The sequence below is a fragment of the Aricia agestis genome, chromosome 13, assembly GCF_905147365.1.
Source record: "Aricia agestis chromosome 13, ilAriAges1.1, whole genome shotgun sequence".
In the NCBI taxonomy this organism is placed as follows: Eukaryota; Metazoa; Arthropoda; class Insecta; order Lepidoptera; family Lycaenidae; genus Aricia; species Aricia agestis.
In genome coordinates, this window is record NC_056418.1 from 9,167,078 (window position 1) to 9,311,256 (window position 144,179).

At 36.1% G+C, this 144,179-nt stretch overlaps 5 protein-coding genes across 10 annotated transcripts; 4 read left to right on the forward strand and 1 right to left on the reverse strand.

Annotated features, from left to right (window-relative positions):
- Positions 1-5,536: 5,536 nt before the first annotated feature.
- Positions 5,537-6,430, reverse strand: LOC121733327. Its single transcript, XM_042123544.1, has one exon. The coding sequence runs from the start codon at positions 6,428-6,430 to the stop codon at positions 5,537-5,539; it is 894 nt and encodes a 297-aa protein (XP_041979478.1).
- A 17,494-nt stretch (positions 6,431-23,924) lies between these two features.
- Positions 23,925-88,840, forward strand: LOC121733126 (probable WRKY transcription factor protein 1). Of its 3 annotated transcripts, XM_042123287.1 has the most exons (6): positions 23,925-24,110; positions 60,312-60,350; positions 60,465-61,501; positions 69,897-69,899; positions 81,964-82,170; positions 88,707-88,840. In XM_042123287.1, exons 2-6 carry the CDS (start codon positions 60,323-60,325, stop codon positions 88,752-88,754), a joined length of 1,323 nt encoding a protein of 440 aa, XP_041979221.1. In that variant the 5' UTR covers positions 23,925-24,110; positions 60,312-60,322; the 3' UTR covers positions 88,755-88,840. The 3 variants fall into 3 exon arrangements, with proteins under 3 accessions (XP_041979221.1, XP_041979222.1, XP_041979220.1); XM_042123286.1 differs by lacking the exon at positions 23,925-24,110 and having other exon boundaries at positions 60,276-60,350; XM_042123288.1 differs by lacking the exons at positions 23,925-24,110; positions 69,897-69,899 and having other exon boundaries at positions 60,274-60,350.
- LOC121733328 (uncharacterized protein K02A2.6-like) lies at positions 40,958-43,004 on the forward strand. Its single transcript, XM_042123545.1, has 2 exons — positions 40,958-41,555; positions 41,713-43,004. The coding sequence occupies exons 1-2, from the start codon at positions 40,958-40,960 to the stop codon at positions 43,002-43,004; spliced, it is 1,890 nt and encodes a 629-aa protein (XP_041979479.1).
- Positions 88,841-105,954: 17,114 nt separating the features above from the next.
- On the forward strand, positions 105,955-109,673 carry LOC121733127 (SREBP regulating gene protein). Its single transcript, XM_042123289.1, has 4 exons — positions 105,955-106,280; positions 106,719-106,863; positions 107,625-107,776; positions 109,180-109,673. The coding sequence occupies exons 1-4, from the start codon at positions 106,179-106,181 to the stop codon at positions 109,372-109,374; spliced, it is 594 nt and encodes a 197-aa protein (XP_041979223.1). The 5' UTR covers positions 105,955-106,178; the 3' UTR covers positions 109,375-109,673.
- An 8,702-nt stretch (positions 109,674-118,375) lies between these two features.
- LOC121733247 (glutathione hydrolase 1 proenzyme-like) lies at positions 118,376-143,869 on the forward strand. Of its 4 annotated transcripts, none has more exons than XM_042123456.1 (10): positions 118,376-118,512; positions 130,691-130,849; positions 132,625-132,894; positions 133,321-133,458; positions 133,615-133,815; positions 134,128-134,383; positions 136,365-136,555; positions 138,009-138,249; positions 140,704-140,817; positions 143,662-143,869. In XM_042123456.1, exons 1-10 carry the CDS (start codon positions 118,391-118,393, stop codon positions 143,815-143,817), a joined length of 1,848 nt encoding a protein of 615 aa, XP_041979390.1. In that variant the 5' UTR covers positions 118,376-118,390; the 3' UTR covers positions 143,818-143,869. The 4 variants fall into 4 exon arrangements, with proteins under 4 accessions (XP_041979390.1, XP_041979393.1, XP_041979391.1 ...); XM_042123459.1 differs by lacking the exon at positions 118,376-118,512 and adding an exon at positions 129,629-129,674; XM_042123457.1 differs by lacking the exon at positions 118,376-118,512 and adding an exon at positions 129,756-129,820.
- Positions 143,870-144,179: the final 310 nt, after the last annotated feature.

The window sequence follows — 144,179 nt, forward strand, 5'->3', positions numbered from 1 at the left end:
TCGGAAAACTTTTAGGTACTTACCTTTTAGAATGATAATTTTCAATATTTTATGAATTAAAATCATACTTTAATAATAAATGAAAATAAAAAAATAATAAAAAAAATATACTAAGAGCTAATACCCAGGTTTACATAGAAAACGATGAAATATTATGACAAGTTTTTGGACAGGGAGTCAATGACCGTTATTGTCTAGATACACCGTGTACACTTTAGCTGTAAATAATAAGGGGGATATTAGATTATCATATATATTGGATCATTGAGTTAATGATATTGGATAATGTAATATAGACATATGATTCATTTCTTCCTTGATCATAGATTTTTGACATTTGCTGAGAGATTGGATCCAATACGGTCATAGAAATAGGTGTTGCCAGTTATTTAATATAAAAAAGAGTTTTTAATTTCTTGTTCGTTAATATGTTTCAAATAATGTAATGTAATTATTTTTCTAATTATATAGTTGGATAATCTTGCTGAAATAACAAAAAACAAGCCATATTAAAAATGACGATGTCTTTTGACAAATTAAATTCTCTCTAGATCTAGTAACCCTGACGTCAATACCTGTCAGCGTTAGCGCTCTCCATTGGCTATTGAAACCACATATGACGTAAAATAGGATCAATGAAATATGATAATGTAATATGCAGATATGATCAAATGATCATATATATTGGATCCTATTATAATATGATCATAGAAATGATCCAATATAAATGATAATGTAATACCGGGGGGTATTACATTCCAATATAAATGATAATGTAATACCCCCCTTATAGAAGATAGCGAAAATTGCTGAAAGGAATTCTAAGCATATTATTATTTCTCTTGAGTAGCGAAAAAGCTAAGCATTCGGGTGGCACATGTTTTATTTACGTAGGACGTAGGTATCGGTGTTAAGTGTCTCGGTCAGTCATTTGTTTTTATTAAAAATATTGTAAGTGGCACTTGACGTCGTAAATTTAGTTTTTTAGCCAAAAAAGTAGTGACGTCGATGCGATCCCGCCCAGCTTCATACGGGCTGTGGTACGGGTTTCAAAATTCAAATCAATAAATAACAATAAATTTATTAAAGTGGGTTGAGTTTTTTATTTAGCGAATTCCCAAAAACTGAACATAGAAAATTCAACCTTAACTCCAACCTTACTTCTGCGAGAGGGAGCGAACTCACGGCGCGGTTTTATCCCGCGCCCGCCGCGGTTGCGGGTCTGACGATTTTTTCCACTTTAAAACTTAATATTTAACAAACGGATCTTTAGGAGACCCCTAACGGGAATGATAATCAGAGATAATATATTGAATATTTATTGGGCGCAACTAATCGCGCGCACTTACACCCGATGACTGGCCGTACTGCCGTTTACATACATGAACAATACTCATACAATATACATATAATACCCCTACAATATTCCCCCCCCTTTTAAAAAAAAAAATTAGATACATACAAAGTCAAGTGAAAGAAAAAAAAATATATATATATTATGACATGATTGTGTACTTAGACACAGCTTACATGCATATTATAGTGCAGTATACGTTTAAAGTTATAACAAAACAAATATCATATTACTTATATCATAATAACTGATTACAAAGTGTGCATTACAATGGAATGCAAGTTCGTTTATCAAATTATCATGCACATATGCATACTACCTAGCCCTACGACCGAAGTCTTGGGATCAGTTTACAACTGCTAGGAGACACAACATAAAATGTTATACACGTACAAGTTACAATTTAAAACTTATCTAGCACTAAACGCGCGACACAATATAACACAGTATTTTCACTATACTTGCTGCACAGTATATGGGCGCTGATTTGCATTTCCCCCTTGGCTCAGCCCAACCGAAAGAGACGATAATCCGACTTGCTTATTAAAAAGCTTAATGGTATGCTTCTTGTAGTGCTGGTACAGCACATAGATGTACAGCATGACCACCGCTGCTATTACACAAAACAACATCACGTACACGTGGTTTATCTTACTATCCATTGCAATTTGTTGAGCGGATGCACTGTTCGCTCCGTTTTGAGCAATTATGATCTCTTGCTCTTTACTTTGGTTCTTTCCCATTATGCTCGCGAATATAGCAATGTTTAACTCGTAAAGTACAGATTACAAATGTGAAACAATTTCTGAAATAACACTATATTAATTGGACAATATACACTATTGCGCAACAATACAATACTTGCTAATTAATTTTAGAACTAGAATCAGCGTTTACGTTTAGCCTCCTTAGAAACCATAAGGGCAGGTACACACTATCATAACAATTATTTTTATTCCTACTCAAAGTCAAACCTAACAGGCCGTTTGATCAATCTACCGTGCCGGGAAATTTTGGGCTGCATCGTACATGACTTACTTGCAAAATCAGAACTAGGAGTTTGACCCTCGTTATTTGTAAATTGCTTAGCTAAACTTACCTGCTCATTCGGAGTGCGATCAGGTACCGGATGAGTCATCAGGTACGCTGGTTTGAGTCTATCTATTGAAACTCGAGTCTGTCTTTGGGGTAGCTGCACGGTGTATACTTTACCACTTTTTTGTAATACCCTGTATGGACCATCATACGGTGGTACCAGCGGTTGCCGTACCGCGTCATTTCTTATAAAGACATGAGTACATGTCTTTAAGTCAGGATGGACAAAAAACGATTTTGCGCTCGAGTGTAGACTCGCCTTAGGTTTCAATGAACTCAACGTGTGTCGTAACTTATCGAGGTATACATGTACACCTTGGTTTGTCTGCGGCGTCTCAGTGTAAAATTCTCCTGGCAATCTAATACCTTGGCCGTAGACCAGCTGTGCTGCGCTTATGTTAGTATCGCTTCGTATTGCCGCCCGCAATCCTAACAGAACCGTGGATAACTCGTCACTCCATGATTCAGAACTCAGCCGCGCCATTATCGACGCTTTTAAACTACGATGCCACCGTTCGATCATCCCGTTACTCTGTGGGTGGTACGGCGTGGTCCTACATTTTTTAATGCCCAAAAATTTCATTAATGAATTAAAAAGATCACTTTCAAACTGCCGCCCTTGGTCGCTTGTTATCCTTTTAGGACTACCAAAGCGACAAATCCACCCCTCATATAACACTTTAGCGACTACCTCGGCCGTGATAGTCGTTACCGGAAAAGCCTCGGGCCATTTAGTAAATCTATCTATGACTGTGATGAGATACCTGAATCCTTCTCGAGTTGTAGGCAGGGGACCTACTATGTCGATATGGATATGATCGAATTTTTCACTAATTTGAAACTCGCCTAGCTCAGAGTTTGAGTGACGGGATACTTTCGAACGTTGGCACCCTAGACACGATTTAGCCCACACCCCTACATCTTTATTTATGCCGGGCCAAAAATATTTTTCAGATAATAGTTTTCGAGATAAGCGAATTCCCGGGTGACTTATATTATGAATAGAGTCAAAGGCTAGTTTTCGAAAACGTTCGGGAATGTACGGTCTACAATTGGATGAAGTTTCACAGTAAATTTTATTATTAGAATTAGGAATGTTGCATAACTGCAGTTTGAAGTGCGCGTTGCAATCTGACCGCGATAGCAGGGACGTCAACTGAGTATCATGTTTCTGTGCATCGGCGAGTTCGTCGAAATCGAATGTCGTAGGGCTGCCTATACTCTCTATACGTGATAATGTATCTGCAACGATGTTTTGACTACCGGTTATATGTTTAATATCTGTAGTATATTCACTTATGTACGATAGTTGTCTAACTCTCCTCGGAGTTTCTTTATCGCTCGTAGCCCTAGTAAATGCAAAAGTTAAAGGTTTATGGTCCGTAAATATTGAAAGCACACGACCTTCGATCTGATTTCTGAAATAATGGACGGCCATATACATAGCGAGTAGCTCCCTATCATAGGTACTGTACTTAACCTGAGTGTCGGATAATTTTTTAGAAAAGAATCCTAGCGGAGCCCACGCTTTTCCGTTCCATTGCTGCAATACTGCTCCTACACAAGTATCCGATGCATCCGTCATGAGACCTAAGGGTGCGCTCGCTAGTGGGTACTCTAGGGTAACGGCATTTTTTAGGCTGACTTTACAATTTTCGAACGATTCTATCGCGGAGGTGGACCACACAATTTCAGTTTTATCTTTTTTCTTACAATTAATTAAATATTTATTTAGTTCCTTCTGATGTTTAACTGCCTGGGGTATATGAAGCCTGTAAAAATTTATCATTCCTAAAAACCTTCTCAGCTGTTCTATAGTCTTAGGGCGTGGCATTTCAATAATAGCCTTTACTTTTTCACTCAGAGGTTTTATGCCCTTCGCTGAAACCTCGTAACCTAAATATTCGATCCTATCCTTAGCAAATTCACATTTTGATACATTAATAGTTAAACCAAATTTTTCGAAACGTTCAAACAATAATTCTAAATGTTTTTTATTTAATTCGACTGAGTCACTAGCCACAATGACGTCATCGATATAACAAAAGAGTTGCGATTTTTTACTTTTATTACCGTTTTCCGAGGTGCATAAAATTTGCTCGATTCCTTTTATAACCACATTGTCCATAAATCGCTGATACGTTTGGGCCGCGTTACATAGGCCAAAGGTCATACGAGCAAACTCAAACAGCCCGAACGGGGTGATGATCGCTGTCTTAGGGATGTCACTGGGATTAATAGCAATATTATGAAAGGCCCTATTTACATCTATCCTAGAAAATATAGACTTACCTGCCAGTCCGTACGTGAAGTCCTGCACCCGCGGAATCGGGTACCTGTCGGGCTTGGTGATGGAGTTCAGCTGCCTGTAGTCACCACACGGCCTGATGTCTCCGTTCTTCTTGGGCACCACATGAAGGGGGCTGGCCCACTCGCTCATCGATGGTCTACAGATGCCAACCTCCTGCATGTGCTGAAATTCACTCTTTACCTTGTCGTAACGCTGGGCCGGAAGCGGCCGGGCCTTGGCGTGAACCGGAGGCCCCGTAGTCTCTATGTAGTGATAGACATTATGCTTAGGTATTTCTTTAAAATTATAAGGTTTCGTTATATTAGGATATTTTGATAAAATATCGGAACAAGAGTCAGCTAAACTAAAAGTGCTCACTAAAAAGGAATCGGTACCATTGATCAAGGGCCCTGTTACATGTAAATTAGTAATTTTATCGAGAAGTTTTTTTGAACTAATATCGACTAACAACTTGTAATAATTCAAAAAATCAGCTCCGATAATGGGCTGACTCACGTTAGCTATTACAAAAGACCACTTATAGGCTCTTCTTAAGTTTAAATTTAATTCTAAGTTTATTACACCAAAAGTTTGAATTTCTGACCCATTAGCGGCGTACAATTTATATGGAAAATTTCTACGTTTAAAATATCTACTAACTTTAGTCACAGGTACAACTGAAATATTAGCTCCTGTATCAATAAGGAAACTCAATGAATTTTTACAGTCATAAATACTGAGACGATAATTTTTCATACCGGCGGATGTATCTCCCGTCTCCTCGGAGGTCGCCTCATTTAGTTTTCCGCTGACGGTCTCTTGTTAAAATTGCACGGCTCTTCGCACCTTCTGGATCTGGCTCCAAACCGGAAATGATAGTGACACAACCAGTCAGGACTCTCGGGGGTCCTAGCCACAGAGTTAGACCCATACCTCGATCTGCTTCTTGATCTTGAGCGTCCCCTGAAGTTAAATCGCGGTTTTCTTCGAACCTCGTTCCGTAAAGCAGCTACTTCCAGCATCAAGTTGTTCATCTGCGTACATAATTCCTTATCAACAGACACCTGGGCGGAATGGCATCCTATATTGGCCAGCTCGCCCGTTAAGGAAGTCTGGTGCATACTCTCCATCACTTTATCCGCAATCGGCGACAAGTTGTCCAGTTTTTGGTCTGCACTAGCGGCTAATACAGCTCTGACCGCTGGAGGTAGACGCGAGAACCACAAGCTCTGTACCGTCTCTTCACTAGCTTGACAATTTCGAGCGAGCTCTCGCATTTTTCTGAGGAGCTGCGAGGGCTTCTGCGAGCCGAGGTCTAATTCACTCACAAGCCTTTGAAACTGTCTCTCTGGTGATTCCTCAAATACCTGAAGCAGCCTGTCCTTCAGTGCCTGGTATTTATTACTGTCTGGCGGCTTGTACACGATGTCCGACACTTGTTGGAGTGCGTCGCGTCCGAGTTTCGATATCACCAACTGGAACTTGCAGTCGTCACCTTGTTTTTGAGGATTCATCGTGGCCTCGAACTGAGCGAACCATAATCTTGGTAGCTCCACCCAAAATTCGGGAATTCTTGTCGACACCGAAATTGTGGCTAAATTGGATTCCTCTGTCTTGATTACTGCCTGAGTCGTCGGATTGGCGGGTGCCGGGTTCGGCGGAAACTGTCCAGCCACAGCGGGGTGCATCATTGTTTTGCACAAAGATCACGTCGGGGTCACCAATTTAGGAGACCCCTAACGGGAATGATAATCAGAGATAATATATTGAATATTTATTGGGCGCAACTAATCGCGCGCACTTACACCCGATGACTGGCCGTACTGCCGTTTACATACATGAACAATACTCATACAATATACATATAATACCCCTACAGATCCCTAAAACGGAAAATGATCTATGAATACTCATATTAATATTTTTTTAAAAACCCATCCAACGACACCCCACACGATGGGGTGGACGTGAAAAAAGTTTCATCCCCACTTGCGCCAGACAGACAGACAGTAATAATATTAGTACGATTAGTATGGAACTATGGATATTTTATAAATAATAATGATAAACACGTTATGCAGTGATTTAGTAAACGAAAAAATATTTTGTAGTACTTACCCACTACGCATAGTTATTCAAATACTTTATCTTCCATAATTAATCAATCAAGAACAAAATCAAGAAAAACGAATAACATACCAGCCACGACACGAATTTTGCTATGGTCTTTTAGTAATTGCCAGAACGCGTCGTGGCTGTTTCACTGTGACCACAACGCGTTGTGAGCTATTTTTTCGCTCACTGTGCGATTTTGGTCTTTGAGCGTAACATATATAAGATAAGGGGGCAAACGAGCAAACGGTTCACCTAATGGAAAGCAACTACCGTCGCCCATGGACACTCACAAGTCGCAACATCTGCGGGGCTAAAATGGTCACATTTAGCAATAGGCATGATGACTATTTTTTTTTCTTATCGGTAAATGACACTTAAAAAATAGAAACATCGTTGAAAGAATGACTCTGATAGCTTAAAAATTCACCAAGATATGACAATTCAAATATCTCATAAAAAAGACCTGCGGGCTTCGATCACTAATGTCTAATATATTAGTGATCGAAGCCTGCGGGGCTAAAATGGTCACATTTAGCAATTCCTCTCAATCAATTCAGCAAATTAATTGTCAAAACTGTCAAACTGACAAATGTAAAATTAGTCCGAATTACTAGATATTTACATAATAAATAAATAATAAATAAGTAATTATATAAATAATGAATCATAACATGATTCTTCAAAGCGACCTTCGCTCGGTCGGAAGATCTTGCTTTGCGGCCTCCACGCATATTAATATTATGCGTCAAGGCCGCAAAGGGCTGTTAGTGGTTATATTAAAATTCAAGTAATTTTCGTTCATCCGCGTTGAATGTTTAAAACTACTCTAAACTTTAACGACATTTTAATAATTATTCAACATGTTATCGAAATATTTCCAAACTTTTAACTGGATTTCAGAATAACATTTCCTCTTAAAATTTAATTTAAATAGATACTTAATAGTAACCCGGCGAAAAGAATTTGCGTACAATATGAACTGTTATCGAAATTGCATACAGGTCTATATGTAATTGTTTCAGCGCTGCTCTCTCATGGTCAAATCTATATTAGGGAATAGGGATGCATGTTTTTGAGGAGATTTTTAGTTCAGCTGTACTGGATAATATTCTCAAAAGTATTGACTATTACTTTATTGCAATATCTAGCTTTCTGTAAAAAAAAAATGATCTTTATAAGAACTAGAGATCGCCCAATGGGTGAAATTCGACCTTAGTTTCAACAACATTAGGACTACTACGTTTAATACGTAGAAACGGCAAATATGTTTTAATATAACATTTGATATAACGAAATCAATAACGTGTTGGATATGTTTTAGATTGCTTGTTTTCTATGAACAGCAAAAAATGGGAAGGGCGTAAGCGACAAAATGGTTTTTGTCGCGTAATTTAAAAACCATAAATACATTTCATATAAGCATTGGGCTAATTAAAGTGTACGCTTGAACCAATCTATGTACAAATTTTGGAAGCTTAAATCACTCTCCTCTGTTGGCAAAAATAGGAATCCCTTTTTTTATAGAGGTCTTTTTGATTGATTATTCTGTGTTACAAAAGTTGACCAATCGTGTTATGCTATTGGTAATTCAAAGACAAATACTTGATGAATACTGACAATGAACTTTAATTTCTTAGCTTTAGTCATTGCTGAGAGAAATCGATATCGCTACAGCCAAGTTATCAAGGCGTCGCGTCGTCTTAAAGGTAAAGAGGTAACGTACAGACTACAGACACTAGACAGACACACTTTCGCATTGATAAGATAATTAGTATGGATGACTCATTTTTTTACATTCTTTTGTGTGTTAATCACTATTGTTCGGGAATTTTGTTCCTTTTAAATAATGATTTAAGATTTAAGTAGGTACCTACGTAATTTTGAAACTTATCAGTTGATTTCAAGGAATGCGGTACTTAAAATATTTAAGTGGCTGTTGACTCTTTTACAAAGAGCTTTAGATGATAACATTTCTTTACCTGTTACATTATACATATGTGTAATGTCACAGGTAAAAAAATAGAGAGAATAATAAAACCTACGAATAATAAAAACTAAGGGAACCGAAGTAGAAACTGGAATTACATATTAGTTTTTTGGAACATTAACATCGTTTAAAAATGTTTTACTTGTCGGAGAACAAGCGGAATTTGGGCCATACCATGGCCATACCGTGGCCAGTAACGTTACCATAGCAACGCCTGGCGTCTCTACGTCGCCGTCGCCAGCGAAGCCAGAGTCGACCGCTCCGCATGCGGCGACTGTTGACGTTGCCAGTTGTTTGCACGTCTTTGTATGCTCCGTCACTGAATCAGTCGCTGATTTTAGTGATGTCCTCAGATATTTGAACAGATTTTCAGGGTATTTTCTTAAATCTTCATAGAATTTAAGAAAGAAGAACACCGCTTTGCGGCGACGTAGAGACGCCAGACGTTGCCATCGTAACGTCACTGGCCAGTGGCCTCATCGCCATGGCGACGCGGTGAGGTCCTTACGGATTTGGGCGTGTTCAGTTGCTCAATTGGCTATATATCCAGAAGATGACATCTTGTCAGCTGGCAGGCTGTCATATTCTGTCAAGTGAGCGGAGGACGCACATGGGCATTTTTTTTATAAATAAAATTTTATTTCCATAGATAACAGTTTACAGTAAACACTAACCAACAGTTCTGGCCCCCACGCTAGGCGAAGCCTGTCCTGTGGGGGAGTTAAGAATTTGAGTGTGACTTCGCCGCGTTTCAGACGTTTTACCCGTTAACACCTGAGCCCAATTTATAATTTTAAAAGTAATTGTTCCGTTGTACATTTTTAAAGGAGTATGACAAAAATGTATGGAGTTTGGTCCAAGTGTCCACCACTAACGAGACCTCATATAGTAAAATTATCTACTAAATACTGAATGATTGTAACCAAACCGCAATCAAATATATCCTGTCAGTGAAAAGTTACAACTGAATGAAAAGTCATGTTTTTAATATTTTTTATGAAAAATATTGATGATGTAATAAAAATGTATTGAGTTTGGTGCAAATGTAATGGTCTGCTAATTACTGAATCATTAAGTATATAACTGGACCGCAACCAAAAATATCATTTCAGTAAAAAGTTAAGTACTTATAAAGAAATAAAAAAGTTTTCTACCGTTTATTCCATTAAATATTGTTGATAATATTATGATCCATTGCATCTTTAACTACTTAATATATATTTTATTATGTTATAAAATCGATGAATCAATATCAACTATATTTCACTCAAAAAAATAATATTCTATCATACTTTTTCATACTTTTTCAAGCATGGCTCTACCACATTTATACGTGGGAGAACCATGCTTCGGCACGAATGGGCCGGCTCGACCGGATAAATACCACGTTCTCACAGAAAACCGGCGTGAAACAGCGCTTGCGCTGTGTTTCACCGAGTGAGTGAGTTTACCGGAGGCCCAATCCCCTAACCCCTACCCTATTCCCTTCCCTACCCTCAACTATTCCCTTCCCTTCCCTTCCCTACCCTCCCCTATTACCCTATTCCCTCTTAAAAGGTCCTTGGGCGACGGAAGTTGCTTTCCATCAGGTGACCCGTTTGCTCGTTTGCCCCTTATTTCATAAAAAAAAATACTGAAAGCTACTTTATATGTAATGGATAATAAGTCAATATAAGTCTTATAAGTGGTCGACATTCGGACCACTTTAGTTCATTCTCCTTTAGTGCTTTATCCATTCCATTCCAATTTTAAATTAGTGATTTCTATTCGGCGTACTATTTCGGGATGCTACGATGGCAGAGATATGTACAAGCCCACTGTTACCCCCTTCATTATTCATAACAGGTTATGTGCCACGGAGTCTCTACGTGCGTTAGCAAGTATAGCCTCGTTTTATCTATTTGGCGCAGTTATAGGCAAACTGTGTGAAGATGATGCACCTAGGTGATAGTATGAGATATTTGTGGTAATAACCCTCACACCGGTTTTGGTGGCGGTTTTCATTTACATTTTCAGTAATTTTATAATGTCCAAGTGTGTGCGCCATACACAATAGCACTTTCTACTACTCTCATAACCCAGTGGGACGGACAGCCGACACGACTGGCGAGAGGTCAGGCGCAGGATCGACATTTACATGCCCGTCTGACGCATAAATCATCTAAATTCTAACTTGTCATTTAACTTATCAGACAATCAGGTGATCAGCCTGCAACGTCCTAAGCAAACTCGGAAATAATATGTTTCTAACGCGAGAATCGAACCCACCACCTCCGAGTCAAGACTCAAGAGCCACACTCTTATACACTAGACAGCGGAGGCGTCAAGGAAGAAGAAGGTATTGGGTAATGGAAAAGCTATATGATAGAATTCAGGAAAAGCTATATGTAAAAATCATCAAATAATGTGTTCAAATTCAAATTCTTTATTAAGCATACAATAATATACAATAGTATAAAAGCTAGGTAGCGTACATCACGTCGTCTAATCCCATGCTAAGTAAAAACTTGTGTTATGGCAATCAGACAACGGATGCACGCCGAACAATTTTATCCTAATACGAGCTTTTGCCCGCGGCTTCGCTCGCGTTTTATTATACACAACAAGTATTATTATACACAAGCTTTCATCCCCTATTTAAACCCCTTGGGGTTGGAATTTATTAAAATCCTTTCTCAGCGGATGCCTACGTCATAAAATCTACCTGCATGCCAAATTTCAGCCCGATCCGTCCAGTGGTTTGGGCTGTGCGTTGATAGATCACTATGTCAATCAGTCACCTTTGAGTTTTATAATATATATTATTTGCACATTCACACACACAATCACACTACACTTTATCACGTAAAGTCTCTTTCGGCGACGTGATGCGCGCTTCGCTCGGGAGCCTCCCCCGGAACCTCCGGTAAACTACACCGGCGGGCCAGAACTCCTCCACCTCGAAGATGGATAAAACTTGAGTCGGCACTCTCACCACAAAGGAACTGAAATTCACTTTGTGGCGAGAGTGCAGACGCTCCACCCTCAAGGTGTAGGTGGTCTTCTCGCGGATGTAGTTTACGACGTCTTCGACCGTCATGGACCAGTGCAGGCGCGACACGTAGAGCGGCGTCGCGGGCACCTCGCTCCGCAGGCGCAGCTCGGGCACATAAGATACGGTGCCGCGGTGGTTGCGGACGGTGGGCTTCCTCTTCTTCCTCCTCTCCACCAGAATGAAGCCCCGCTCGTCGCACCTCCTGCTCTCGTCCCTGTCGAGTGGAAGATGTTCAGCCTTGCGGCCCTCCTTTGCACCCCTTTGCCTTTGCCCGCGGGGGCGGTGCGGGGCAAGCAGCGACGCTTGCATAATTTTTCACTTGAGTCGATGGCCTAAATTTCGTGTCGACGTCACGCGGTGACGCGGACGGCGAGCTGACGGCGGCGGCTGTTGCTGACCCACTCGATTTCGCTGACGTGCAAAACGGCGAGTCGCGCTGAGCTCCGCATATTTATCGAGTCGATCAGATGCTCGGGTGACCTACATAACCTACTTTTTAATTGTAATAATTCACTATGTAACTCACTGATGGTGGATTCCGAGGCATCCAACCTACCTCGCATCTCGTCCAGCTCTGCCTTCATGATGTTGAACTTCTGGAGCAGGCTGGAGACGTTGACGTGGTCCGTCGATACCGCCGGCTATTGTGGAGCTACCTGGCCACAAACACCGGCAATTCCGCAGGATTAGTCTGCTTGAGCAGGGAGATGATGTCCTGCAAGCTTCGTTCGCTTCCATCTCTCCTCCGGGACGTCATCTGCGCTGTCTTGCCGAGCGCTTCGTACAGCATGAGCCTGCCCTTGCAGATCTCATTGGTGTAGGTGGACCTGCAGAGCTGCACGATGCCATCTTCGTCCATGATGTTGACGACGTGTTGTACGAAAGCCAGCAGCTCGTTGGATACGAGCGCCATGGTGTCGGTGCAGCGGCTGTGAGCCGCGCGACTCACGAAATATTAATTAATTTTATTAATATTTGCTACGTGTGTTGTTGAGCGGTGCATGACCGTTCCAGACCGTTCGCTACCGCGTTCAAAACAACAAATACCATTCAACATATTCGGATATCAAGTTGTAACTTGTAAGTGTTGTGGGCTGTGGCATATCAAGTTGTCCCCGACTTTACTACTACAGCTATATAATACAATTTTGGTCTTTTACACGACTATTTTAGACTCACTCTTTAGTCTTTCTGCAGGACAGTTTGCTTATGACTAACTCGATAGCACTAAGAACGTCTTATTTATACTCTGGTTCTAAAATCTAACCCCATTTATTCATTTAACGCGCCTCAACATTCTTTCTCACGCCATCGCAACAATAACAACTTTACTCACAAACAAAACAAGTCGTAACTTGAGATCCGCGCCACACCGGAATGGCAGCGCGCCACACCCGAATGAGCGGCCGGGGCGGCCGTAGACTTCTCAAGCTATACTATGTATTACAATAATGAAGATAGAGTTTAAAATCACATCACACTGAAAGTGTTTTCCTCGCCGCTGCCAAACCGGTGTAGCGCGGTCCAAGCTATTAGCACCATAACACACAATATTATGTCATAAACAAGGCTTGTCTTTAATCCCTTACTAAATAATATTATTAACTTATTGTTTTACGTCTAACAACTGAACGGCGTTTACAGTATTTTATCACAACTATTGTGGCTTTTTCAGAGAAAACAAACATAACAATAGAACAATGACCAATAAAACAGCTTTGGAAACATAAGCAGGATTCCCAGAATCCTTTAATATTGGAATATTTAAGTTGTTTCGCCTTTTTTTCAATTACTTATTTTAATTTTACTATAATGAAACATAATCTTGCGCTTTATTTTGGCTAAGCGCATTCGGTAAGGCAAAGGCACGTCTTTACTCCAAGGAGGAAAGGAGAGTTCTGAGTAGTGTGAACTATTTGACAGTAAAAATATAAACTGTGACGCAGAGTCGACTAAAAACGTTCCCATGCCAAATATGAACCTTCAACCTGACCATTTAAACTGAAAGGCGCCCATAATAAATAATAGTTTTAGGGTGAAGCCAAACGAGCGTAATTTGTGAGTTGTGAGTCGCAGAATTTCAGTCGCATTTTATTCAGTTGCTGTCCAATGGCATACCTAACATTCACACACCTTCCACTCAGGTAGCTGCTGATAACCCGCCTCAGGTTACCCGGACACCCAACTTCAGCCAACCGAAACTTAATGGCCGGCCACCAAGCACTGTCGAAGGCCCCCTTTATGTCCAGTGATACCACAACAGAAATTTTCTTCTCCTCCTTCAGCTTTCTGATGTGGTTCACTAACCTATAGAGGGCGTCCTCGGTGCTCCTTTGGGGCATGAAGCCATACTGATTGGGGCTTATTTTGGGCAACAGGTAGAACCTAAGTCGCGCGACCAGCATCTTTTCGAAGATTTTGCCGAGAACAGGAAGGAGGTCGATCGGTCAATAAGCTTTTGGTACCCTGTATGATTCCCCGTCCGGCTTTCTCAGCACCACCACTGTCGCCTGCTTCCACTTTTCGGGAAAATAACCGACAGTGAGGCACTTATTCAGCAGGGCAAGGAACCATTCCGGGTTAGAATCTACAGCGTGCTGGCTGATGTCGGACGTGAGAATGTCCGGCCCGGGGGCCATTTTTGGGTTGAAGGACCCTACGGCTCTCTTCAACTCCTCCATGATGAAAGGAGGGTGGTCCGGGCCCGTCGGCGGTTCGTAGTCCAAGGACTCCGCACGCCGGCATGTCCGTCGATATTCCTCGCTTTCATCACTTTCCAGGTCCGCGGGGTAGAAGGTCTCCGCCAAATATTCTGCGGAGCTTCGGGCGTCGAGGGTCTCACTGCCCCTTGCTAGGGGCAGATCCTCCTCCCTCCCTCCAACTCTGTTCAGCACTCTGTAGATGCCCTCCCAGACCCCTTCCCTATCCTGTTTTCAGCAAAACTCCTTCTTTCACTGCCTTTTTATACTTCTCTTTCGCTTCCAGGTACAGTCCAACTACACGGTTTCTGCGATCAGGTGCTGCTCGTAGCGACTTCTCTCTTCATCTGCGCGAGCTCATCATTCCACCACGACAACGTGAATTTCTGTGTGAGTTTTTTGGTCGGCATAGTGTCTCTGCATGGCTGTGTTATTGCTTCTGTGTATTTGTCTATTGCTTCATCTATTTGTTGTGTGCTATGTATTGTGTCAATGTCTTGTATAGTCAGTTGTCTGTCTGACATCAGCTGGGTCAGTTTCTCACGAAATTGAGTCCAGTTTGCCTTATGTGAGTTAAAGATGCGTGTAGTATGTTCGTGGTCGATTTGTGTTGTCTTCTATTCTCACATTAAGGAGGTAATCTGCAGAATACCTCGACAGAACGCGCCTCCTTCATCATTATTACTCCCCACCCCTCCGCACATGCCAGCCTGCATCGCCTCATCGGGTACCTCGTCCACTAGCCGCAATTTACCGCGGCCTGGGCGACTCCTCATCTGCATCACCGGGCTTTCTCACCCCACCGACCGGTCAGCAAGCAGAGCACTTCTCTTCTGGTCAGCACGTAGCATCGGCCCCGCACGGCAGCTATCCGACTCACTGGATCCCGTGCAGCAGCTTCACAGATCCGACTCACTGGTACTTCACTGCAACAGTTCCGACTCACTGGAACTCACTTCGGGGGGGAGTGATGTGGCGGTACCCACAATTCGCCTAACATTCCTTCATCGCGCCATCGAAGTTTTCTGAGCGCGTCAACATATATACCTATGACAGCTGAAATGTATCACCTGGGCTCCCGCCTGACCGAGCATAGGACCTCGCTCGGTCGAAAGATCTTCCTTTGCGGCCTCCACGCTTCCTAAAGTACCTTCCCTACACATCAAGCGTGGATAATTTTTTTTTCGCGTCCACTCCATCGTGTGGGTTGTCGTTGGATAGGTTTTTTCCTTTGAACGTAACCGAAATGATGTTATTACTTGTAGTGTAAAACACGTTATTTATGTATAATTTTTGTATTGACCATACAAAAATTTAAAAAAACTAGCGGTACTACTAAACCCTATATTGCGCGTGGCTCGACACGCGCTTGGCCGGTTTTTAATTTAATAATATCTATTAAGTAGTGCATTGTTCTATAGACTTTTTTTCTAACTTACTAAACTTCAATAGAAAGTTGAGTAAAATCAAACAATTCCAAGAAATAAAACAATAAGTTGGGCAATTCTTTGAAAAGAAAAAAATCCCATTCTTCTAGAAGGTGATCTAAGTGATGTACTTAACATCTGGCCACCAAATGCCACAACCGGGGCCAATTTGCCAAAGTTCATCACTCATCAGGCTTCAACGAACAGAAAATTTTATGAAAAACTAGATGACAGTTTATCGCGTGGCAACCGTACATTTTTCTGGGATAAAAAGTATACCATGTTCTTTTCCGGGACTCAAAATATCTTCATTCTCAAAAATTGGTTTAGCAGGTTGGGCGTGAAGAAAAAATATTATAAGTATATAGCTGTCCCGGTAAACGTTTCTTTGCCATATAAAATATTTCGGACGTATTTTAAATTGAAGTGACTAAATAAGTATGTCACCGTGGCAACGTCCATCGCTATCCCGTCGCACAAACAATGGTCGCCGTCAATCTCGAGTTGTAATAATTTACTATTATTTATTCAACAAATGCACTTACCAATATAAAAAGTAGCCAGTAGCCGATTCTCAGACTCACTGAATATGCATATAAAATTTGGTTAAAATCAGTAAAGCCGTTTCGGACGAGTACGCGGCCTAACATTGTGACACGAGAATTTTATATACTTACTAGATGTCCCGCGCGGCTTCGCCCGCGTAAATTAGGAATTTTACGGAAACCGGATATTTTCCCATAAAAATAGCTCTTATGTCCCTACTCCCTTCACTTGGTTTACTCTATATCTGTGCCAAATATTGCCATAAAAATTGTTCCAGTAGTTCGTAATTTCTAATATTTCCCCCGTTTTTCCCACATTTTCCTGAGTTTCTTCGGTCGTATTAGTTTTAGCGTGATAATAAATAGCCTATAGTCTTATTCGATAAATTAACTATCTTACATACTCTCAGTTCAAGCAAATATACTCTCAAGCAAATATTGCTTGAGAGTATGATTACTTGAGCTTGAACTTGAAGTATCGATTTTTTTAAATTATTGCTTGACAAACTCGAGTCTCGATCTAAAAGACTATGCAAAGTACCAATAACAGGGTCATTATAGGCTCATAAGTCATAACCATGGGACGATGTATGGTATAAAATGGTAGTGATGATGATGATGATGATGAATGTAATTTGCGTAGTAGCATATGCTTTCCGTTCTTAAAACAACGCCGAATTTCCCAAACTTGTATCTATAAAGAATCAGGAGTTCTCTCAGCACCTTCCGAACCACGGTATACCAGGTATACCTCGCTGCAAAATCATGCTTAGAATACTTCTCACGAAACCGAAGTCACCACATGTTTCCATATAAATTTTGAGAAGTTCCCTCGATTACTTATGCATCCTTCATCAGATCACCACTTTTGTGAATATAATACCAAATTGGGATGATACCACATATACCAAAAGAAAAATTTTGAAAATCGGTTCACAAACGGCGGAGTAAATCGCATTCAATATTATTCTAAATTGAAATAGAATAATATTGAATGCGATGATAGCGCCGTCCGCCGGATCTAATGTAAAACATTCCAAAATCAACAACTCCTTATAAATAAGAAATTAATTGAAAAAACATTTTCCAGTAGACCAAACTGTAAATCTAAACCATTCTCGAATCTCCACGAACACAAAAAAAAATTTGATCAAAATTGGTCCAGTCGTTTAGGAGGAGTTCAGTCACATACACATGCACACAAGAAATATATTATATACTAGATGTCCCGCGCGGCTTCGCCCGCGTAAATTAGAAATTTTACAGAATCCGTAGGTACATTTTCCTATAAAAAATATTTCCCCCGTTTTTCCCACATTTTCCTGAGTTTCTTCTGTCGTATTAGTCTTAGAGTAATAATATAATATAACCTTCTCGATAAATGATGAGTCTTACTCGATAAATGATCTATCTAACACTGAGATAAGTTTTTAAATCGGACCTGTAGTTTCTGAGATTGACGCGTTCAAGCAAACATACTCTTCAGGTTTATAATATTAGGTAGATATAGATTTTTTAATTATCGCTTGACAAACTCGAGTCTCGATCTAAAAGACTATGAAATGGTATAATATGGTAGTGATGATGATGATGATGATGATGAAGAATGTAATTTGCAAAGTAGCATATGCTTTCTGTTCTTAAAACAACGCCGAAACTCCCAAACTTGTATCTATAAAGAATCAGGAATTCTCTCAGCACCTTCCGAACCACGGTATACCAGGTATATCTCGGTGCAAAATCTTACTTGTTGGTAGCATATGCTTAGAATACTTCTCACGAAACCGAAGTCACCATATGTTTCCCTATAAGTTTTGAGGAGTTCCCTCGATTACTTATGGATCCTTCATCAGATCACCACAATTTTCTGAATATAATACCAAATTGGGATGATACCCTATATACCAAAAGAAAAATTTTGAAAATCGGTTAACAAACGGCGGAGTAATCGTTGAATATAAGAAAACGAACATTTGCCTCCCCCATTTTGAAAGTCGGTTAAAATTGTAGCCTATGTGTTATTTATTTAATATTTTAATCAGCACATGAATTGAATAACAAAATTTTTTTCAAATTAATCGTAGCACCATCTGTCAGGACAAACTAAAATTGAAATAGAATAATATTGAATGCGATGATAGCGCCGTCCGCCGGATCTAATGTAAAACATTCCAAAATCAACAACTCGTTATAAATAAGAAATTAATTGAAAAAACATTTTCCAGTAGACCAAACTGTAAATCTAAACCATTCTCGAATCTCCACGAACACACACAAAAAAATTCATCAAAATTGGTCCAGTCGTTTAGGAGGAGTTCAGTCACATACACACGCACACAAGAAATATATATCTTAAGATTAAGATTAAGCTTAGTAATTAGTACTTATATTATTATAATTTCGATTATTAATGCTTATAATTATTAGTAAATTAGTAATTAGTACACTTGCTCTTGTCCCACCCTCGGGGACTTTTAGTAAGTATATGAAATGAAATGAAAATGGAATGAAAAATATTTATTTCTAAAGGCGGATTCGACCAAACTGGAGTAAAATTTTACTCGAGTATAACTGTCTCCTAATCTAAGAGTAAGCTGGTTTTGCGTTTTTCCAACTTCTAATCCAAGAATAAGGTAATTTATACGGGAGTAAATATTTACACGGGCTATTTTGGTGGAGTAAATATTAAACTGAGAATAGTTGCACAACAGGGTTCAACTGTCATGGTCGGTGTCATTGTGAACTATAATTGACATTTTATTTCATACTCTTTGAGTAACTTGGTAAAATGCAAACGATTTGCGACCAAACTTGAAGTTACACGAGTATAACTATCATGAGAATAATTTTACTCCTTTAATTTACTCTAGGATATTATTATCGTTTGCATTTTACCAAGTTACTCAAAGAGTATGAAATAAAATGTCAATTATAGTTCACAATGACACCGACCATGACAGTTGAACCCTGTTGTGCAACTATTCTCAGTTTAATATTTACTCCACTAAAATAGCCCGTGTAAATATTTACTCCCGTGTAATTACCTCATTCTCGGATTAGAAGTTGGAAAAACGCAAAACCAGCTTACTCTTAGATTAGGAGACAGTTATACTCGAGTAAAATTTTACTCCAGTTTGGTCGAATCCGCCCTTAGTAGGTTAACAAAGTTAACACATACGAGGGCTGCTATTTATGTATCCGGAATTAAAAAAAGAAACAAACATATATCATTTAATATGGTTTTATTGCTTTTCAAAATATTCGCCGCGATGATCGACACACTTTTGCATACGCTGGAACCAATTTTCATAGCACTTTTTCCATTCTGATTGAGGTATCTCCAAAACGTGCATTTTGAACGCATCAACAGCCTCTTCGCGGCTCGAAAAACGTTGACCACGTAATTTGTTCTTCGCGTATGGAAATAAAAAGAAATCGTTAGGTGCCAAATCAGGGCTGTACGGCGGATGACCAGTCAATTCGATCTTTTGACCCTCCAAAAACTGAGTTGTTTCAGCTGAGGTGTGACAGCTAGCATTGTCGTGATGTAATATGATTCTGCGTTGTCGGTTCTCCTTTCTTATTTCTTCAAAGACTTCTGGTAAACAAATGGTCATATACCATTCAGAATTAACCGTTTTACGATTCTCTAATGGCACTGTAGGCACATGTCCATTAATTCCAAAAAAACAGGCGACCATTTGCTTCAAAGTACTTTTTGCACGAGTAACTTTTGTTGGTTTCGGCTCATTTTGGAACACCCACACCGTTCACTGTTGTTTAGTTTCGGGGTCATATGCATAGATCCAAGATTCATCACCTGTGTAGATATAAACGGCTTTTGACGTATCATGGTTGTATTTTTTTATCATTTTTTTGCACCAATCGACACGAGCCCGTTTTTGATCGATTGTCAAGTTGTGCGGAATCCAACGCGAACATATTTTTTTTACAGCCAAATGTTCGTGTAATATCTTATGTATGCTCGTCATACTTATGCCTAAAGACGCCTCTATCTCGCGATATGTAACATGACGATCACGCATTATTAGTTCCCGCACAGCATCTATATTTTGTGGGACAACAGCTGTTTTTGGGCGACCTTCTTTATTTTCATCCGTGAGCATAGACCGCCCACGATTAAACTCACTGTACCAGTGATAAACAGTGGTTTTTGATGGTGCTTCATCTCTAAAAGTTGCGGTGAGTTGAATAAAGCACTGTTGTTGATTTAGCCCACGCCGAAAATCGTAGTAAATCATTGCACGAAAATGTTCACGCGTTAAATCCATGGCAAATGAAGACACGCAATTTTCAAAATGATGCCACAATGGAAAAATAATTGACAGTCACATGAAACAAAATGTATTCTTCAACCAAAGAGTTCTATTTTCAAATGTTGTAATTACTTTTTAAATATTGTTCTTGTAAGTGGCCAGTTCCGGATACATAAATAGCAGCCCTCGTATTCATCTTGACACCTTTAGGAAAAACTGTACCTACCAACTTTCAAAACTACATCCTACTAATATTATAAAGGCGAAAGTTTGTTTGGATGTATGGATGTGTGGATGTGTGGATGTATGGATGTTTGTTACTCTTTCACGCAAAAACTACTGAACGGATTTTAATGAAACTTTACAATAATATAGCTTATACATCAGAATAACACATAGGCTACAATTTTAACCGACTTTCAAAATGGGGGAGGTGTTATGTTCGTTTTCTTATATTCAACGATTACTCCGCCTTTTGATAACCGATTTTAAAAATTTTTCTTTTGGTATATATGGTATCATCCCAATTTGGTATTATATTCACAAAAGTGGTGATCTGATGAAGGATCCATAAGTAATCCTGGGAACTCCTCAAAACTTATAGGGAAACATGTGGTGACTTCGGTTTCGTGAGAAGTATTCTAAGCTGCTACCAACAAGTAAGATTTTGTACCGAGATATACCTGGTATATCGGTTCGGAAGGTGCTGAGAGAACTCCTGATTCTTTATAGATACAAGTTTGGCAGTTTCGGCGTTTTAAGAACAGAAAGCATATGCTACTATGCAAATAACAAATTACATTCGTCATCATCATCATCACTACCATATTATACCATTTCATAGTCTCTTAGATCGAGACTCGGATTTGTCAAGCGATAATTTAAAAACATCTATACCTACCTAATATTACCTATAAACCTGAAGAGTATGTTTGCTTGAACGCGTTTATCTCAGGAACTACAGGTCCGATTTAAAAACTTATCTCAGTGTTAGATAGATCATTTATCGAGTAAGACTATAGGCTATATTATATACACGCTAAGACTAATACGACCGAAGAAACTCTAGAAAATATGGGAAAAACGGGGGAAATATTTTTTATGGGAAAATGTACGGTTTCTGTAAAATTCCTAATTTACGCGGGCGAAGCCGCGCGGGACATCTAGTAAATTATAACAATAGGACGCCGAGGCGAGCTTTAGATTGCGATAAGTATTTGTAATGAGTCATTACTCATTAGGGAACAATAAAGCGTGGAGATAGTAGATAATGGTGGGTGCTGAGTGTGTGTAGGTAAATAAAAAAGGTAACTTAGGAACAGCAAGAGATACGGAGAACAGGAATCGATTCAGTGCCCCCTCCCCCAAACCTTTTTTTCTTTCTTTTAGTGAATAGTCATCGAAATACCCCTTTTTTCCACATTGTGCCAGTGAGGCAACTAACTACTAATTAATATGTCTTTCACACCAAAACTACTGAACCTATCGCAACGAAATTTTGTACACAGATAGTCGAGAACCTGAGAAAGGACATAGGCTACTTTTTAACTGGAAAAAAGGTTTTAGGGGTAGGTAATAGGAGGGGTCAAAGCTTATAATATGTTTATTTGGAATGGGCTACCGTGTACGTCTTTAATTAAAATTTTGGCATAAATATTGTCTATTTATAATAATGAAATATGTGCACAGCGGTTTCTGGGTATTTTTATTTAACGGGGGGGGGGGGGGGGGGGGGGTTAATGGGAGGTCAAAGGTTTTAGAAAGCTTTGGACCCAATTTTGTTTATTAGATTAATTTTAAGGAAACTTTGCAGTAACGTAGGCTACTTTTATCCCATACTAGCTGTCCCGATGAACTTCGTGTCACTTTAAAACCTTCCCTGGACTTCTACGAATATTTTAAGACTAAAATTCCGTTCAGCCGTTTTCGAGTTTTAGCGTTACTAACACAATTGAAAATCCATTTTTATATATAAAGATGTTTAATAGATTCATGCCACCTATATGCTTTAAACTGAAGTTCACGCGGACGCAGTCGCGGGCGACAGCTAGTATAGGTCTACCGGGATCTGATGGCTTTGGATGGCAGATTTTCAAAAAATATCCTTGATCATTCGATAAATTTTTATATTTACATGTTTCCAACACAAAGTCAGTCGCCATAAGGAAAAAAAGGATCAAAATGTTTTAAGTACCTATTCCAATTACCCTGCTATTGCAAGAGTCGATTTCTTTACTCACTTTTTGTCATCAGATTCTGGTAGACCTATAATATTAATATTATATGTAATTTTATTTTTTTAATATATTTGTGGTTTCGGATAAGGATGGAGGATCGACTCACGGCGCCCCTTTTGCCTTTCCACGGCGCACAGTTTGGAAACCCCTGCTATATATTATATTGTATTATCTTTGGTTGTACCTAATGCTGTATCCACACATACCGCCTTTCAGACTACCTTGCAGCCGGTGCTGACGGTATGAGTGGATACATAGTGTTTCAAACAGCTTGGACCCCTTGGAACTACGCCGAGATGTAGCTTCACTCTGCATACTCTATCGGTTGTATCACGGGGAGTGCTCTGAGGAATTGTTCGGAATCATACCACCTGCAACTTTTCGCCATCGTCCCACGCGAAAAATTTACCATCCTCATCACCTTGATGAGTGGCAGTCTTCCACCGTGCGTTTCTCGCATAACTTTTTGCTGCGCACTGTAAAACTCTGGAACGAACTATCACAGCAGTATTTCCGGACCTATATGACGTGCAAACCTTCAAGAAGAGAGCGTATTCCCTCTTAAAAGGCCGGCAACGCACCTGCAGCTCTTCTGATGTTGCGAGTGTCCATGGGCGGCGGTAGTTGCTTTCCATCAGGTGACCCGTTTGCTCGTTTGCCCCCTTACTTCATAAAAAAAATACAGCATAAGGTTGCAGGGTCTTTATTTACAAGTCAGAAAAAGTTTAAGTTTAGTGCATGTAAAACGCGGCCCGCCCCACTGCGCCCCGACACAATTTGCGCGAAGCTCCTTTTTTCCGTTCTGCGCGCTTAACTTGTTTGTATGGTGGAAATGCAATTTACAATTAGTCGGTTAGAACCGGAGCTACGGGCAACACGTGTTGCTGTTGAGACTTGAGAGATATTGTTTACAAGCTAGTGTTAGTGCCGAAACAGTGCGGGAAATTTGTGTTCATTTGTGAATGAAGATGTGCAAATAAAATAAAACATACAATTTTTGTTTATTTTTGTGAATTACGTGAAAATAGTTGGAATTTACTTTTGCTTACGGTATGTGGATTAACTTTAATAATTAATGGGTATTATGTTTTCATCATTATAATATTATACTTAGTACTTGCTTAGTACTAATAAGGGTCAATTCAGACCGCAACGCGACGCTATTCACTTTTGAAATTTGACACATTTGTTCAGACGCTGATATAGACTTACATATACGAAAATTTTGCAGTTCTGGAAATATTACATACACCCGCGTCGAATTGATAACCTCCTTTTTTTGAAGTCGGTTAAAAAAAGCCTATGATCCTTCACGTGGTCTACTTCTTATCTTGTGCCAAATAACAGAAAAATTGCTCCAGTAATTCGTGAGATAAGTCCATTCAAATAATTTCTCCCATTTTTTTCCACATTTTCCTCTATTTCTTCGCTCCTATTAGTCTTAGCGTGACAAAATATAGCCTTCCTCGATAAATGGGCTATCTAACACAGAAAGATTTTTTTCGAATAGGACCAGTAGTTCCTGAGATTAGCGCGTTCAAACAAACAAACAAACTCTTCCGCTTTATAATATTATAGTATAGCCACAGAATATATATTAGTGGTACGTATAGATTAACTTGTTATAACTTTAGATGAGGTAAGTAACAGACAAACACACTTTTATTTATATTATGGACTAGCTGTTACCCGCGACTTCGTCCGCGTCAACAAAATGTTAAATACATAGGTAAAAAATAAAAAAGTAAAAAAATGTCCTCTTCCTTTTTGGAAGCCGGTTAAAAAGTAGCCTAAGTTACTCCTTATTACATCAGCTATCTGCCAATAAAAGTCCCGTCAAAATCGGTCCAGCCATTTCGGAGATTAGCCGGAACAAACATACAGACAGACAAAAATTCTAAAAATTGTTATTTTGGTGTAAGTACCGTGTGAATATTCATATGCATGTAGTAAAAACGGTTATTTTAAAATTACAAACAGACACTCCAATTTTATTTATATTTTATTAATTTAATTTATAAGCATTGTGCACAATAATATAATGTGCTTTCATAATTTAATATGAAACCCCGCTCGAGTATATTATGAAACTACGTCATGACGCCCGTTAATTACTTACGTATTACCACAGAATATATATTAGTAGTACCAACAGAAGTATACTATTAAGGTCAAATTCTGACCGCGCAGTGCTCTCTCTGTCTATCGCATAACTCGTACCTTTTCTGACGAAATCAAGGTTTTCGCCTTTTAGAAAACAAAATATTCTTTTTTAATTACTATTGGTATGAATAGCAAACCTTTTTATAGTAATATAAAATTTAAGTAACCCAACCTATATTTTATTGTAGTTTTATATATTCGACTAGCTGTTGCCCGCGACTTCGTCCGCGTGGACTTCAGTTTATAACGCGCAATGTCAACAAAATTGGTATCAAAAGCTTTTATAAAACCCTGGTACCCCTTAAATCAAAACAGCTGTGCAGTGTGCAGATATTTCATTTTTTTAAATTAAACTTTATATTTTATGCCAAATTTTAAAGCTTATTTAGCCCCCCAATTACACAACTTTACCCATAAACTATTTATCATTGATAGGTTTAAGATAGTTTAAGGTTACGTCACTGTATATGATATAAAGTACTGACTTACGGCCGTTCCCAATATTTTATCTATCTCTGGTTTTGCCCTACTAGAGATAGGAATAGCTCACATTAGACATTAGAGACATATATTTTATGTCAATTGTGAGCTATTCCTATCTCTAGTAGGGCAAAACCAGAGATAGATCAAATATTGGGAATGGCCGTTATTAAATAACGTAAAAAAAAATAACAATCGAAAAAAATCGAAACCGTAATGTATGATGATACCACCTCTTATAGAAAGATGTTGGGCAAGCGTTAGCGCGATGTAAGAGACGCACGGCGCCATCTAGTATGAATTTTCGGAACTAACTTAATTTGAACAAATTTTCGTATTTTCACCCCTTACAACCCTTTTTTCCAGTAAAAAAGTAGCCTATGTCCTTTCTCAGGCTTTAGACTATCTGTATACAAAATTTCATTACAATCGGTTCGGTAGTTTTGGCGTGAAAGCGAGACAGACAGACAGAGATACTTATTTAGATTATTGTGATGTTTTCTTGAATTATTTTAACTAGGCAACCGGATACTGTGAGGTATTTTTTATTAGTGTAGTTTAATGTGTTTTGTGATAAGTGGTTATGGAAAATATTAATCGTAATGTTGCGCTATATATTCTCAGTTTTACGAGGTTGTTTTTAAATGGAATGTTATCAATTATTATTTTATTCATCCTACGTAAAGGAAGCAGGAAAACGACATTGTATCATTTGTATTGTGAGCATACAATATGAAAAACGTGGATAGTTTTATTTATGTTGGTTTTGTATGGAAAATGGAAGTTTTCTTATTACATTATCAAAAGTGTATGAAAAGATGAAGATAAAGATTTGTTGAATTTGTGCAATAACAATTATTGGTATGTAAAGAATGTGACACTTTTCGAAGCGAATGGTGCTTTGATAAGAGACTGGTTGATGAAGTTTTATTTTTATGAAGATGTTGCTCGAGATGATGGACATTTTTCTCGCCTCAAACACCCCATTATTGTGAGTAGTCATCGTCGTCGTTGTAATCATCATTATCATCGTTTTCATCATGGAGCACATTCGTGTGATAAGAAAACTCATCAGAGGAGTATACGTATATGTAATGATGAACATATATTATTATTATGTAAATTAGAAGTAGTGAGATTTATTGATACTAATAATAACTCTCGAAACAAGCGAAGTGGTAATATGCGGAAAACGAATACTCTACAACAGTCATGGACCTCTGATATGTTCGAGCAGACATTTAAAGATGACAAAGGATTGGAGATTAATGTAAAGGTGGCTAGATTTGATCCTCATCATAATTTAAATTTAGTTTGTTATTACTTTTAGCAATATTCCGCGAAAACAACTTCCACCTTTAAGTAAATGAGTGAGTGTACGCATAGGCATGCGTACAGCACCTCCCTCCTCCCACACTGCCTATGCGTACACTCGCATGCAAGAACTTGCAAACACCTCCACCACACAAGCAATAATGTTGGCAAATCCGTGCAAGGCGCCTCACCACCATGCAGGTTGAAAACCTCGACGCGCGTTTCGCCCCAACACCGGAGCATCCTCAGGATGTGGACTCTACGAACAACGTCCGTTAAGTGCCGCCAACGGCCAAAACCGCCTTTTATACACTATCGAGCCCCGCTACTATCCCCACTACCCCCACTACTCTCACTAGTACCCCCGAACATATTAATAAGCGGTGACGTAGTCAAGCAAGTTTGGTCATTCAACAATGCAAATCTGTTATTTTTCTTTTCTTTTATGATCTCTAATTGTTCCAACACGCTCAGCCGAAAGCCTTTATCTCATTTATGTAAAACTTTATAGGAATGGCCATCGGGCACAGTATGATTACTATCTAAAAGATGTTTAGCAAAATGTGACTTATCAGGATGACCATTTCTATAAGCCGCGATATGTCCTTTATGCTGAGTCTCGAAGCTGCGTCCAGTTTGACCCACGTATACACTATCGCATTCAGGACAATCGATCTTATAGACACCGGATTGATATTTTTTATCAATCTGGTCTTTATTATGACACAAATGAAGTTTTAAAGTATTATTTGTCCTGAATGCGACATGCATATCGTTGCTTTTCATTATTTTGGATAAGCGTGCAGATACCTCTCCCATGTAGGTCAAACTGGACTTATATCTATCTCTTTATCAATAGGACCTGCGTACAAAAACTTAACCAGTTCTTTCTTGTTTTTATTTTTCAAAATATTATTAATGATTTTTGGACTATATCCGTTGGATATCGCAATTTGGAAAATAATATTAAGCTCATTTTGATAATTATCTTTACTAAGAGGGATTGATAATAATCTATGAACGTAACTATGAAAGGCCGCGAGTTTGTGTTGCCAAGGATGACATGACGATGCATGAATAGTAGTATTAGTATATGTCGGCTTGCGAAAGATTCCAAAACTGTGTTTATTATTAACTCTAGTAATAGATAAATCGAGAAAATGTAGAGTGTTATTATCTTCACATTCTAATTTGAATATGTTTTTTATTTAGTTCTTAAATAAAAAACATATTATTGATAAATAATAATATGGAGGTTGATATAAGGTATGTTATCGATATGAGGATTGTAAAAATTATGGATCGATATTTTATCAATTTACAAGTTGCTAAAGCTGTGGGATCGTTCAATCCCATATACAAAATTATTTGTAGACGTGAATAGATTGCTGTACACCGGGTTCGAGAGGAGTGGGTTTAGCGATAATGGTATTTTTACGTTAGTACAATTTTGGGGTGATATCACCAATTACCTCGATAAAAGAGCGGATGGTATAAACGTTGACTATAAAGAGTGGTTGGAGTTGGCGAGTGAAGTGCTAACAGAGGTTTTCGAAAGGTACACCCCACCACTAGTCGATAGAGTAACCACCGAACTTTTAAACTATTTAATATGTGCTATTGCTGTCAACTGTGGTATAGACTCTGCATTATAGACTGTGTTTTAGACTGTGTTTTAGACTGTGCTATAAACTGTGCGATTTAGACTGTGCGATATTATTGGCTAAGCGATTATAGTGTTTTTATATCTGTGTTTGCTTCAATATTGATAAATAATAATATGGAGGTTGATATAAGGTATGTTATCGATATTGATGGCTTCCCTCTCAAAAGCCATATATATTATAAAGAGGTTGGGGTGTATGATATGTGGACTGGGGTGGTGCACCTGCACCATATTAAATTACCCATGTGGTTTCTCCATTCGCAGAAAAGTAGGGAAATCGCATTCTGTGAACGTCATGTTCACGAAATACCATTCCAAAATGTTGATGGGGACATAACCAAGGAAGATTTAGTGGAGCGTTTGCACACCCTAGATCCAAATAAAGAGCATTTATGGGCTTATAAGGGGGGTACAGTGGAAAAAAAATATTATCAACATTGGGTTTTAGACATGTAAACATTGAAACATTCGGATGCCCCAAAGTGGAGAGGGTGATTGCAATCACACACTACCACACCGTATTAACTCTGCAGAGTTAATACGGTATGGTAATTATCCAAAACTATCAAACTGTAATCGTCATACCAAGTTTTTACCATATTCTGCGTCATCAAAGAGAAGTTGTCACTGCAGCGGGGTTGAGGTGGAAGCTTTCGGTATGTGGCTAAAGGCCAATGTTGACGTAGTTAAAAAATATGATACTTATTATTATTAGGATTAAGAAAAAAAATGTACTCTATTAATAAAAACATAATTGTAATACTTAATTTTATTGTTTTAAATAAAAATTGGGGGTGGGTAACTTTAATAAAATGTACTAGGAATAGGATTATACTAGGATTATTGTAATTGTTGTAAAAAAAGAAAATAATAAAAAAAGTGTGTAAGCATTGAAAATTTTTTTATTGTACTACTTTATAAAATATATAATATAGGTATAAATAAAAATAAAAAGTATTTATAGGTCTACCAGGATCTGATGGTAAAAAGTGAGAAAAGAAATTGTCTCTAGCAATACCGGGGTAGTTGTAATAAAACATTTTTATCATTTTTTTCCTTATAACAGCTGATTCTGTGTGTGAAACATGCAAATATAAAAAAAGTTGGCCACGTGCGAGCCGGACTCGCGCATGAAGGGTTCCGTACCGATACAGAGCGAAAATAGGCTAAAAAATTTGTGTTTTTTGTATGGAGGCCCTTAAATTTTTATTTTACTTTAATATTTAAATTATTTAATATTAAAGTACACATATAACAAAAGAATATATAAAAAATTCAAGTCCCTACCTTTTGCCACTTTTGATATAGAGTGAAGGAGCCCCCCTTAGATATTAATTTTATTTTGTTTTCGGTATATTTTGTTGTTATAGTGGCAACAGAATATATACACAATCTGTAAAAATTTCAGAAGTCTAGCTATAGCGATTCTTGAGATACAGCCTGGAGACAGACAGACGGACAGACAACGAAGTCTTAATAATAGGGTCTTTACCCTTTGGGTCGGAACCCTTAATATTTATTCAATAATGAAGGATATTTTTTTAAATTCTGCCATAAAAATTTGCCATCAGATTCTGGATAGGCCTACTATACAAAAGTAAGTTATCAATGTGACATCAATGAAGCAATTGATACCTATACCTAGATAAATATATCAGTTAAAAATTAAAATTTCAAAAATGCTTACAACAAATTTTTTAATAAATATTATAGTCTGTAAATATTTGAGATGTAAAGCCCGGGCACACATTCATGTCTGCTGATAGTTTCCACCACCAAGTGGAATTGTCATTGCAACGCATGAAGAAAGTCTACGATTTAAATTGAGTTGGATCAACAGCATGTACTTAGACTTTTTGAAGGTTAAAAATATATCTAAATGGTATATTCCAGAGCCCACTCCAAATTTACAAATGAAAGGAATACCAGAAGCCACAAAGAATGCAATTACTTATCCAAAAGTTAGTTCCTCTAATGCCCGAAAATAAAAGACGGTTTTGGTATAATTTGCCGGTAATACTAAACTAATTCATGTACATTTTAAATAAATATTTACAGACTATAACAATAACTCATTTTCAATGTTTAAAAAAATGTATGCACTTTTTGAAAATTTAATCTATACTTACTATAATATTATATATTATAATATAATATTATAATTGGGAAAAGTTTGTTTGTTTGTTTGAACGCGCTAATCTCAAGAACTACTGGTCCGATTTGAAAAATTATTTCAGTGTTAGATAGCCCATTTATCGAGAAAGGCTAAAGGCTATATTTTATCACGCTAATACTAATAGGAGCGAAGAAATAGAGTAAATATGAAGTATGAAAGTATGAAAAAAACGGGGGAAATTATTTGAAAGGGCTTATTTGAACGCGCTAATCTCTGGAACTACTGGTCCGATTTAAAAATTTCTTTCAATGTTAGATAGCCTATTTATCGAGAAAGGCTATAGGCTATATTTTATCGCGCTAAGACCAATAGGAGCGAAGAAATATAGGAAAGTGTGGAAAAAACGGAAGAAATTATTTGAAATGGCTTATTTGAACGCGCTAAGTGTTAGATAGCCTATTTATCGAGAAATGCTATAAGCTATATTTAATCACGCTAAAACTAATAGGAGCGAAGAAATAGAGGAAAATATGGAAAAAACGGGGGAAATTATTTGTAAGGGCTTATCTCACGAACTACTGGAGTATTTTTTCTGTTATTTGGCACAGATAAGAAGTAGACCACGTGAAGGCTCATAGGCTATTTGTTGTGGACTAATTTGTCTGTGAAATATCCAATTTACGCGGGCGAAGCTGCGCTGAACGTTATATTTCGCGTGGTCACGACATCATGCGTAAACGGTTGGACCCATTTTGCTGAAATTTGGTATAAAGATACTTTGAGTCCCGAAAAAGAACATAAGTAGGATACATTTTGTCCCGGAAAAATCTACGGTTACTGCACAACACACTTTTATGATTTGCGCGTGCACTATTCAATCTATTTTGATGCAATTTGGTATGGAGATATTTTGAGTCTCGGGAAAGGACAAGGAATACTAATTTTGTCCCGGAAAATGTACGGTTCCCGCACAATAAACTTTTATGATTATCGCCTAAACTATTCAACCTATTTTGATAAATTTGGTATGGCAATACTTTCAGTCTCGGGAAAGGACAAGGGATACTTTTTATCCCGAAAAATATACGGTTCGGGGTTGCATTTGAATTATGCATTATAAGGAGGGGGCGGGAGAGGAGCGGGGAGGGGATTAGCTGTTGCCCGCGACTTCGTCCGCGTGGACTTTAGTTTATAGCGCGCGGTGTCAACAAAATTTGTATTAAATTTAAAAACTTTTTAAAACCCTGGTAACTGGTACCTACCCCTCTTAGGGCCGCGCTACACCGGAATGGCAGCGCTGAAAGTGCTCGCCTCGCCGCTGCCATTCCGGTGTAGCGCGGCCCTTAATTAATCAAAATACCCAAAAACAGCTGTGCAGTGTGCACATAATCTATACTAATATTATAAATGCCAAAGTATCTCTGTCTGTCTGTCTGTCTGTCAGTCTCGCTTTCACGCCAAACGCCAAAACTACCGAACCGATTGTAATGAAATTTTGTATACAGATAGTCTAAAGCCTGAGAAAGGACATAGGCTACTTTTTTACTGAAAAAAGGGTTGTAAGGGGGTTAAAATGCGTAAATTTGTTTAAATTAAGTTAGTTCCAAAAATTCATAATAGATGGCGCCGTGCGTCTTCTACATCGCGTTGACGCTTGCTCAAAAGTCTTTCTATAAGAGGCGGTATCATCTTCCATCTAAGTTTCAATTTTTTTCGATCGTTGATCTATTCTACGGTAGGTAGGTATTAAATAACTCAGTACTTTATCTGTGCAGTGACGTAACCTTAAACCTATCAATGATAAATAGTTTATGGGTAAAGTTGTGTAATTGGGGGGCTAAATAAGCTTTAAAATTTGGCATAAAATATAAAGTTGATTATAAAAAAATGAAATACTTATTGTGTGCACACTGGACAGCTGAATTGATTTAAGGGGTACCAGGGTTTTTTTATAAAAGCATTTGACATCAATTTTGTTGACATCACGCGCTATAAACTGAAGTCCACGCGGACGAAGTCGCGGGCAACAGCTAGTTTACAATATAAGACATAGAACCGAGTTTGCCCACACCCAAAAAAGACTTATGTGTTCGTAAGTCCACTAATTTGGTTGTTTTATTAAACATAACTTCAAAAACTTAAAAAAAACAATTCGTGGTAACTACTGATTTCCTAACTTTAGGAAGGGGGTGGGGGGGGGGGGTCCCCCCTAACCCCCCCTCCCCTCCCCGCTTCTCTCCCGCCCCCTCCTTATAATGCATAATTAAAATGCAACCCCGAACCGTATATTTTCCGGGATAAAAAGTATCCCTTGTCCTTTCCCGAGACTGAAAGTATTGCCATACCAAATTTCATCAAAATAGGTTGAATAGTTTAGGCGATAATCATAAAAGTTTATTGTGCGGGAACCGTACATTTTCCGGGACAAAATTAGTATTCCTTGTCCTTTCCCGAGACTCAAAGTATCTCCATACCAAATTGCATCAAAATAGATTGAATAGTGCACGCGCAAATCATAAAAGTATGTTGCGCAGTAACCGTAGATTTTTCCGGGACAAAATGTATCCTACTTATGTTCTTTTTCGGGACTCAAAGTATCTTAATACCAAATTTCAGCAAAATAGGTCCAGCCGTTTACGCATGATGTCGTGACCACGCGAAATATAACGTTCAGCGCAGCTTCGCCCGCGTAAATTGGATATTTCACAGACAAATTAGTCCACAACAAATAGCCTATGAGCCTTCACGTGGTCTACTTCTTATCTGTGCCAAATAACAGAAAAATTACTCCAGTAGTTCGTGAGATAAGCCCTTACAAATAATTTCCCCCGTTTTTTCCACATTTTCCTCTATTTCTTCGCTCCTATTAGTTTTAGCGTGATTAAATATAGCTTATAGCATTTCTCGATAAATAGGCTATCTAACACTTAGCGCGTTCAAATAAGCCATTTCAAATAATTTCTTCCGTTTTTTCCACACTTTCCTATATTTCTTCGCTCCTATTGGTCATAGCGCGATAAAATATAGCCTATAGCTTTTCTCGATAAATAGGCTATCTAACATTGAAAGAAATTTTTAAATCGGACCAGTAGTTCCTGAGATTAGCGCGTTCAAATAAGCCCTTTCAAATAATTTCCCCCGTTTTTTTTCATACTTTCATACTTTATATTTACTCTATTTCTTCGCTCCTATTAGTATTAGCGTGATAAAATATAGCCTTTAGCCTTCCTCGATAAATGGGCTATCTAACACTGAAATAATTTTTCAAATCGGACCAGTAGTTCTTGAGATTAGCGCGTTCAAACAAACAAACAAATTCTTCCCAATTATAATATTATATTATAATATATAATATTATAGTATAGATTAAATTTTCAAAAAGTGCATACATTTTTTTAAACATTGAAAATGAGTTATTGTTAAAGTCTGTAAATATTTATTTAAAATGTAATTGAATTAGTTTAGTATTACCGGCAAATTATACCAAAACCGTCTTCTATTTTCGGGCATTAGAGGAACTAACTTTTGGATAAGTAATTGCATTCTTTGTGGCTTCTGGTATTCCTTTCATTTGTAAATTTGGAGTGGGCTCTGGAATATACCATTTAGATATATTTTTAACCTTCAAAAAGTCTAAGTACATGCTGTTGATCCAACTCAATTTAAATCGTAGACTTTCTTCATGCGTTGCAATGACAATTCCACTTGGTGGTGGAAACTACTCGTATCAGCAGACATGAATGTGTGCCCGGGCTTTACATCTCAAATATTTACAGACTATAATATTTATTAAAAAATTTGTTGTAAGCATTTTTGAAATTTTAATTTTTAACTGATATATTTATCTAGGTATAGGTATCAATTGCTTCATTGATGTCACATTGATAACTTACTTTTGTATAGTAGGCCTATCCAGAATCTGATGTCATATTGATCGAAATAGGTTTTTTCTTCATATGGCTAGTTTTAAATAATAATGTTATTATTTATTTAAACAATATAATATTGCGCCGACCTTGTGTATATCTAACGACTTCACGCTAATGATTCCATGAATATTCATGTTTTCAACTTTGTACCTTCTATCTTTAAGATGCGATTCGAATCTAACTGAAATTCCTATTTTTAAAAACAAAATTCTCGCCATTACTTTAACGCAAATATATTTTTACGAGCTTTTGCCCGCGGCTTCGCTCGCGTTAAGAAGTATTATTATATACAAACTTTCATCCCCTATTTTAACGCCTTAGAGGTAGAATTGATCAAAATCCTTTCTTAGCGGATGCCTACGTCATATCATCTACCTGCATGCCAAATTTCAGCCCAATCGGTCCAGTGGTTTGGGCTGTGCGTTGATAGATCACCATGTCAGTCAGTCACCTTTGAGTTTTATATGTATAGATTTTTTTTCGCGTGATCCTTATAGGTGGACTGGTCGTGCAATGTCGTAAATAGTTTGATTCACACCAGCTGGCTAAAAAACCGACATTGTCTGGTTGCATAATCGCATTGTGCATCCAATCGCTGTTCGCTTCTAACTATTTCATTTACCTGAACTAACTATAATTGCAAAACGTATCATATCCCTGTTTAATATGCTTCAACAGTCTGGATTGCATTTTGATTCTAATACTTATATGAAAACAGATGGTGTTTTATTTTTTACTTCATTATTGTAACAGAACTAATCATACCTACTTTATTATATATTGTTTTTATTACTAAAGATAGAAGGTACAAAGTTGAAAACATGAATATTCATGGAATCATTAGCGTGAAGTCGTTAGATATAAGTACACGGTCGGCGCAATATTAAGTAAGTATATTGTTTAAATAAATAATAACATTATTATTTAAAACTAGCCATATGAAGAAAAAACCTATTTCGATCAATATGAATGTGAATAATGTAGGAGTACGATAATGTTCTTCGAGATTTTTCCGATATTGAATTTAATAAATAAAGAAGGAAATAATACTTATTATTATTTAAAAAAGACAAAACCGGCTTCAAAATTGTACACGGTAATAGAGAGTTAAATTTCCCTATCTCAACAACTACTACACCAATCAACACGGCGAATGTTAACAACAATTTTAACTAGATAATTGGGCATTATATCTTTGTCATCACTGAAACTATGCACGATTTATCAGCGAAGCGAGCCCTAGTATATCCCACAAACTGAGCACTTTTGTGCTTCACTTTACTGAAAAACTATCACGCCTATTGATTTGTGCTTGAATATAGTTTATTATATTATGTAGATATGTTATCATCGGTCAGTCAATTTAATAAAAAAACTCTCCCTAAAGATTATTTATTACCACGCAGAAAAGCTACGCGAGCCCTCACAAAGCTCTGCTTTTAGCTAGTTCGTAGAACGAATTCCGAATTCATTTGATGATGATGAGGAATCCAATTAGCAGTTTATTTGTGAACAGCAAAGGGGTCCGACAAAAACCAGTCACGTCCCACTGAAAATATATGGCGACTACCTTCGAAATAATTTTCACAGAGAGACATTATTAGAACCCCTATTCCACTGTTTTAGTGCTACATTAATGCAGCGTTTCTTAACCGACTTACGAAAAAAAGGTTAACTATGATAGGATATAAATATATTTTTTGTTATAGGATATCAGTACCTAGTCAGTACCTATACTAGTGGTAGGCATCAGATTAGTTTCTAAGTTCTTTCTTGGACGTTCAAAAAGTGTATTCATGATACATAATATTATCTATTTTATTTTATATATTAAGTATATAATATTAATACGCAAGCGAAAAACTTTGTATCCCTTTTGACAAAAAATGCGGAAACGTAATAGGTGAATGAAATTTTGCACAGTTATAGTTTATATGGTGAAGGAGTGCATCGAGCTAATATTATTTTGAAATTATGCTTTAATCACACATTTTTTTAACAAATAAAACATTACACACACTACAATACGCACACTCAAGAAGATGACAGATTTTTTAATGACAAACCTATACGTCTTTTTAAACTTTCGCGTTGCATTATAATTAAACTTTTTAATCGGGACTTAACGCGACTTATTTAAGTAGTAATGCTACTACGAGTAAGTACATACTTTTTCTCGACGTTTCGGCCGTGTTGCAACGGCCGTGGTCACGAGGGGGCCGTTGCAACACGGCCGAAACGTCGAGAAAAAGTATGTACTCGTAGTAGCATTACTACTTAAATAAGTCGCGTTAAGTCCCAATTAAAAAGTTTAAATCTATACGTCATACGAATTATACTCTTTTATTTATGGTTGAAGTCTATTGACAACAAGTTGACAAATTGAAAATGGATTATAGTTTATTTTTAAATTTAATCTTAGATACTATTAGACAATGCTTACACGGCCAGTCTAAGATCAGAATCTGATCTTAGACTGGCCGTGTAAGCATTGTCTAATAGTATCTAAGATTAAATTTAAAAATAAACTATAATCCATTTTCAATTTGTCAAAATATCGTACTTATACCTAAATATTATGTAGTTAAAAAAACTAGAGATCGCCCAATGGTCGAAATTCGACCTTAGTTGATCTGATCATCAGATCAACTAAGGTCGAATTTCGACCATTGGGCGATCTCTAGTTTTTAGGGTTCCGTACCTCAAAAGGAAAAAACGGAACCCTTATAGGATCACTTTGTTGTCCGTCTGTCCGTCCGTCCGTCTGTCAAGACCCTTTTTCTCAGGAACGCGTGGAGGTATGAAGCTGAAATTTATATCAATTACTCAGGTCTACTGTCCCTTGAAGCTGTGAAAAAATCAAACTTCTAAGCCAACGCAATCAAAAGATACAGCCGTTTATGCCGCAAATTTTCGACACTTGCAAGGGAATCAAAACCTACAGGGTGCTTCCCGTGAACTCAGAATCTTGAAATTTGGTACGAAGCAACGTCTTATAGCATAGATAAAGGAAAAATTACGAAAACCATAAATTTTTAGTTACATCACATAATATATTTTTTTTAATAATTTTAAACTTACTACCCATTTCCTCATAAACGCGTAGAGGTATTAAATTGAAATTCATACCAAATACTCAGGTCTATAATACCTTTAAGCTGTAACAAAATCAAACTTCTATGTCAACGCAATCAAAAGAAACAGCAATTTAAGCTGCATATTTTGAAACTCGCAAGTACTCGCAAGGGAATCAAAACCTAAAGGGTACTTCCAGTCGACCTAGAATCTTGAAATTTGGCATGAAGCAACGTTTTATAGCACACATAAAGGAAAAATTCCGAAAACCTTAAATTTTTAGTTACATTACAAAATATATATTTTTTAATAAATATAAACTTATTACTTTTTTCCTCATGAACGCGTAGAGCTATCAAGTTGAAATTCATATCAAATACTTAGATCTAATTGCCTTTAACCCGTGAAAAAAAAAATTCTATAAAAATACCATAGTTATGACTCGATTGTCGTAATGAACGAACTTTGTAAACCTTGCAGGTTTGTACGGAACCCTCGGTGCGCGAGTCCGACTCGCACTTGGCCGGTTTTTTAACTACATAATATTTAGGTATAAGTACGATATTTGATTTATTGATCTCACATTCATAACTTACTTTTGTAAATGCTTTTTGTACGAGGGCTGCTATTTATGTATCCGGAACTGGCCACTTACAAGAACAATATTTAAAAAGTAATTACAACATTTGAAAATAGAACTCTTTGGTTGAAGAATACATTTTGTTTCATGTGACTGTCAATTATTTTTCCATTGTGGCGTCATTTTGAAAATTGCGTGTCTTCATTTGCCATGGATTTAACGCGTGAACATTTTCGTGCAATGATTTACTACGATTTTCGGCGTGGGCTAAATCAACAACAGTGCTTTATTCAACTCACCGCAACTTTTGGAGATGAAGCACCATCAAAAACCACTGTTTATCACTGGTACAGTGAGGTTAATCGTGGGCGGTCTATGCTCACGGATGAAAATAAAGAAGGTCGCCCAAAAACAGCTGTTGTCCCACAAAATATAGATGCTGTGCGGGAACTAATAATGCGTGATCGTCATGTTACATATCGCGAGATAGAGGCGTCCTGAGGCATAAGTATGACGAGCATACATAAGATATTACACGAACATTTGGCTGTAAAAAAAATATGTTCGCGTTGGATTCCGCACAACTTGACAATCGATCAAAAACGGGCTCGTGTCGATTGGTGCAAAAAAATGATAAAAAAATACAACCGTGGTACGTCAAAAGCCGTTTATAATATCTACACAGGTGATGAATCTTGGATCTATGCATATGACCCCGAAACTAAACAACAGTCAACGGTGTGGGTGTTCCAAGATGAGCCGAAACCAACAAAAGTTACTCGTGCAAAAAGTACTTTGAAGCAAATGGTCGCCTGTTTTTTTGGAATTAATGGACATGTGGCTACAGTGCCATTAGAGAATCGTAAAACGGTTAATTCTGAATGGTATACGACCATTTGTTTACCTGAAGTCTTTGAAGAAATAAGAAAGGACAACCGACAACGCAGAATCATATTACATCACGACAATGCTAGCTGTCACACCTCAGCTGAAACAACTCAGTTTTTGGAGGGTCAAAAGATCGAATTGACTGGTCATCCGCCGTACAGCCCTGATTTGGCACCTAACGATTTCTTTTTATTTCCATACGCGAAGAACAAATTACGTGGTCAACGTTTTTCGAGCCGCGAAGAGGCTGTTGATGCGTTCAAAATGCACGTTTTGGAGATACCTCAATCAGAATGGAAAAAGTGCTATGAAAATTGGTTCCAGCGTATGCAAAAGTGTGTCGATCATCGCGGCGAATATTTTGAAAAGCAATAAAACCATATTAAATGATATATGTTTGTTTCTTTTTTTAATTCCGGATACATAAATAGCAGCCCTCGTAGTGTTCGTACTTTATTTGTATAACTATCCTAATAGTTATAAACACCGTCTCGTGCTCACGGTAGGGTGAGACGCACGTCACTAGAGCGAGAGCCAAGGGCGAGAGCGGACGTGCGCCTGTGACCCGTAAATATCGTGTGTTGTCGAGCCTGTGAGACTCCTGGAATTGTGGTGATAACCGAGTACACTACAAGTGGCGACGAGGATAAAGGTCAGATATTATATTATATACAAAAAAAAAAAAAAAAAACAATAATATATGGAACATAATAATTTAAAGTCCTTATCTGGTAGTTTCTACCACACCATAAACATCTCATGTAATATAGTGCCTATTTTAATTAGCTAGGTGACAATAATATTATTTTAATTCCATGTTTTATTTCAAATTATATTTGAATACTAACTTAAAATAAAAGTAATAGTTCGAACTTCGAACCAAAGGAATGCTAAAAATAGTCTATCAACACTTAACATGGCACTTGTTATTTAAGAACGTAAACAATAGGCATACGGCACGGCATGGGACCGACCGGCTCGAGTGTATTCCTTATAACAATAACAAAGAGTTAGTTGATAAGACTCGACCGCTGTGTTTATGTTCTACGTTAAGTATAGGTTGGAGAAAAACTTTATTATATTTGAATTTGAATATAATATCAATTAATATACCATGAGGTGATATGATGTGGTGTGTAAACTAGATAGATAAGCATTAAGATTAATAGTTAAATTTACTATGGTCATAATAATGTGGCCTAATAGGTAAATCCTCCATTAAATTCAAAATATTTGGTACAAGTTGCCCCCATTAAATTGGAAAAACTTGGTGTTTGGTATAAAATACCTCCATTAAATTGGAAATATTTGGTACAAGTTGCCCCCATTAAATTGGAAAAACTTGGTGTTTGGTATAAAATACCTCCATTAAATTGGAAATATTTGGTACAAGTTGCCCCCATTAAATTGGAAAAACTTGGTGTTTGGTATAAAATACCTCCATTAAATTGGAAATATTTGGTACAAGTTGCCTCCATTAAATTGGAAAAAACTTGGTGTTTGGTATAAAATACCTCCATTAAATTGGAAATATTTGGTACAAGTTGCCCCCATTAAATTGGATTGGAAGGAAATAAAATACACTACTTTCTTTAAATAAAATATTTAATGTATAATGTAAATTGAAGTAGGAAGTCTACAAAGGGCGTAATATTTACAGGTGGTCGCCCTGATTGATTCGCAAGAATGTCAAGCAATTTGCCGTCATTAGAAAAACTAGATTTTGAAGGCGACAGCGCGTCTTTAGGGCAACGATGGGACAAATGGAAAAGATCTCTTTATATCTACTTGGAAGCAACAGAAGTGACGACACCTTTAAAAAAAAGAGCTACACTCTTGTTGCTTGGTGGTTCGGGTTTACAAGATATATTTTATAACTTGCCGGGTGCTAATGTGGATCCTAACGAAAACAATGATGTATTTAAGATAGCAATACAAAAATTAGATGATTATTTCACTCCAAAACAGAGTAAAGTTTATGAAAGACATCTATTCCGCTTACTTAAACAAGATGAAGGAGAGAAATTTGAGAAATTCTTAGTCAGATTAAGACATCAAGCAGAAAAATGTCGATTCGATAAGCCAGAACATCATTTAATTGATCAGATAGCAGAAAAGTGCCTGTCTGTTGACCTGAGAAAAAAAATATTGACAATCGGTGATAGCATCACCTTAGAGAAAATAATTACAGAAGCTAATACACTAGAGGTAGTTACCCGACAATTGGAAGAATATGGCCAAGATGCAAAAAATCAAGAAGTAAATGCGCTTTTTAGAAACGAAGGCAATAAATTAAAGGATAAAAAATTCAAGACTACGTTAAATAAAGTTTGTGGCAGATGCGGAAACAACAAACATTTATCTGATAATGTGAACTGCCCGGCAATAGGAAAAACATGTCACAATTGCGGAAAATTAAATCATTTTAGACAATATTGCAGATTCCTTATCGAGGTTATGCAAAACCTCCGATTGTTATAAGACCAAAGGTCATGATCACGTCCACCATATTGTTGAGAACGCAAGACCTATGGCGGTTTCCATGGCAGATTTAGAAAATCAATCCAGTGAAGACCCTGAAATTTTAAATGTGAAAACAGGAATAAACAGTAACGCCTGGGATGACAGCGCTAAGCCTTATAAAATTTTTGAAACAGAATTGTGCTTTTTCGGAAACATACTGTTACGTGGGAATAGGCTGGTCATACCTTCAAATCTCCGTAAGAGAGTTTTAGATGCCGCACATGAAGGACATCCGGGAATTGTTGCCATGAAAGGACGCCTCAGAAGCAAAGTATGGTGGCCGAGAATAGATAAGGATGCCGAAAACTTAGTAAAGAGCTGCAAAGGATGTACTTTAGTTGGATTACCAAATCCACCCGTCCCTATGAAGCGACGCAGCTTGCCGGAAGCACCTTGGGTAGATGTAGCAATTGATTTATTGGGCCCACTACCCAGTAATGAGTACATTTTGGTGATAGTTGATTATTACAGCCGCTATAAAGAAGTTAAAATTACAAAAAATATCACCAGCACACAAATAATTAAACTGCTAAAGGAAATATTTAGTCGGTTAGGTTATCCCTCATCTATAACTGCAGACAACGGACGACAGTTCGTGAGTGAGGAGTTTAAGGGATTTTGTGACGAGTGTAATATTAAATTATTCCACACTATCCCCTACTGGCCTCAGCAAAATGGCGAAGTAGAGAGGCAAAATCGCGACATTTTAAAGCGCCTAAAAATTGGAAAAATTGAGAAGAAAAATTTGCAGGAAACCCTGTGGGAATATCTCATGATGTACAATTCCACACCGCATTCTGTGACTGGGAAAACACCATCGGATCTATTCTTCAAGAGACAGAATAGAGATAAAATCCCCGCTATTCAGGACATTAACAAAGAAGATGATTCCGAAGTTAGAGATAGAGATATGGAGAAAAAAGGAAAAGGAAAAGAATATGCCGATAAGAGAAGAGGAGCAAACAATTTAGACTTAAACGAAGGGGAAAAAGTGTATATAAAAGAAATGGATAAAGGTAATAAGCTTACCACAAATTATAACCCGACACCTCATATAGTTGAAAGAGCTAAAGATGGAGATGTGACAGTCAGGAACGAGGAAACAGGGCAGATGTTAAGGAGGAATGTCGTTCATCTAAAGAGAGTAGAAGGACAGTGGAAGGCCATTAAAGGAACAGAAGAGACCGAGCAAAATTTAGAATATGATTAATTTTGATTTGTAATTATGTTAGTATAGTATCTTTATTATTATTAAAGTTTTAATAAGGAAGGGATGTAGTGTTCGTACTTTATTTGTATAACTATCCTAATAGTTATAAACACCGTCTCGTGCTCACGGTAGGGTGAGACGCACGTCACTAGAGCGAGAGCCAAGGGCGAGAGCGGACGTGCGCCTGTGACCCGTAAATATCGTGTGTTGTCGAGCCTGTGAGACTCCTGGAATTGTGGTGATAACCGAGTACACTACACTTTTTATTATATTTTTACAGCCACTAGAGTGTAAATATCTGTGTTCAAAATAGTAAGAATTAAATTAATTAAATTTAAGATACACTTATATAAGTCCGTTATTTTTGAGTTCACGTCATTAAAATAATAAACGTACCTATTTAAGGTAAACCAATGCGCACACATACTATAAATGCCGTTATTGTCATTTAGTGCGTTTGTAACATGTTGCAGTTAAAACAACACTTCGGTGAACCTTAATAATCAGTATAATTGTAAAGTACTGCATTAATGTTATGTACTAGTCATCTGTTTTGACCATGGAAACAATTTTTCTATTGCTTAAGTGACCTTACTGCATGTTTACCACAGTATAGCAATATGACATATCCCTACAGTAGTGAAACGAATGTACTTGCGCAGAGCAACGGAGGGGTACCCGCGGGGAAGCGGGCGGCGCGGGCCCGCGTACACAAACTCGCGGAGTTTGTGTACCTGCGCCCACAGGGGTGACGTTGGCGTCACCCCTGTGGGCGTCTACGAATTTTGTGTTGTAAAACGATAACTTATCTTATAAACAATGGGATATTATAATCAATGTTCAGTGTACGGATGTAAATCTGATTCAAAAAACAAAAAGGATTTAAATTTCCATAAATATCGGCACACAGTTTACACTAAAATCTTGTTGGCCTTGGCGGCATGTATTTGCATCTCTGTTTTATTGTTTACGTTGTAAGAAGTGTAACAAGGAGAGAAACAATACAGAATAAATTAAAAATCTGTCAAATACCCTGTTACATACGAGTACTAATTAGTACCTACCTATCCAGGTACACATATCAAGTGTAACATACCGCGCCCTTACCGCGCACGTAATAAGAGTTTTGAAGTGCTTCTGTTACACCTGACGTGTGATTAATTATTATTGGATATTTTATATATTCGAAATTTCGAATGCGTCTTCATTATTTTAATCCTTCGATCGTAATTCGTGGATCCTTGGAAATCTATTGTTATTCTATTGTGTCTCGCTCACCGGTGGGCTTATGGAGTTATGGGGCTTGATGGGTTAATTAATTTTTTAAATAGAGAACTAAAATCATCTAAAAATAAAGTTTCACGTACATATCTGGCAGTACGACATAATATGTACGATTCATCTACCGGCTCAAAAATTTCCTTTCCACTCCGACGTGCCTCTTCATCAAGATCCTTCACATTTCTCACATAAGGTTTTCTTAAACTTGAAATGTATGGATCTGAAGTATATAGAAGCGTTTTAAATACGTCTTCATTTGTAGCTATACGGGAACATTTTCTGCCATGGTGCAGGCAGACATTTTAGCATAAGTATTTGTGATTTCGATTGTAGAAGATGGTGGATAGAAAAGTTATTTTATTTCTTGTATTTTGTAATATTATGGGGGAAACATTGTACACTTTCTTTCGTTGGTTAAATTTCTTAGGTACATATATTGTGCTTTAGTTGGATCCAAATCAATAACAGCACTCAATGCTTCTGTATCAGATAAAATCTTCATTTGGTTTGACTCTTACCACATAGTCGAGAAAACTTGTTTCTTTTCGCTCTCAGAGTTTCTTAGCTCTTCAACAAGATGAGCCTCTGCATACTCACCTAAGGCTAGCAGTCCATGCAAAAATGCGTTACAAATGTGCTCAAACCCATATTCTTCTAGTAAAAGAGTGTGTTTCCTTTTCTTTGTTGATTCTGAGGAGTCTCCATAAGCAATGCACGGTCTTCCTCGTTTACCAGAAGTTGATGGCAGTGAATGTGCTTCAGACTCCGGAAACTGTACTCAATATTCTGACTCCAGCCAGCTTGTATTATTCCGAATAAATTTGTCCTTTTTCCGTGATGCTTGAGCCCAGCGCTTATTAAAAGAAGGCAGAATATGTCTTTGAATGTCACCAATTACGAAACACAAGTTGTTTTCAGAAACATTTAATGTTTGCTGTAGAACTATGGACAACGATTCCAAGGTTCTGCTACGCTCGATATAAAGAATGATCAAATCGCCCTTAGTACAGTTGAAAGTTAATAAAATGACCAAATACTAACAATTTTAATGACCAATTCAAATAAGTGTCACTTAATATGAAATACACTCTGAAGTGTGCAATTTGAAGATATTTGCTTCATATACAATACTGGTTTTTACCGCAAAAGATACCGAATTATCTACTCCGACCGCTATCACATTTTTTCCCATAACTTCCCGGACCGCAAACTTCCGCAGCTGATTTTTTTAATTTTTCATTTTTATGAATAGTTAGGCTATCAAATAACACATAAAGTTGCGCGTGGGGAGACGTGGGTAAATGTGAAAACCTTCGACGAAAAAAATAATTGAAAATACGGTAAGTATGTCAATTTTTAAGTACTTACTCAAAAATAAAAAGCATATTAAAAAAAGTTAATAACTCATTATTAAGAACATAAAATATCCTTTTTAAAAATGTATAAAACCACATGCATATGCTAAATACTTTTTTCACAATATTAATTTGAATTATGTGTATGCAATCATTTGAATGATTGCATAAATTGTGATATTCTTAAAAACGATTCATGATAAAATTATGCTCTAGTTCTACCATTTTCAATAGCGCGCCCGTTAACTAACGTATTAATTGGTACTACTAATATATTATACTAGCTGTTGCCCGCGACTTCGTCCGCGTTAGCATAGTAGATCACATCCCAAGTATTATTTATTGTACAAAAATATTCATTGTTAATATGTGTTCTTAATTATATGAACATAACAGATTAAATTGGGTTTTATTTAGAATAAATGATGTTCCTAAAAGTAATTTAGGTGATGGTTTTCCTTTAAACAGTTGTAGTATGTTTGTTGAACTAAGGAATTGTTAGAAGATTTATTCGTTCAGTAAAACAGTTTCGCAAATAACTTTAAATAGTTTGCTGAATTCGCATTATTTAGGGTGCATAATTAGTGTGCAAGTCAGTATTTTTGGTGAAACTTTCAAATATTTTGATCGAGAAAAGGGAATATACAGATATTGATTTAAATACATGCCATTATTTATGTGCCATACTCATATTTCGTTGCGTTATGTGTATCCGAACTATATTTTAGCCGGAGTGAAAGAACTGATTAAAATATTTTTTTCCACCGGCTAAATAGTTCTTTGTTCAATAACAACACAATCATAATTTTTTTAACTGACTGCCTCTCATCTATACTATACTATACTATTAATATTATAAATGCGAAAGTGTCTCTGTCTGTCTGTCTGTCTGTCTCGCTTTCACGCCAAAACTACCGAACCGATTGTAATGAAATTTTGTATACAGATAGTCTAAAGCCTGAGAAAGGACATAGGCTACTTTTTTACTGAAAAAAGGGTTGTAAGGGGGTGAAAATACGAAAATTTGTTCAAATTAAGTTAGTTCCAAAAATTCATACTAGATGGCGCCGTGCGTCTCTTACATCGCGTTAACGCTTGCCCAACATCTTTCTATAAGAGGTGGTATCATCATGCGTTCGAATTTCGATTGTTATTAATTGTTTTTTATGTTATTTAGTAAGTCAGTACTTTATATTATAAACAGTGACCTAACCTTAATGATAAATAGTTTATGGGTAAAGTTGTGTAGGTAATTGGGGGGCTAAATAAGCTTTAAAATTTGGCATAAAATATAAAGTTTAATTTTAAAAATGAAATATTATGTGCACACTGCACAGCTGTTTTGATTTAAGGGGTACCAGGGTTTTTTTATAAAAGCTTTTGACACCAATTTTGTTGACATCGCGCGCTATAAACTAAAGTCCACGCGGACGAAGTCGCGGGCAACAGCTAATGTTTCTATAAACAAATTTTTAAATGTAAGTACGTAAGCTTTCTTATCAACAAAGCTGATAACAGTCAGGGTTTCGAACCGACGGGAGCATTTTGATTGTCATTATTATTTAGGTGTCGATGGGAATAAAAAAGAAGAGTTACTTTTAGTCTAAGAGCCAGTTTACACAAAACGCGATACAAAAATTTGTTTCTCGGGCATCATTTTAGTGGACTTACAAAAAGCTTAACAGTCAACCGAAGAAAAAAAAAACCGGCCAAGTGCGAGTTGGACTCGCCCATGAAGGGTTCCGCAGCAGCAATAAGGTTTATTTTTATGAAATTAAAAGGTTTTTGATATTTTAGTTGATTTAATGAAAGTTAATTTAAGGTTTACCATTTACGACGTATAAAAAACTACTTTCTAGATCTCGTTCAAACCGTTTCGTTGATTGTTTTTATAATAATGTACAACATATATTTTTTTAGAGTTATCATGCCCCTACTTTAGAAGTTAGAGGGGGGGACACACATTTTACCACTTTGGAAAAGTCTCTCTCGCAAACTATTCAGGTTAGAAAAAAATAGTATTAGGAACCTCAATATGATTTTTGAATACCTATCCATAGACACCCCACACGCATAGGTTAGATGAAAAAATGTTTTTTTGTTTCAGTTGTACCTATGGGGACTAGGGCATGGCGGTATTGGGAATCTTGCAATACCGGTATTGATTTTTCAAAAACCGGTTTCCTGGTTTTTCGGTATTTTTGCGGTATTTCTTTAATTCATCAAAAAAGCGCTAAATCCTTTATAATTTAATCGAATAAACAAAAAAAAAACATTAAATGTACTTGTTTTTTTAATGTTTGACAGTTCAACAGTGTTTTGTTCCTTACTAAACAGAGATAGAAAGGATTTCATCTAACAATATACAAAAAATCAGCTGGGTAGGGTTCCGTTATAGGGTTCTGTAATCAACAAAACTTGGTTGACTACTGAACCCTAAAACGGAACCCTAACAAGCTGATTTTTTGTATATTGTTAGGTTCATGGGCGTACCCAGGTTCTGGGCCAGGGGGGGGCAAATTACTCAGGTTCTAGGCCAGGGGGGGGGGGGGCAAATTACGCAGATTCTGGGCCAGGGGTGGGCGGCAAATCAGATTTTTTATAAGCTAGGTGTTTATAAAGAATAAAAAAATAATAATTTTTAGTTGTAAGAATATTGTATTGCAAACAAATGGCAAAAATTCGTTTTATTATTTTTAATTTTTATAGATGAAAGTACTAGATAATATACTTAGTAGGGTCGTCAACATGATCCAGGGGGGGGGGGGGGGGGGGGGGCAGCTGCCCCTCCTGCCCCCCCCCCCCCCCCCCGGTACGCCCATGGTTAGGTTAATAGTTTTATAATTTAAGAGTAACATTGTCCTACAAATAGAATAATCCATATTTTAGTACTATCAAGTCAAAGTATGAAATCCTTTCTATCTCTGTTAGCTACCATTTTCTAGATTTTTCCAAAATAAAAATGTTGTTCGTCTAATCAAAATGAAGCTACTCACAAAAAATTTGCTTGTTTGTAATAAAAAAAAAATTGTTCTAGGGCTGCCGTACCAGTTTTTGTCAAATTAAAACCATGATTTTGCTTAACTAACTTAATAAGTAACAACTTAAGAAAAAGCTTTCAAAATACAAAAACCAATACTCGACACTTCAGTTTTTAGGGTTTCTTAGCCAAATGGAAAAAACGGAACCCTTATAGATTCGTCATGTCTGTCTGTCTGTCCGTCCGTAATAAAACCTGTCCAGTAGCCCAAGTACGACCGGTTAGTAGTTTAGTACGTCCGGTCCTTTAGTTATTATTTTTAATGTAAAACAATTAAAATTATTTTGTCAAACTCGTTTCGGCATGTTATTTTTTAATACTTCCACCAATTTATCTGGTCCAATCTTAGAGCATTAAACCAGTTAATGCTCTAAGGGTCCAATTTAAAAACAAATAGAATTTGTTCTCTGTCTTAAGGCCATCCCCGGAGCAAACGACCTTGACCATAGTTTACATTTAACGCGTTGCGGAGATCGCACAAAAATCCTATTTTTTTACTTATCTTAGTTCGAAATTGATCTAAAAATAATTTAAATCGGGGAATATGTACTTAGTTAACGAAATTATCTATCCATTGTCGAGTGTTCAAATAAACGTAATTCGCTAGGGAGATGCTGAAACTATGCAGTATGCTTCAATTTTAATAAATTGGTATTACTTTGGAAGCTAATATCATGGGTATATTAAACAAAAATAGAAAATTTAAAACAGGGAAAGGAATGTTCATGTACTGAAGATTATAACTTTGTAGCATTCAAATTATGAGTTTATGGCGCAGCGCAGACGACAGACTATCCGCTGCTATCCGTGACGCACTTTTCAGTCTGTGGAAATAGAACCTTAGATGTAATTATATGCAGTAAGTAGTAACGCACACGACACCCAAAAAGCCCGGCGCGTTACTGCATAATATAATTCACTGACCTCCATAATTATACAAGTATAACGGAGGTCAGTGGCATAATTGCATAAGTTCTATTTCCACGGACTAAAAAGTGCGTCACGGATAGTCTGTGCTGCGCCTATTAGGCTCTAAATACGGTAGGCTATGGAATCTCCGTAGGGGAGGGCCTTAATTCATATTATCTCCTCTTCTTTGCTCCCATTAATGAGTGCCTCCTGGGTGGCATCAATGACGCTTAGAAAATAGTAGTAGCATCAAATAAGTACCTAGTCCAGTCTAATTCGTCCTAGGTTACGAAAAAATCGTAACATTGGAATAATTCGCATATTATAGCTGAAAATTAGTAGAGACGTTAATTATACACCATTATAAATAAAACCTCAAAAGTCCCCGGCGATCCTCAATTTTATAATATTAACTAGAGGTTCCGCGCGGCTTCGCCGACGTAAATAAGATATTTCACAAAAAAATTTGTCCACAAAAAAAAGCCTATGATCCTTCACGTGATTTACTTCTTATCTGATCCAAATAACAGAAAAAATGCTTTAGTAGTTCGAGAGGTAAGCCCATTCAAATAATTTTCCCCCGTTTTTTCCACATTTTCCTCTATTTCTTCGCTCCTATTAGTCTTAGCGTGATAAAATTTATATTAATAATCTTTGTAAATTAGCCCTACCTCATGGAAGAATTTTCACCTATGCCGACGATACAGCTCTTCTCTTTTAAACTGACTCATGGGAGGAAACATTTCACGCCGCTCAGCTAGGCCTTAATAAAGTCACAAAGTGGCTTAACAGCAACTACCTTACACTAAACGTAGACAAGACAAACTTTATTTGTTTTTCCCTAACTGGAGCAACGCAACCCACACCCTGCCTAAATTTAATAGTACATTCGTGTTCTGGAGAATCCACAAAATATGATTGTTCATGCCTGCCTCTAGCGCGCACTGAGAGCGTTAAGAGGATTCCACACCGCCCTTTTTTCCATACAAACGTTGTCCCCTGTTTCCTCCCTGGATAATGCTAGTAGAGTTATAATTTTTTTCCTGAATATCTACGGCCACTAATACAATGTCCCTATGTTTTCTTTTTTTTCATAATTTAATTATTAAATAAGATATGAACGTTCAAAAACCCAAAAAAATGGCCAGATTTTCCGCTGTGTTCAAGCGTCCAGAAAACAGATTTGGCTAGATTATACAAAAAAAGCAAAACATAGGAACACAGCTCAAGCCTTTTTTTAATCTTTAATGAAAAAAGTACTTAAATCGGTTAAGTTTTGGAGAAGGAATCAGGGGACAACGAATCGTTGATTTTCTGGATTTTCTGCAGTTGTCTCTATCGCGTTCGGCGGTATAGGCTTGAGGTAAGGGAGACAGCTATAGATATTACACGTACTTTTTTTTCATTTCTCTAGCCCCTGTTGTATCCTCTTAAGTATTTAGGAATTTTAATTGACAATAAAATGTCATTCGATAGCCACATTAGCACTTTTGTTAAAAAAGTCCGTAAACTATCATTTTTATTTTATAGAATCAGACACATTTGTGATGAAATTCTCATTAGAAAAATATATCTAGCTCTCGTCCAATCTCTCATTTCCTACTGTATATTTATTTGGGGTAGCATTCCGAAAACCAAATTGTTGCGCCTAGAAAGATCCCAGAGGTGTATACTAAAAGTTGGTTGGAATTTGCCAAGGCTATACCCGACAACTGAGTTATATAAAAAATGTAGAGTTTTAACCGTACGCCAGTTGTTTATTTTAGGAACTATAATTAAAAAACATACTACTCTAGACTACGACAAGTATCTAAAACAAGCCAATTGCCGAAAATTAAAGATTTGCCCTGTTGATATCTTTAAAACCACTTTTGCACAAAGATTCTTTTGCTTCCGTGGTACATTCTTATACAATAAAATTAATAATATTCTTTCAATATATCATGAAAATAAATTAAAATGTAAATTAAAACTAATAACTTGGTTAACTGGTTTAAGTTACGAAGACACGGAAAATTTATTATATCGACGAAAATAAATAACATAAAAAAAGATAAAACCGACTTCAAAAATTGTACGTAATAGAGAATTTAAATTCACTATCTCAAAAACTACTTAACCGATTTTGGTGAAACTTGCATCACTCCCTAAGTTGAGCTATTACATACATACATATCAAATTGATAACCTCCTTTTTTTATGTCGGTTAAATTATCTGATACACACACACACACACACACACACACACACACACACACATATACACATAGTTAAGTTATATTATAGTTGTTACTTTGTTACTCCATTGTTTGTGAGGGGGGCCTGGGGTACCAATATACAGGCCTTGGCTTAGTTTGGGCTCCATGTCTCCCACAAATTGCATAATATGTAATTTTTTGGGAGAAATAAACTTATTGTTATTATTATTATTATTATAAAATATAGCCTATAACCTTCCTCAATAAATGGACTATCTAACACTGAAAGAATTTTTAAAATCGGACCAGGAGTTCCTGAGATTAGCGCGTTCAAACAAACAAACTCTTTCGTTTTATAATATTAGTATAGATTTCACAGAAAACGTACACTTTCCAGAAAAAAAAATCTCACCAAAAACATTTTCATGTAAAAATGTTGCCAAGATGAGAACATCTAAATATTAGGTATAGTTCGTCGTGTCAAAAAGTAGTGAGATCTCATGTAGAGCCAAGTTTCTAACCTTACATACTCAGCCCTAAATCTAAAAACCTTAATTTTACCCTAAAGCGCGGCAAAATATTTGATAATAATATAATGTGTCAGCTGCACGAGAAGAATCTAAAAACTCTACACTGTACGGTGTTGCCGTGCGAGAATTTACTCGAGAACGGCTTCTGTACTGGGTGGTCGAAAGAAAACACTTCGTCACTATTGTACTATTAGCGGGGGTCGAGGTAGACGCGATTTCCGGCCAGCCTTTCTTCTATTTCCGATGTAGCGATGACCCAATAATTCCCCAATATTTTCCCGATTCTTCTTATCTTGCTGTTTCTTCTAGGTAGGCTGGCTCGGAGCGGTCTGGTTGGCGGCCGGCCCGGCCCTTTATTTATACTAGGTTTAAAACAATGGGCCTGACCTGTGGTCCCGTTATCGGTCCCGTTATCACCTCGCCCCCGCCAAACTTTCTTTATTGTTTCTAAATATTTACACGATTTTATACAAACTTAATATGCTATGTTACTAATTCTAAACACTATTATACTATATTATTTACCTATTTCTATTACAATATCGAACATAAACTATTAAAAACTACGGAAAATCGGTAAAACAAAGTGACTTATCTAGCTATCTCTATCTATCACATGCTACTTTGTATATATATCTATCCTACTCTAACACGAAATTTACAAATAACAGTATAATTATGCTATTTTTACTATTAAAGCTATTTAAATTTAACAGAACTAGAGATAAAATACAAATTAAACAAATTAACTATTAAATGTAAGTATTACACGACTATTAAACTATTTGGTTTTGGGAATAAGAGACACAATACGAGATCATTTATTTCCGTCTCACTCTTACATGAAACCTATAACTATGAATTAAATTAAAGTATTTTAAACCTATTACTATTATGAACAAACTAAACTATAAATGTTCTTGTATATAACTAAACTATAAAATCTATATTTTCGTCGTCTCGTACATACACATTAGTCAAAATCGGTGGCTTGGCCATTTTGTTATTCGTCAGGGCTTTGAACTTAATCATATTATAGCGGATATACCGTAACTAATGATAAATGGCCAGGCCACCGATTTTAACTAATGTGTAGAGTTTTAAGATTCTTCTCGTGTGGTTGACACATTATAATATTACTAGCTGTTGCCCGCGACTTCATCCGCGTGGACTTCAGTTTATAGCGCGCGATGTCAACAAAATTGGTGTCAAAAGCTTTTATAAAAAAACCCTGGTACCCCTTAAATCAATACAGCTGTGCAGTGTGCACACAATAAGTATTTCATTTTTTTATATTAAACTTTATATTTTATGCCAAATTTTAAAGCTTATTTAGCCCTCTAATTACACAACTTTACCCATAAACTATTTATCATTGATAGATTTAAGGTTACGTCACTGCACAGATAAAGTACTGAGTTATTTAATACCGTAGAATAGATATAACAATCGAAAAAAATCGAAACATAAATGTAAGATGATACCACGTCTTACTTTTGAGCAAGCGTCAGCGTGATTTAGAAGACGCACGACGCCATCTATTATGAATTGTTGGAACTAACTTAATTTGAACAAATTTACGCATTTTTACCCCCTTACAACCCTTTTTTCCAGTAAAAAAGTAGCCTATGTCCTTTCTCAGGCTTTAGACTATCTGTATACAAAATTACATTACAATCGGTTTGGTAGTTTTGGCGTTTGGCGTGAAAGCGAGACTGACAGACAGACAGAGATACTTTTGGCGTTTGGCGTGAAAGCGAGACTGACAGACAGACAGACAGACAGAGATACTTTCGCATTTATAATATTAGTATAAATTATGTGCACACTGCACAGCTGTTTTTGGGTATTTTGATCAATTAAGGGCCGCGCTACACCGGAATGGCAGCGGCGAGGCGAGCACTTTCAGCGCTGCCATTCCGGTGTAGCGCGGCCCTAAGAGGGGTACCACTTACCAGGGTTTTAAAAAGTTTTTAAATTTGATACAAATTTTGTTGACGCCGCGCGCTATAAACTAAAGTCCACGCGGACAAAGTCGCGGGCAACAGCTAGATATGAATAAAAACAATATTATATAGTAAAGTAGGTATGATTAGTTCTGTTACAATAATAAAGTAAAAAATAAAACGCCATCTGTTTTCATATATTAGAATTAAAATGTTGATTGCATTGATATATTTTTTGGATGGAATATAGGCCAACACGGTACACTCGAACTCCTTTATTTTAGAGCGCCTTCTGTTGTCAACTTGTCACATATATTAGAAATGCAGTAGGAGTTCTATAAGATAAGATAGATTGATTATTATTATACGAAGTGATTATAATATAAGAACTATAAACAAAAACATACTAACTAATAAGTATGATTAGTTCTATGTTACAATAAAGTAAAAAATAAAACGCCATCTGTTGAATCGTACTAGAACTAAAATGTTCATTGCATCGATATATTTCTGGATTTTTTATAATATTATACATAAATTAATACATTTAAGATTTTTGAAATATTATTTTAATACACATCCTAGACCCAGGAACATTGAAAACTTTTTGTTCCGCCTGCGGGACTCGAACCCAGGACCCCCGGGATGAGCGCTGCCTACGCGCAGTGCAAATTAATTTTCATCGATATTTTCATGGAAATAAGATATTTTCCCACACCAAAATGTAGCCTATGTCCTTTCTCAGACTCTAGAATAACTGTGTACAAAATTTCATTGCAATCGGTTCAGTAGTTTTGGCGTGAAACCGAGACAGACAGACAGACAGACAGAGATACTTTCGCATTTATAATATTAAGTATGGATATGGATTAGAAATGCAGTAGGAGTTCTATAAGATAAGATAGATTGATTATTATTATACCAAGTGATAATATTATTAAACATAATATTCTAACGTATTAAAAACTATAAACAAAAACATAATAACTAATAAGTATGATTAGTTCTATGTTACAATGAAGTAAAAAATAAAACGCCATCTGTTGAATCGTATTAGAACTAAAATGTTCATTGCATCGATATATTTCTGGATTTTTTATAATATTATACATAAAATATATTTAAGATTTTTTTTAAATATTATTTTAATACACATCCAAGACCCAGGAACATTGAAAACTTTTTGTTCCGCCTGCGGGACTCGAACCCAGGACCCCCGGGATGAGCGCTGCCCACGCGCAATGCGAATTAATTGTCATCGATATTTTCATGGAAATAAGATATTTTCCCACACCAAAATGTAGCCTATGTCCTTTCTCAGACTCTAGAATAACTGTGTACAAAATTTCATTGCAATCGGTTCAGTAGTTTTGGCGTGAAAGCGAGACAGACAGACAGACAGACAAACAGACAGACAGACAGAGATACTTTCGCATTTATAATTGCATCGATATATTTCTGGATTTTTTATAATATTATACATAAATTAATACATTTAAGATTTTTGAAATATTATTTTAATACACATCCAAGACCCAGGAACATTGAAAACTTTTTGTTCCGCCTGCGGGACTCGAACCCAGGACCCCCGGGATGAGCGCTGCCCACGCGCAATGCGAATTAATTTTCATCGATATTTTCATGGAAATAAGATATTTTCCCACATCAAAATGTAGCCTATGTCCTTTCTCAGACTCTAGAATAACTGTGTACAAAATTTCATTGCAATCGGTTCAGTAGTTTTGGCGTGAAACCGAGACAGACAGACAGACAGAGATACTTCCGCATTTATAATATTAGTATGGATATGGATTAGAAATGCAGTAGGAGTTCTATAAGATAAGATAGATTGATTATTATTATACCAAGTGATAATATTATTAAACATAATATTCTAACGTATTAAAAACTATAAACAAAAACATAATAACTAATAAGTATGATTAGTTCTATGTTACAATGAAGTAAAAAATAAAACGCCATCTGTTGAATCGTATTAGAACTAAAATGTTCATTGCATCGATATATTTCTGGATTTTTTATAATATTATGCATAAAATATATTTAAGATTTTTGAAATTTCATTTTAATACACATCCAAGACCCAGGAACATTGAAAACTTTTTGTTCCGCCTGCGGGACTCGAACCCAGGACCCCCGGGATGAGCGCTGGCCACGCGCAATGCGAATTCATTTTCATCGATATTTTCATGGAAATAAGATATTTTCCCACATCAAAATGTAGCCTATGTCCTTTCTCAGACTCTAGAATAACTGTGTACAAAATTTCATTGCAATCGGTTTAGTAGTTTTGGCGTGAAAGCGAGACAGACAGACAGAGATACTTTCGCATTTATAATATTAGTATGGATTATCAAATATTTTGCCGCGCTTTAGTGTAAAATTAAGGTTTTTAGATTTAGGGCTGAGTATATAAGGTTAGAAACTTGGCTCCACATGAGATCTCACTACTTTTTAACACGATGAACTATAATATTATTGTTCTCATCTTGGCAACATTTTTACATAAAAATGTTTTTGGTGGGATTTCATTTCTTTTTGTAAGCTGGTTTACGTTGTTTTTTCTTTTAGTTCATTTTTAGGGTTCCGTACCCATAGGGTAAAAACGGGAGCCTATCACTGAGACTTCGATGTCTGTCCGTCTGTCTGTCACCAGGCTGTATCTCAAGAACCGCTATAGCTAGACTTCTGAAATTTTCACAGATTGTGTATTTCTGGTGCCGCTTCAAAAAATACTAAAAACAAAATAAAGGAAATATTTAAGGAGGACTCACAAACATTAAGACACTTGAAATTTTCAAAAATCCTCAATAATTATATGTATACGTACTTTAATATTTGATAACAAAATTGAAATAAAATAAATTATTAAGGGGGGCTCAGACAGTACGGAACCCTTCGTGCGCGAGTCCTACTCGCACTTGGCTGTTTTTTTTGTGTATTTATTTTAGGTTTCCGTACCCAGAGGGTAAAAACGGAACCCTATTACTAGACTTCATTGTCTGTCCGCTATCCATCTGTCTGTCTATCTGTCTCTTGGATGTATCTTATGCATCTAGCGACGGCCGTCGTGAGTTACCGACTATCATATAAATTATAAACTTTCACCTTATTTTTAAGTTTCCGTACCCAAGGGGTAACAAATGTGAAAATCCGCTTAGCGGTTCTGGAGATACAAGGTAATAAAGAATATTACAAACATACAATATACGCGCTAAACACATAACCCTCCTGGCAGTCGGGTAAAAACGGGACCCTATTACTGAGACTTCGATGTCTGTCTGCTGTCCGTCTGTCCGTCTGTCTGTATGTCTAGCTGTCTCTAGGATGCATCTCAAGAACGGTAGAATAGAGAGTTGAAATTTTCATCGATTATGTATTTCTGTTGCCGCTATAGCAATAAATACTAAAAACAAAATTAATTTAATATTTCGGGGGGCTCTCATACAACAAACGTGATTTCTCGCTATTTTTTCCCTTTTAATAATAATATATTAAAAGGGAAATATAATTTATACGTGGGAGAGCCATGCTTCGGCACGAATGGGTCGGCTCGACCGGAGAAATACCACGTTCTCACAGAAAACCGGCGTGAAACAGCGCTAGCGCTGTGTTTCGCCGAGTGAGTGAGTTTACCGGAGGCCCAATCCCCTACCCTATTCCCTTCCCTACCCTCCCCAATTCCCTTCCCATCCCTTCCCTCCCCTATTACCCTATTCCCTCTTAAAAGGCCGGCAACGCACCTGCAGCTCTTCTGATGCTGCGAGTGTCCATGGGCGACGGAAGTTGCTTTCCATCAGGTGACCCGTTCGCTCGTTTGCCCCCTTATTTCATAAAAAAAAAAAAAAAAAAAAAAATAGATGTCGCTGCTGGTCGCCTACATCGCGATATAGCTTGCACGAACAGTTTCATTTATTTGTTAATGCACTCTAACCGACAAGAGATGTCACTGTTGGGCACCTACATCGCACTATCAATGACGATTTTTTTGTTTTTAACTAACCGTAAACCGATTAGTGATTTTAGGATAATACTAATTATCCTAAAATCCCTAATCAATCTGTTTCAAGTTAAACATACTAACTTGTATTTATTTATGTGTAGTATGTGGTTTGTTTGTAACAAATTGGTTAATTTGCTATGTTTGTGTATTTTTTTTTATCTGTGTTGTATTTTAAAGTCTTAAATTACTTTATTGAAATATTTCTTTGACTTTTTTCAATTGTTCATATTTATCAGATTAATAACGATTATGTCACAGCTGTTAAATCAGTACGTAGATAATATATGCGACGAAAAAATCTTGCGCGCGCGTCACCGCTCGCTTGTGAGTCCCTTGTGATCTTCCCCTTTTAAAGGGGTACTTACAGTTCGTTACCTAAACGCGCGAGTGGGACAGGCCTGACGGAACTAACCTAACCCAACCAAGTCGTATTGGGCCAGCACGGAGTGATACATTGCTATAATTCATTACCTAAGAATTGTATACTGTTCTTATATTTATGACACTTAAAAACATTTTACAACAAATTACGCGTAAAACAAAGCGTAACTACTAATTATAGTGAAAAATTAATATTAAGGCGGGGATTAATCTCAATCAAAAACGATAACCTTGCACACAACCAAAGACCAAGCGTATACGCATCGCAATAAGATTCATTTTAGCTTAGCATAAAACTATAGGTTCTCGGGCGAATCTTCTCTATTTTTCATGTTTTTTTAAAATATCTTTGGAAATAAATGTTGAGAAACAAAATTGTTCGGTTAAAGAATTTTTAATATAGATTTACTAACAATTTATTCAAATAAAATGTACAATTATCCTAGTTAATACTTATATTTCGATGAAATAGAGTTTTTTCGGAGGTAAGTTTGTATATTAATTACAGCCAAAGTATTACGTTTTATTAAAATTTTTATGGTTTAAGTACATTTTGAATATTGTGCTTTATATCTCATATTTTTAACACTTCGTTATTATATTGGAACTAGGTAAACCGGGAGTCACGGAATAACAAATTGGGGTTTATCCCCGCCGCCTTAAAGACATGTTAACAAAAAATAACGTTACGTCACACGTAACTTCAAACACGTATTTAAAAAAAACTATGCATCTCCTAGACACAAATCAGGTGTCATTTGAAAGGAGTAACTAACCTTTATAAAATACCACTGTTCCCTCCCCTCTCCATAAAATGCGTGATTCAAATTCCAACCCGGCCCTTGCCCATACAACTACTTTCACAGTGAACTCTCTACAAGGAACACGTACACACCCTAACGTATTATCACTTATTTTTGTTACACACTGTATATATGTCGCAGCCGACTGGTTTAAATAGCCGTTCAATCAAACAGCTAGCCTTTTGACTGAACAACGCCATTCAATCACACGGCTATACGTAGTTTAGCCGACTTGTTGACTACAACGTTCAACACTACAGCTAGACGACGCTTAGCCAACTGGTTTGTTTTGTTTGGGGGGGGGGGGGGGGGGGGGCTAACCTAACCAACTTTTGGACTTTCTGGATTGTGTTTGTTCTTGTTTTGACGGAGGGCTGTGCCCCCCGAACCCCCCTTTCGGGGGAGGCTGCGTCCATCCATTTCATAATCCCGTAATCTCTCCGCGAATATTTGTTGAAATTTTAATTCACTCGTATGTGCCTCCACAATTTTTGTCTCTTTAATAACACTTGTAACTTTTATTAACTACTTTCTTTCCGAAAAACAACCACAAACACCAACAAACACCTGCTACTTGACGCCATATTGTAAATAAAACGCACCTAGCGCCGCAGCGGTGCACGCTGAACTACTTCAATTAGACGGCGGCTTTTGAATCAGCTGTAGTGTTGAACGTTTTGAGCGACTAAAATATTCAATATAAAAGACGTGTGATTGAATGGCGTTGTTCAGTCAAAGGGCTAGCTGTTTGATTGCTATTTAAACCAGTCGGTTGCGACATATACATACGTATTACATGCGTATTACCATAATGTATTATATAGATTTTTTTTATTTCAGATTCACCAAAAATGCAACAAATCCAAGCAGAAACTGAAGGTTAGTACATCTGTAGAACACCATAAATTGCTATCAAATTATAAAATAAAAATATTGTTATTACGATAGCAAAGTTCGTCGTAGAAGTGTTTTAAAACGAAGTTTCTTTTTCAGATGACATATTGAGAAAATTAGAAGCATTCGATTGGAGTAAAAAGCCTACCGTAGTAATCGAAGTGTTATCGGATGACGATAATCAATGTAATTCGTTGGTAGGAAAGGCAAACACCAATCATAATCCAGAAAAGAATTACAATCAAAACACTTATCATAATTCAGAAAACAATTATAATCAAAACACTTATCATAATCCAGAAAACAATTATAATCAAAACACTTATCATAATCAAGACACCAATCGAAGTCGTGAAAACGGTAGAAAACACCAAGAATCTAATTCAGAAAGCAATAAGCAACAACCTCCTCTTTTTCAAATTACTAATGTCGGTCAGCCGAATATTGCTACCAATATCCGAGGACCACAAAGAAATGAAGATCTACAGCAGTCGTTGAACACTATATCGTACAACTTAATTTTAATCGCAAGAAAATATGATTCATTGGCATATAGTAATTTTTTAGAATGTACAGAATTCAAGAAAAACGTTTTTACGTTATTAAATAGTATGGTGTCTAATATTATTATTCCTCGAAGTAATGATCTGAAATTTGTATATGATTTTCTTCGCCATACATTGAACCTTGGCTTGAGAAATTACAACTACTACGCTTCATATATTTGTCTGGAAATATTATTCCAGGAGATGATCAATTTTACGAATTCACAACAAAACAAACGTAACGAAACAGATAAGAACCAAAGCAATCATTCTAATTTAGATATCTTAGAGAACATGACAGTATCCAGTTTTTTCAATGCATCATCTACGATAAGTAACAAAGAGACTAATCAAAAAGCAAAACGAAGAAAATCAAATCTGGAGGCAGAAACGAAAGCGAATAAAAGTAATAACAGTCAAGTACATGGCCGAGACGCTATGAACCCACTACGTTCTACGATGGAGGGTAGCTACAGTACTCATTACAACAGCAGCGACCAGAGCAACATCGGGCAACAGGCCATGAGCCGCTGCCAGCCCCCGCCGTATCCTTGTCTGAGTGAAGTTGCCATGTCACCGGTCTCCCTCGATGTAAGTTCAACTTGTGGTATTCGTGGATATTCTATTTTCAAATCACACAATGCAGGTCTCATTGTGTGAGTTGAAAATGGAACTACTAAAACATGTAATTTATCATTTGCACTAACATTATTATTAATCATGTTTGGCGTAAGCTGGATGGTGGAGGTGGCTACAATCTGTTTCAACCTTCAACCCACATTATAAATTGAAAATAACATAGGCAATAGGTATTGCGGTTATGTGGTATGATTACGATATACTTGAACTATGTGAAATACGTGTAGATTTACCCCTACTGTCCTTGTCAAGTATCAGTTGTCTAACGTTTTAGATGATTTCACATCCCATATGCTGGCGTTGGTGCAACATCGAAACTGCGGTTGTTGTTTTTCGATATTCCAGACCGGTAGCAAACTATCGAATTTGCTCCTTTTCCTTAGTTATTTGGCTAATTTACTTATTTCTTTGGTAGTATTGCTACGAATAATAAATTTATTATTCGTAGTATTATTGCCATTATCTCGGCTTTTGATCCAAGATCTAGGTGCAAATCTTTTGAATTTATTAGCAACTTTGCCAATTTCATCCTACTATATTTGAGTCTACAGTCTACACTACTGCCCTCTGTTGCGGCAGCAGACAATGGGACAACTTATGTGAAAGTAAACATCTATACTCCCCTTTACCGTTTTAATGTTCCATTTGTTAAACTAATATGTATTCTGTGGTTCCGTACCCAAAGGGTTAAAACGGGTCCCGTTTTAATTACCAAGACTTCGATGTCTGTCCGTCTGTATGTCTCCAGGCTGTATAATATATCTCAATAACCGCTTTAGCTAGACTTATTACTAGATTGTGTGTATATGCTGTCGCTATAACTACAATTAATACTAAAAACAAAATAAATTAAATATTTAAGGGGGCTCCCATACAACAAACGAGATTTTTTTGGCTTTTTTTATTGTAAGTTCAGTAGTTTTTGCGTGAAAGAGTAACAAACATCCATACATCTATACATCCATATTCCATACATCTATACATCCAAACAAACTTTCGCTTTTATAATATTAGTAGGATATCTTTAAACGAGCAATTCTTGTATACAGTGTGTAACAAAAATAAGTGATAATACTTTAGGGTGTGTACGTGTTCCTTGTAGAGAGTTCACTGTGAAAGTAGCAGCGCTGAAATACGAACAATGCATTTGTTGAATAAATAATAGTAAATTATTACAACTCGAGACTGACGGCGACCATTGTTTGTGCGACGACGGGATAGCGATGGACGTTGCCATGGTGACATACTTATTTAGTCACTTCAATAAAATAATACAGGCGAAATACGTAATTGCGTTTGCCGGGACAGCTAGTATTTACATAATAGTCATAATATTATTATGTCGTACTGCCAGATATTTATGTGAAACTTTATTTTTAGATGATTTTAGTTCTCTATTTAAAAATTTTATTAAATAATGAAGACGCATTCGAATATATAAAATATCCAATAATAATCACACAATTGGTAGGTACGGTAGGCCACCGTCCGTTTTAGGGTACCAAGTTTTGTTGATTACGGAACCCTAAAACGGAACTCTAACCAGCAGATTTTTTGTATATTGGTAGGTTAATAGTTATATAATTTAAAAGTACCATATACAAAATATGGTATCCTTTCTATCTCTGTTAGCTATCACTTTCAAGATTTTTCGCAAATAAAAATGTTGTTCGGCTTATCAAAATGAAGCTACTCACAAAAAATTTGCTTGATATTAATAAAAGAAATTGTTCTAGGACTATAAAACCGAGTAATAAAAAATAATTACTTGGGACCAATCGCTAGATGAAAAAATGTTAAAAATTCATGTCTGGTCATTGGGTCTACTGGGCCCAATTGCCCAAGTACTCTAAAATGCTACGGTGAATGGCTGATATATTTTAAAAAACGCGTTAATTTTTTTTTCCATTTCAGAGAGGAATTAGAATTTTCAAAATCAGCTACCCTTTTCGTTTATGTTTTATTAGGAAATCACTAGATTGTGTAGTACGTTCCTATTATTTTTGTTTCCGAAGTAGGCAAATGGCAAGCCTCGACTTTGTGTATAATGATTTAAATTTAACAAACTGTTTTAGTTTAGTATTTTCTTCTATAAGATTTACATGTCGGAGATTGCGAGCGAACCGGTCAACTTCATACGCTGCCAGTTTTGCGACAAGCCTTTCAAAGGGGTAAAAGGCCTGAACATTCACATGGGTAAGATACACATTACACAGCCACAACACAAACGCCAGTAACACCCACAACACCCCCATCCCCGTCATGCGAAGTTCCTTTCTGGCAAGAAATTTTGAAGTAGTTGGCACAAAAATAATCAGTTATAAGTAAGTTATAATAATAATATTGTTTTGTAAAACTTATATTATAATTATTATTTTTACCTAAACATACTGCGTCGAATTAAGTTTTTAAATAATACCTGCTCTATATAATATTATCTTAAATGGCATAATAATAATATTTAATTAGAGTATAAAATATATAGCCTATGTTACTCACTGAAAAACTCATTAAATTTAATTTTAAAATTCAAGAAATTTTTTATCTGTAATATCTTCGAAAATATTTATTTAAATGATATGCTGTAAAGTGTCATATAGATCTATATTAAATTTACAATGTATTTAAAGTATTTAATTGTATAAGGATTAATGCCGTATTGGTTAAAATCGCTTCGAAAATTAGCCATTATTTGTAGTAAAAAGTAAATGACAATAAAAATGTATTGTGGGATATCCATAAGAGATAGTCATTTTTTTAAACGTTTATTCCAAATCAAAAATACAAAAGTGGCTTAAACTAGTTTCCCGTCAAACTAAAAAGTTTATTGGCAGGTACGCGCTCTTAACATTTTGTTAATTTGAGAAGTTTTCTGTAGACTTTTTCATTGTGTACAAATTACAATATTTAGTACATTATTTTGATAAATCTCGTAGGGTTCAGACTGCGTTTGTAATGTAAGCGGAAAAAATGTAATTATTTACGACATCAGAAACCTCAAAAATAACAGTATTTCTTCACTATTTAATTTAGTGATTATCATTATACTTATAAACCTTTCTCTTAAAACACTCTATCTATTAAAGAAAACTGCATCAAAATCCGTTGCGTGGTTTTAAAGATTAAAAGGAACAAAGGGACATGAGGACAGAAAAGGCGACTTAGTTTTTAACCGACTTCCAAAAAGGAGGAGGTTATATTATGTTCGTCTGTTTATTTAATTTTTTGTATGTTCAACGATCACTTCGCTGTTTGTGGACCGATTTTCAAGATTTTTTCGCTATTGTATCAGGTTTAGTCCAAATTTGGTACCATGTTCATAAAAAGGTGACTTGATGGTAGGATCTATAAGTAGTCGAGGGAATTCCTCGCCATTTATACCAAAAACCCATTTATCTGGAAGGTATTGTGATTTCGATTCATAATCTGAAGTATTTCAAGTGAAACCGACCTCCAAGGTAAGAACAGTATTTTTAAAATGGTCTAAAAAGTATGAAATAATTATTATTCTTCATTAGTGCCTTTTTCAAAATTCGACCAAACCTCAACTTATTCTGTAAGTAAGTACTCAATTTTCATTGTTTTGAAGTCTGTACCGGCTAAGTTCTATATCAAGTATCTCAGTTCTAGCAGAGTAGACAGAATTATAGAGTATGTCGACTTAGAACTGATGTCAAGAAATTTTTAATTATTATGACGAAAATCGTCGCTAGGGTTGTTCAATTGTTACCTACGAATTTAAAACTATGACATATTCGCTGGACATGTTCCTCTTTGGTCGTATTGTTGTTTGTGTTTTGGCACATGAGATTAAAATTAACAGAATCCAATTTTGAAATCTGTATTTTAAATATTTAAAAATAAATTATATCAGCCAGCGCGAGGCACGTTCCGTTCATAATCCTAGTGAAACCCGACGAATTTGACAGATATTGAAACCAGCGGGGCTAAAATGGTCGCTTTGGAGAATCATATGCTGAATCTTAATATGATTCATTTTTAACCCTTTCATGACCACCGTGCCAATTTAAGAACACTTTGTTTTTAATTGTTTATGAAAAAAATATTGACATTAGGTAAAAAAAATCTTACATAACTTGAAAGTATTGTCGTTACGTATAAAATTAAATAGTTTCGTTAAATATTTATACATTTATAGCAATATTTGGCTAATATATGCTTTCGAATGACACGTCGAGGTAGTTACCTGTTTGTAATTATTATTATTATTAATATATTTTTTTTATGAAATAAGGGGGCAAACTAGCAAACGGGTCACCTGATGGAAAGCAACTTCCGTCGCCCATGGACACTCGCAGCATCAGAAGAGCTGCAGGTGCGTTGCCGGCCTTTTAAGAGGGAATAGGGTAATAGGGGAGGGTAGGGATGGGAAGGGAAGGGAATAGGGGGTGGGTAGGGAAAGAAATAGGGTAGGGGATTGGGCCTCCGGTAAACTCACTCACTCGGCGAAACACAGCGCAAGCGCTGTTTCACGCCGGTTTTCTGTGAGAACGTGGTATTTCTCCGGTCGAGCCGGCCCATTCGTGCCGAAGCATGGCTCTCCCACGTATTTTACACGTTATCGATACACGATAGTATATCATCGTAAATAGACGTTATTCTTCAAATACAATAAATAATGTATCCTATAAGCACATAACAAGTTTTTTTCAAATCGTTTTTCCATTTTATAGCAACTGAAACGTTGCTGTACCAATTTTGGTACACTGGCTACATGTATACTAAGAAAAATTATTTTTTTACATTATTTTTTTTGCCCTCTGCAACTACAAGGCTACATGTGCAGGTGTAGGAATGTCGAAAACATTACTTCTGTTCATATAATTCAATTTATGATTTTTATGCCGGGTAAAGTTACCTGGACTTGTAGCCAACATTGCCCACCTTGATTTTTCACGCAAATGTGAACTTTGCGCAGGTGGCATCTAAATCCGGTAAAAGAATTTTGGAAAAATGGTGTTTACTATAGACATTTAAAAGATATCGCGCAAATAATATCCTACTAAATTGACTGGGCAATGTTACCCTTACATTTTTTTCCTTTTCCATACAATTTGCATTTTGGTCTGTAAAAGTACTAGGGCTGCCACATATCTATAAAATTACTTAATTATCTTTTTATTTATTTATTCATATAAGAAACACGGAAAACTTACAGCTAAGTAATATTGGTGACAATTTTATGTGTGAATCAGAAAGCCAATTACAAGTTTTCACCTCTAAGTAACAGAAACAATTAAATACATGATATTGTGAACGGTCTTAATTAGATATAGGGATGTTTTTAAGTAAGATATATTATAATTAACTTTAAAGGATAGTTTGACCAAAAAACCAAAAAGAAGAACATGCTAACTACATCGTACAATTTACCATAGTATTGTGGTTTGAACAGATACAAATTTAGGAAATCAAGTTGTCAAAAAATTTACAGCTCAAGCTTTTTTAGTAATTAATAAGTACATCAAGATCGTAATCTCGGCATAGCTTGTTGAAGTTGTGACTCGCTCTCACATAGGTACGACATACGAGTTTTATCTGCAGTTAGTGGAGGCTATTGGTACAGATGTTGCCTGAAAAAAAACCCAACGACAGTATTATAAATAAGTTAGTATTTAACAATACAAGAAGTAATGTTTCTATTTAAATAAATAAATGGTATGTTTTTGTTGCTTTATTAGTTATTACTGAGCAAGGCATACAGTAATAAAAAATAACATCGATTTTTTGTAAATTACTAAAAGTATTTAAAAATGTCCAATTTGACAACCCTAAGGATATTTTGATACCGGGCAATGTTGTCAATCGATGATCGGAATACTGCTGGGTTAGTTTGCCCACCATCATAAATTTTATTTTATAATTCCCTGATTAATTACATTATCACTATAATACTCTATAGATATTATTCTATAATATATCAAAAGCAAACTAACCTGTGGTTTCACCATCACGCACTTTACAATTCACTTATAAATCTGCCCGCAATTTGCCCGCAAAAATACGTACCGTTTTTCACAAGTTCCAAAAAGTTACTGAATAAAGTTAGCAATACGGGGTATTCTCTATGTTACCAGTCATATAATCTATTTTCTGCCAAAGTACATCAAAGATTTGCTTAAGAATGGATCTTTGGGCAAAGTTATCCTATGTGGCAAAGTTGGCATGTTTCGCGGTACTTTTTAGATCATTTTAAGAATATTGTTTTTAACCTTGGAAGTCGGGTTCATTTTTTTGTTAAAAAATAATATACAATGTAGTGAAGTACATACTTAGTGTCATTAATTTTGTATTTAAACTAACGTTTTGGGTGTTAGACTGGATTGCACCAACTAACTTTAACTTTAACTGTAACTTTGACTACAGTGCAAAATGTCAAATCTTTGGGTAAAGTTAAAAATGGACGCCATCAAGACGCCATATTTAACCATAACCATAGAGCTCGACAAGGTTTTAAATGCATGTGGTGAAAAAAGGAACTAACGCTGTCATCATACAAAAACCGCCATTTTTGACAGTTCTCCTTTACCAGCAGCGCCCCCGCCCACGCGAATTTATAACTTTGTTGGATCGGCTGTCATCTGTCAATTTCTCCGGGCAAAGTTTAGGGTAAAGTTAAAGTTAAAGTAAAATTTACCTTAACTATAACCATAAATTTAACTTTACCCACGCCTCTGGTGCAACCCAGTCTAGTGTTTCGTAGCTATTGTCATATTAAGTATTTTAGTGCGCAAAAGAGAACCAAATCCAAAACGATTGAAGTGTGGGAGTTACGTTTCCTTAGTTTTCATTATTCGTAGGTTACACAAGTAGGAAAGTTAACAAAGAATATTTAAAACTACATTATTTTATTGTTACAAACAACACAAAATAAGGTTACACATAATTTTATTATTAGTTTTAATGAATGTTACTGCACTAAAGACTGACTTCAGGCATTTAATACTCGATTTATAATTAGATATTATCATAATATTATTATGATTATTTTTATGAAAAAATTGTAATATTATTGAAAATTAGAAAAAATAATGTATGAGAAGTATTACTTAGACTTGAATTATTTTATAGTATAACAATTAAACTAAGTAGGTAATAATATTGGACTTACTGGTAATTCTAATATTTTTAAGGGATTGCCTCCGCTGCCGGCGCCGCTTTCCGAAGTTTGCCGAAGTCACGTGTGACGTGAAGTTCGCCGAATAGGCTGCCGGCGCCTATTGGGCTAGTTCATCGCTTGTCAAATGACAGAATATAATGATCAAAAACATCAGTATTGAGCTGATAAAGACTATGAATAGTACAAATAATAAGGTCATAATGTGAGGATGCATATTTTAATGGTAGTGATGATGATGATGATGATAAAATATGACGTGATCTGCATAGTAGCATAATATAAGTACCTTTGCTTCTTTAAACAACGCTGAAAGTGAAACACTCTTACTATATTGTATGAGGAGGCTGAAGTTCGGTTCAGCGGGGCTAAAATGGTCGCTTTGAAGAATCATGATATGAATCATAATATGATTCATTTTTCTAAAATCGCAAAATGCAACTCTGCTTGCAATTAATTTCTGTATTTTTGTACTGATTTGACATTTGTCAGTTTGACAGTTTTGACAATTCATTAATCGACGGGTGCAAAGTAAAAAGAGTCATCTACAAAACAGCAACTTTTCAGGAGAGCGCATAATAGGAAAAAATGCTCCCATTTTGTCAATTTCCGATCAAATTTATTGAAATTTTCATCATTGTTTCATTATTTATTTATGAATCCACATGTATATTTAATTTCTTCTAATTATGTTTAATTTACGAGATATTGTAGTTGTCTGCATCTACATTGCGCTTGAAAATATGACAACTGAGTTAACTACCACTTGGTCGTTTCTACGTGGGAATTAAAAATTATATTTATTAAAGTATTTTTACCGATTACTAGTACGATTATCAGTAACTACGTAAAGTGTAACACTTTATATTATTAAAATTATTATTAAAAGTAAGTTATATTATTAAAATATGTAGTTAAACGTTTTACATCTTAAACACACCAAGTTCAGAACATAATTGCGTAGATATCTTTTTCTACGTTGTCGATTCGGTGCAAGGTACACGATTTAGAAGGAAGTTAAAATATGAAATACTAGCTTTTGCTCGCGGCTTCGCTCGCGTGGAATTTGAAAATCGCGTAAATTGCAAATATTCCCGTAAGCTCCCTTAGAAACATGATGTTTTTCCAAGACCAAAAGTAGCCTATGTTACTTTTCATCCTTTCAATTAAGTTTATGCCAAAAAACAATACGATTTGTTTCTTCGTTAGAGCGTGAAGGAAGGACAAACAAACAAATAAATAAATAAACATACTTTCCCATTTATAATATTAGTATGGATATACTTAGGAATCATTCATTTACTTTCGTAAAAATCGTATTTTCTCACAACAAAAATGAAATTCTGTGTCAATACTTTAATTATTTTAAACTAATTTAAAAATTATTCAGTATCATTATCAGTACAGGAACTATGTTGTAAATTATTATAATTTAGGCAGAGGCTTATTAAGTCTTTGTACTTGGCACTTGTAAGCATGATGGGTTCATTATAACATCATAAGCATCGCCGGACGTTTTACACCATCGGGGTGCATACGATTCTTCAGAACACAAAATGAAATTTTATTTCAACGATTTCTCAATTGCTTCTCGTGATCACAGAGATCCCAAAACCGGTCAAAGATAAGTTAATAGAAAAATTTCGCGAGAACTTGCAAATGCCGGGATATGATGTTACGCAGGTTGCAATTTACCATTTCTGGACTGATGTAATTGTTTACCTAAATTTTGTCGTAATTTACGTCTCGTATCAATACACGTGTCTTTATTTCTCAATCGCCTTTTCTTTAGATCAATATTTAACTGACGTCTTTTTCTACCGTTTAACGAGGAAGGCGTAGAACATTCACTTGATGCCTCCACTGCCGAAGAAGCATCAATGATGTTGTCTATAGAAGATTTAAAGTTTGAGAGGGACAATATACTCGATGGCCTGTTTGATTTAATAAACTCAAGCAGGTCATAGATTATATGAGATCAAAGTATCTGTTTAATAAAAAAGAATATATAATATTTTGATCTAATACTGATAATGGACGCGGCGGACTTGAAGTGATGAACTGTATTCTGAGGGTGTTGGCGTATTTGTTAATTTGCTGAGATCGACAAATTTTCAAAATCATTTTATATTTCAGACTGAGAGTGAACTGGTGTGACTGGCCTAGAGTATTCAGATCATAGGGACTTATCTTACAAAGTTAACTTATATTCATTTGTCTTCATCGGTGACACATCAAGGTTTTCTATAAGATGTTCAATAATTTCATCCGGCAACACAGTATTTTGCTCGATAAATCTATCACTTATGTTCTGGAAACTTTCAACTTCTTTAAAAAGTCGTTTTGGACTTTCTGAACATGAAAAAACAGTAAAAAATAACAGTAACAAATTAGAAGTCAATTAATATAGCTAACAATAAGAATTAACATAAATAGGTACTCATAAACATAATAAACAATACTAATTTGCAAAAGTATATTGAGACATCTCAATCACAATCGCAACGTAGAAAAAGCTATATGGCAGATAGCCGCTTATGCCGCATAACATGACCCCCGCGCGTCCCGCGTATAGACGACCAGCGGTAGTTATCCGCATCTACATCGTGCAATTTCACAAAACAAGAGTAGATGTCTTCTTTTACGTGACAAAAGTACCAAAAATAAGGTGATATTTGAATTTTTGTTTTTGGTATGTTGTAGAACATGATATTTTAAGCTAGTTTCTACAAAAAAACGAAAAACTCAAAATTGCAGATGACTTTTTTTACTTTGCACCCGTCGATTTGCTGAATTGATTGAGAGGAATTGCTAAATTTGACCATTTTAGCCTCGCAGTACCTTCGGAAATCGGAAGTAAGTATACCACGGGGTATACTGTGGTGGAAAAATCTTACCTTTTGGTACTTAGCTGAAAAAAGGTAGTAAAGCTAAGGTAGATGAAAATGCATCGCCAAAAACTAAAATATCCACAGCCGAACATATTATAACCTCCACCTTTGGAAGTCGGTTAAGTAGTCGGTTAAGAATATTTGAGATTATAATTATTTATTTTTAAAATTTGTTTATCAGCACTGGAACCTAGCATTTTACGCATTTCCACCGGTTCCCATTTCGAGTGCCAGCGCCGGCAGCCGTTGTTTTATATCCCGGCTGCCGGCAGTATACTTACCCGGTTCCCATTACTGATATTTTTGGTAGCCGGCGCGGCGCCGCGACTGCAGTATACTTACCCGGTTCCCATTACTGATATTTTTGGTAGCCGGCGCCGGCAGCGGAGGCACTCCCTATTTTTAAACTTTGAATTGCATTATTAACATTAAGTTCACAATTACAAGGTACACCTAAGATGTTATTTCATAATAAATCCTGTGATTTTAGTTGATAATTAAGATAATTACCTACTTTAGTTTAGTTTCAAACAAAAGAAGTACTTACTTACTTACTAAGAATCTTAATCTGTTATTAGTTTTTATAGTACTTTATTTTTTTATTATTTACTTATAGTTCTTTATTATTAGTTTTTATAGTACTTTATTGGCCAAGTATTGATTCATTTCCTATTATTTTTACTAATAGCGTTTTCGGCATCTGAACTGCCCCGGGGCAATTTATGTTCTTAATTTAAACTTCGGCTGTCGGTGCGGTCCACCCTGCCCCGGGGCAGTTCAGATGCCGAAAACGCTATAATTGTTTGAAGTTTTAATTTGTCTTGTGCCATAACCGATGTCAATAAATGTTTTCATACAAAGTAATTATTTTGTTTTTTATTCAAATCTACAACATTTTTGCTAGCCCTACGGACATAAACCTGACAGTCATAAAAAATAATTAATTACTTGGGAGTTGGGACCAATCGCTAGATGAAAAAAATTTAAAAATTCATATCTATCATATCATAGCCCTAGCATGGCTACCAGTAGAAATGCGAAAGTATGGACAAACTGTGGAGATAAACTTAAGGTAGCGTTCCGATCTTTTTTCGTTCCCAAAAATTCAATTACATTAAAATAAATACTACATATTTTATTACACCAAATTTTTTGTACCTACCCTATGCATTAACAAGTGCAAGTAAAGTGGCAGTTTGCTTAGCAAGAACTTTCAGAACCATTTTCGTTGGGCCACTGCCACTGCAGAGATATAAACGATAGGGCAATATTAGTATCCCAATTCACTTCTTATTATTCGGTTTAATAAGTCTCATTCTGTAAGTTCCTTTCATATACCTCTTGAGTTGATATCATCTTCTAAATTAGTACACAATAATGATTGGGTAGGTTTAAAACTATTTATAATTTAATGTGCTATATTTAGCACATTGGATCAGTTTATCTGACAGAAAAGCTATTACCCTATCGACTGGCAAATTATAAAAATCATAGTTATGGGTTCTCCAAAACATTATCTATTGTTTTATACCACTATCGTATTGCATTTAATATGTATTATCGGATAAAGAATTTAGTATTATTTCAACACATTCCTCAGACAGTGGTATTTACTCCCGGATAACCTCACGAGTCACGACTCGCGGCAACTATAGGCGTAGCGAGCGATTGAAGATGTTACAGGACTTTATAAGTAGATTTAACAAGTTAATATCAGGCTTACGAATAATAATATGCTTATGATTCTTAGATAATTCCTTAAACAATGGGAACTACGGCTGTACGGCTATGTCAATCATCAGGGTCTTTGTACCACGTAACTATGTACTATGGCACTAGACTATAATAGTAAATGAATCTACGTCGAATTCACCACCTTCGTTTACTTATTTTCTTATCTTCACACCATTGCTAAATTTTCCCTGGTTTAGTTCTAATAACTATAATTGGACGCTACCCATTCTGTTTATACGCAAAATAGCGATCGTATATTATCGATCGACTAAAAAAAAATTCACTACTACTAAGATAACTAGCAAAAAAGGCTGCCTTGTATTTCAATAAGTGATCTCATTTCATTGCTAGTACAATGTCCATGGTATCCTTGTTCATTACAAAAATAAAGTTTTAGAAGCATCTGAGAAAATTTCTAACGAAAATTTAAAAGATTTTATTTCACATTTTCTTAGCTCAGCTTTTTGGCTTAGAACATCTTTTGAAAAGATTATTGACTGATTGTAACTGGGATCTTGGAAAGATTATAAAAAATTAAGTTACATTTCCTAATTCTTTCTATTCATAAAAGATTTTTGTGGTATTTAATATTTTCCTGTAGTAGTTCCAGAATTATAGACGCAGAATAAAAAACGAAACAATTTACATTTAATATTAGGTAGTATCCTAATCTTCGATTCATTAATAATAATAAAACCCATTTTTTCAAATACTTTACGAGAGGAAAGTATAACTATTAACTATATACATTCCTGACAACCTTTAAAAGTTTCACCTAGGAATATAAACCTAATTATGTAAATATAATATTATTTACTTTCTTAATTCTTTTTACATCGTTATTAACTGGTTCCAAAATCTTAGCAAAGATATATGGAACAGTACGTATTATTATGGCGAATGGTATAATTTAGTATAATATATTATATACTATAATATTATCTACGAGATTAATGAATCGGTATCGAAGAATATGCGTCCTTTAATTAAATCGATCCTGGTCATATTATAACAATTACTTATTAGGTGATAAACAATTGTTTAAGACAGTGTCGTTATCCTCAATTTTAACGTTTTTAAATTGACACAATACCTTTCTAGTGTCCACAGCTTTAGAGTTTAAATTTTCAATTTTAGTATGAATATTTTGTCACCGATCTAGGTTTCGGTATTATCTAAGAATACAGCTTAGCAGTCAAAAAATAATCTGCAAGGGGAGTAGGTACACCTCTCGATTGCTTTGGTCTCAATTAAGCTATTTATATCAAAAACAGACACTAATAATTATTATTATAGCACGGGGTTACATTTTCACAGGTTTCGATTTAAACGGTATCTTATTCCCGATAGTAAAAGTGTAATACACCACGTCTCGTCATAGAAATAACGTAATCGGCCTGCGTAGTACCTCAATAAATAATTAACGATAGGGTGGCTTGCGCGTCTGCGCTCGAGTTGTCTGCGGCGGCCCGGCGGGGCGCGGCGGGGCGGCTGAGGCGCAGGCCGGTGGGCTCCCGAGGCGCTCGTTCGTGGCGGCGTGTCGGCGCGGCGCGGCGGCGGGCGGGACGGCGCGGCGCTCGTGCTGGTGTCCCGTCATTCGTCTGTTCCTGCGGCTGATCGCCATCACGCCCCGTAGATGGTGCCGATTTCAACGACGTTGGGGCGACCGCAGGTGTGAGATTCAGCACCAGCACGGATTCCTCCAAGAATAAGGACAATATGGTCTGCGCGCGATCAACTTCTTGAACAGGATCATCACGATCTGCCTAAAACCACAATATTTGTAGTTGTATTATCATATTATTTGAACAGCAAAAGCCCTGATATTGGCAGTTACGTATTCGTAATGTACACCAAGTGTCAGTAGAAGTTAAAAAAAAATAATATTATATTCTATAGCAGCAAGGAAACCCCAGTTTCGATAGCTGTGCGTCCGTTTTCAAACAGAAAAAATCTTGATGTTGGCAGTTACATGTCTGTTTCCAAACAGCAAAAGCCGTGAATTATTTGCAGTTGCGTATTCGTAATGTACATGAAAACATGTAATAGGTATAAAAAAATAAATTCTTTAACCGCAAAAACCCCGATTTCGCTAGTTGCGTGTCTGTTTTCGAACAGCAAATTTTTTTAATATAAGTAATATATATATATATATATATATATATATATATATATATATATATATATATATATATATATATTACTTATATTAAAAAAATTTGCTGTTCGAAAACAGACACGCAACTAGCGAAATCGGGGTTTTTGTATATATATATATATATATATATATATATATATATAGATATATATATCTATAGCTATCTATATATATATATATATAAATATATATATAAATATATATATATATATATATATATATATATATATATATATATATATATATATATATATATATATATATATATATATATATATATATATATATATATAAATATATATAGAGATATATATAGAGATATATATAGATATATATATAGATATATAGATATATATATATATATATATATATATATATATAAATATATATAGAATAGAATAGACTATACATATAATATAATTATTGTTTTATAAATTACATAATAATAATATTACATAATAATAATATTAATGTTTTGAGGTCCGAGTCGGTGTGGCGGCCAGTAGGTCCGACATTGTCCGATTTCCTTAGATTTTATGCTGCTCCACCCTTTGCCTTTAGATGTTGTGACATTGGCTTGGTGGAGAGGGGTCACTCAAGCTAGGTGGAGTTTCTAGGGTGTTAAAGAGATATCGTTCTGTGTCGAATGTACCCGCCATGTGGCTTAGGACTTTATCGTTCCTGTCTTTTATAGCCATTTTTATGTTATAATCTTTTATGTGTTCGGTTGACACCTCCGTGGCTCTTTTTATGAAGCTTGCCACAGCGTCTCCATCAGTGTCAGTGTAATAGACACAGGTGTCAGTGTGCCGAGATATGGCTACAACTGCATGAGGAACGCTGTCATGGATTGCCAGCTTTCGGGACTTGGTCTGTATGATGATCACAGAGGGGCTCGTTAATCCCTGAGCTTCATGGATTGTGAGGACGCGAGAGTCCGTTCCCGATCCATAGCCTGTATTAGTGAGGGCTGCTTTCTCCTCTTGTGTGTGGACAAGATACAGGGTACTTAGATCGGTTTTAGGTATTCTCGCTCCTGTATACTTCATTAGCTTTAGGGACCGCACAATTTCCTTCGATGAATAGATGTTATTATACTCCGGACTCCAACGACCTTGGCAGTTGCGTATTCGTAATTTGCATCAAAATATGACAGCAAAAACCCTGAGGTTGGTAGTTGCGTGTCTGTTTTCGAACAGCAAAAGCCCCGACCTTGGCAGTTGCGTATTCGTAATTTGCATCAAAATATGACAGCAAAAACCCTGAGGTTGGTAGTTGCGTGTCTGTTTTCGAACAGCAAAAGCCCCGACCTTGGCAGTTGCGTATTCGTAATTTACCTGAAATATAACAGCGAAAACCCTGAAGTTGGTAGTTGGTAGGTAATATTAGCGGTTGCGTATTCGTAGATATTCTACATTAAATGTAGGTAGATGAAAAATAAATTTCGACGGTACATTTTTATTGCGTAACAGAAGTACTGAAGGAAAACAGAAAACAATATTATCTTAAAAAGTTGCATATTTTTCCTTTTGATATAGTTAATTAATAAAGATATATCAAATAAAAAATAAATCAATAAAGTGAAAATAATGTATTAAAATTGTAATTTATCGTTAAACTAGCTGTCCCGGCAAACGTTGTTTTGCCATAAAATTATTTTCCCTATTTTCCTGCTTTTCTCTTGAAGGTTTTTCTGATTTTTTCTATAGACCTCACGGAGCCCGAGACCTTTCCAACGAATGCAAAACCGTGGAAATCGGTTTGTGCGTTCTGGAGTTATAGCGCCAGGAAGGAAAACCGAAGGAAAATATCGTGATTCTAGTGTTTCGCCATAAAGCAGGGAGAACATTATTTACAATCAAAACTTAAACTATTCTTTATTTTTAAAAACTAAAAGCCCATAAATTCTATCATAGATACGAAACCCGTAAATGTAAATTGTAGATTATAAATACACTAGACATTCCGCGCGGCTTCGCCCGCGTAAATTAGATATCTCACAAACAAATTAGTCCACAAAAAATAGCCTATGATCCTTAACGTAGTGTACTTCTTATCTGTGCCAAATAACATAAAATTGCGCCAGTAGTCCTTTCAAATAATTCCCCCGTTTTTTACACATTTTCCACTATTTCTTCTTTCCTATTCTTAGAGTAATATAGTCTTAGAGTAATAAAATATAGCCTATAGCCATCCTCGATAAATGGGCTATCTAAGACTGAAATAATTTTTCGAACCGGACTAGTAGTTCCTGAGATTAGCGTGTTGAAATTAGCCGTTTCCCCCGTTTTTTCCACATTTTCCTCTATTTCTTCGCTCCTATTAGTCTTAGCGTGAGAAAATATAGCCTATGAAATATAGCCTTCCTCGATAAATGGGCTATCTAACACTGAAAAAATTTTTCAAATAGGGCTAGTAGTTCCTGAGATTAGCGCGTTCGAATAAGCCCTTTCAATTTCCCCCCGTTTTTTCCATACTTTCCTCTATTTCTTCGCACCTATTAGTATTAGCGTGATAAAAAATAGCCTATAGCCTTCCTTGATAAATGTGCTATCTAACACTGAAAGTTTTTTTCAAATCGGAAGAGTAGTTCCTGAGATTAGCGCGTTCAAACAAACAAACTAACAAACTCTTCCGCTTTATAATATAAATTAATTATAGATAATAATCAGAGGTCAGTGATAGAATAATTATAATACATAATATGTTTCTGAACACCTAAAGGTTGACTGGTAGAGAATGCCATTTGGCATTAAGTCCGCCTATGTACTAACATTGTGCAAAAGTATAAACAAATACAATAACTAAATAATAAACCTCCAGAAGCAGAGGCAGGCATCAGTCATCACTCCGTATTAGGATTGTGGTCTCCTTTTGATTTGAGCTTAAGTAAGCGATAAAGCTTATATTGTAATAAATAAAGGATTTTTTAAAGTATTTAAAACGTTTTATTTATAAAAATACTAGCTGTTGCCCGCGACTTCGTCCGCGTGGACTTCAGTTTATAGCGCGCGATGTCAACAAAATTGGTGTCAAAAGCTTTTATAAAAAAACCCTGGTACCCCTTAAATCAATACAGCTGTGCAGTGTGCACACAATAAGTATTTCATTTTTTTATATTAAACTTTATATTTTATGCCAAATTTTAAAGCTTATTTAGCCCTCCAATTACACAACTTTACCCATAAACTATTTATCATTGATAGATTTAAGGTTACGTCACTGCACAGATAAAGTACTGAGTTATTTAATACCGTAGAATAGATATAACAATCGAAAAAAATCGAAACATAAATGTAAGATGATACCACGTCTTATAGAAAGACTTTTGAGCAAGCGTCAGCGCGATGTAGAAGACGCACGGCGCCATCTATTATGAATTGTTGGAACTAACTTAATTTGAACAAATTTACGCATTTTCACCCCCTTACAACCCTTTTTTCCAGTAAAAAAGTAGCCTATGTCCTTTCTCAGGCTTTAGACTATCTGTATACAAAATTTCATTACAATCGGTTCGGAAGTTTTGGCGTTTGGCGTGAAAGCGAGACTGACAGACAGACAGACAGACAGACAGACAGACAGACAGACAGAGATACTTTTGGCGTTTGGCGTGAAAGCGAGACTGACAGACAGACAGACAGACAGAGATACTTTCGCATTTATAATATTAGTATAGATTATGTGCACACTGCATAGCTGTTTTTGGGTATTTTGATTAATTAAGGGCCACGCTACACCGGAAGCACTTACCAGGGTTTTAAAAAGTTTTTAAATTTGACACAAATTTTGTTGACACCACGCGCTATAAACTAAAGTCCACGCGGACGAAGTCGCGGGCAACAGCTAGTATTATACATAAAATATGTTTAAGATTTTTGAAATTTTATTTTAATACACATCCAAGACCCAGGAACATTGAAAACTTTTTGTTCCGCCTGCGGGACTCGAACCCAGGACCCCCGGGACGAGCGCTGGCCACGCGCAATGCGAATTCATTTTCATCGAAATTTTCATGGAAATAAGATATTTTCCCACATCAAAATGTAGCCTATGTCCTTTTTCAGACTCTAGAATAACTGTATACAAAATTTCATTGCAATCGGTTCAGTAGTTTTGGCGTGAAAGCAAGACAGACAGACAGACAGACAGACAGAGATACTTTCGCATTTATAATATTAGTATGGATAGTATGGATAGTATGGATTAGAAATGCAGTAGGAGTTCTACATAAGATAAGATAGATTGATTATTATTATACCAAGTGATAATATTATTAAACATAATATTCTAACGTATTAAAAATTATAAACAAAAACATACTAACTAATAAGTATGATTAGTTCTATGTTACAATAAAGTAAAAAATAAAACGCCATCTGTTGAATCGTATTAGAACTAAAATGTTCATTCCATCGATATATTTCTGGATTTTTTATAATATTATACATAAAATATGTTTAAGATTTTTGAAATTTTATTTTAATACACATCCAAGACCCAGGAACATTGAAAACTTTTTGTTCCGCCTGCGGGACTCGAACCCAGGACCCCCGGGATGAGCGCTGGCCACGCGCAATGCGAATTCATTTTCATCGAAATTTTCATGGAAATAAGATATTTTCCCACATCAAAATGTAGCCTATGTCCTTTCTCAGACTCTAGAATAACTGTATACAAAATTTCATTGCAATCGGTTCAGTAGTTTTGGCGTGAAAGCAAGACAGACAGACAGACAGACAGAGATACTTTCGCATTTATATTATTAGTATGGATTTAAACAAGTATTTGCGTGGTTCCACCTCTTAATTACGCTGAAACCCTTACAACGATGAAGTATGAATATGAGAATTCATTCCCTGAAAAACAATGTATTTCATATTGTTTTTCAGGTAATGAATTCTCATATTTCATACTTCATCTTATAAATTCGAAAGATTGTCTATCTCTATCTATGTGTATGTATGTCTGTTACCTCTTCACGCCCAAACCACTGAACCGATTTTGCTGTTTGGTATGGGGATCTTTGAGACTCGGGAAAGAACTGATAGTAGTTAGGATACTTTTTATCCCGAAATAATTGACGGTTCTCGCTTACGAATTTTGGCTCAATGGAGTAGCGAGTCTCGAGAATCTATAGTAAAGGAGGGGAGGGTGCTATTTTTGTAGTCACTCGAGTGTTATGGAGACCTAGTAGGTTTTGTACATTAGGTAAAGATGATAAAAAAAATAAGAGCGTTTTTTATTTTAGCGGTAGGTTCAGAAACTGCAGCCATTATAAAGTTTTGAAAAAGAAAATATTGTTACGTGCTAGGGTTCGAGGATTTGGAGAGAAAGACCTGCTGACTCTCTTGAAGACTTTATTCACAAACACTAGGTCACACAAAGCACTAGGTCCAAAACACTCAGCACTATCACTGTCCTAGGTCGTAGCCAAGTCGCGACGACTATATATGGGAGTCATTCGCTCCATGATAATGTATGGGGCGCCGATATGGGCCAAAGATCTGTCGCCTTCAAATCGGCTTGTCCTCGGGAGAGTACAAAGGACCATGGCGACGCGAGCAGTTTGTGGGTATCGCACCATCTCAAAAGATGCTGCGTGCCCGCTCGCCGGTAGTGTCCCATGGGACCTTGAAGCTAGAGCCCTCACCGACGTCTACTGGCGTGGCGCAGCGACTCGCGCGGGGGGCAGCAACCCCCTACCGGATACCGTACGTCGGTGGAGGGACCAAGCCAGAGAACGGACCATCGAGCTGTGGGAGGAAAGGTTGCAAGTTTCACTGGTTCACTCACTATTGATCACTTGTTTTCACTCCGAAGTCGTCTCGATGATTGCTCCAAATAAACTGAATTATCGGCCCGACTGTCTGCGACTATTTATACGTGCCGGATCGAATATCAGAATTCTCCGGAATATCCCAGAATAAACCCGATATGCGTAAACAAGTATGGGATATTTCTAGAAAATACTCATAGGTACACCTAACGCCATCTAGTATCGAGTAGGGGATTTATGTTGTCTGTGTTTCCCTGATCAGTTTCGCTGATCCGCCGCTAGATGGACCTGTGTGTCCGTAACAATATATTCAGAAAATTGCTTATTTAGGTAAATTATAAATATATTTTAGACAACGAGAACTAAATCTCTGCGAAGCTTAGTTAAGGAATTATGAAGTTTTATTTTTTTATATTTTAAAATGTCCCTACAGGCTTACCTAACCTTTGAATTGTCAGTGCTTTATATGGAAGCTTCTTTGGGGTATACTAAACATCCCCTATCTTAATCTGACAGATCCGACGACATTTCAATATTTAAAAAAAAAAAATACCCACCACCTGAGAAATCTGATTTCTATACCATGATGACTAGACACATGTCGGAAGCCTATGCAAGCTTAATCTGACACGCTCGAGCTACTCCCGAAATCCCCTCCTCCCCTCCCCAACTACTATTAATAATAATTTATATTATAGTGTTATGTATTATTTTCAGGGCGACGACACACGGCAACCAGGCTACACTACTCCAGGCTCCGATGTTCCTCTAAGCCCCTCGATATCGTTCGTCACATCCCTGAATCCTGCGAGAATGAAAGTCGCCGATGGATACTGCCGAATATGTAGTAGAATAACAAACAGAATATGCCTCGGATGCTCTAAGATGAATACAATTACGTATTACTGCAGCCAAATGTGCCAGGTGAGAAATTTATTATACACTATTTAATCAATACTAATATTATTATCTTTATGCGAAAGTGTGTCTGTCCAATATCTCAGGTATCCTCCAAGAGCGGTGCCGTCGTGTGACGGCCGTGATGCAGCGGTGAATGACATCATTAGAACGTTGTCTATGTGGGCCCGGTATGGCGCGGTTTCCTAGAGAACGGTGCCAATTACCGTTCCCTAGGAAACCGCGACTTATTTCTTACATGGACAACGTTCTAGTGACGTTATTCACCGCTGTTTTGCGGTCTCTGCATGACGGCGCCGCTTTTGAAGGAAACCAGAGCTTAAAACCTCTTCACGCTCAAATTGCTGAACCGATTTTGGTGAAATTTGGTATGTACTTATAGGGTATACTTTGACGCTCCGGAAAGGACATAGAATAGTTTTCATCCCGGAAAAACGTACGATTCCCGCGCGTCAAACGAATTTTGGCAGCTTATTAATTACAATACTAGCTGTTGCCCGCGACTTCGTCCGCGTCAGCAAAATGCGATAAAAAAAAGAAAATGAAATATCTACCTTAAAATTGAGTTCCAAAATTCCACCATAACATACATACTTACATACATACAGAGCGAGTTAAATAAAATCTTTTAAAAAGAGACAAATTTTCCCCTTCTTTAACCAAATAGTAAAAACCGGCTAAGTGCGAGTTGGACTCGCCCATGAAGGGTTTTGCAGCAGCTAAGTATAAGGTTTATTTCTATGAAATTAAAAGGTTTTTGATTTATTTTTATATTTCAGTTAATTTAATGAAAGAAAAGTTAAGGTTTACCATTTACCATTTAAATTGACGTATAAAAAACTACCTGCTGCTGCTAGATCTCGTTCAAACCAATTTTCGTGGTAGTTTTTATAGAAATGTACATCATATCGTCGTATCCTACGAATAAGGGCGCCCTGGTCACTATGGCTTATTATTTTTATTGCAAAATCGAAATCGGCAGCTCATTATCTATAACCTCCAATGTAAAAAATAGTAAAAAGTTAATTTTAATAACCAGTAAATGAAGTTTTAAAAAATGCCACATTTGTTAGCTCTTAAATTCCCCGGCGAAAAAAGCAACAAAGGCTTCAGTGACCGTTTTCTTGGAGTGCGTGAAAGGACGCGCGGGGCGGGGACGAGGCGCTCGCGCTACCACGCCCTTACTCCGCGAACTCGCGTATGCGTCATTGCACTGTTTTTTGTTTAAATTACTTTGTGTTAACCGTAAAAGGGAACACACAGTAAGTATAAAAATTGTTTTACATTCTTAAAAGTTATTACCTGGAAAAAAGACACTATTGTGCCTGTGGCCTTTTTCCACGGAATCGTCTCTTAGTACTAGTACTAGGGAATCGTTTGCCCTAATGGCTTTTGTTGCTTTTTTCTATGTACGAAATTTATTTCTTTAATTTTTCTTTAGTTGAACAGTTATTATTGGAAAAATTATTACATGAATTTGCCTTTCATAAACTAAACATTTCGAAAAGTATATAATTGAAAGTTTATAATGTTTTGTTTTAATTTTGTTAAAAAGCCGCAGTGAACTTTATGGCTTTTTCCGCCGTATAGAAAAATAGTTAAAGGTAGTGTGCTACAAGAATATTAAAATATAAAATAATATTCCACAATATAATTTGAGTTTTTTTTTTTTGTATTTTTAGGTTCTAGAAAACAAAAACAGTCCCCGGTGCTTGAAAGAATTGAAAAAAAGTTTCTATTTTATTAAAAATTTAGGAAAAGAGCTTTTGGTGTATCGAAAGTGAGTGTAACGAAACTTTTTTTGTTACTATTAATTTTTTTGGTTTATTGGACGAACTGTGAGTAACTGAACGTACCCGAAATTTTGAGTACATCTCTTGAGCTGTGCTGATGATGTATCATCGGTCATCACACTCTTGCAAAAGGACACGAGGGATGTCGTATATCGTCTCATAAAAGAATTTAATTTAGAATACAAAATATTAGCGTTATCATGCTAAGCTGATGTTGAAGTAGAATAGGCACCGCTCCGTCATATTGTTACTACTTATAAGCTAAACCAAGAGCCAGAAACAGCCAGAGTTTTCTTTTACTTATAATCATTATGCTATACTCGTACTTTCCCATTATACTTAAAGTATAAATGGGAAAATATGTTTGTTTGTCCTTCCTTCACACCCTAGCGAAGCAACTAATTGACATGATTTTTAGCACATACTAAGTCGAAAGAATGAAGAGTAACAAAGGCTACTTTTGGTTTTGGAAAAACATAATGTTCCTAAAATACTCGTGTTTTACACGATTTTTTGAATTTCACGCGATCGAAGCCGGGGAAAAAAGCTAGTAACTCATATACATGTAGAGGTAAGAACGGCAACCAACTATTATAGAGCTTCGGTCGCAGATACTTTAGGAGGTATCCAGTTTTGAAAGTCTACCACACCTTTGATAAAATTTAAGGTGATTTTTTTTCCTCTCTCTCTCGAATCTCGTCTCCCACTGACGAAGTTGCTCCCTATTGCCAGACAACTTATGCCAGTTACTTCCCACTGCCATACCACCTTAAAGTGGGATTTTAGGGAATAATTAAGGGTGTCTGAGATGAGATTCCTACATTTCCGAAAGAAGTAAGAAAAAAAAGCGCTTTACATTGTATCGAAGGCTAGGTAGACCTTCAAAACTGGATACCTCCTAAACGCGATTGAAATTCTATAGTTGCTGTTTGTTCATACAGGAAAACTTTCAGCTTTTATAAAATGACAAAAACCTGTCTATCGCTGGTTCTTGGATAATCTAATTGTCATAAAAGTTAACCAATATTATAATAGTCAGAGTAACTAATCGTTAGTTATAATGTTATTTGGTAATTTAAAATAACTGGCATAAAACTGTAAAGTCTTATCACGTTATATGTTTTATTTTTACAAGTTGAAGGGAACCAATAGTTATTGTGATTGCTTGAAAGCAATCACAATAACTATTGGTTCTCAACCCTGAAGGGTTAGGAATTAATATTGTAAAACGTTCCATATTATTAATTTTATGTATGTTTTTATCCATATGCCTATTTATATTGTTTTTTTCTGGTTTACGTACCCAAAGGGTAAAGACGGGACCCTATTAATAACGCTTCGATGTCTATCTGTCCGTCCGTCTGTCTCCAGGCTCTATCTCAAGAACTTTTCACAGATTGAGTATATCTTCTGCCACTATAACAATAAATACTGAAAAAAATTAAATTAAATATTTAAGTGGGCTCCCATACAACAAACATGATTTTTTGCTATTTTTTGCTCCATGTCAATAATAGCAACAGGTGAGCTTTGAAATGTTCCGTTGTACTTAAGTATACTTTAATAATAATTGACGACATAATTAAAATAAATTAAAAATTATTACCCTTATACAAAAAAAACACACATTTTTGGCTATTTTTACTGTATAATGGTACGGAACCCTTCGTGCGCGAGTACAACTCGCACTTGGCCGATTTTTCAATGTGGTTTTAAAAAGGAAATTCTTTGATAATGATCACTAAAAAGACACAAATGCTCTTAAGACCCCGTTGTATCCGCACAAAAAAGGCATAACGTTACTTGTGTCTGATGAGACTTATTTTACTCCGCCGAAAAAAGAAATAAGCGACAAATCTACCCGAAATATCAAATTAAACGTCTCATTTAAAATTTCATAGCAACCACTACGTAGTTATGCGATAATTTCATCATTAATTTCTAAAAGTTGTCTAACAATATTTTGAAATAAACACAAAAAACCTTCTCCTGTAAAGTAGGGTTTTTGCAACAGCGCCCTTATTCGTAGGATACGACGATATATATTTTTTAGAATTATTATGTCCCTCCTTTAGAATTTAGAGGGGGGGTACACATTTTACCACTTTGGAAGAGTCTCCCTCGCAAACTATTGAATAGTTTGCGATTAGAAAAAAAAAATGATATTAAAAACCTCAATAATATGATTTTTTAAGACCTATCCATAGACACCCCACACGCATAGATTAGATGAAAAAAAAGTTTTTTTTTCAGTTGTATCAATGGGGACCCCTAAAATGTTTAATAATTTTTGCATTTTTGTATGAAAATCTTAATGCCGTTCACACATTACATATAAGTACTTACCAAGTTTCAATAGTTTCGGAGAAAAGTGGCTGTGACATACGGACGGACGGACAGACAGACAGACATGACGAATATATAAGGGTTCCGTTTTTTGCCATTTGGCTACGGAACCCTAAAAATCAGTCACCAAACTAATTGCCAAACATTTATCTATAAGGATTAAAAAGTTCTGTACAGCATGTTCGGAACCAGGGTGTACTTCAGCGAAATTCTTATTTTTTGGTAGTTTAAGCTTAAAATCCTTTAAAAAAACGTAAAATCACTATATGTTTCCATATAAATTTTAAGGAGTCCTGTCAATTTTTAATGGATTGCATCATCAGATCATCATTTTTGTGAACATGTTACTAAATTCGGGCTACATCTCATACGACAACAAAATAATTTTATAAATCGGTCTACAAACGACGGAGTTGTCCGCGAACCAATATAAAAAAAGTTAAATATGTCCTCCTCCTTTTCGGAAGTCGGTTAAAAAGTAGCCTAAGTTATGCCTTACTACATCAGCTTTGTGCCAAAAAAGTCCCGTCAAAATCGCTCCAGCCATTTCAGAGATTAGCCGGAACAAACAGACAGACAGACAGACAGACATACAGACAAAAATTGTAAAAAAAATTGTTTTGGTGTATATACTCTATACAGGGTGTAACAAAAATAAGTGATAATACTTTAGGGTGTGTACGTGTTCCTTGTAGAGAGTTCACTGTGAAAGTAGCAGCGCTGAAAGACCAAAATTTTTTTTCACTTTTGTATGGGGAAACTCGTGACGCTCGGACCCTTGCCCATACAAAAGTGAAAAAAATTTTTGGTCTTTCAGCGCTGCTACTTTCACAGTGAACTCCCTACAAGGAACACGTACACACCCTAAAGTATTATCACTTATTTTTGTTACACCCTGTATACATTCATATGCATCTAGTAAAAAACGGTTCTTTCAATATTACAGACACTCCAATTTTATTTATATGTATAGATGTATAGATTTACTGATTAATTAGCTGAAAGTAGGTATGATGCAGATACAAATGTAGTGATTTTTTTTCCAATTGATTACATAATATGGGAGTTATTATGACTAATGTTGGTTACATTACACAAAACAAATAAATTCTCTAAATACAGAACTTCCTAAAATAATACATGATAATATAAGTCCTGAAGATCACAACATATTAAATGCAACACACGCACAAATGCTCAACGAAAGATAAACGATATCTATTTCCTCTGACTTTGCGTAGGAGAATAAAATATTGTTCGAAATGACCTTTAACCTTATTAAACTTACCACAGTCATTACACGACTTCACACTTAAAAACTGCCCTTTAATAGGGTTGCCAACCGTACTTTATTATAAAGTATTGTACGTTATAATAAAGTACGCAAAAATACTTTATTTCAACCTAGATGACCTCTTATTACCTATCTCCCAACATAAACCCTCCCTGGGCTTCCACGAATGTTTCAAGACCAAAATAAGTCAAAGCGGTTCAGCCGTTCTCGAGTTTTAAAGAAACTAACAAAGTACAGAATTCATTTTTATTTCTACTTACAGATAATTTTATAAATTGTACTTTATTTTTATACTGTGTACATTTTTTTTTCACCTAAAGTAGCTGATGTACTTTATTTTCAAAAACAAAAAGGTGGCAACCCTATGCCCTTATCACACACGCAGGAAAACAAAAAACCGCACAATACACCAGTCATACAGCCACACTACGAGAACCACAAATTAAATATAATATCAGCAATCATACATTACTCCCGTACAGGAGCCCTAGAGCAATTTTTTTTTATTAAAAGACGAACAACATTTTTATTTGGGAAAAATCTCGAAAGTGGTAGCTAACAGAGATAAAAAGGATTTCATACTTTGACTTGATGGTCCTAAAATATGGACTGTATTATTTGACTAGGGTTCTGTAATCTGTAAATTATAGGGTTCTGTAATCAACAAAATTTGGTTGACTACTGAACCCTAAAACGGAACCCTAACAAGCTGTTCTTTGTATATTGATAGGTTAATAGTTATTATTATTATATAGAGTAACATTGTCATTTGTCTTTTAAATAAAACAGTCCATATTTTAGGATTATCAAGTCAAAGTATGAAATCCTTTCTATCTCTGTTAGCTACCACTTTCGAAATTTTTCGCAAATAAAAATATTGATCGCGTTATCAAAATGAAGCTACTCACAAAAAACTTAGCTTGATAGTTGATAGTAATAAAAAAAAAATTGTTCCAGGGCTCCCATACTATGAATCTTTAGCAATTATGCAAATATTATCTAAATTCTAAACTGTATAATGTATAACCCAAGTATATAATAAAATATGTACCTATTAAGTATGTAGTGACTAGTGCCTTTATAACCATTAACGATGTTTTTGTTTTCAGGAAAAAGAATGGCCTAGTCACATGTTCTACTGTTGGAGATCCATTTGAATTCAAGACTGAAAATATTATTGACAAGAAAATTATTGATCGCTTAAAAATTCTAATTTAGTTTAATATAATTTACATATCTAGTATGTAAGGAAAAATATAACTATATAAATTACGCAGATTCTGGGCCAGGGGGGGCAAATCAGATAGTTTATAAGCTAGGTGCTTATAAAGAATAAAAAATTAATAATTTTTAGTTATAAAAATATTGTATTGCAAACAAATGGCAAAAACTCGTTTTATTATTTTTTATTTTTATACATGAAAGTACTATATACTTAATATACTTAGTAGGGACGTCAACATGATCCAAGGGGGGGGGGGGGCAGCTTCCCCCCCCCCCCCCCCTGCCCCCACCTGCGCTTGCGCTGTGTTTCGCCGAGTGAGTGAGTTTACCGGAGGCCCAATCCCCTACCCTACCCTTTTCCCTTCCCTACCTTCCCCTATTTCCTTCCCTACCCTCCCCTATTACCCTATTCCCTTTTAAAAGGCCGGCAACGCACCTGCAGCTCTTCTGATGCTGCGAGTGTCCATGGGCGACGGAAGTTGCTTTCCATCAGGTGACCCGTTTGCTCGTTTTCCCCTTTCATAAAAAAAAAAGGGGCAAAAAAAAATTAAGTTCACTGTAATTAGTATTAAAAATTATTTAATAAAATAATTTCTGTGAAAAGTGAACAATTATTATCTATGTTTTAAATAGCTTTTTAAAAATTCTTATCCGTTTCTTATTAATAGATAGAAAACATTATTATCTACTTTATCCTCTAAAAGCTAGGCCTTTTATTTGTATTAAATTATCACTGTCATTATTTTACCTATCTACCACAGACATAGATCAAGATAGATACCGCATGTCGCTCCATTTGTATGAAAACGAGCGTGCCACTTTTTTATAGCTACTGTAACGTACCGATGATAAGAAAAGTGCCCATTATCTAGTTAGAAGCCAACGTTTCTATTTGAATTTCTGCAGCTCAATACGGCACATTTAGGCATTTAGGCATTTTTTAAATTCTTATTGACGTCCTATAATTCCGATAGTAGACAAAGAACAGATTTTCGAAAGACGAGCATTGCTTTGCATTGAGCATTGAGCGGAGAAATACCACGTTCTCACAGAAAACCGGCGTGAAACAGCGCTTGCGCTGTGTTTCGCCGAGTGAGTGAGTTTACCGGAGGCCCAATCCCCTACCCTACCCTTTTCCCTTCCCTACCTTCCCCTATTTCCTTCCCTACCCTCCCCTATTACCCTATTCCCTTTTAAAAGGCCGGCAACGCATTGCCCCTTTTTTTTTTTATGAAAGGGGAAAACGAGCAAACGGGTCACCTGATGGAAAGCAACTTCCGTCGCCAATTGACACTCGCAGCATCAGAAGAGCTGCAGGTGCGTTGCCGGCCTTTTAAGAGGGTAATAGGGGAGGGTATGGATGGGAAGGGAAGGGAATAGGGGAGGGTAGGGAAGGGAATAGGGTAGGGGATTGGGCCTCCGGTAAACTCACTCACTCGGCGAAACACAGCGCAAGCGCTGTTTCACGCCGGTTTTCTGTGAGAACGTGGTATTTCTCCGGTAGAGCCGGCCCATTCGTGCCGAAGCATGGCTCTCCCACGTATATTTTAAGCACTCATATTATTTATGTTATGTAAGTACTTGTTATGCAAAAAAACACTAACTACCAAGGTCCAGCATATGGTATGTTCAACTAATAATAACTTTAGAATAATTTGACATACAGACATAAATTAAACGTTGTATTACAGCGTAATTAAAATTCTTTGGATACAGTAAACCAGTGTTTTTCAACCTGTGGGTCGCAACTCCCTGGGGGGTCGCGAAGCTTCTCTAGCGGGGTCGCCAGAAGTCAAAAGAACTTAAAAAAACAATAAAGATTAAAAATATTTATTTACTTATAAGTACTTACTCATAATCAATGTATGTTATACAAACAAAAATAAAGCCTACGACTCATGTTAATGCTTACTTTTGTCCATGAGTAAACTCTATATTTCTCTTTGTAATAATTACTAGCCTCACTTAATATACGGTACTTACTTTCCAAATGTATTGTTTTCGGCAGAGCGAGATTCCCCTAACACAGGTAACTTTACTTAAAAGGGGGTCTCAAACACTGTTATTATATTGTATTTTAAGTTCGTGAATAAAGATTTGTAAAGATTTGTACTTTTGTGCTTACTTACATGCTTTGTAAATTGTAACATGGACGGAACAAAAAGTTTTTCTAAGTTCCTGGGTCATGGATGTATAATATGAAATATATTGTGTACCTATCATATAATAAAAATCTTAAATATATGTATAGTATAAGGGCCTGTTTCACCACTTCCTGAATCCTGATAAGGCTATCCACCAATTAACTTGACAGATCAAGTATGGAGAATCTGTCAAAAAAGTTGTGAATAGCCTATTAGGCACTTTATCAGAAAGTGGTGAAACAGGTCCTAAAAGTATTAAATATATTTCCGTTGTCTGGTACCCGTAACGTCCTTCAGGTACTTACCACGGGGTCAGACTGACGTGGTGTGAAGCGTCCATGGATATTATTATTATATCTTATTTCTTTAAACGAGCAATTCTTGTGTGTGTATATATATATATATATATATATATATATATATATATATATATATATATATATATATATTTTCATCGGATACCGTAGTAGTGGATATATGTACGTTCTGGCTCACTCATAAACCAGTGTAAGAAGATCTCTCTGTTGTGTGTATAATGTATGTGAGTGGCAGAGTTGGGCAAAAACTAATTAGATTAACAATAATTACACAATTACAAATACTTTGTAGTTGTTAATCTGATTACAAATTAATCAGATTGCTGAAGTAATTGTGCACTTGAAGTTAACCAGTAGTTGATTAGAATGTAGTTAGAATAAATTTTAATCTAATTACATTTTAATCAGATTACTTCGTAATTCAAATACATGGAATTACTTTTTTTTTATAGTGATTATTCCTAGCCAAATACCTCTAAACCCAGTCCTAGCCTAGTTTTTCTTCTTCTTTTTTTATTATGGCGGTCTCAGTGAGTTGCCAATGTTAAATTATGAAATGTCAGAGCGATTTTGTATTGACTTTGCTCTTGGATGTACCTATCTAAGGTCAAATTTCATACTACATCCAATTAAATTATGAAAGTACTAAATGTGTAAAAAATTGGACACCCAGACACTTATTATTAATTGTAATGATTTTTTATAATATATTTTTAAAGAACTATTCGATATTTAATTATTATTGAAAAAAAATTTGTTGTAATTTGACTACCTACCGCAGATAAGTTTTTTTTTCAGATACAAGATGATTATGCAGATATTCATGGTTTATCTCAACAGTCCATTAGCAGAATATGCAAAAGAGTAGCAATTAAAGCTACATAAATTAGAGAGATTTCATTTTATTAAAATGCCAAACTCCATGAATGAACAGTAAACCATAACAAGAATTTGAAACTTTTAGATTTCAAAAGTGTTAGTGCCCTAGCGAGATAAGCCTTTTCAAATAATTTCCCACATTTTTTTCACATGCTCCTATTAGTCTTAGCATGATAAAAATATGGCCTACTTATAGCCTTCCTAAATGAATAGGCTATCTAACACTGAAATAATTTTTCAAATCGGACCTGTAGTTCCTGAGATTAGCGCGTTCAATTTCAAATAATTTTCCCCGTTTTTTTCCACATTTTCCTCTATTTCTTCGCTCCTATAAGTGTTAGCGTGATAAAATATAGCCTATAACCAAGTAGTGGATATATGTACGTTCTGGACCACTCATAGACCAATGTAAGAAGATCTCTCTGTTGTGTGTATATGTAATGTGAGTGGTGTTTCATGTTATGTTGGTGGTAGTATAAAAAGGTTGATTTTTAATGATCATGATCAGCGTGAGCAGGTGTAGGTATGTGTGTGTGTACGGCGGCCGCTGCGGCGACGGCTGTGGTGTTGGTGCTGTGACCTCATGAGCGCTGTGTTGGTTGGTCACAGGGGTGGTGTGTGATGATAATGATGTTTTCTTGAATTATTTTAATTAGGCAACCGGAGACTGGTTGTGAGGTATTTTTTATTAATATAGTTTAATGTGTTTTGTGATAAGTGGTTATGGAAGATTCCGTAATGTTGTGCTATATATTCGTGATGTTTTCTTGAATTATTTTAATTAGGCGGCCGGAGACTGGTTGTGAGGTATTTTTTATGTGTTTTGTGATAAGTGGTTATGGAAAATTCCGTAATGTTGCGCTATATATTCTCAGTTTTACGAGGTTGTTTTTAAATGGAATGTTATCAATTATTATTTTATTCATCCTACGCAAAGGAAGCAGGAAAACGATAATGTATCATTTGTATTGTGAGCATACAATATGAAAAACATGGACAGTTTTGATTTATATTGGCTTTGTATGGAAAATGGAAGTTTTCTTATTACATTATCAAAAGGGTATGAAAAGATGATGATGTAGTCATATTGTGTAAAAATATGTTTTGATGTATTAGATAAAAATATATATATATATATATATATATATGTGTTTATGATATTATGTTTGTCGGGGAGTCCTATATTTTTTGAAATTACGTTTGTACTAATATGGAGATTGATATAAGGTATGTTATTGATATTGATGGCTTCCCCCTTAAAAGCGACATATATTATAAAGAGGTTGGGGTGTATGATATGTGGACTGGGGTGGTGCACCTGCACCATATTAAATTACCCATGTGGTTTCTCCATTCGCAGAAAAGTAGGGAAATCGTATTCTGTGAACGTAATGTTCACGGATTACCTTTCCAAAATGTTAACGGGGATATAACCAAGGAAGATTTAGTGGAGCGTTTGCACACCCTAGATCCAAATAAAGAGCATTTATGGGCGTATAAGGGGGGCACAGTGGAAAAAAAATTATTATCAGCATTGGGTTTTAGACATATAAACATCGAAACATTCGGCTGCCCCAAAGTGGAGATGGTGATTGCAGAATTAATACGGTATGGTAATTATCCAAAATTAACAAACTGTAATCGTCATACCAAGTTCTCACCATATTCTGCGTCATCATAGAGAAGTTGTCACTGCAGCGGGGTTGAGGTGGAAGCTTTCGGTATATGGCGAAAGGCCAATGTTGACGTAGTAAAAAAAATATGATACTTATTATTATTAGGATTAAGAAAAAATTGTACTCTATTAATAAAAACATAATTGTGATATGTAAGTATATTATGCAAAGTAGGTTAAAATTGGGGGTGGGCAACTTTAATAAAATGTACTTATTATTAGGATTAAGAAAAAAATTGAAGTCTATTAATAAAACATAATTGTAATACTTATATTATGCTTTCATGAATTATTGTGTATTGAAAGTAGGTTAAAATTGGGGGTGGGTAACTTTAATAAAATGTACTTATTATTAGGATTAAGAAAAAAATTGTACTCTATTAATAAAACATAATTGTAATACTTACTTATATTTATTATGCTTTCAAGAATTATTGTGTATTGAAAGTAGGTTAAAATTGGGGGTGGGTAACTTTAATAAAATGTACTAGGATAAAGATTATTGTAATAATTGTTGTAAAAAAGAAAATAATAAAAAATGTGTAAGCATTGAAAAAAATTATTATTATACCTATCCTTTTTTGTTTTTAATAATTGTATATTGAAAATGATTATTATAATATTGTGTGGGATAGGTTAATGTAGTACGTGTGCTTTTAAAAATATAAAATAATAAAACGTTATTAATTTATTTTGTTTTCTTTATTGATCCAACTAGTTGTATTCAAACCGAACCATTTCACGAGTACTTTATCACCTTTTTTCTTCAACACTTTCTCCACTAGATATACATCGGGATATTTAACTTTTTGTAGTTCTTTTTCATAGAATGAACCCAATATAGGTTGCTTTTGGTCATCTTGCAACTGATAGGTAACTGGGTTGGTGTTATTCACTTTCACAATTTGAAATATTTCCGAACTCCAATTGCCAGTGTATCCTTTGGAAAAACAATATTTATATTTACTAATTCTTACATAATCGTGACATTTAAATTTAGCTTTACCACGAACCTTGATAAAATTGTAAACATTATATATGTCGTAGGATGATTTGATAAATCCGTGTTTTCGCGAAATCCCTAGAATTTTCGCGAAAATTCGATTTATCAAATCATCCTACGATGTCGTAGGATGATTTGATATCAGCCGATTTACTTTTCACCGGTTGAGCCCACGCGTATTTGGAAAAGGTATCAATACACGCTAAAATGTACTTAAAAACCTTGTTATATTTTGAATACTTTTGCATATCTATCAAATCAATCTGCCAGGTATCATCGAGACCTTTTTGTACGAATCGTCTCCTTGGAAACTTTTTGTTAGCATTCTTATGAATTTCCTTAACGACCTGCCATTTTAAACTCATAATATTTTTATTATACTACTTTATAACTAGGTTTTAGAGTGTCGTCGTCGGTTAATTGGTTAAATTATGTGATGGATCTTCTTCAGGCTTGTAGACGTTTTTCTTCTTGGGATTTTGTGCTGTTTGAGATTTGGAATTGACTTCCTTAGAGGTCTTGAAGTTTTTACGTGAGGACAACGATGATGACGACAACGACGATGATGACGAGGACGTTGATAATGATGATTCTTGAGGATTATTAGATGTCTTTTTGGGATTTTTATTTATTTGAGGTTTAGAATTCACTTCCGGTGGGGTTTTTAAATTTTTTCGTAATATTTCTTGAAAATGATTGACCTTCGCTGTGATGTCCTCACACTGTTGATTGAGTTTTTTAATTTTAGACAAACAAAAGACTGTGGCCTCATCCAATTGAGCTTTTATAATCACATCGTTTTTTTGTATACCTTTACTAACATTTCTTAAGAGTCGTTTTTTAAAGTCCACTTGTCTACTATCGAAACGTAAAGTTTTTATTATAGATATAGACTCAACTTGGCATGTAAATGACGTCCAAACTTATTGATAGACATAATGGGCATTGTCCAAAAAAAATCACATGCACTTTTTATATTTTTTTTAGTTAAAATAGGGTATTTTTAAAATATAAATTAAATAATTTTGAAATTCATTGGCTAGTTTTTTCTCAATAAATTTTTAAAGTTTCGCTCTGACGTCATCATCGGCGGCCAATAATTGACCTCTGCAGTATGTTTTTTTCCTTTCAATCTTATTTATAATGGCTGGTTCGTCAAATGCAAGTTCTCATTATGTGAAAGCTGATACGAGAAGCTTACCAAAAGTTTGAAACGTCATGTTGGTCGCTAATTTAACGCCATTGAAGGTCAAACAAAGGTTAAACATATTTATTCAAAAATATAAGTAACTAATGGGTATTTTTTTCGTTTATATACAGAAAAACGATCACTGACCTTATTCCTCGAAATGTTTTTGTAATGAGCAAAATTAAAAAAAAATGGACAATCCCCATTATAATAAAGATGTGATTAAATTTATTTTTTTATATACACTCAATGGGGAGTATAATTAACAACTAGAGGGTTGGTTATTGGTGGGGTGGTTCTATTATATTGGCTTCCACTAGTTCTTCAATTATTGCAATAATCTCATTACCATGAATGGTGTTTCCAGCGTTTTGGGAAGCTATGAGTAAACGTAATCGATCCACAAGTTCATTGGGATCGTCCCAATATTTGAAGTCTGTATTAGGATAGTACTTTTTAAGTGAGAGGTCTGTAATTGATGATGGTGGTAACGAGGATAATGATGACGAGTTCACTAAGCATCCTCGTCCAATGGGTGCGGACGAGGAGAGGCTTTTTATATATTTAGTATATTTGAAACTCTTATCGCCCTGTATCTGACCATATTTCGAGAAATTACGTCGGTGTGCGTTTGTCATTGTAATTATTTTATAGTAGTTGCGACTATCCTCGGCTTCAATGAGATGGGTGTTGGGTTCTTTCTTGAACTGCAAGAGCTCCATCAACCCCGGTGTATATTGAAATTTTTCGTTTTGTACAGTGAAATGCTCTTTACCCAATTTGAGAAAACTATCACCCACGCAATATCCTTCGGGAGTAAAGTAAACACCAAACGGTACTTTTTTTATCTTATTGATAACATTGTTATCTATATAGGCTTTTGCTAAGCGGTGGATGTCTTCTTCTTCTTCTTCTTCATATTTAGATAATTCTTTTGAATCATCCTCAATATTTTCACGCTTTATCAAACTATCAGCATCTTCAAAATCATCAGTATCATCACTAGCATCACCATCATCATCATCATCATCCGTGAATTGCTTACTGGTGGATAAATTCACACCATCCTGCACGTCCTGTTGCTGTGTCTTAACTGATTTTCTCTTACTTTTGTTTTCTTTACGGTTGTTGGTGGTGTTATTTATTTGAATTTCATTGAGAAGAGTGTTCAAGGGTTGTGTGATTGGTTGAAATGTTTCTTGCAGGCTCGATGTGAGCTCAGCTCTGCTCTCATTTAATGACTTGATTTTCTTTTTTACCGATTTAACCAAATCAACTAGTTTTCTTTTGAGCTGCTTATCACCAAAGATTTGTGGTGGTTGTGATGACGACGTGATGGTGTCCATTGTGGAATGTTTCATTATGACAAGTGCTTATATTATTATCTGTAATATCGTGAGTATTCTACAGAGTAATATAATCATCAAAACCTCTTCGATATCGACCCTTATTCATCTCATCATCTTTACTAATCACTATAAACCCATATTTATCACTCCAGCATACTTTACACATTTGTAAAAACACATCCCACGACATATCGGTATTGATGTGATCATCGTAAGCATGATGTAGATTCATTTCATCCTGTTTAAAAAGTATAATAAAATTAGCATTATCCCTCACTAGCTGTTTGGGTATTTTGCTGTACGTTTGACACAGATAAAAACAATCAATTCCCTTATGTCTCCCCATAGAGAAATGTAAGCGTATTGGTTCTTGATTTTCCATCGACACATCGTCGAAAACTATAAAACTATTAAACTCTATCTCTTCCGGTGAAGACACTTCACTCTTATCCGAGGACATGTAGAAATTAACTTCAGGTACATGGTTGAGTACTTGCTTTAAAAATTGATATTTCGGTTGATTGAGTGATTTTGAATACAAGTAGATATTTTCAAATATTAGGCCTTTAGGCTCAAGCAATAAGGTTAATAATAGGTTAGTTTTACCACATCCAGACGGACCACACACCAAATAACGTATACTGTTGGGTAACAGCTCACTATGTCTATATTTTCTACAATAATTATCCCAACCTTTCACTGATAAGTGGGACGACTGCTTCTTGAATTTCATTCTGTTGAGAGTACACATGTGGGTGGGGGGTGAGAGACACAACCTTAATAATAACAACAGTAGTAATAATAATACTTATATTTACTAACAATCACAATGATTAAACATAATAAAAATAAATACCTCACTAATAACAACAACAGCAGAAGCTATAATAAAGTACCTAATATGAAAGCAGTGGGATGTGGTTTAATGAACACACTCATCAATAACTTACCGTTCGAGTTGCACGTGCCTGACTACAATTATTACAATGCTCATCTCTACCTCAACTCTCAATACTATCCATACGAGTCGTTTGCTAATGATTTTGAAAAGGGTGTCTACTCCCTGTTGTATGAAGCGTTTTGTAACTTTAAAAGGCAATACTATGGTTTAAAAAACCGCTAATGTTCAAGTGAACCCAGCTCATTTTAAGACAAAAGCACCTCTTGTTGTAATCGACTGTTCCCGACAAATGGACACCATTCGATCGGGCGTGGGGGGTGGTATAGACATAAAATTGGAAATGGAATTCAAGAAAGCCATCCCCAGTGACACTACCACCTACTGCCTCATTATCAATGATTCCCTCTTTGACCATTTTAAATAAATCAGTTCGAAAAATATCCAGTTAAAACAGGTTGTAACTGGTTCAACAGCTGATGTTCTGTTTGAAGCCCATGTTGTTATGTTTTTATTATCAGCTGTTCTGTTTATATTATTAGCTGTTCTGTTCAAGCGACTCAGTTCGATATAGGCTGTTGTGTTGTTAAGATGTGTCATTTACTCCCCCAACACTATATCTACCCACCCTCATATGCACCTTCGATTCCACCTTTCACTTTTGAACTTTGTAAAAACGTATATGATCTTAATTCAAAAACGATACCTCACATATCAACGTATTTAGTGGTATCGAATCGAATAATTGAGGGTTTGGAGGAGGTGATTAACATTGGTAACCGATTGTTGCTAACCAGAAGAAATTCAAGTTGAGCGGAGTTACACGAAGCGTCAAATATAATAGAAAGTGCTTACGATCGAACCTCCATTGTGGATCATGAAATCAGGTGTTACGCTACAGAGTAGGTACTTATTTTTCTCATGTTTAATATAATGTATACAATATTATAATATATGACGACATTAAAAGTTTTCCTGTTTTAATTAGTTTTTTATTACCCTTTAACATTTAAAAGGTTCCCGCTATGATAAGATAAGTTCACCACACTCGTAACCATTAAATTAGACCTCACGACCATTAAATTAGTCATTTTATCTATAATATAATATTATAAATGCGAAAGTATCTCTGTCTGTCTGTCTGTCTCGCTTTCACATCAAAACTACCGAACCGATTTAAATGAAATTTTGTATACAGATAGTCTGAAGCCGGAGAAAGGACATAGGCTACTTTTTTACTAGAAAAAAGGGAAGTAAGGGGGTGAAAATACGAAAATTTGTTAAAATTAAGTTAGTTCCAAAAAATCATACTAAATGGCGTCGTGCGTCTCTTACATCGCGCTAACGCTTGCCCAACATCTTTCTATAAGAGGTGGTATCATCATACATTCGCGTATCGATTTTTTTCGATTGTTATTTCTTTTTTTACGTTATTTAATAAGTCAGTACTTTATATTATATACAGTGACGTAACCTTAAACCTATCAATGATAAATAGTTTATGGGTAAAGTTGTGTAATTGGGGGACTAAATAAGCTTTAAAATTTGGCATAAAATATAAAGTTTAATTTAAAAAAATGAAATATTATGTGCACACTGCACAGCTGTTTTGATTTAAGGGGTACCAGGGTTTTTTTATAAAAGCTTTTAACTCCAATTTTGTTGTCATCGCGCGCTATGAACTGAAGTCCACGCGGATGAAGTCGCGGGCAACAGCTAGTATGTATATAAGCTAGCTATGAAGAGTAAAATGAATTAGTTTAGATTTGCATCATCAGAGAGTTTATTGGACTATGCTCCAAAATGTATAGCTATATCCTAGATAATGATAAAGTTGTAAAAAAAAAATAAAGGCACCTCCGCTGCCATTGTGAGAAACCTACACTTTAAGAACTATTATAAGGCCCTTAATCGTAGCTATGAAAAATATGATGATATGCGTACTTTTTGTAGTGATAAACATAATGTTTACACACAAATCAAAAGAAAAAAAGTTTTATGTGGTAAAGATGATAAAAGATACATCTGTCCAAACGATGGTGTTAGCACTTTAGCTTGGGGGCATTATAAAATAAAATAAAAAAACATTATTTTCACACAACAGTGTCTTTTATTTCCTTAGTATATTTTCCCCCTTTATCGTCATCACCATTATCAACCTGTATCCCCCTCTCACTCACACTTTTATCATCATCATCACTATGGTTGATGTACTTTTTTTGTATGTAAGCACACCGACTAAACCATCGCGCGTGCTCCCGCCAAGGACAATCATCATCTTCCCAATCCTTTAAACCACCACCACAACAGAAACAAACGGTCCTATCTCCTCGAACCGTATAGAAGAAACCAGCATCCGCAAGTTGCTCCGCCGTCTGACGCATACGCTTCGGCCAGTCTTCAAAACTTCTCAATCGTTGCCATTTTGAACGGAAAATTGGAAATTCCACTCTCTCAAACACACCATCACGAAGTTCATTAATTATCGACTGTAACAACAATGATTCCCTTCCACACGTATCCATTTTCATATTAAAACTAACATCTCTCACAACAATAATATTATAAAACTCTATTAATAGCACACACGTCATACCTCATCATACCAGATAAGAAAAACCACTATAAAATGTTACACTGCTAGCGCGATCTAATTATTACGTCATAGAAAACATTAAACTACATTAATAAAAAATACCGTACCTCACAATGTCACACAACCAGTCTCCGGTTGCCTAATTAAAATAATTCAAGAAAACATATTTAAATGATAATGATGTTTTCTTGAATTATTTTAATTAGGCAACCGGAGACTGGTTGTGTGACCTTGTGAGGCAGTTCTATTGCAGTCGTGTCAACTGCATTCAAACTGAACTTGAACTGCAATTTGCAGTTGGATTGCAGTTGAAATGCGGTCCGTCTGTGTAGACCCTTACGCTTTACGCGGATAACAAAGGTATTGCTTTGTAACTTTGTCATTAATAATAAAATTGTGAATTAAAAATATATATATTAGGCAAGTTTTTATTAATTTCTGAATACTCACGTTGGGGGGCCCCTTGGCGCTGGGCCCCGTAAAATAGATACGATAGATACGGCGGTAGCTATGCCCCTGCCTAGCTCTAGTGCACTGTGCAGTGGTTCTTAACCGGTGGTCCGCGGACGTGGCCCTGGAGGCATTCCAAGTGGTCCGCGAAGTCCTCGAAGAATCCTAATAATATGTGAGAATTCAGAAGTTAGTAAAGAGTATGCAGTCGCAAAAATCACATTAAATTAAAATCTGTAACTTTTAGACAAACAAAAAAAATGAGTGCTAATAATTATAAAGTTGTGCTTGTTTTCTTTTTCAAACAACACTTAACTTTGGTAAACCAACTGGTGGTCCCCGGTAAGACAAACATTTGGTAAAATCACAGACATAGATCAAGATAGATACCGCATATCGCTTCATTTGTATGAAAACGAGCGATATAATAAAATAATTTCTGTGAAAAGTGAACAATTGGGAACGCGATATGGCACGCGAAGTACATGATACACATGCGGTATCAATCTTGATATATTATGTCTGTGGGTAAAATGGTCCCTCATGACTAAAAGGTTAAGAACCACTGCACTAGTGAAATTCAAACAAACTATTATTTTACTTAATACCACAGCTTCTACAGGGTGTAACAAAGCTAAGTGATAATACTTTAAGGTGTGAATGTGTTCCTTAAGAGTTTACTGTGAAAGTAGCAGCGCCGAAAGACCACATTTTTTTTACTTTTGTATGGGCAAGTCACGAGATTCCCCATACAAAAGTGAAAAAAAAGGTCTTTCAGCGCTGCTATTTTCACAGTGAACTCTCTACAAGGACATACACATCCTAAAGTATTATCACTTAGTTTTGTTACACCTTATACTTATAATAATTGTTGTTAACTAAATCACTTACATGAAAGTCAGTAGGTAAGTATGGGTTATGGTTTATGACCGTGTTCAAACCAAACTGACTGTCAGCCGCCGAAAGTGAGCAAACTTTACGGAGTTTATTGTATTTCATACCTATACAGGGTGTAACAAAAACAAGTGATAATAATTTAGGGTGTGTATGTGTTCCCTGTAGAGAGTTCTCTGTCAAAGTAGCAGCGCTGAAAGACCAAAAAATTTTTTCACTTTTGTACTTATGGGGAAACTCGTGACGCTCGGGCCCTTGCCCATACAAAAGTGAAAAAAAAATTTGGTCTTTCAGCGCTGCTACTTTCACAGTGAAATCTCAAAAGGGACACGTACACACCCTAAAGTATTATCACTTGTTTTTGTTACACCCTGTATATGAATCACTTTGTCGTTCACATCTAACCGAAAATATGTTATTAATTACGCTATGCGTATAGGTGCTATGTGTATATGTTCATTCGAGCCCATAGTCAGTCATAAGCCAGTGTAAGAAGATCTCTCTGTAGGTGTAGTATGTATGTGAGTGGTGTGTCATGTTATGTTGGTATTTGTTGTAAAAAGGTTAATTTTTAATGATCATGATCAGCGTCAGCTGAAGCCTGTAGGTGTATGGATTGGTCTCGTTGGTGTTGTTGTTGTTGGTGGTGGTAATCATGAGCGGCGAGGGCACCGTCAGCTGTGCGGCGTGATTATGGTGATGATGGTGATGTTTTCTATCTTATATCTTTAAACGAGCAATTCTTATATGTATAATATATATAATTGGAATCTCGGAATCGGCTTCAACGATTTTCATGAAATTTAGTATAGTATAGGGGGTTTTGGGGGCGATAAATCGATCTAGCTAGGAATCATTTTTAAAGACGGAAAAAACGACGATCAAAAAACTATAAAATAGCAGGCGCAAAGGTTCGGCCGGTACGCTTTCAGTCACACACTTTGCGCCTGCTATTTTATAGTTTTTTGATCGTCGTTTTTTTATACATCAATTAAATTGAGTCAAACAAACGAATCGCCCTAGATATATTCTTTGTCTTTAATTCAGTGCAAAAATTATCTGAAAATTCCAAATAATTTGGACATAGTATGGAAATTTCGTTAAAAGAAGAGGTAACTTTGGGATTTTTTTCTATCAAGTGAAGTTCATGATATTGTGTAATGGAATATAAATTCCACTGTGTTAGATCCTTAACTAACACATATATTTTTTTCAGAATTTAAATTACTATATTTTTGTGTCTACTGTCACTTTTAAATAATGAAAATCGACCGTTTCTGGGAATACAAGGCCTTAATTAGGCAACCGGATACTGTGAGGTATTTTTTATTAGTGTAGTTTAATGTGTTTTGATAAGTGGTCATGGAAAATTTCGTAATGTTGCGCTATATTCTTAGTTTACGAGGTTGTTTTAAATAGATTGTTATCAATTATTATTATTTAATTCATACTACGCAAAGGCAGTGGGAAAACGATAATGTATCATTTGTATTGTGAGCATACAATATGAAAAACGTGGATAGTTTTGATTTATGTTTGTTTGGATGGAAAATGGAAGTTTTCTTATTACATTATCAAAAAATAAAAATGTATGAAAAAATAATGTAGTTGGAGTCATATTGTGTAAAATATGTTTTGATGTATTAGGTAAAAAATAAAAATATATGTGTTTGTGATGTGTTTGTCGGGGAGTCCTATATTTTTTTTAATTACTGTAAATGTATGCAATATAAGACAATAATTGAAGGTGTTATCCATTGGAGCTATGATGAATGGGTAAAAATAAAAAAGAGACACATAACTGATGATGAATGTGGTTACAACATACCGTTAAAAATTTATTTAACATTAAAGATATCACTGGAAGTGGTTTTGTATCGTAAACATTAATTGTTATCAGCACTTGGTGGTTTTCCGGCTTAAATCTCTTCCGAACAATTTTCAAATTCAAAATTGAAGACATTGACAAATTTGACAGATAAGTGAAACAAAAGATACGAAAAACCATTTACATAAAAGAGACAGTTCTATTTTTAAACATTGAGGTACTGGAGCGTATTTTGGCCAGCGATTAAGCCTGGCCTTACAGCGGGGCAATGTGGCTAGTATTCTGGGCACTCTCCCTAAAGGCAGCAGTCTGGATGACAACCTTTTTTATATTTAAACTGTTCTCTTTTTACGCTAGTTTTTATTGTAATTTAGTTTTATTGTATTTGTTTAAATGATAATTAATCAACATTTTAATTCTAATATATGAGGTACTATAGACTGGAGAGAGCCTTATATCGGTGTATAAGCGTCAAAAGCGTGTAATGTTATGTCCTACTTACTAGGACATAACAAAGGAGTCGGTCGGCATATTTCATGTAATAAAAGTGTTAATAAAGGTTTTTAGTGAACATTTAATGCTAGATATTGTTGAGTTTGTGGTTCCGCTAAATAATAAACCATAAGAATGGTCAAAGAATGCCTCAAGCACGTGGATTTAACATTAAATACGCAAGTTTTGAATAACGTTTTTTGGGCTTTTCAATCAGTATTTTTGTAAGTTAAAAAGATAATTTATAAGTTTATTAATCCTTTATTTGTGCTATATAAGGCATTAGTGCTAAAAATGTCACATCGATTAATAATTTGGCTATAAAAATTGTATAGCTTTTTACGTGTGCTTACGGATTCTCATCACTTGAACTATAGTTAATCGATATCATGAACTAATTGGCTTTCTTTCCTGTATCATAATGTGCTTCGAAATAATCGACAAATAGAAATATTCAAGAAAATAAACGCACACTACTTGTATGAAAATAAGCACAAAATGGCCACGCGATGACGGGCTTAGACTACATCTATACATAATACTTTATCTATGTTTTTAAACGTCGAATCGTATCGCTGTCTCTTTCTTTGCCTGAGCTATGATGAAAATTCGGTTTTTTCCAGATTGTTCGAAAAAATAATTGAAAATGTAAATAATCGAGGTATTTATTGCAATCAAGACATGTGGTAAGAGATTCCATGTGTTTTGTTTACTTTCGAGTTATAATTGGTACATTTTCGAAACACGCACGACGTCATTTTCAATTTATTTAGGTAAGACAAGACGCGGCACGTTCGTGACTGCGCTCGATTCAGACTAAACAACAGACGGCCAAATTGGGCCGTATTTGAAGCTTCACAACGCGCGCGGTAGTAACATATCTGGTTTGAGTATTTCATCATTGGTCGGATCCAATACTATTTTAATAGTTCCTTGTATGATCATAAATAGGAGCCTGATAATGCCATACCTGTGGGAGTTAGCGAATATGAACAATATTATTTCAAAATCCTAAGATTTGACTAACGTAAATAAACGAAAAGATTTTATAAACGTTTAAAAAAACGTAAAATATGATTATTGATTTTGAAAAACTATGCTAAAAAGTTGACGAGAATTTTGTTTTCTCGCCTTTTACTTGACACAGACAATGGCTTATTTGGTTGTAGTGCATAAAAAAAATAATTTAAAAATCAAAAACGTCAGTCTGACTGCGTTGACCCATTGACTTTGACAAATTACTGTGCTAATGACAGTTGACAGGCGACAGCTGGAAATTGGAATTGACAGTTTCGTTGTATCAATCACAGAGTACCTACTTATATATAGGTATCAATAAAAATTAAAAACAATTAAAAATTGCTTTTGTCGTTTTACGGTATTTTTATAAATTTAATAAGTGATAATTATTTAAAATTGTTCAAAAATATTCTTACAACTGTACCGCCAACTGACCTCAATTTATTTTGCTTCTAAAACTTACAAAAAAGTGAAAGCGATAATGCTTTCAGCGGAACGTACAACAAGCATTGAATTACCTACCAATTAAAACATAAACAAAATGTAAAAGCTATGCCAATTACATACAATCTGAATTACTTTATTACTCCAGCATCTGAATTGCTTAAATATATAATCCTAACATGTGGTATGCAGCTTTGCTGCGATTCCTTCGGAGGCGTTTAGTATTGGGCATTATTTTTGCTTCTTCCTTAACGTACTGCATAGTCAGCTTTCTAAGAGAGGTATGTAATATGTAATTTATTAGGTTAGGGAGATCGCAGACGGCACAATTTTTGTGTGATCGAGTCTGCGGCGCACATACAGTCAGCCGCGGCATGGCGCGGCCCGGCCATGCAAACTATACAGTGCGCCGCAGACTCGATCACACAAAAAGTGATAGTGTTAAATTCAACCACTATAATAATATTGGTAAAGGTTGGTGTTAGCACAGTAAAACTTGAGGTAAAAATTAATTATTAATTGACGTGGTGTGAAGCGTCCATTGATATTATTATTAATTAATAAATAAACATCAATACAATCTCATAACCCATAAGATAGCAGCTTGCCTAAAATTTTATAAATATTAATACAATTAGTTTCCTAAAGGAATTCTAGTACTGACACTAAGACACTAACATGATTTATGATAAAGATTGATATAGTGTTTTTTATTAAAGGGTAATACCAGAAACATGGCATATCAAGATATAACAGTTGAAAGAAAACCTTTCGTGTGGAGAACTCTACAAGAGCACAACGAAACAGCTGACTTTTCTTGCAGAAATTCAATGCAGGGAAAATCGTTAATTGTAGATGACAGAGGTAAATTTTGTGAATTTATTTGAATTTTAATACTTAAACTTGTGTACCACCCTTAAAGCTTCATCTCCCAAGCAGTCACATGTGCCCACGATAATAATTAGATAAGCTATTGTGTCTGGTTATTCCACAATTGATTTATTAAATTCATTTATTATTGTTATATTAATTGTTATAAATTATTAGGAAGCTAGGAAACAGAGTTACGAATAAAAAAAATCTACTTTTTTATACTATGTACTGATATGTTACTTCCTTTGTCTTTTGGACTAATGTTAGTAGTGATGTTCTACTGATCCAATTCCCAAATTCAATGTCTCGGACATCAGTATTCATAATAACAAGCCTGGTAACATACAATTCATTCATCAAGCCCCATACGGTCATAGTAAAAGGAGGGGAAGTAAGTTATCTTCATACAAAGGCACCGCGCGCGGCTTGTATGTGTGCGCCATAGTATCAATGCGTCGCCACGAATGGCACACAACAGAATCTCCGGCAGTTTAGCTTCGTGGGTACCGCCGAGATTTTTTGTGTGCGGTACGTGGCGACGCATTGATACTATGGCGCACACATACAAGCCGCGCGCGGTGCCTTTGTATGAAGATAACTTACTTCCCCTCCTTTTACTATGATACGGTTACTGGAATAGAAATTCTATTGTGACTCGTTATTCCACGATCGACGGGTTAAAATTTTTGTGTGTTGGAAAAAAAGGGTTTTCAATTTTTCTGCTGTAATATTATTATTTTTTGTATTTTCAGGCTATATTTGTCCAAGAACAGAGATAACAAGGAATGGTTGCTGTAACACAGATGCGGAAACGACTAGTAGATACAGTTGTGAAACATGCAGAAACACCGGCTGCTGTGTCATATATGAACACTGTGTTTCATGCTGTTTAGATCCCAATAAGGTAAAGTTTATGTGATAACTCATAACTATAGTCTATTACCGTTAAGAATACTGTTAGTAAAATTAAATTAAATCTAAGCAGACACAAGAGTTGTAATCAGAATTATTAATCAGCACAGCCTAATATATAAAGCAACTTTATATATTAGGCTGTGCTGAGTGGACTACTCAAAAACTTTATTTTTTAATTTTTTATATTTAAACAACATTTTTTATACTTACACTATAATATTAAAATATCATATTTTAATCTTATGATCATACTTATAATATGCGGCAAAAGTCATTTATCGCGGCAGAACCGTACCTATTTCCGGGATAAAAAGTATTCTATGTCCATTCTCGGGTCTCAAAATATCCCCATACCAAATTTCATCAAAATCGGTTCAGCGGTTTGGGCGTGAAGAGCTAACAGACAAACAGACAGACAGACACACTTTCGCATTTATAATATTAGTATGGATATTTGAATTAAGAGGCCGGGCCGGTCGAAATTTTCATACAATATACACATGTAATACCAAAATCATTTTCTCATATGAAAATATTTAACATGTTTGAGTTATTTTTCAGCTTAAAATAGTAATTACCTAGGTTACTGCAACAATTTACAACAAAATATTTAAACACTAAAAAATATTTTTTTAGAAATTTTTTTTTAGTGTTTTAAATATTTTGTAGTAAGTATATTTATTACTAAATATTTAAAGGTCTCAATCCGGCTGGTCCCCGTGAGACGTCAGACCACCACCCTTCAACGAACAAGAAATGATGCAAAAGTCTCCAAATTAAAACTATTTGTAGGAATCACTGACATACTAGAAATACTAAACTTGGAACTTAGCAATCCTTCTACAATAAAAAGATTGTCACAGGCTGTCAGGGAAACACAGACACACATATATAATATTATCTTACTTATAAACTGGAGACAGCTTTCAAAATAATGAAAATAGTTAAAGTCGTTGGAGGAGGGCTATGCCGAGAGGCACACTGTGTTAAATCTAATAAATCTAATTTTCGAACACTGATTATACATTTTGATGTGAACAATTAAACAAAAAAACTTGTAAAGAAAACTTGTAAACACAGAATAATTTATTTTTATTTTATTTATTTAAACACAAAAAAATATAGTAAAACACTAAAAAGTATATAAATTAATAGTAAATTTATTACAAAATATTTAAACACCAAAAAATATTTTTTAGTGTTTACTTAAATATTTTGTAGTAAATTTTTGCGCAGGAACCTAGGTAATTACTATTTTAAGCTGAAAAATAACTCAAACACGTAAATATTTTCGTATGAGAAAATGATTTTGGTATTACGTATGTATGAGAATTACGATGGCACCCGGTCCCTGAAGAATATAAATTTAATTGATTATTTCATACTTTTCAGAGACATCTACTACAGGATGTGCTTTCAAGACTGTCCGCTGATGAAAATGTGCTGTTTCATTCTATAAGTGATGACTACGAACTCTGCCTGACGAAGTGTCGGACAAGCTCTCATAGTGTTTTACACGAGAACTCATATAGAGACCCAACACACAAACATTGCTTTGGTGATAAACAAGCTAAAGAAGATACTTAAAAAGCTTAGAATGAAATCTATGAAGGTATCAACAGTCTCTATGCTCATGTTAAAAGTACTAGACATTTTGTTCACTGCGACATTAGTGTTGTAGTATGTAAGAGCGTACTATGAAATTTACCCTTTTTGTATGTGTTTTACTTTTAAATGTGACCAATAGGTAACTGACTTTCTGATCCTCGCGAAAAGCGACCGTAATCTTAGCTTAGGCCATAATTCATTGAGTGGTGTTTTGTTTGAATTTTGTCAGTCGCGGTACTTGCACTAATGTGTGCTTTTATAATTCTGGTCGTCACGTCTTTGGGTACGTTAAATGCCATTTTGATTTTACGCACCGCGGACGTTATGTGCGGTTCAGAAGAGTGCAAACGTCGTAATGTCCTCTAACGTGCACGTTAAAAAGGTATCGTCGACGGAAATTTAAAAGCGTCTTCATATATTTTCCATACATTTTACTTCCCTATGTTATCGTTTTACCGCGGACGTCCACGGTATTACCGCCACATCCAAAATTATAAAAGCGCACAATATGTATTCTGTGATCGCGGTCAATTCCGGCAGAGATCGGATAGCCACCTATACATGTCTGTTTCTATGCATGGACCGTCTATATTATGTGCATTAACTGTAGCGGTGCTAACGACAATAATGTAGATTATGGTGCGAATGCTATGGAGTATGGGGTAATGACTGATTATTACATATTATTTCATGTTGTAATGTTACAGAGCCGAGATAAGGCTTTAATAATACTTAAGAGTATTCTCTATATACGCAAAAATCGAAGCAGAGGGCGCTACTAGCACATACAGTAACTAATCTGACCAAAATCCACTGACCTCCATTATACAAGTATGCTGGACTTAAGATACCCTTTGAAATGACAGCTATTTTTTGTGCATATTTGAAGCGGAATCTGGGGCCGTACCACGAAACTGTTTTGAGACTCAAACAATTGAACGAGAATGCCGCGTCCTGCTCTAACAACGTCTTTGCACCTTTGTTAGAGTAAGACGCGACATTTTCGTTCGATTGTTTGAGTCTCAAAACAGTTTCGTGGTACGGCCCCAGCACCCCCAATGCCGGAGAAGAGAACTAAATCTGACGTAAAAATTTAAAATGGCGTTTGAAAGTCGCCATATTGGCGCTGATAGCAGTAGTGAGAGTACTTGGAACTAATACTATTGATGACAACCAATAGCGATTAAGCGGCCATTTGCAATTTACGTCAGATTTAGTTCTTTTCCCCCGCATTGGGGGCGCTGATTCCGCTTCAAATAGGCACAAAAAGCAGGTGTGTATCGTCCAGCGTACTTATAATGGAGGTCAGTGCCAAAACCCGACATGTTGCAAACATCATGTCAAATATTGTCAGAAACATTGTAAAAATCATAGACTTAATATATACTGTCGTAAAGACCACCTGACAACCCAAAAATGCGTGACCATTTTCGATCTGTCAATGTGTGCGTGTGCTAGTGATGTATATTTTACTATCGATAGTATAGTATTTTGCTATCGATAGTATAGTCCGTTCGAGTTATTTTACCTGAGTTTCTATAAGAAATAAATAATATGCAACTTTGACAGATTTGTATTTTAAATTAGGTATCATAAATTCTAATTGGCAAAAAAAGGTGACGATTGAAAAGTAGATACACATTTTCTTTTGGAATGATTTTTCAATCGTCGGATATGTTATGACATGAGGTTCTTATAGGGGTAAATAATATACACATAATATATTATAAAGTTACTTATTTATTACTCAGGTAAAATCTATCTGGTAAATCAGTCCTTACATTGAAAGTAAACGTTGAAAGTAAACAACACACATAGTATATTATATTTTATTCTTAAATTAAATACATATCATAAAATATCATAATATTTTTTATTATAATTATTTTTAACCGACTTCCAAACAGGAGGAGTCTAGACGTTCGGCTGTGGATATATTTTTTATGTATGTTCAACGATTACTCCGCCGTTTATGAACCGATTTTCAAATTTTTTCTTTTGTTGTACATTGTATTGTTCCGAGTAGGTATCATGTTCACAAAAGTGGTGGTCTGGTGATGGAAACCATGAGAAATCGAGGTGACTCCTTGATATTCAAATAGGAACATATGGTCCCAGAAAACGCTCAAAATCTTTCGATTAATAAATTTAAAAAAGTAGTCAAAGAACGTTTTGTGCCAAAGCCTATTATAAGGTCAATGATTTCATAAACGATGGCACATCTTGGGAATGCTGAATTACTGCTTGCAAGGCTACTTCTACATGACTTACAATTATTATGTATCTATCTATGTTTACATTGTATAATTTTTAGTTACAGCATTGTAAATTTTATTTTAAAAGATTATTTTTTTTCTCACTTTTTTTGGTAAAAAGTGGGCTCCGTGCGAGTTTCTTACGCCGGTTCTTCTCGTCGGCTTAGTTCCCGAACCGGTGGTAGGCACCATGTATTCTGAAAATATATTTTATTTTAGATTTGTTCAGAAATAAAGCAATTTTGATTTTGATTTTTTAAAACACCAACTGTAGGTATAGAAAACCTTAAGGACAGCTAAAAAGAGTAAAATTATAATTTTTTAAACAAAAAATTAAAACCGACTTCCAAGGTAATGACAATTCTGTACTCAGTATTAATTCTGTTCTCAATCTTCATTATTTTGCAATCGGTACCAGCTAACCTAATCGCCAGTTCTCTGACAGAATAGGTATAACTACAACTTATATACTTAGGACTGGTACCGACTTCAAAATTATGAAGATTGAGTACAGAATAAGGTTTATTTAATACTTTTTAGTTAATTTAGGTATAATCTTAAATGAACTAAAAAGCAATAATTGCTTATAATTGCTTATTTTTAATAATTGCTTCAGTAACAAGTGCAACAGTATGTCAAACTTACTGGCACAAATAAAGTTGGGATAGCTCCTTTAACCAAAATAGTATTTATTCTACTTTTTCTTTAAAAATTTTCACTGAAATGTTTGCTACATATTGTTGAATTTTTCTTGGGATTCCAACCAACACGCCTAATTAATTTCAGACATTTTCCTCTTATTAGAGGATCTTGAGGGAATCTGTAAAACAAATGATTATGATATATAAATATAAACCTTCCTCTAGTTTTAAAGTCACTCTATATTATAGTAGTTATATTATATTAGCTATAATATAATATACTATTAGTTAAAATAAGATAATATGTCCTTTTTAGTCCGGCCGCACATTATCCGAATTTCTGATCACAAAAATTCGGACGCCCCGCCCCGCTCATACAAATTCTTTTAGTATTATGAGTCTACAACAAAATGTATGAACAGAGTGCGTTCCGCCGGGCGTCCGAATTTTTCTGATCAGAAATTTCGGATAATGTGCGACCGGGCTTAATTAAGGTGATAAATATAAAGGTAAATGATTTTTATTTTAGTTTTATGTTATTGTAAAATAACGATAAGCATATCGATAAATTTGATTCAAGCACTAGCGTATATGTAAAAAATTTTGATGAAAAATTATTCTTCAAAATTTGTGTAATATAAGAACAATAGTACCTTTAGTTACGCAAAATATGAAAGTAAAAGGTAGGATTCACAATATTTTATTTGAAATAGAGAACTAAAGACAGAATATAGCAAAAATAAACACATCGTAGCAATTAGAACATGAAGATTAATTACGGGTGAAATGTATATTTTTCAGGATTATTCTTATGATTTACACTGCAATCACTCACAGCACAAGTTATTATTGTTATATATAATAGTATTTGTTGAAAATAACATACGATTTAAATAATAAATTGCAAATACCGAAAGGGCATAAAAACGATTGACGACTTTTGACGACCTGTCAAATAAAAGTTGTTACAATTTTCATTAGACTGCCTCTCTCTTTTCATCTTGTTATAATTCCATAAAGGATTTTCTTCTCTCTCGCACTCTTTGTTGGTCTTTATGGTATATATTATGTCTATGGTAAAAATATGTCGAACAAACCTTTTTGTTAATGTCTTTGCTGGTGCTACTTACCTTTACCATAAAAACTTTGCAATAAAATATTCCTATTAATAAATTATTGTTAAACTAATTTAATATTAGCTACGATTAGTATGCTAACATCAATACAAAGTATACAAATAATAAACAGGATGTTTCAAATAAGGTATACGAAAAAATATTGATTCTCCATAGAAACTAGTAGCGTCCTCTGCATCTAACAGATTTTGGACTTGCAACACTTGTGAACCAAACTAGAATTAATGAAACATTGTCAATGTGAAAAACTTAAATACATAACAAAAAAGTATCAGATTATTAATCTTATATCTTTAAACGAGCAATTCTTGTATATATATATAATTGGAATCTCGGAATCGGCTCCAACGATTTTCATGAAATTTAGTATATAGGGGGTTTCGGGGGCAATAAATCGATCTAGCTAGGAATCATTTTTAGAAAATGTCATTTTATTCGTGTTTTATCGAATACCGAGCAAAGCTCGGTCAAATAGCTAGTTCCTTAAGTATGTAATATGAAATATACTTATCTACTAAAATCCGATAACAGATATGCCTAATAATTAATAATTACAATGATAATATTATGATCTTATCAATAAATATGTTACCAAATTCTAAAAATTGTCAAGCGTTTTTTTTATATATAGCCACTGAAGAAATGATTAAAATCGATAGCCTATGAACCTTCACGTGGTCTACTTCTTATCTGTGCCAAATAACATAAAAATTGCTCCAGTAGTACGCGAGATAAGCAATTTCAAATAATTTCCCCCATTTTTTCCACATTCTCCTGTTAGTCTTAGCGTGATGAAATATAGCCTATAGCCTTTCTAAATAAATGGGCTATCTAACACTGAAAGAATTTTTCAAATCGGACCAGTTATAGTTCCTGAGATTAGTGCGTTCAAGTTAGCCCTTTCAAATAATTTTCCCCGTTTTTTCCACGCTTTCCTCTATTTCTTCGCTCCTATTAGTCTTAGCGTGATAAAAATAGCCTATAGCCTTCGTCGATAAATGGGCTATCTAACACTGAAGGAATCATCAAAATCCATTGCGTAGTTTTAAAGATAAAAGGGAACAACAAAGGGACATGAGGGGAAAAGCGACTTTGTTTTATAATAAAACTAGCTGTCCCGGCAAACGTTGTTTTGCCATTTTTTTTTTTTTTGTATGAAAAATAGATGTTGGCCGATTCTCAGACCTACTCAACATGCTCACAAAATTTCATGAGAATCGGTCAAGCCGTTTCGGAGGAGTATGGCAACGAAAACTGTGACACGAGAATTTTATATATTAGATGTATAGAAGCACATGTCACTGTACATTTGAAAATTGTATGATTACTTGAATACTTCTATGTTTGATACTTACGAATAATAAATAGTATTATTATTCGCAGATTGATGATATGTATTAATCAAGAATTATACCTGGCGAAAGTACTTCGTTAGTACTTGGGCTAACGAAATTTTATAATAATATTATTAAGTATTATAAAATTTCGTTTAATTCTATTTTAATTACGATTCTTGCTTGAGCTCCGAAAAACCGTCATCATATTGTGGAAGTATTCATATTTTCAATAAGTACTCGCCATCATGCTTTCAATAACGCCCAGAGTTCCGATTCTCGTAACGCGATAGTGGCCTACGAATACCTACGAATCTCCTTGGAGCTCGTTTAGAAAGTATGCGGTATAATGGCTATGAGTGGACGTGTGATACATGACAGCAGCACTCTTTTTTTGACGTCCAGTCGGCACGTGCCGCACGTTGACAATTTAATCTCATAGAAATCACGTTCAATAATGCTTGTGTAAGTAACGTACACATATTTTTACACACAGTCGAGTGGGCACCCTTATAGGTATAGACTATAGCAGGTGTTCCCAAACTGTGCGCCGTGGAAAGGCAAGAGGGGCGCCGCGCCGCGCCGTGAGTTGGTCCTCCATCATTATCCGAAACCACAAATATTATAAAATTAAATTAAATATAATAGGTATAATAATAATATAATATCTATAGACGCTTCACACCACGTCAGTCTGGCCCCGTGCTAAGTACCTGAAGGACTTGTGTTACGGGTACCAGACAACGGAAATATATTTAATACTTTTATACTATACATATATTTAAGATTTTTATTATATGATACACGTACCTATATATTACACACCCATGACCCAGGAACTTTGAAAACTTTTTGTTCCGTCGGCGGGATTCGAACCCGCGACCCACGGCTTGAACTACCGACAGCCCACCCACTGAGCCACAGAGGTCGTAGATATTAATTATTAATTATGCAAAGCAGGCAGATGATTAAATATTAATTGTATATTATTATTTACCTGTTAAACATAACTATAATAATCATTAAAGCTGTTTATTATGCATATATTTTTGTATCAGCTAGGTAAAGTAGGGCGCCGTGACAAAATAATTTACGTGTAACTTCCCCGCAGGCTGAAAAAGATTGGGAACCCCTGGACTATAGTATGAATAAATCAGGTTATAATAAGTTGATAACTCCCACGATGGTTTCGTTGACGGTGGTCGGATTCATTGAAACCAGGCCATTTGCCCAGGAGTAATTTTATAGTGCCCAAGTGTGTGAATCAATTTCCTCGATGGTACATACTACATACTTATAAAATTATATTATAAGTACATATATATTACTTATATAAATTGTAAGTAAATATTTTCGTAAAGATAATCATGACTGTTAGGTACTATAATTAACGATTTAGCTTTTAAATAAATAAAAAATAACTGTATGAAACGCAAAAAAAAATTAAATAAGTAATTATATTATTTTTGTTATATTTGCGACCTATGGACTAATCAGCATTACTCATAAATAGTATATATTTTGTTATCGGCAACAACTGGTATTAGGTAGCTCTGTATATTATGCCAAACATTTTTCGTAAACTTATCTTAAATTTTATCTTTATTAACTGTTGCATCTTATCAATATACTTGATATAATTCATAAAAGCAGGAAAACCAGAGTTTATCTATCTTTAGCCAAACCACAGGCCAAACATATTGACACTGCACTTATATTATCTAGATATTATAATGTATCTAAGATAATAACTGTTCCTTCGTGGTATACCTACTATATCCACTATAGGTACATATAAAAATAGTTTAGGTAAGTATACCACGAAAGAACAACTGTCCCCCTAGACAAGTAGCAAAACGCTAACGCTAACGTTAGCGCTACAAAATGTATGGATTTGACATTAGTATTCGCTTGCGAAGCGATGACTTATGTCAAATCGCATATATTTTTGTAGCGCTCGTGTTAGCGTTAGCGCTTTGCCACTTGTCTACAGGCCCTGTATTATCTGTGCCTAAAGTGTAAACCAGCATTTTCCAACCTTTTTCATGATGCGACCTCCGTCATAAAATATATTTTGGTGAAATGATGATTTCGTGAAATTGTTAGCTTTGAAGGTTGAAAAGATAAAGTACAAATTACAATTTTAGCAATGTAGATTCTAGATTAGTCTAGGAAACCAGTTTTCGGCACAAATAGATCGACTGGATTAATACCGCGGCCTCACAGAAAACCGGCGTAAAACAATGCATAATGTGAATTTCACAAAGTGAGTCGAAAAAGACTGTCTAACGGTGTGGCGAGTGTGAGTTTTTTGTTGTATTAGCTTCGTGGTTTTTTGTTTCACATTCGATCGTGAACGCGTTTGGCGTTTACTAAGATTTTGTATGGGATTTGTACAGCGCCATCTAGCGATGCTCACGGGAGTGAGCCCAGCCCAGTCAGTAATTCCATACAAAAACTTTAGTAAACACCAAACGCGTTCACGAATCACGATCGAATGTGAAACAAAAAACTCACATTCTGCACACGATCTCTTTTGTTTTGGTTGTGTATACTGTATAGGCACAGAATATAATATATTAATAGTACCAAGTATAGGTAGAATAGCTTTTTATTTGTCTGTAAGAACCAGTTGTTCTGGCAAAGAATTATGTAATACATATTAGTTACCACATAGTTATATAATATTGCCAATAATTAAAGCATGCAGGTTATGAATGCAGAATATTTCCATATAATAACTAAACCAGTTTGCAGGCTGGTTTTTGGTAGATAAAGTATTCAAGTTAAATTTCGACGTCATATCTTTATTTCCAGAATGCACTGAGACATAACTAGGTGAACACTTGTTTTTAGGGTTTCGTACCCAAAGGGTTAAAACGGGAACCTATTACTAAGACTTCGATGTCTGTCCGTCTGTCTGTCACCAGGCTGTAACTCAAGAACCGCTATAGTTACATTTTCACATATTGTGTATATCTGTTGCCGTTATAACAACAAATATTAAAAACAAAATAAATTAAATATTTAAGGGGGGCTCCTATACAACAAACGTGATTTTTTTACTATTTTTTGCTCTTAATCAATAACGGCAACACATATGCATAGGCAGTTGAAATATTCACGAAATACTTAATTGTATTTGTACTTTAATAATTGTTAATAAAATTTAAATAAATTCAATAATTAAGGGGGCTCACATACAAAAAATATGTACAATTTTTAGCCTATTTTTGTTCTTTAGTGGTCCTTTCACAGGACTCAAAACATCTCCATACCAAATTCTATCAACGTCAGTTTAACGGTTTACGGTGAGAAGAGTTAGCAAAGCAGGGATACTTTTACATCCATACTAATATTATAAATGCGAAATTCTGTCTGTCTGTCACTTTTTTACGCCCAAACCACTGAACCGATTTTGCTGAAGGTTATGGAGATACCTTGATTCCCGGAAATGACATAGGATACCTTTTACCCCAGATAAATGTACGGTTCCCGCGCGATAATTTTGGTGCAAGAGAGTTGCAAGCGTCATCTATAGGTAGGTATAATCTTAAGTATGAATTAGTAGAGTTGAGTTAGCGCAATCACCGTTTATACGGAGGTATTAGACGCGTTTTAGTAGTGCTATGATTTGTGACGCAACATCATCCAAGGTTCTCCATGCGCGGAGTTTGTACGCTGGCAGCGTCCGCGAACGAACGTTTCGCGAGTGGTTCTATGTCGCGGTGAATATTATCACTATGTTTCGGTAAGTAATTTTTTGCGTTACCTAATTTGAAGATATTTCCATTTGGTTATCATTATTAGGAGGTTTATGGTATCTAGATATTTCCATTTATCATTATTAGGCTTACAAAGGAATAATCAATGTTTTAATTTATACCTTCTATCGGCTAGATTGTTAGAAATACAGTCGAAACCGAATATAACTTTTGTAAACATCCAGTATCGGTTGTAACTTGTAACGAACTATATTTTACAATCCCGGACGGATCCTTTTTATTAAGGGCCTGTTTCATCACTTCCTGATAAGTGTCGAATAGGCTATCCACCACTTAACTTGACAGATAGAGTATGGAGAATCTGTCAAATAAGTTGTGGATAGCCTATCCGGTACTTTATCAGGAAGTGGTGAAACAAGCCCTAAGAGTTATTTAAGGACTCGTAATTATAACATCGGATACGGGGAAATACCGCTAAAGTTACGAGTTATTCGTCGACAAACTTATTTTAATATGTTATATATATTTTTTTATTTATTTAAATCATGCATCTTGGCCCATATTAGTTGTAAGTTTGTAACATACAACTAAATATTGATAAAGGAATATTTAAGGCATAAGCTAAACACTTACCTCCAGGCTCCATAGACCATACGATCTATTCAGAACCCCTTTAACACTCTTTGCCAATTTGCGTGTACCTAACTACCTAATAAATGTAGTATGTAGGGTACCTATCTATTGGCTAGTAGATATTAGTAAATACATAGACAAAGGAAATGGTCTCTGGTACATAGTTAATAATATTTTGTTTTTGCTTGTAACAACCTTGTTATATATAAGGTTCTATGTCAATTCTTAATACCTGAGTATAAATTATAATTACCATAACCCATGGGGCCCTGACAAAACTATATTTTTTAAGTACCTACATTAGGTTTATAAACTGCTTTAATTTATAAGAATTAATTAAATGGAACCGATAACTTTTTTGTAAAAATGCTAATGACATAAAATATATAAATTTTAATTCGAGTAAAGTTTTGTTTTGTTAATAATAATTATGGTTAGTTGCTATGGTTTGTGCTATGGTCGAGGTCGTAGTGCCGAATTTTATAGCTGTTATTTTGGGACTTGGGTTGGGAGTTAGGTAACTGAACTATAACTTCAATTGTTTTTTTTTTATATTGGGTTATATATAGAAAAAATCAATTGAAAACATTATTTTAATAATTGAAGCGTAGACTATATGGGTGGGTTGCACCAACTTACTTTAACTATAACTCTAACTATAACTTTAACTACAGTGCAAAATGTCAAATCTTTGGTTAAAGTTAAAAATGGACGTCATCAAGACGTCATAATATATAACCATAACCATAGAGCTCGACAAGGCTTTAAATGCACGTGGCGAAAAAAGGAACTAACGCTGTCATCATACAAAAACGCCATTTTTGACAGTTCTCCTTTACCAGCTGCAGCGCCCCCGCCCACGTTCTTATAAAGCCTTGTCGGACCAGCAACGTCTTCTGTCAAATTCTGTTAAGGTTAAAGTTAATTAAATTAGCCTTAACTATAGTATATAACCATAACTTCGACCATAACTTTAACTTAAACCACGCCTCTGGTGCAACCCAACCTAAAAGATAATAATTATTTTACTTTGGCCTCATATACCGTTTTTAGGGTTCCGTAAACCGTAAACAAAAGTTTGTTTTCCAAAATTTTAGTACCTGCCTATTATAATTGGTCTACCAACAGTCAACACCATGTTTTATTTTATCACCCTGAATGAAATAAAATAGGCCTATACAATATAGAATTGCGCCTATAATATCTAAAAGAAGCAAGCGCGCACTCGCACAGGGCGCAAAAAAGGCTATTTACGGCACTGGCGATGAGCGATCTCGGCAACGCGAAAATGTAATGTATGGTCAAGGTCGTTTGCTCAGGGGATGGATTTAAGGGGTTCATATAATATTTTATTACTTATATTAAAAAAAAAAAACATTTTATAATATTGATAATCACTTAAAAGTTGAAAGCTACTTAGCCAGTTTTTAGAAAGTTTTTATACTGACTCAGCTCAGGCAGGTTTACAGTTTTAAAGACCTTACTACATAGCTTTAAAGTAATTTATACTTATAAAGTCCAAAATAAAAGACAAGGTTTCAGGCGATTTTCATATAAGTAATTTAATGTCTAATAATTAATCTTATTAAGCAATCGTTAATAAGTAATATCACAGTGTGTAATATTATCATATCTTGTAATGAATTCATGTCAACAGGAAACAAAAACAAAGTAGGTAATGCAACTGCAAAAAAAAAAATTAGCTACATCAATCTAACTCGCTAGTTATATTAAACGAGCTTTTGCCCCCGGCTTCGCTCGCGTTAAGAAGTATTATTATATACAAACTTTCATCCCCTATTTTAACCCCTTGGAGGTGGAATTTTTCAAAATCCTTGCTTAGCGGATGCCTACGTCATAAAATCTACCTGCATGCCAAATTTCAGCCCGATCAGTCCAGTGGTTTGGGCTGTGCGTTGATCGATCACCATGTCAGTCAGTCACCTTTGAGTTTTATATATTATATAAGATTTGATGTAGGTAGCTAATATTTTTTTTTTTCAATTGCATTACTTTGTTTTTGTTAACGCACGCAAGTGATAATGATGCTGCATATTTTAGGAATGCAATAAAATGCAATATAATGATCTGAATGGACTTTCAGCCCTGATATTTTCACAGTGAACTCTCTACGAGGTACACATACACATACACACCCTAAACTTTATCACATAGTTTTGTTACACACTGTATAGCCTTAACCACAAAATCTTGTCGTGTCGCCTTAAGAGGAGTCCAAACGGCCTTTTTTCCATACAAACGTTGTCCCCTGTTTCCTCCCTGGATAATGCTAGTAGGGTTATAATTTTTTTCCTGAATATCTACGGCCACTAATACAATGTCCCTATGTTTTCTTTTTAGCCGACTTCCAAAAAACGAGGAGGTTATATATTCGACCGTGGATATATTTTTTTTATAATTTAATTATTAAATAAGATATGAACGTTCAAAAACCCAAAAAAAAAATGCCCATATTTTCCGCTGTGTTCAAACATCCAGAAAACATATTTGGTTATTATTTGGCTAGATTTTACAAAAAAATAAATAAAACATAGGAACACATCTCAAGCCTTTCTTTAATCTTTAATGAAAAAAGTACTTAAATCGGTTAAGTTTTGGAAAAGGACGACGAATCGTTGATTTTCTGCAGTTGTCTCTATCGCGTTCTGCGGTATAGGCTTAAGGTAAGGGAGACAGCTATAGATATTACATGTACTTTTTTTCATTCCTCTAGCCCCTGGTGTATCCTCTTAACTTTCCAATGTAGTCACGTTGAAAATCATAAAAATTTTTTAGATGACATCGTAAGGAGCAAATAAGAGTTACCCTTCGTGTCGTGCGTGAGAGAAGCACCCTGCACTACCCAGTTTTGATTCTGGCCCAATCCCGGAATTATAAATAGGCCGTATAGGCCGCGGCCTAGGTGCGGCAGCGTCCATACTCCATAGCGGGCCGACAGATTTCATACATAATAAAGTACAGGCTTAAATAAAGTGACCTACACTAAAAAAAAAATACTTATATAAATTCGGCACTGTTCTGGCCATGTGCCAAAACAGCCTTGTAAGCAAAAAGCAAGCTGTGTATGTGTTCCTTGTATAAAGTGCACTGTAAAAATAGCAGCGCTGAAAGATATTTATTTTTTCACGTTTGTATGGGCAAGCGCCCCAGCGTCACGAGATTCTCCATACAAAAGTGAAAAAAAATTGGTCTTTCAGCGCTGCTACTTTCACAGTGAACTCTCTATGAGGAACACATACACATCCTAAAGTATTATCACTTAGTTTTGTTACACCCTGTTTAAATATGATTCTTTACTGTACACATGCACTTTGTAGTTGGGGTCTGGGGAGGGGAAGAGGGGATTTTGGGACAAGCTCGAGCGTGTCAGATTTAGCTTGTAGCTAGGCTTCCGACATGTGTCTAATTATCATGGTATGGAAATCAGATTTCTCACGTGATGGGTTTTTTTAAATATACTTACCTATAAATGTCATCGGATCAGTCAGATTTAAGATACTAGGGAATGTTTGGTACGTATACCCCATATAAAGCTTCTATATAAAGCATTGACGATTCAAAGGTTACGTAAGTCTGTAGGGACATTTTATAATATAAAAAATAAAGCTTCATATTTTCCTAACTAAGCTTGGCAGATATTTTATTTTGGGATATTATTAAATGCACATCAGAATAATTTTTCAGCACACTACCTTAACTCCGCTAATTAACTGAATGCATACCAGAAAAACTAATGCTGATAAAAAAAAAACAATTGATTAACTGAACATGTCCTTCAAAAAAACTTAAACATCATACAAAACGAGACGACCTTTATAACCGAATTCACACCAAAAATATGGTTCATACATCGGATATATTGTTTGTAAAACTAAAATTTAAATTGTTTATCAAAAATACTAACTTGCACTCTAAATTGGACAATCTTACAACGGAATTTCTAAAAACGAAGGTGCACCACAATAGTCAATTTCTATTATCAAAACAAGTCTACAAATTGACAATTGTGCAACTAAAATATTTTTAACCTAACTTTATTTTCTTTTAGTTTCTCTGTTTTACTCAAAAACATGTTGGCGCCTCCTCATCTAACGCCGCACTCACTCCTTTGAGCTCGCACTACTCTTTAGCAACCACAGATATCTTGATCTATTTCTGTGTTAGCCTCAAAGATTTTTGGTAATTATGATGAGATATGGTGAAAGATTTTATCATTCCAAAACCATATAATTCAAGGTTTCTTGATAAAAATTAAAAATTAAGAAAAATTATCAATATTCACTACTGTATTGTAATTGTATGGGTTAATAATTTTTTTAATGATTCTTAAATAATTATTTAAGAATCATTAATAAATTTATTTCTTTTTCTTTTTCTTTAGTAGCTTCTCAACCCCTCGAGTGCAATTCCTAAGCCGGAGGCTTAATTATTTTGCAATATATCGGTAAGGAACCCTTTGTGCGCGAATCCGACTCGCTCTTTGCTGATTGTTTATTATTATTGTTTATAAACTGAGTTACTATTCACTATGCCAAAGTTTAGTCCATGTTAAATGAGCACTTGATGATTTTTATGTGTTCTTAATTATATGTACATAACAGATTAAATTGGGTTTTATTTAGAATAAATGATGTTCCTAAAAGTAATTTAGGTGATGGTTTTCCTTTAAAAAGTTGTAGTATGTTTGTTGAACTAAGGAATTGTTAGATATACTATTATAATAATAGTTATTCGTTCAGTAAAACAGTTTCGCAAATAATTTTAAATAGTATGCTGAATTCGCATTATTTAGGGTGCATAATTAGTGTGCAAGTCAGTATTTTTGGTAAAACTTTCAAATATTTTGATCGAGAAAAGGGAATATACAGATATTGATTTAAATACATGCCTTTTATTTTGCACTAAACTAAATGATGTCCTTGTTGTTTAAAATATATTTATAATTTACCCAAATAAGCAATTTTCTGAATATATTTTCTTTTTCAAAACTTTAAAATTGCTGCAATTTCTATACGTGGGAGAGCCATGCTTCGGCACGAATGGGCCGGCTCGACCGGAGAAATACCACGTTCTCACAGAAAACCGGCGTGAAACAGCGCTTGCGCTGTGTTTCGCCGAGTGAGTGAGTTTTCCGAAGGCCCAATCCCCTACCCTATTCCCTTCCCTACCCTCCCCTATTCCCTTCCCTACCCTCCCCTATTCCCTTCCCTACCCTCCCCTATTCCCTTCCCTTCCCAACCCTACCCTTCCCTTCCCAACCCTACCCTTCCCTATTACCCTATTCCCTCTTAAAAGGCCGGCAACGCACCTGCAGCACTTCTGATGCTGCTAGTGTCCATGGGCGACGGAAGTTGCTTTCCATCAGGTGACCCGTTTGCTCGTTTGCCCCCTTATTTCATAAAAAGAAACCTTTTTTAATCAGTTTTACCTAATGTAATAAACCTACTAGGTCTCCATGACGCTCGAGTGACTACACAAAATAGCACCTTGCCCTCCCCTACTACGGTGAGGTATTAATTTTTACTACTGTCGTGTTTATCAGAAGTCCTCGTTTAAATATCGCTTTACAATATTTTGCCGTAAGTAATCGCTGACGGGGATTACATTTCAATTGTCTTTCAAACATTTATTACATTGTGAAGATAGCTCGTGGAACGATAGTAATAATTATTGTATTTGTAACTAGCTTTTGCCGTGGCTTCGCCCGCGTGGAATTCTGAGAATGACATAATTTCAGGAAAAAAAATCAACTTTTATACATACTTAAATGATAAAATATAGCCTATGTCACTCAGGAACTCACCAGCTTTCTATCGGTGTTAATTTTTTTGCAATCGGACCAGTAGCTTTAGAGATTACCTCCTAGAAACAAAAAAAAATACTTTACCTCTTTTACTGGGTTCCGTAGTCAATAAGGAACCCTTATAGTTTCGGTCTGTCCGCGGTTTTGCTCAGAGACTATAGGACCTCCTATGTAAGTAATAGACGTGCCATAAAAGAAAAACTATAAAAAGACTCATAAGTTATTGAGTAATAGTCGATCATCTAAAAAATTTATTCGGCGAAGTATAAAGCAAATTTTCGTTCAAATTCCTGTGAATACATAACTGAAATGATGTTGTTAGTAGTGTAATATAACACGTTACCTAAATGTACATTCATTGACCACACAAAAAATATCAAAAACTAGCGGGCCTACGGAACCCTAGATATTCCGCGTGGCCCGACACGCACTTAGCCGGTATTTATATTAGAGTGTAGACTGTAGACGATTTAACTAAGTGCGTATCTCGGTGTGTATTATTTTGTAGCCTGTATTATTTTCCAAGCATAAGTAAGAGGAAAATATTGAGTGGCAAAGAGAGGAAAAATAAATAAGAAAAAACTAGCTATTGTTGTACCCAAAAGGAATAACCGGACAGGTGCGAGTCGGATTCGCGCACGAAGGGTTCCGTTATGGTATAGAGCGAAAGTAGACAAAAATTGTGTTTTTGTATGGGAGCCCCCTCAAATGTTTACCTACTTTATTTTAATTTTATTTATTAAAGTACATGTACAAATATAATTACTTAGGGATTTTGTCAAAATTTCAAGTGCTTAGTTGTTACCATTATTGCTTACGAGCAAAAAGGCCTTTTTGCCCTTTTTTGCTCGTCGTAGGCGAAGGTCGTAGGCCACAAAAATTACGTTTCTTGTATGGGAGCCCCCCCTAAAATATTAACTTTGTTTTGTTTTTCGTTACGATAATTGTCCCGTGTATACATAATATACTAGCTGTTGCCCGCGACTTCGTCCGCGTGGACTTCAGTTTATAGCGCGCGATGTCAACAAAATTGGTGTCAAAAGCTTTTATAAACAAAAACCCTGGTATCCCTTAAATCAAAACAGCTGTGCAGTGTGCACATAATATTTCATTTTTTTAAATTAAACTATATATATTATGCCAAATTTTAAAGCTTATTTAGCCCCCCAATTACACAACTTTACCCATAAAGTATTTATCATTGATAGGTTTAAAGGTTACGTCACTGTATATAATATAAAGTACTGACTTATTAAATAACGTAAAAAAAGAAATAACAATCGAATATAATCGATACGCGAATGTACAATGATACCACGTCTTATAGAAAGATGTTGGGCAAGCGTTAGCGCGATGTAAGAGACGCACGGCGCCATCTAGTATGAATTTTTGGAACTAACTTAATTTGAACAAATTTTCGTATTTTCACCCCCTTACAACCCTTTTTTCCAGTAAAAAAGTAGCCTATGTCCTTTCTCAGGCTTTAGACTATCTGTATACAAAATTTCATTACAATCGGTTCGGTAGTTTTGGCGTGAAAGCGAGACAGACAGACAGACAGACAGAGATATAATATATTAGTATAGATTAGTATAGATAAGGCATAGAACTGATAAGCTACGGTTAAGGAAAATTGGGTACCAAATTGTTAAGATTTTTTTGTGAATCTTCCAAGTGATGGGCGTGGGCGCACCCAATTGCTTATTATGGAAATTTAAGCAAATATGATTTACTGTTTATGGTCCATATTATAATTTATTGAAGGTTACAACCATAAACCTATAATACGACAGTATATATTAAGTCTATGGTTACAACTAACATACTCCTACTAATAATAATAAAGGCGAAAGTTTGTTTGGATGTATGGATGTGTGAATGTATGAATGTTTGTTACTCTTTCACGCAAATACTACTGAACGGTATTTTAATTAAACTTTACAATAATATAGCTTATACATCAGAATAACACATAGGCTACAATTTTAACCGACTTTCGAAATGGAGGAGGTGTTATGTTCGTTTTTTTATCTTCAACGATTACTCCGCCGTTTGTAAACCGATTTTCAAATATTTTTTTTGGTGTATAGGTTACTAGATGTCCCGCGCGGCTTCGCCTGCGTAAAGACTTCTGTTATACGTACCAGACAACGGAAATATATTTAATACTTTTATACTATACTTACATATTATATTTAAGATTTTTATTATATTATGATACACATATTTAATACACATCCATGACCCAGGAACTTTGAAAAGTTTTTGTTCCGTATCCCGAATCGAAACCGAATCTGCGACCCCCGGCTTGAGCTACCACTGAGCCACAGAGGTCGTCAAAATAGTTCGCAGTCATTATTGATGAAATGATGACTATTTAATTTATCAGATCTCTTTAATCTTATCATTCATTCTTATAAGATTAGGTTCATTATTTGTAAGTACCTATGTAATTTTACAATTTATAATAATTAACAATTTGATAAAAAAAATTAATAAATTGTGACGCGATTAATACGCAACTCATAAGTCATAATAATATTATGTCTATGTGTACATACTTGTAAACAAGTAGGGAAACACATTCTTCAGCAGGTAGAGCAGTCCACTCAATCACAACATACCGAAGTATAAAAAATCTAAAATATTTTAATACTGTTAAAACCAGTTAAATTTTATATTACTTACTAGACGTTCCGGGCGGTTTCGCCCGCTTAAATCAGATATTTCACAGAAAAATTAGTCCAAAAAAAAAAGCCTATGATCCTTCACGTGGTCTACTTCTTATCTGATCCAATTAACAGAAAAAATGCTCTAGTAGTTTGTAAGATAAGCCCTTTCAAATAAATTCCCTCCGTTTTTTCCACATTTTCCTCTATTTCTTCGCTCCTATTAGTCTTAGCGTGACAAAATATACCCTTACTCAATAACTGGGCTATCTAACATTGAAATAATTTTTCAAATCGGACCAGTACCTACTTCCTGAGATTAGCGCGTTCAAATAAGCCCTTTCAAATAATTTCCCTCTGTTTTTCCACATTTTCCTCTATTTCTTCGCTTCTATTAGGCGTAGCGTGATAAAATATATAGCCTTCCTCGATAAATGGGTTATCTAACACTGAAAGAATTTTTCAAATCGGACCAGTAGTTCTTGAGATTAGCGCGTTCAAACAAACTCTTCCGCTTTATAATATTAATAGTATAGATTTGTTCTTTGATTCTACAAATTATGTAACTTGAATCCCAGTCCTCAATTTAGTAACTCCGCACAATTTCTATTTAAAAATTAATTAAGATCATAGGTCAATGCTATATGTCGGAAGTTTTGGTCAGATATTCGGTTATATTCAGTTTTATCTGACCGCGGAATGTTAGAACATTCGGATTCTAAAAACAGTATTTGGATAAGACGTTCGCGACACCACGCTGTGGTGACTGGTGAGGAACCGTGAACAAAAAAATATATTATGAGTTAAACTTTAGAGCAGGGGCTTTCTAACTGTGCGCCGCGGCGCCCTGGTGCGCCGTGGATAGGGAAGAGGGGCGTTGTCACGTGAGCCGTATCTCCATCATTAGCCATAACCACAAATATTATAAAATAAAATTATACTTATTAATATGAATTATTATACCTATATAAAGCAGGCAGAGGATTACATATTTGTTTATTATTATTTACTTGCTTAACCTAACTATATTTATTATTAAATGTGTTTATTTATGTATATGTATTTTTGTGATAGCTAGGCAGATTAGGGAGCCGGACAAAATATCATTCACTTGTAAGTGCACCGCAGGCTGAAAAAGATTGGGAGCCCCTCCTGCTTTAGGTAACTACTAGATGACGCCCGCAACTCATTTGCGCCAAAATTAGTTTATCGCGCGGGAACTGATTTTCCGGGATAAAAACTGTCCTATGTCCTTTCCCGGGACTCAAAGTATCTCCATGCCAAATTTCAGCAAAATCGGTTCAGCGGTTTGAGCGTGAAGAGGTAACAGACAGACACACTTTCGAATTTATAATATTAGTAAGTATAATGTATGTGGATAACAAGAACACTAATTAAAAAAGGGAAAATCTGGGAAATTAAAAAAATATATATCCCGTCTCTTTAGTACGAATTCATTGGCACATCAGCCCCTGTAGACAAGTGGCAAAACGCTAACGCTAACGCTCGCGCTAGCGCTACAAAATGTATGGATTTGACATTAGTATTCGCTAGCGAAGCGATGACTTATGTCAAATTGCATACATTTTGTAGCGCTAGCGTTAGCGTCAGCGTTAGCGCTTTGCCACTTGTCTACAGGGGCAGGCGATGTAGGAGCTATAAGAGAACAAACACACATAAATACCTGTTACTAAGACCTATATTTTGACTTTACCATTGTCGAGTGGCAACCATTAAGTTAAGACTTTGCGAGAAAGACTAGATTCTAGGCCCGTAAAATAAATTAAAAAAAAACATCCCGACCCAAGGAAAAAAATTTTGCTCTTTCAAAATTGACATACGGTAAGTACTTTTTTATCAAATTTTTCGTGTTCTGTCTGTCTGTCCAAAATATTTATAAAATATTTATACTCACACTTGCACCAATTTTTAACAAATATAACAAAAAAAATTTTTATTACGTTTTGATTTCTAGCCGACCTGTGTCCGTATCTATGTTAGCAAAATAAAATTTTAACAAAAATCTGCTCTCTATCTATACAAGAAATCACCAAATTTTGAGGTGAGGAAACCCATTTTAAAACTAAATTCTAAGGCTAAAAATACGCGCATTATATGGATAAGGGATTTAAAATTAAAAACTTATATCGTCAAAGGCATGACCTGCCTGATGAATATGTTTTGTTCACTCGGGATATCCTCCGTTATGTAAGTGTAGTCCATGAACAGAAAAGTTTGCAGTCAGGTTCCCTAGTATGTAACAGATGTAACAAAACATAATAATAATACGTTATTGTATATAATTATGTCTCTTATATAGACGTCACGGCTAAGGTTTACAAACCTACCCCAAATTTTTTTTGGTGGACACATGGGTTGACTGTTGAGGAATCTTTTGGACGCGAAAAAGCTCCCCGTACCACTTCCACCCCGGCAAAACCCCACCGTTTAGGAGGAATACGCATTTCAAATTTTCGTAATCTTGAGATAAGGCCATATTATGTTTTCTGGTGTTTTCGTGTTACTTACTAACTAATAGTGTTTTCATGGCATCGTAAGGCTGTGGTAAGTGCAGTGGCTAGGCAAGACCTAAATTTGATGTGGGCAAGATATATCTTGCCAGGCCCCTTAAAATAGGTATATTATTTTGCGAGGCCCCATGATGGATCATGCAAGAGGACATCAAAACTCGTAAATCCTAAAAAAACCTTGTAACCAAAAGGGCGCGAGCGGCGAGGCACCTTAGACCGCGGGCCGTGGGCGGTCGTCCACGCCTCTGGGTAAGTGAGGGACGGTACAACGGACGGTACAACAAAACCACAAACTTTTAAGAAGTTTTAGGAATCCATACGCTTCAGAAATCCATCCAACTTTTAGAAACGTACACATCACCAAAGGCTTCAGAAACTCGTACTCATCACCATCCGTTTCCGAAACTCGTACTTATTACCATCCGTTGGAGAAACCCGTATTCATTTCCATCCGTTTCCGAAACTCGCACTCATTACCATCCGTTTCAGAAACCCGTATTCATTTCCATCCGTTTCAGAAACTCGTACTCATTACCATCCGTTTCAGGAACCGACGGTGCGTGATAGTGGGCAGCCTGTTGGCGGCGGTGGTGCTGTGCGCGCTGGTCGCCGTGCTCGTGCTCCGGCCCTGGGCTAGCGAGGAGCACCGCCGCTACCGGCGCGCCGTCGTCGCCGCTAATGGCATAGAGTGCGCTGCTATCGGACGGTGGGTACTGTTTAGGCCAGCCTTTCCCGAAGTGGGCGATAACGCCCCCTGAAGGTCTGAAGGTGTAGGGCCCAGAAAAAAAATGGGGGCGTTGTGTGGGCGCTGAAATATAATTTGTTCTTAAAGTGGGCGGTAGACAAAATAAGTTTGGGAACCTCTGGTTTAGGCCAACATTAGAGTTAGACAGTTACTTAAGTTGCTGAAAGGCTTCTTAGAGACGAACGGCACTTGTTGACGGCACGCGTCGAGTGTCGACGGCAGTCGGCGGCACGCGACCAGTGCCGTTCGTCTGTAAGCCCTCTTAGCATGGCCACCACAGAAATATCCATTTCTGTGATGGCCACAGTAGAAAAACTGACAGATTTAAGGCCCTAAACGACAGATTTCCTTTGCCAATCCACTTTGTTTCCTCATTCCTACGAAGAAAGCATTTCAAGGGTGGCCGTACAAACAAAATATCTGTCCGCGGATGTGACGTAGGCCGTCAGCGAACATGCTCTACATTGTAGATAACGCACAACTTTTCTCGATATAATGCGGATCATTTTCTTATTGAATCTACAGACTTCAATATCTCTATAATTGTAAAGTTACAATTATATTCAGTTGCGCTAACAAGTAACAATAATCACGACAAGGTCTGTAGATTGTTGTTGTAACTATACTTATAGTAATCTGGTACAAGTAGGTGCTGGCACTACCCGAAAATCTTTTCGCAAACGTGCGGCTAAGTCTAAATTAGATTGCCAGTCCTCCCAGGGTTTTTCATCTTGCCAAACTGTTTAATGGTTTTGCGGCATTTCTTAGACTTAAAATTATTGTGATAATAGATTAAGATATTGCTAAGTCTGCATACTCAATTGTAGAAACTCCTTGATTCATTTAAACGTCGTCATATATTGTTCAGAGATGGTTCTCCCTGACCTCCATCTTCTATGCCCCTGACACCGAGCGGTATCCGTGACAACGCGCGATATCGTCCATTCTGTTATTATCTATTCTATGACTCGCATCAGTGGACAACCAGTCAACGCTGTTGCGGTCAAACAGACCCATGCTGCTTTGAATTGAATTTCTGATTTTGGCATGTTTAAAGTAGAATTTTATTGACATGCTTTGATGACTTGATATTTATATAATGTTTCTACTATCTTATTTGTTAAAATCATAAAATGTAACCTAAAACTTGTACTCATTCTACGTTTGTGTGGATTATGAGCGTATTTGTGTAGCATTGTCAACAAATTATTGCAAACTAAGTATTTGCCGACTCAGTTAATGCGATAAAGATAAGTAAATAATTCTAGATACCTATACTTAGCACGTTTACTTTAATGTGGGATCCTGATACCATAGTAAAGCTATTGCGTAGCATTTTTTGTCAACTTATTCCATTATAATTAGCATTCGTCTAGTAACACGCACACAAACACCGTGCCGAAGTCTGGCAACGCAGCCGCACCGCTGTGCCGGTCGGAGTGCGGTGTGTTAGATTTTTTCGTTACGGAATTTCTTGTTTCGGTCGCCGCGCTCCAAGCTCACGATAAAAGCTATGCAATAGTATGTATCTGTAGGCCTACTACGAAACCGTTTTGAGACTCAAACAATCGGACGAGAATGCCGCGTCCTGCTCTAACAACGTCATTTCACGTTTGTTAGAGTAGGACGCAACATTCTCGTCCGATTGTTTGAGTCTCAAAACCGTTTCGTGGTACCCTGTATCTTGATTCTTTTACAGCAGCAACTCAGCGGTAATGCTGTCGTTTTTATTTCAGCGGCATACTAGAGAAGGGGGGCTCCGCCGTCGATGCTGCTATAGCGACGCTGTTCTGCGAGGGCGTAGGATGCGCCCAGTGCATGGGCCTCGGGGGCGGCTTCCTGGCCACCGTGTACGATGCCTCTACACGGCAAGTTCGGGTGCTCAACGCGCGCGAGCGGGCGCCCGCAGCCGCGTACGCAGAAATGTACCAGAACGCCTCGTCTACCGTTGGAGGGCTGGCGGTGGCGGTACCGGGCGAGCTGCGAGGCTACGGCGCATTACACGAGTAAGAGAGTTTCCGTATTAAGGACTGAAAAAATAAACGATATAAATACACTCTATTTTGCATTACAGTAATTGGCTGGTTATTAATTACTTTTAAATCTCGCAACACGGCAGGGTTTCTTATTTCCCTGTCAATTTATCTATTTTAACTTTTCCGTATGCGGTATGGGCAATCTCATAACGCTGGGGCACTTGCCCGCCCCCAATCAAAAAAAAAAAATGTACTGATAGACTTGAAGAGTTTATTTATTTAAACGCGCAAATCTCACAAACCAATGAAGGGATTTTATTTGGCACATATTTATTAGATTATTAGACCACGTGATAGGACATTACATAGTACGTTCGTACGTACGTCGTTTGCCCCCTTATTTTATATAAAAAATACGCTAGTGCTTTGTTATACAGGTGACAACCATGTCCACAGGAAGTTCGGGCACCTGGAGTGGCGGGAACTAGTGAAGCCCACGGCGGAGCTCTGCCGGAAGGGCCACCGCGTCAGCGAATACCAGGGCCGCGTCCTCGACTCGTACAGCAACGTCATCCACGAGCAGCCTTCAATGAGGTACGTAATTTAAATTCGAGAGATCAGAGTGAAAGCAGTAGTGGCGTTAGGGGAGTTTTAAGTCCGGATTGACAATGACTGCGACATTTCCGGTGTGATAAGTATTAAGTACTGTATATTATGTGTTTAAGTGAATTAATAAAAATCAATTTTCAGAGAGCTGTACGTCAATCCAGAAACCGGGGAGGTGTACAAAGAAGGAGACTTAATCAAAGACCCGTTATTCGCGCAAACCCTGGACCGTATAGCGGAGGAGGGCCCGGAGGCGATTCACAACGGATCCATGACGGCCTCGCTGGCCCGAGATATACAAGGCTTCGGGGGTATCGTCACAGAGGACGATCTCAGGAATTACCGGTGAGTTCATTGTGAATAGACCCTTAGGCCTGTTTCACCACTTCCTAATAAGTGCCGGATAGGCTATCCATAGTAATTTATATGATAGATAAATTATGGAGTATCAGCTGTCAGATAAGTTGTGTTCAATATCAGATGGTTTTTTTAAATTGTACTGTACCGAATTATTGTACGATCTCCGTCATTTGCCTTTAAACCGATTACTCTGATAGTATAAATTGTCGTCCATATTTATATCCCTGTTTTATTTAACGAATATCTAACATTTTTAAATGACGTTGGACGATATTCACAAATAATTTAATCTTTTAGCGTAGAATGGCAGGATCCAATAACGGTAGAGTTGTCGCCGGAGCGCACCCTGTACACCGTACCGTTGCCGGGCTCGGGTTCGGTTCTGGCCTACATCCTCAACATCCTTAAAGGCTGGGTGGGGACCGGCACCGACGTGGAGGCCTACAGCGGCCTCTACTGGCATCGCATCATGGAGACGTTCAAGTACGCGTACGCCAAACGTACGGGTCTGGGAGACCCCACACGAGTTCACTCGCCGATTAATATACGTGAGGTAATTTAGTGTTAAAAATACTTATATCATACAATACTTCTTTAAGCTTTATTTTTCCCCTTGAGGAAAAAGAGGGATGTATGTAAATTGTAATAAAGAACAGTCTATCTGCTGTCGGTCTGTGTATTTTTCGTGGCATCGTATCCTGCAAACGGATCGATTTTCGGTGTAGTTTTTTATTCTCATAAATCTTTGTCTACCGAAAATCAATATTAGCCTAATTTTAGTGTATCGCCGTTAACGTATTAAACAGTCAAAGTTATTAAAGTTTATATTGTTAACACTGTATGTATATATAGGTGTTTACCATAACATTCGTAACTAAATTAGTTTATACAGCTTCCTTACGGCTGCGAAATGATTGCTTAAATCTTACTGTGTAATGCTGTGATTTGTGAAACAGTTAATTGCTTGACAAAAGCAAAGCAAGTTAAGATGCTATGAATTAGGTATTTACTCGACTTACGAGTTACGACCGCTATATTAGAGTGCCAAGAAAGTCTTATCAAATCTCCTTACACCGTTTTATGGTATTTTTTATTGTTTTCACGGTAAATAATGTTTTTATCATAGATAGTCGTGTTGCTTATTATTATTACATTGTTCGTTGCAATTTACTGCTCCTGCAGGGCTGGCATAACAACAGTAGACATGGGAAAGAATCGACATACTGACAGATTTTATCGACAAATTGGCGGATTTCCATTGTCTAACTGTCACTTTGTCTATTCTTCCGTAGGAAGAAACCATATTTTCTATAGTGACCATGCTACGCCTGCTGAATATGAGCTGGTTTCTAAGCAGCGACTTAAGAAGACATAGCTTTAGTTTTAATTTCACAATTTTTTGAGTATTATGTATATTGTATGTATTATTATACTTGGATGACGTTATTGTAAAGCTATCCCTCTAATACTAATAAATACTTAATACAATATGAGCAAACGAAGCGTCAGGCAGAGTCTAGTATTCTACGTTTGTGTTTTTCAAATGACGCGACCGATGCTGCGAAGGTAACCCTTTGCTTTTTTATCATGCATGAATGTTTATGAATATATATACCTAAGTATATGTATACTTTTGTAAAAATTCTCCTACTTCATAGTTTTTTTTACTGAAACATTCTCAAGTCTCGACTAACTGGCGACCCTCCCACAGAAGCTTCGCGACCCACAGGTTGAATAATAATAAATTTAATAATAAATTTATTTATTCACAAACAATACAGCGTTACAAAAACATTGGTGGAGATTTCTATTAAGTAGAGACTTGTGCCAGAAATCTCCGCTCTTCCTTAGCAAAATATTTAAACAGCTTACATCAGTTCAATACTTGTTACATAGTTATATACTAATAATTAATAATTATTATTTATAGTTTACTACATTAATTGTTGTTAGTAGGTATGTGTGTGTGTGTGTGTGTGTGTGTGTGTGTGTGTGTGTGTGTGTGTGTGTGCATCCTATTTAGTTATGTAAAGAAGGCATTCAGTTTCTTCATAAGGTAAGGACTTAAGCCATTCCGTGATACGGTTCTTAGACTCTATGTGGCTTAGAATATGTATGTTAAGGAGTTTATTTATACGATTGTATAATCTTACAGACTGAATTTCAAACTGTCTAGAAGCAAAATGCGTTTTACATGTTTTGTAATTGATGATGGCAGTTCTTCTTTTGGTTACATCATTTGGTTGCACAGGTAAGGTCTTACGTAGTTTGGTAACCGTGTTGAGTATGTATAATTTTCTGATAGATAACAGCTGACTCATGTTATAGAGTTCATTTGTAGGAAACTTATAGGGTAATCTGTACATTATTTTTATAAGGGATCTCTGTGTTCGCTCGACGTCGATAATTTTAGTTTTACAAGCTCCGCCCCAGACCGGTATACAATATGATATGACTGAAGAAGAGTTGAAAATCACTGCTCTACATTTTTGGAATTTGTTTATTTTAGGATTTAAATAAGGTGTACATTTCAGTTACAAAGCAACCTGACATCGGAGTCCTGGGCGCTGACGTACCGGAGTCTGATCGACGACACGCGTACGTACAACGACTGGCGTCACTACGGCGCGCTGTTCGAGGGCGCGGACGACCACGGCACCGCCCAAGTGTCGGTGGTGGCGCCCGACGGCAGCGCCGTGTCTGTCACTAGCACTATTAATTACATGTAAGTGATAGCTTTGCGACTAAGCCCGGGCGCGCACAGCGGCCAAACCGCAGCGGCCAGGTCGCGACGGACATCGAGATAGATACCTTAGTATGAAACTGCCATAGACCACGCGCACCTGGCCGCACGGCGGTCAGCGGCCACACCATATTTTCGATGGCCGCCGCGACCTAGCCGCTGCCGCTAGTGCGCGCCTGGCCTAAAGGCCAATCCACACGCACCACAACCACACCACGTCGCAACGACAAAATGCCGTCGAGCAGTGGTTACGTGTGAATGGTGTCGCTGCAGCTTTTTGTAGTTGCGTTGTGGTACCGACAAAATGTCGACGTGGTTGCGTAGTCGCCAGTAGTTGAGCTGTGGTTACGTACGAAAGTCAATGAAACGGAGGGGGGAAGAGCGCGGGTGGTGTGCGCGTAGCGTGAGTAATTTGTATTCTGTGGCGCGGAGTGTCATTGCATCGACGCAACGTTGTGGTTGCGATGTGGTCGGTATCACACAAGTGGTCGACAGCGACTGCAATATGTGACCTACTTGTATGTAAATAGTCCAGTTCATTTGCAATACGAAATATACGCACGACCACGTGGTGTTGTTGTAGTGTGGAACTTGTGGTACGTGTCGGCTGGCTCTCTCACTCTCTCGTCTCACCCTTTATTAGTCGGTGAGAAAGGTTAAAGGCTATCTTGGTGTAACGGAGATCTACTACACCAAGATGCCACAAAATTTAACAATATCGCAATTGTCATATAATTATAGTAAAAGCGATTTGACGAAAAAAAATATGTTTTGTTGGAATTTGGAGTGCGGGGCCTCCCAAAGAGCAGTGCCCGTAGCACGTGCGACATGTACTCCTAGGTTAAATCCGCAGGGTAATTACGTAAATTGCGACAGCTTTGCAACAGGCGCAATATCTGCTATCACAGTCCATAACAAAGGCTTGTGGCATAGCTGTTACAATTTGCAAGATAGGTGCGGAAGGAGTTCCCCTGCCGGCCATGTGCACAGTGCAAACGATATAAATTATGTACTGATAAAAATTGATAAACTATATTTTAAATACAAAATAACTTTATTCACGCCTTTGATAGTTTATATTGTTAAGGTTCTTGGAATCTTGTCATAAACTTATAAGGAGATATTATTTATGTAAGTTACTTACTTATATTTTATCTACGGCAGGTAGACAAGTATTTAAAGTAACATAACTATTTAGTTTTATATAAGTATTGTAATGTATAGGTAGTAAAATGTCCGTCTGATTATACACGGTGAATTCTTCAAAGATCTAACATGATGTCACTACCTAACAAACTAACAATCTATTGTTCCAATGTCAAAGATTTTTATTCAATATTCGAAACGCTCTTTCTATTCAAATCTTTGTTTTTTTAAATTAAGCAAGGTGCATAGAAACGGTAACGGTCGCTAATTTCTTGTTTTTTTTTTTCAGTTGGGGTGCGCAAAGACGTTCGCCTTCCTTAGGCTTTATGTTGAACAACGAGATGGATGACTTCGCTGTGCCCGACCAGGTCAACTCGTACGGTATGCCTCCGTCGCCGTCCAACATGATAGAGCCCGGTATCCAACCGCTGAGCTCCATGGTTCCGTCCATCGTGGTCAATAAAGACGGACATCCGGACTTAGTAATCGGAGCAGCTGGAGGCACGAAGATCACTACGCAGATTTCATTGGTAATTAATAATGCTATTATACATCATACAACTGCAGCTCTGGACTTACGTATAGGCAGTATGGGCCACGGCCTATGGGCGGCAGCGACCTATGGCGTCCTTGGATCGCAGCATAGTTCGTACATAGAGGGAACGCGGGTGCAGTAGAATTTTAACGAAGAAACTATTGCCATCACGCTTCACCCTGCGCCGGCACGTGTATTGTGATAGAGACAGATACAGTAAATCGAGGTAACGTAGTTCTATGATTCTTCCTTCAAAATAGAGCCTATCTAATATACAATGTGTAACAAAAACAAGTGATAATAGTTGGTGTGTACGTGTTCCTTGTAGAGAGTTCACTGTGAAAGTAGCAGCGCTGAAAAACCAAATTTTTTTTTCACTTTTGTATGGGGAAACTCGTGACGCTCGGGCTCTTCCCATACAAAAGTGAAAGAATAAGTGCAAGGAAAGCGTTTAATTATTTAATTGACGCACTTTTTAGTCTGTGGAAATAGAACCTATGCAATTATAATATGCAGTAAGGGAAGCTGCGTCGGCGATCTCTCTAAGTAGTAACGCACACGACGCGCAAAAAGTCCGGCGCACAAAAAATCCGTGTAATTCGGGCACACCGCACCGCGCCGGGTCGCGCCGCGCCGCACAAAAATTGTGCGAAAAAAATTGAACGTTTGCTTCAACACGCGCTAATGCAGACGGCGCACACTTTTAGTCTGCAATCTGCATTTGCAGTGATGTATTATAGTAGGGGAGGTCGCGCTCATTTTAAAAAGTCATTTCATACCGAGTGAAAATCGTAACAATAATACTATTCTATTAATACATAAGAGTTTAGGTCGCCAGCTACTCCAGTATGGGTGGAATAAAAATTGAGAGTATCTCAAAGTTGTTGTTGGGAAGCGTATTGAATTGACATTAAAAAGATCCAAATTCGCACCCAATAAAGGTTCATATCTAGATTATACACGTTTAGGTTCGGTAGGTGCTATTTTAGTTTTAGTATATAACAACAGATGGCGCTTTTAAAGTAAAATGTATATAATTCTTTTTCATAAATATTGACTATCGAATTAATTGCTTAAAATTGCTATGTGAGACAATTTTATGGGTAATTCAAACGAAAATCGCCATCAGCTGAATATTTGCAGGTGGAAATGTCGTATACGCGACACCCTAGGATACATTGAGCGCGAAGTAAGGCTATATTGGTTATAGCTTATATCGCTGGCTGACGGGCTTTCCACCCGCATATTAACGACTGACGGTGGTCTTTATTATTAAAAAGGTATCAACATTCACCTGTATAAATTTTGTACGGTATGAAATTACTTTATATTTTAATTTTTTTAACATAGTTCAGTAACGCGACTGACGTTGAATCCCTTGTCTGCGATACGGCTAACGGTGCATTTTTGGTTAAGCATGACCTCAATAATCATCCATAAAATTTTCATTCGGTATAAAATCACTTTTCGCAATTATTTTTTTTACAACTTTGAAATACTCTCAGTTAACATCCTACCACGCGTGCGGCGACTGACGCTGATTATATTGATTGATAAATATTAAACTACCGCTGGACAAAAATTTGGTCGGTATGAAATGACTTAGCAAACGATAGCACTACCTACTATTAGGGAGATTTATTTTAACCGACTTTCCGCCGTTTGTTAACCGATTTTCAAAATTTTTCTTTTGGTATATAGAGAATCATCCCAATTTGGTATTACATTCATAAAAGTGGTGATCTAATGAAGGATCCATAAGTAATCGAGGGAACTCCTCAAAATTTATAGGGAAATGTGTGGTGACTTCGGTTTCGTGAAAAATATTCTAAACATATTATGCTACCAACAAGTAATATTTTGCACCGAGGTATACCTGGTATACCGTGGTTCGGAAGGTGCTGAGAAAACTCCTGATTCTTTATAGTTACAAGTTTGGGAGTTTCGGCGTTGTTTTAAGAACGGAAAGCATATTATGCTACTATGCAAATTACATTCATCATCATCATCACTTTCCCATAAGATATTTTTTATGGGAAAATGTACGGTTTCCGTCAAATTCCTAAATTACGCGGGCAAAGCCGCGCGGGAAATCTTGTAAAAATATAAATCCGCCCCTGTACAGCTGTCATGTAGCTCAGCCGTATCCTTGTAATTAAACTTGCTTAGAAGCATTATTTATTATTATAACGTTAAACTTAGATGTATTAGGGCCTGTTTCACCACTTCCGGTGCCGGGTAGGCTTATTTGACTGATTCTCCATACTCTATCTGTCAAGTTAAGTGGTAGATGGCCTTCAAGCCCTTAGTCTAATATTATTTTCAATTGTATCTGAATTCGCGCTAATGTGTATACTAAATAATTTGAGCGATATGCATGAAGATATTCTGCTGCATAATATACTTATTTTCATATAACATAATATTTACATCAATATATTTTGTTTAGGTGGTAATGCAGACCCTGTATGAGAAGGAGGAGTACTCGCCTGTGATACGGCGGCCGCGTCTGCACCACCAACTCGTGCCGATGCACATCGAGCACGAAGCCAATGTCGATCCGGTAAGTTACACCTTTTTAGGGTTCCGTAGCCAAATGGCAAAAAACGGAACCCTAATAGGTTCGTCATGTCTGTCTGTCCGTCCGTATGCCACAGCCACTTTTCTCTGAAACTAGAACTATACTATTGAAACTTGGTAAGTAGATGTAGTCTGTGAACCGCATTAAGATTTTGATACAAACATGGAAAAATTAATAAAAATTTTAGGGGTCCCCATAGGAACAACTGAAACAAAAAAACATTTTTTTCATGTAACCTATGCGTGTGGGGTATGTATGGATAGGTCTTCAAAAATCATATTGAGTTTTCCAATATCATTTTTTTCTAATCTGAATAGTTTGTGAGAGAGACTCTTCCAAAGTGGTAAAATGTGTGCCGAATACCCCCCCCCCCCCCCCCTATAACTTGACTAAAGTCATGATAATTCTAACAAAAATATATGATGTACATTACTTTAAAAACTACCAACGAAAAACGAAAATTGGTTTGAACGAGATCGAGCAAGTGGTTTTTATACGTCATGTCATAACTTTTATTAAAATCAACTGATATATAAAAATAAATCAAAAACCTTTTAATTTCATAGACATAAACCTTATTGCTGCTGCGGAACCCTTCATGGGCGAGTCCAACTCGTTTTTTCTTCTTTAATATATTTATTATATTAAAAATATTTCTGTATCTACAAGTATTAGTAATGAGAAATTAACGTCAAGAAATTATTTTCTACGATCGGGTTTGATCAAGCTCACCAGCTTTGTCAGCCGGATTGCCGTTGTATGGTTATTAGTAGTGACCGACCGAACTTACGGTTTCGGTTTCTGCCAGTTTCGACCAAAAAATCTAGTTTCGGCCTTAGTTTCGGTTTCGGAAAAAACATAGCCTAAACTTTCGGCCCTGCCGAAACTCATGCGTCGTTCAGTAAACTTCGCAGTTAACTCGTGCTTGATTGTCAGCGAAGCTCCGGCTCATCTTGCGAGATTTATCTAGTAAATCATCTCGCCACACTACGCTTTTTATTTAAATATTTAAAATATATGGACACGCAATCTCTTAGACCCTACTACCCTGTTAGAATCTTATCTAGCCCACTTCCCCGTACGCTTCACTCATGCGGCCCTCAATATATTTTTCAAGTTTAGTGGCAAAACGCCTTCTGGAGCAAAAAAAATGTACGTCAACTGCAAGTTTGCTTAGTAATTTCGTTTTGAACTTCGACCGCGGTCGCGTCCATGTTTCCCATAAAAATAATACACTGCAACTGAATATGTTTTCAGTAGTAGGTACGTTGTTAATGTCTAAGGGAGAATTTCACCAATCACACAACTTCGTTTTATAAAACTTAGTTCTCATTGAACGCGTTCCTACGGGGATGTAAATCTCGTTTTGTTTCAAATGAAATTCATAATCTTCTTTTAATCACTATTTACGACGACGACGACGAATAAATCTAATTTTATGTGACGTCACGCGATGATTTTACATTGTTTTATCTTTTTGGAGCCTTGTCGCTGTTTTGTTAATAAAAAAATTGTTAACAAAATAGCAAGAAACGATAAAAAAACTAACCAAACGCATCTGTGAACACTCATCTTAACAATTTTTTCGTCTATTTTTCGATCTATCATGACACTACACTGACAGGACTTCAATGTGTTTTATGAAGTTAAAACTCGAGTTTTAACTTCATAAAACACATTGAAGTCCTTATTGGGCGTTCAGAAGATAAAAATCGGATTGCCTGTGAACGAGTTTAGTTTATGTTGGTGAAATGCAATTGAGTGTTATTTAATTAAATTGTGTTTATGTGTTTAAGACCGGTTTAGTGTGAGCTAAGCGCGTTTAATTTCTTTGGTGAAATAGCACCTACTTGGAATCGTATAAAAAACGGAATATAGTACAAAAAAGTTTCTAGGGAACATATTCGAGTCTAAGATTAATAATTTTTATTATAATAAATGTCGCAAAAAGTAAAAAATTCAATGTGGTTAGTTTAAAAAGTTGTAATTTATGTAAAAATCAATCAGTACCGTAATTTTAAATGTTTTATCAAGTTTCGGTTTCGGTTTCGGCCGAAACTGAGTATGGCCGAAAGTTCGGTTTCGGTTTCGGCTGAAAAATCTGTGTGCTGTAATATTATTAATATGTTTATAGGGCATACTACTGCGACTTATACCTCGCGAGCGTCTAAATATATTTTTTTCAATACAAAAACAGCGCTGTCATTATTTTTTTTTCGTGTAAAAAAGGCTTAGACTGGGTTGCACCAGAGGCGTGGGTAAAGTTAAAGTTAAATATGGCGTCCAAACACCCCATATTCTCATACGACATCTGTCAATTTTCCGGTTCTAGTTAAAGTTGAAGTTAGTTGGTGCAACCCAGTCTTACTGGATTGCACCAACTAACTTTAACTGTAACTTTAACTTTGAATACAGTGCAAAATGTCAAATATTTAAAAATGGACGCCATCAAGACGCTATATTTAACTATAACCATAGAGCTCGACAAGGTTTTAAATGCATGTGGCGAAAAAAGGAACGAACGCTGTCATCATACAAAAACCGCAATTTTTGACAGTTCTCCTTTACCAGCAGCGCCCTCGCCCACGCGCATGTATAACCTTGTTGGATCAGCTGTCATCTGTCAACTCTCCGGGCAAAGTTAAGGGTAAAGTTAAAGTTAAAGTTAAATTTACCTTAACTATGACTATAACTTTAACTTTACCTACGCCTCTGGTGCAACCCAGTCTTAGACGTAAACTCTTATTTCGACCGTGTAATATTGTAATACAGTGACCGTGTCATGATGTCATCGTGGTATTAACTGACTTATTTACTGTTTTACAGGAGTTGCTGAAGTCTCTCCAAGCGCGTGGGCACGAGACGACCCAGCTGGGTCCCACGGCTGGGTTCGCTGCCATCGTGGGCACCTTACGAGGTCCCGACGGCTTCTGGCAGACCCAGACAGACCCGCGCCGCGTCGGCAGCATCGACGGACTATGATCGTAGATGTAACTTATTATAAATTATACCAGTGTAAGGGTCAATTCAAACTTTGACGAGACGGCGCACAATACTTAGGTATGCCTTGAAACGCAACAGGCAGCTAAGAGCGTTTGTCTCATGTTTAAAAGGCATATTTTGTTTCTAAATCGTCTCGTCTCAATGTCAATTGATCTAAGCTTGTGTTCTTTCAAGATTTTCTTTGTGGCTGCTAGTTGCAACACAATGAAAAGTGAAAAATTAAAAAAAAAATCAAAGAAAGGGTATTAGCTGTCTGTGGTTATAACTCACTATTTAAGAATAAGATTTTTGCCATGTTGTTGGAACAGCCGTGAATTTGTATCTCATACTCAAATAATTTA

Excerpts from the sequence above, each read along its gene's own strand:
- LOC121733327 (XM_042123544.1), bottom strand. The coding sequence starts at position 6,430 with ATGATGCACCCCGCTGTGGCTGGACAGTTTCCGCCGAACCCGGCACCC.
- LOC121733328 (XM_042123545.1), top strand. The coding sequence starts at position 40,958 with ATGTCAAGCAATTTGCCGTCATTAGAAAAACTAGATTTTGAAGGCGAC. Across the intron at positions 41,556-41,712 it reads TGCGCTTTTTAGAAACGAAG|ATTCCTTATCGAGGTTATGC; the intron begins GCAATAAATTAA and ends ACAATATTGCAG.
- LOC121733126 (XM_042123287.1), top strand. The coding sequence starts at position 60,323 with ATGCAACAAATCCAAGCAGAAACTGAAG. Across the intron at positions 60,351-60,464 it reads AATCCAAGCAGAAACTGAAG|ATGACATATTGAGAAAATTA; the intron begins GTTAGTACATCT and ends TTTCTTTTTCAG. Across the intron at positions 82,171-88,706 it reads ACTGCAGCCAAATGTGCCAG|GAAAAAGAATGGCCTAGTCA; the intron begins GTGAGAAATTTA and ends TTTTGTTTTCAG.
- LOC121733127 (XM_042123289.1), top strand. The coding sequence starts at position 106,179 with ATGTGGTATGCAGCTTTGCTGCGATTCCTTCGGAGGCGTTTAGTATTG. Across the intron at positions 106,281-106,718 it reads TAGTCAGCTTTCTAAGAGAG|GGTAATACCAGAAACATGGC; the intron begins GTATGTAATATG and ends TTTTTATTAAAG. Across the intron at positions 106,864-107,624 it reads GTTAATTGTAGATGACAGAG|GCTATATTTGTCCAAGAACA; the intron begins GTAAATTTTGTG and ends TTGTATTTTCAG.
- LOC121733247 (XM_042123456.1), top strand. The coding sequence starts at position 118,391 with ATGATTTGTGACGCAACATCATCCAAGGTTCTCCATGCGCGGAGTTTG. Across the intron at positions 118,513-130,690 it reads AATATTATCACTATGTTTCG|GAACCGACGGTGCGTGATAG; the intron begins GTAAGTAATTTT and ends CATCCGTTTCAG. Across the intron at positions 133,459-133,614 it reads CACGAGCAGCCTTCAATGAG|AGAGCTGTACGTCAATCCAG; the intron begins GTACGTAATTTA and ends ATCAATTTTCAG.